Raw genomic sequence first — 144,179 nt, 5'->3', positions numbered from 1 at the left:
ACCAAGTTCAAGATAGGTGTATAGTCCCCATAGTTTGTGAAATAAATGTGCTGGGAGAAATATGTGTGTGTGTGTGTAAATACACATACATATAGATGTATGATGTATGTATATGTTATACATGTGTGTAAATACACAATACACATACACACATATAAAATATGAAAAGGAGGGGCGCCTGGGTGGCTCAGTCGGTTGAGCGTCCGACTTTGGCTCAGGTCATGATCTCACGGCTTGTGAGTTCGAGCCCCACATCGGGCTCTGTGCTGACACCTCAGAGCCAGGAGTCTGCATCAGATTCTGTGTCTCCCTCTCTCTCTGCCCTTCCCCTGCTCATGCTCTTTCTTTCTCTCTTGAGAATAAATAAACATTTTAAAAAAATTTTGTTAAAGGATTTTAAAATACGAAAAGGAAGCCACACGATATGGCACCCAGAACTTTACAGTGTGTATGGGGCAACATGAATCTAGGCCTTGATTCTGCCACCAGTTTTTGCAATGTTCCCTTCCTTCCCTGGGTCCAGTCCCCATCTTCCAAATCAGAGGTTAGAATCTGGGAGTCTAGGGAAGTCTAAGATTCCTTACAGGTGCAGTATCTTGGATCTTAAAGTCCCAGAGTAGGAAACTCACTCGCTTTCTAAATCTTAAAGCTAGAAAGAGATTTGTACACAAGGAAAGATTAGACCATAATTCTATTCCCAGACCATCATGAGTCTGCATTGACAGGTTCTGTCCTGGCAAAGGAAGGTTGGAATGAGGCGGTGGCTTCTGCCATTACTCACTCAGCCAAGCGGGTCCCTCTCCTCTCCCACACTCCTCATTCTCAGCCCGAGTTGCCATATCTGAGGGTTGTTTGTATGTTTCCAGAGCTGATCTAGTTCACACACACCAGTGTTATGACTACTCCTGCTCAATTCCCAACAGAGACCCATCCTCCTGCCTTCAAGAACTCAGCATGGAAACCTTTTACAAAACCTTGTTCTGCAGTCCTGCAGCTGAACTGCCAGAGGTTCATGAGACAGTTAAAAAGATACAGCTGGATGAAGAATCCTCCCTCTGCTGCTTACAATCTCTGAGACCTTGAACAAGCCCTGTAATTGTATTGAGCCTCCCTAAAAGAAGACTGGACCGTGCACCTCACCAAACTGGTGTCCGTCTCAAAGATGATAATGTGCAAAGTATCACTCCCAGAGCCTGGCCCATCACAAGTGCCAAAAAAGCAGTTAAAATGCCCAAGAGGCCCCTTCCATTCCTCAAATTTCAAATACATGTGTGAGAGATAAATCCGTATTTTTTACACGACTTGAAGTCTGTAAAAATACAATGTTATTGTCATTCTTTGGGAAACAAAGTTCAGAGCTGTGCAAAGAACACATAGGAAGCTGCCCACGCACATCCTGTCACTGTCACATAGGAGGCAGTTTTAATTCCACAAAATAATGCAAAGAGATGAAACTGCGCAGCTGTACCTGATTTCTACCTGAGTTCTGACTTGATATGGGGGTAAATCGCTTGCCCTCTTTGGGTGTCGGACCCCTTCTGTGCAGTGAGGGGGTGGAGCTGGGCGACCTCTAATTGTCCTTGCCGTTCAGCGACTGCGGCGGTGCAGCCCAAAGGAGGCTGTGCCCTCGCAGCCCTGCGCCTGGGCGGGCCAGGCGCCAGCAGGACTCCCTCCGCCCGGGGCAGGGCTTCCCTCGCCCGCTGTGGGAGGGAGTGGGGGCGGCTCTCCCGCAGCTCCCGAGAGACCAGGCGGCGCTGTCCTCCCACCATCAATAACGCAGTCTTTTGTCAGCAATAAATTCCCTCCAAAATTAATGAAACAGCCCTTTTAAATTCTCATGTCACTGCATCGTACAGCAGGAGCTGGACGAGGCTTCCTGTTCTCTAAATAAATATAAAAGCCATATAAATTGTCTGGAGGCGATATCTAGCTCGCTGGGCCACAATCTAATCTCCTCGACCGCCTACAGAAACAAGGAGAAAGATGGAAACCCAGGATCAATGTTTGATCTGTATTGCAGAAGGCACTCATTCTATCACTCTGGCAGGAGCCCACACACACGGGGCAGCGCTTCCCTGGCAGCCCTCTCCCAGGTCACTGCCGGTCTGCAGTAGTCTGTACTGTGACCTAGAGTGTACTGTGTAGGAATATGAGAGGCCAAGGACATCTTCTTCCTTTTACACCTGAAGAAACCAAAGCCCAGACGAAGAATAAAGGGCCACAATCTACACTTTAGTGTCCAAGGGTCCTAAATCAGTGCTTCTCCAATTTTAATGTGCAGTAGATTGAGTAGGTCTGAGGCGGGGCCTGAGAATGTGTATTTCTAAAAAGTCCCCAGGTGCTGCCCGGCTGCTGGAGGTGTAAACATTACTAGTAGCAAGGGTCTAGAAGAACTTTAGCTCCATTGATGCAGAGTCAGACTTATTTTTTACTATGTTCCCACACCTAACATATCAGTGCAGTAGGTTTTTAATAAAGGTTTATGGGAATAACTAATTGGTACATAAATAAGACAGCATTGCATAGTGGTTAGAAATTTGGACCCTGGAGCTATCCTAGCTCTGCTCACATCCTGGCAATGCCACCAACAAGTTATGTGCCTTGGACAGGTTACTTAACTTCTCTGTACCTCAATTTTCTCAACTGTAAAATTGCATTATGAACAACATATGTCTTACAAGGTTGTTGAGACAGAGGGAAATGAGCTAATATATATAAAGTGCTTAGAACAGTATCTGGCAAGTGGTAAATAACACAAAAAAGTGACTTGCTCAAGGTCACAGAGCTATGTAGAAGACCTAGACCACCACTTATGTCCCTTGACATTTTAGTTCAGTATCATCATGTAATACCTACCAGAGGAACATTCTATTTATTTAATTACAAAGGATGACATTTCCACCCAACAAACCCTCTGAGTTATGAAATGTGAATGCAAATCCCATGAAAAGATATTCCCTGATGGAAGGTAGCAGACAATTAAACATACAGATTTAAGCCAACAAGAAATTCAAACACACGTAACTTCATAAGGAGAAAGAAGCCAAACCTGGTAGTGACACAGATGTGAGTTTAAATCCCAGGTCACCCACGAAGAATCAGTAGGAAGGTGAGCTGGTTATTGTCTCAAAACAACAATCAGCACATGAATAAAATAAATATTTCCCTAACTTAGAGGGTTGATTTGCAGAATAAATAAGATAATGTGTGTAAGGCATATAATGCCACTTTATACATGGCGACAACTCCAGAAATAATAGTCTACAATGGTTGGTATTAGTAAAGCCATAAAACATTTATAAGAGGCACAGATTGGAAAAGCAGCTGACTGTTTTCCAAATGGTGGAAAAACTCCTTAAGTCTCCTGAAGCAATATGGACTGGACGACTGTTCAGGCTTCCTCCAGTTCGGATGGGATGTAACACCATATTATGACTCCTAAACAATAGAAAGTTGTCATTTGCAACATGTGGACTGGACGTTGTTCCAGGCCAGCAGAAAGCCTCATGGTGAGGGACCAGGATAGGGCCTGTCTATATCTGAAAGGTCTAGGCAGAACCAGACACTAGAGAGAAACAATGCATTGTCATGTGACTTTAAATCCTAAGAGAATTTTGAATGCGAAGATTTAATATGTAAGCCAGTAGTGCCCTTAAAGATAGTGTATTGCAACTCTCTTTTTAACTTAATTGTTTTCCCTCTGATAACAATTTAAACATGAATGTATCAGTAACCTGAATCACTGGCATAATCTGAAGCCCATGTTCACTCTCAAATAGCAACCCCATTAGCCTATGCCCAAAAGTTCAAAGACTATATATATATCATCATTGGAGAACTTCTGGGATCAGCTTTGACATGTAAAGCCTTTACAAGTTGTCAACAAGAAAAAGATGGACTAAGTGAAAATCAATGACTTTTCTTGAATTTATCAGATAACTGAGGCTGCAGGGCAAAGTGCTACCCCTAAAATCTGGAGTGACAAACAAATCCATAAGGTACGGCAACCAAGATCTGCTTACTTTGAACCCAAGCCTCTGGACCCTAAGCTGGTAGGAACGTGTAATGATCATTTTGATGAGCTTCTGAAGGCTGACTGGGGACTAGCATAAAAGCGACAATATCTGAGGAATGCAGTCTTATGAAAGGCTCCACATTTTCTTAGGCTTTTCCTCCAGAAGCCCCAGAAAGTTCTCACTGTGAGGATCCCAGAAAATATCAGGTTCTGGCAGAAGAAAGGGACAGGAACCACCGTAAACAATGGTACAGCCACTTTGTAAGACAGTTTGACAGTTTCTTACAAAGCTAAATATAGTTTTAACATATTATTCATCAATTTCACACTTAAGCACCTACCCAACAGATTTAAAAACTTATGCACACACAAAGATCTGCACACAAATGTTTACAGAAGCTTTATTCATAATTTCCAAGAACTGGAAGCAATCAAGATATCCTTCAAAAGGTGAATAATAAACAAACTGTGGTATGTCCATACAATGGAATACTATTCGGTGATAAAATAGAAATGGCCTATCAAGCCAGGCAAAAACATGGATGAATTTTAAATCCCTATTTCTAAATGGAAGAAGTCAGTCTGAAAAGACTACATTCTGTATGATTCTAATTCTATGACATTCTGGAAAAAGCAAAACTATGGAGACGTTTGTAAAAAGATTGGTGGTTGACAGGGGTTTAGAAGAAGACTTAGAAGTCTTCTTAGAAGAAGATTGAGTGGGTGGAGCAAAAATGATTTTTTAAGGTGATAAAAATATTCTGTATGGTACTGTAATGGTGGTTACATGGCATTATGCATTTGTCAAAACCCATAGAAATTTACAGTATAAAGTGTGAAGCAATGTATGACATTTAAGGAAAAGCATTTATGAGGTTGAAGAATCCCAAGACAGAGTACAGACTGACTGAAATCTAACTGTACTACAAATTTATGAAATAACTTCACTGAAGGGACTGGGGGAAAGGTGCTGACCTGAATAACTTTGAAAATGGGCGTGCTCCGTAAGAGTAAGTCAAAAGGAACTGTACATAAGCACTGTACTCTATTTCAAAAGTCATTTCTCACATGGATGAGTTAATAGTTCAGAAACCACTATACATATATACTGCAATTTAACAGTTAAATAAATATGTGATGGATGGTGGGAGCCAAGTGTCTAACTCTTATAGTGGGAAGTTACAGATAACCAGGATTAGGAGGTAGAATGATCCACGTGATGACAATAGAGTTGGAGACAATGCTATGAACTCACATTTAGCTTTATACAGACACAGATGATTACATAAAGTAATAGTTATAAATAAGTACCTGTACACAGGTTAGCATATACATACATATTTTCTGGCTCTGTCAGGTGAGAGAGCCTGGAACCAATGATATGCCAGTAGCAATAAGCACAATTAGTACACAGATCCCAGTTTTCAATATCAAGTTTTAAAGAATTTAAATGGTTTTAAATACTATTTAAATGGCAAAATTTAAGTGGTTTTAAATGCCATTTTTAAGTGCCATTTTCCAATAAAAGATACCAGGGCTCCTTTATGAAATCATTCATTCTAGGACTAGGGAGGGAAATACATTAAGATGAACTTGGAGCATCTGGTTTTGCCAGAAAATAAATGGACACAGAAACCAACTGAAAGAATTCCCCAGTGGCCAATGTTGGAACAGTTTGAACAACAAAATACGTATAGTTCAATTATCCCCCATGAGTCCATACTAATAGAAATAAATGATATAATGAATGAATGAATGAATAGCAAATCTGCTGTGCAGAAGAATTCTGAATAATTTCTGCTGAGACTCTACCTGAAGGGAAATGAAGCATACACCTACTTACTTCAACATGGACTGCACATAGTGACTTACTTGCAAACAGGACTGCATGGAAACAAAGAGGAATGACACAGCGGAGAAACCTGGTAAACACTCCTTTAGCTACATGATCAAGTTTAACATCAATGGTGATGTCAGATTAAAGATAGATAGATAGATAGATAGATAGATAGATAGATAGATAGATACATATAGATATAGATAGATATCCTTGCTGTGATGTAATGAGGATAGCACTTTACCTTTGCAATCTTTCTCCCAAAACCCATCACTTCAGTCTAATCATGAGAAAAACATCATGACAAACACCAATTGAGAAATGTTTTAAAAAGCACCTGACTACTGATCTTCAAAACTGTTAGAGTCCTCAAAAACAAAGTTTGAGAAACTATTTTAGTCAAAGGGAACCTAAGAAGACATGACAAATAAATGCAGCATATTATCCTGGATGAGAATTCTGGAACAGAAAATGAGCAATGGGTAAAAACTAAGCAAATCTGAATAAAGTATAGACTTCATTTGACAATAACCTATCAGTATTGGTTCATTAACTGTGATAACTGCACTACACCAATGGAAGATGTTAATGATAAAGGAAATTGGGTGTGGAATGTATGAGAACTCTCCATTATCTTCACAATGTTTCTGTACATCTAAAACTTTTCTAAAATAAAAAATTTATTAGACAAAATCTGAGGGTCTCTCAAATATCTGAAAATACAAATGCTTCCTACAAAGAAGCTTATAGTTATCAGTACTTATATCTAAGTCACTTAAATCTAAACAGAGAGGAGTGTGATCAAATTCTGGAATGAAAATAAAATAAAATATAGAGATCTGTGGGTCTTCAATGTAAATACATAAAAAGAAGAAGTAAGGTGTATGGGATATGCAAGGTGGATGAGAATACTTTTTAATTTTATGTCCTTGTAATAGAAAAGGCAGATACCATGAGTGCCAAGATGTTCTGGTATAGAGTGGGAAGAGCAGCATGACCCTTCCTGTACTATTTTTGTCAAGTCATCTGCTATCTTTGAGTCTCAGTTTTTCCATATAGTTAATCAAGAGATTAGATTTTAACACCTAAAGAGTCACTCATCTCTGGCCTTCTATGATGCCGTAGTATGGTTCTATCAAGGGCTAAATGGCAAAGGAAATTAACAAGAAGCAGAAAGCTTTAGTTACATTAATTTACTTTAACTTTTGTGAGTGTCAAACTCATAATCAAGGAAAATGGCCTATTGCATATTCTTACTTTATACATTATTTACTACTTTTTAAAAAATGTTTATTTATTTTTGTGGGGGGGAGAGAGTGAGTGGGAGGGGCAGAGAGAGAGAAAAGAGGATTTGAAGCGGGCTCTGAGCTGACAGCAGACAGCCAGATGCACGGCTCAAACTCATGAACCATGAGATCATGACCTGAGCTGAAGTGGGACGCTTAACTGACTGAGCCACCCAGGTGCCCTTATTTCCTACTTTTTTTTTTTAATTTTTAAAAAATGTTTATTTATTTATTTATTTATTTATTTATTTATTTATTTATTTATTTTGAGAGAGAGAGAGAGCAAGCAAGCAAGCACAAGCAGGGGAGGGGCAGAGAGAGAGGGAGACACAGAATCTGAAGCAGGCTGCAGGTTCTGAGCTGTCAACACAGAGTTGATGCGGGGCTCAAACTCACAAACTGTTGAGATCATGACCTGAGCCAAAGTCAGGAGACCTAACCAACTCAGCCACCTAGGCATCCCCCCTATTTCCTACTTTAAAAAAAAAAGGAACCAAATGAAATCCAATAGCATTTCATTCATCTTTTGATAATGGAAAATTTGCCTTTTAAACAGGAAATTTACATTTGACCAGAGAAAGGCAATCTAGAGTTGGCTCATTCCTTTAGCTTGGTGACACTTCACAAAAACAGGCTATAGGTTAATATCTGTTTGTCACAGATGCCAGTAAATTATTTATGGCATAAAAGAATAGAAGCATATGTCTATTTAGATAAAACAGCATAAAAAATGCATTCTTCACTTCCTACACTGATTGCCATTTCATGAAATCTCTCAGATGTGACATCATCAAACTCATGTTGCATTGCCAAAATTCTACAGAGAACAAATAGAGAAAAAATTAGCCATTTTTAGAGACAGATTAATGATATAAAAGTTAATGGTACGGGCATGTTTTATTTACTGGAGAAAGCACAACTGATGAAGGAATAAACAATCTAGCAAAAATGAGGAACTGTTTCAACACAATTTATAGTTGTTTTACAGAAGAATGCCTACTCAGAATTTAACCTGTAATAGACAAAACCAATAGAAAGAGAAAATTCATTTACAGCAATTTAATTTTAAATTTTTATTATATTTCCCTGATAGTACCAGTATTTGAAGCTTGCACACTGAGTCATTATGATTGATGAGGGGACTGCTTTTCTGAATAATTAACAATGGACTCTCACAAGCCCTGATGAGGCAGCTCCAGCACACAGCTGCCTGGTTCTGGGTCTTCTTTCTGTGAGTAAAGCAGCACTGAAATGGGAATTTCATGACCTGGGCTTTTGCTGTGGCTCTGGCCTAAGTTTCCTGTGTGACTTCAGGTTAGCTACTTCAGGTCTCTCAAGTTTCAAGCTTGTAAAACATGATGGCTGAATTGAGGATCTCCCAGATGCATTATGGCTATAGCAGTCAAAGGTCTATGGCAGCGTTTCCCTATCTCAGTACTAGTGACAGCTTGGATTGGATCATTCTGTGTTGGGAGCTGGGGGGTGTCCTGTGCCTTGAGAGAAGTTTAGCAGTGTCTCTGCCCTCAACTCACTAGATGCCATAGTGTCTCCCTCCCCTGCTCACCAAAAATGTCTAGACATTGCCAAAAGTCTAAGAATAAAGTACAAACTCAAAAATTGATTTGGAGATCACCTTTTAGGTAATTGTTAAATCATATAACAGTGTAAATCTCCCAGAAACATGTTTAAAGTTAAAAAAATATATAAGGAGCCAAATTCAATAGATGAGTTAGAACCTATTCTGTTATAAATGATGATTACCTAACTCAAACTAAAGAAATAAAGAAATTTATGACACCTCTGGAAATGAGATCCTGTTAACACCAACATTTAAGGGGCCAGAAAATTATATGCTTATGAAAGAGGCAAAGGAACAGGCAACACTGTAAAAAGAAACCCAGAAAAAAGTGGTATAATAAAAGCCAAGATTCATTATCTTTTCTTACTCAACCCTGCTGGGCTTCCCTGTCTTTAAGACTCAGTTCAGCTCTCTCATTTTCTTTGAAGTCATTAATCTTGATCATTACTATCATTCTTGTCTCTGATTCCTTTTCTTAGCAACTATGCTAAATAAGCTTGCAATTAAGTGAATTCTTTTCAGCAGTATTTGTTGCTATTTTGTGAATTCTGTTCTTCCAACTAGATGTCAATTTCTGGGAGGATAAGGACCTGCTATGCTGTTAATAGCCCTCCAGAGCCTTTGACGGTGCTCAGTGTACTTAGAAAGTCAGTAGATATTTCAGTTATTCGCCATTGATTGACTCCATCATTTTAGTAAACATTAGTGGCCAACTGTCATGTGCTATGTTTTGTTCTGAATACCGTAAGAAAAATAAAGACACACATGTGGTCAGAAAATATCAGCCTAATACTCCCCACCAGAGCCCCTTGTTTCCATTATCTGGCAATGTACTAATTACCACCCATCTAAAAGGGAGATAAACTTGATTACATTTTCTCCTCAAATCAAACTTAGTTTTCCCATTTAAACGCTCCAAAACATGCTTACAATTGTTTTTCTTTAATCCAATCTGTGTTTCCAACAAGAATATTGTATGTTACTTAGAAATCATACCAAATTGGGAATAGGAAGACTTATTTCTATTCTTACATTACCACTAACTTTTATTATGAAATTTCACGGAAGTATTGCCCTTCCTGGTCCTCAGTTTCCCACACAATAAAGTAAGGTAGTTTGATAAATGATTCCTGGTGCCCTTCTAATTCTGACATAGGATTTAGTGATTTAGTCAAGTAAGTCATTCTACCTAATGTTTTCAGCATCTGTGAAGTCAAATAGATTGCAGAAGATAACAATACACACATATATTTTGATGATTAGAAAAAGCTAATTTAGTAAAAGCACCAAATGAGTATGCAATTTCATAAGTCATGCCAACTGACAATATCTCCTTTTTCTCAGCAAACCAATCTAGCTCATCCTGGCAATAAGATAAGAGGTGGGTAGACCTATGAATACTATTACAATGAATTCTGCTTCCAGCTACCTTGAGAGAATGCTGAGGTTGGCAAGACAGTGAGGTGGGCAATAAATTGCTTTTCAGAGAGATGGATATATTTTACTTTCTATCACAAGACTGCCTAATAAGTGAGTCCCTTGAGCACAAGTTAGCTTTTATGAAATGTTATTTAATCTTTGCATTTCATTTCTTTAATTTAAATAATAACCCATATTTTACTTTTTCTGCAGATAGTCAAGCTTTGTCATCACAATGTCTTGCTGAAAAACCAGTCCTTCCTATCAGATGGTTACCTATTAGATGACCTTTTGCTGTGGGTAGGAACACCTTGCACATATATTTTATGCCTCCTTTCAAATGCTAATAATTATGAGAAAGGAAAAGACAGCTGACTGTCTTTGTTTGCAGATTCCTAGAAATTAAAAACTGTGCACAATGACCACCAAGTTTAATGTGCAAGTTATTTCTATTTTAAGCTATGTATATGTACCTCAAACCCTCATATTTGCAAAGTAAAACCATCCACAAATTACTTTCATGCATTGCTAACTATTGTTCACATAATAATAATCAAAACAGAGGAAGAATTAACTGGAATGCTTCTATCCTAATATCGCCTATTAATAAATTTTGTTATGGTTGGTATTTCTTTCCAGCCTTTGCTCATGTACCAACATAATTTACAAAGCTGAAGTCGCAGCTCAGATATAATTTTACATTTGGCTTTTTTACACTGCATAATAGGAAACATTTCTCATTCTGCCTCATAGTCATTATAATGTAAAATGGCCGCTTAACATTCAATTTCTCATGCTCAAACGAAGCCAAATGGTACTTATTCACCATTTCCTATACCAAGGCCGTGATCTGGGGCCTTAGAACCTTTGCATGTGCTATTCCTATGGCTTAAAATGTAGGACCATCTTCGCATATTCAAATACTACACATCCTTAAAGGTTGAGTTCTAAAAGTATGACTTCAGTGAGTTTTCCTAATCATCTCGTCTCCTGTCCTCTCCCAGATGGGGATCACATCCCCTTTCTCTGAATTTCTTTTTTTTTTTAATTAAAAAATTTTTTTAATGTTTATTTATTTTTGAGAGAGACAGAGACAGAATGTGAGTGGGTTGGGGCAGAGAGAGAGGGAGGCACAGAATCTGAAGCAGGCTCCGAGCTGTCAGCACAGAGCCCGACATGGGGCTCCAACTCAAGAGCTGTGAGATCATGACCTGAGCCTTTGGACAGATGCTCAACAGACTGAGCCACCCAGGCGCCCCTGCCCTTTCTCTGAATTTCTAATGAGCTTTCATTTGCTATCTTTTCATATGCTGATTTCTCCCCTTGAATCACAGTTTTGCATACTATGCACCGAGTCAGCCTAACTAAAGATCCTTGAGGATGTCCAATCCTTCACTGTGTTCTCTACAGCAACTAGTACATATTGGAGCTAAGTAAGTGCTCATAGAATGAGTGATATATATATGCTGCATTCTTTTTCTATAGCTGCCTTTTCAATTACAAAACAAAACAAAACAAAACAAAACAAAACAAAACAAAACAAAACAAAACTGGTGGCCTAAAACATAAATGTATTATTCTACAGATCTGTAGATTGGAAGTCTAACCTGGGTTTCACTGGGCTAAAACCTCGGGGTCAGCAGAGTTGTATTCTTTTCAGGAGGCTCTAGGAGAAGATCCATGTCCTTCCCTGTGTCTTTCTTCCACAATCCTGCTTTCTCACTCTGACTCAGCTGGGAAAGGTGCTCTGATTTTAAGGACCCATGTGATTAGATTGAGTTCATCCAGATAATCACAGACAACATCCCCATCTCAAAGTCTTTAACACATCTGTAAAGTTATTTTTACCATATAAGGTACATAGTCACAGAATCTGTGGATTAAGACACGGATATCTCTGGGGCACCATTCAACTACCTAGCACAGATGCTCACATTACAGTTATAATGCAAGAACGCTAAGCATTCTAGACATGATTGCAAATATCCACTCCTTAAGCAGTTAAAGCAAAAGGACAAACAAACCAAACCCTGATATTCAGAAAGAACAAAAATCATGGGGCACCTGGGTGGCTCAGTAGGTTCAGCGTCCAACTTCGGCTCAGGTCATGACCTCACAGTTAGGGAATTCAAGCCCCACATCTGGCTCTGTGTTGACAGCCCAGAGCCTGGAGCCTGCTTCAGATTCCGTGTCTCCCTCTCTCTCTATCCCTCCTCCACTTGCACTCTGTCTCTGTCTCTCTCAAAAATAAATAAATGTTAAAAATTTAAAAAAGAAAGAAAGAAAGAAAGAAAGAATATCTTGCCCAAAGTCCCAGAGTAAATAGCAAGCTTAGATCCTGACTCACTGTGCTGCAATCTTCCCATTTAGTTACCTCTGCCCCCATACCACAGGTCCTTATGAGGAACAGAAAATAATTTGAGACACTGTACAAGGTTCACAGAGGTACATATATTTGCTCAAAATTTTGCAGAGAGAAAAAGAGTGCCTCCTTTGATGAATTCTATCCTAGTGCTTTCCCTTACACCACTCACATTACCACCCCAATAAGTTCAATAAGCAGATATTGGAAAAATCCAAATGATAATTCATAGTGACAAACATGAATTTCCCTTAAAACTTCTCAACAATTCCCAAAGGTTTATTAATGAATCTAAGTTATCTAGGTTCACTTGTAGGTTGAGAGTGAGGGGTTTGAACTGCCACCACAGGAGTATATTCTGCCCAAGACAGTGTGGATAATAAGGTTACACATTCCTTTCAAAGGGCCATAAAGTAAATCCTTCTTTGAGTGTCCCAGGGCAGGCCAAACCCACCAATTCTACGGATGAGAGGAGTGAGGATTCTACTTGTCACCACTGCTGTACCCACAAAGGGTAAGAATCCCATGGTGTTCAGGAAGAAGAAAGCATCCAGAGAAAACAAATTCTGCAATTAGAGTATTTTATAGAATGAAAGCTAACAGTTCTTTTTTTTTTTTTTTTAAATTTTTTTTTCAACATTTATTTATTTTAGGGACAGAGAGAGACAGAGCATGAACGGGGGAGGAGCAGAGAGAGAGGGAGACACAGAATTGGAAACAGGCTCCAGGCTCTGAGCCATCAGCCCAGAGCCTGACGCGGGGCTCGAACCCACTGACCGCGAGATCGTGACCTGGCTGAAGTCGGAGGCTTAACCGACTGCGCCACCCAGGCGCCCCTGAAAGCTAACAGTTCTATAACCTAATGGAGTTTACATATGACTTGCCCATCTGTCCAGTTATTCTTACAATACCTTCTGAGGAAGGAGTTTTTCTTATCCTCAATTTATAGATTGGAAAATTGAGGCTCTGATCATCTTATACAGCTTGTGCAAGATCTTCTCAAACATAGTTCCTTTGACCAAATGTTTCCCATGATGTCAATTGCTACAGAGAAATATCTTCATACAAATATATATTCAGATGTTACAATATTTATCAAGAGATTATGAAAAAAGCAACAAATGAATATAACTGATTTTTGACTGGCCTTTTTCCGTACCTCCCCTTTCCTAATTATGTCTTCAGGGAGATCTCATGAACAAACTGCTCATCTCCCACATAACTCCCACCATTTATTTTCCATCTTGTAAACTAATTTTTCTTTTCTGGGAACTCTTGTTACCTATTGAACACACTCATTTCCAATGAGTGCTACCATTTTTCCCAGGCATGAATTGCTTTCAGTTGATGCTATAGCTCTTTCTGGGCACCACCACCTTCACTGGATCCACATCTGCTGCTTCTTGGTACCTCCATGGACACTGTATATAGTAGCTGTTTCTAGTACATTCTGTCATGTTCCAGTTATCCTTATGGACTGTGATTTCCACCAAATCCCACAATCTCCATTAGACCCTGTTGCCAATATTACTAAGTATTGTTAAAGTCCTGGAGATTTTACTTTGGGGCAGAGTTCTATAAATATTCCTTTTACTTTTTGTTAAATTTTATTCAGTTATCCACATATCAAATTATCAAAGGAATAATCCCCTGTACCATAACTGCCTTAAAGAAACTGTCATAAAAATAATTACCTTAGATCTTACTTATTTATATCCTTTCTAGGAGCTAGATGAATTCTATAGAAGACTCTTTGACAATGAAAACCTCATTGCTCAAACATTCCTGACCTATTCTCTCTTCCCTTAGACCTTCTCTCCAAAGGCTCCTCACTCTCTCAGGCAGACTTCTCAAAGGCTCATTTCCTCATGCTCCAGAGATGAATTGGTCTAAAATATGGCATGACTTTGAACAATTAATGGACTATAAGAAAACAGAGCTCATTGGCTTTGACTCGCAGAAAATTCTCTTTAAAGTGACTCAGATTTAACGTTTTAGGATTACATTTCATTTTCTGTACATATCTAATTACATAACTTGGTTCTGCAGTGATTAATACTTACATAATCCTAATAATGTAAACATCATGGGGGCTTATTTTTCACATATGTAAATAAAGCATAGAGTTCTCAAGTGTATAAACCATAAAAATTATGGTAAGATTCTAAGAAAATGGGAGATAGAAGAAAAGAAGGCAGAGATAGGAATAGTTTATGCATGAGCAAACTGCATCTTTTGGTTTTGGAATCAACTGCCACTGTTAAAAGTTGATGAATCAAGAGATAGAGTTATTATGTTTATTTCTTATGGTTATGAGTGGATACCAAATATCCACCAGAAAAATGTAAGTTAAAGAAAGGTAAAAGACATTGTCTCTTGCAGTGGATCTTTAGTGAGGAGGTGCGGGGGTGGGGGGGGGGGTGGGGGGGAGACTTTTATTTTTATTTTATGCTCTGCCAAAGTATGAGAATATTTGGGGGATCAAACCCTTGTATTTACTTCAATAAATTTCTTTTTTTTAACATTCCCATGGAATTCACTTATGGTAGATGATATGTATGAACTACTAGTTGAAGAGCACTAGCCTATCACGAGAGGGATCCCCAAAGTTTTATCACTCCAGCTGTCTTCCAGACAAAAAGGACAATCACTTGTCACCATGAGGTGTCCTAAAATCTCAAAGAAACAAATCTTTGTCTGACTCTGACTTGTCTGCCACTGCTGCCCTCTGCCTCTGTAAGCCAAACTATAGGCCAGAGCCTAATGCCAGGTCCAATGAAGAAGTCCTGCTGTTATTTCTAAACACTAAAGTTTCTCAATTATTTATGAATATGCTTTCATGAAATGAAGGCAAAATCCCATACTCTCCACAAAATAAAATTGTGTAATTCAGGTCAGTTGAAATACATTGCAAGCACCATGAGGAAACGTGCAAACATCACATATGAGGAAAGGGTGTTGCTTTCAGCCATTTTCTGCTGACTGCCCTTCAGTCCTGTACTACCTGATCCCTGCCTGGGAACTGCCTTGTCACTCAGAGGACCCACGTGCCCCACACCAGCACTTTGGAGCAGCTGTGCACATGCTAATAAACAGTGTAAGAGAAAACTTGTTGTCTTCCCAAATCATAAGGCAAATGTTTGTTAACCAAAGAGCAGATGTAAAGTTTTCATAACACAATACCTTGCAGGCCCTGAAAAACCTTTTGTTGAAAACGGAAATTATACATATATGATAAAAAATGGTAAACTGAAGCACCATAGAGATTTTTTTTTTTTTAACCAAGATCACACAAAATGAGGATTGAAAAAGAAACTATGGGTCTAATTGCTCATCAGGCTCTTACCATCCTCTCTGGAAGGCAGAAATACAGAAAATATCTTTTCTATATCCAAATTATAGTCTACTTGTGATGCCTATTAGGAAATAGGACATTTTTGTGTATCATAAATAATTAGTCATAAATCCTTTAAGTCTATAACTGAATGTTATTTTTCCCTGTTGGAAAATTTTCAAAATTATCTGGACCATCTAAAGCCTGTAAAGCACCAAAGTGTTCTTTTTCCTTGTTTCTTTCATCCTGTGAAATAATTCTCCCAGCAGTTAGATAGCACCTGGGTACACCGCTGATTTGTAGCTTGCAATGATTATATATATATATATATATATATATATATATATATATATATAACCATAAACACTAAACTTTGGATGGCCCATCTAGGGCATGATACTGATTGTAAGATAGCAAGGGATTAAGTCAATTTCAAAACTGAAACTCTCCAGAAAAGGCCCAGAGATTATATTGACTCACACATATTTAAACTGCAGAGTCACTCAAGAAAAAAATTGCTACCATAGCTCCAAGCCTGGAAGTGATTCCTGATCATCTCTGACATTTTCAAAAACAGAAAATTATTTGGCTTTATTTTAAATGTCACTCCTCTGCAGGTGAAGAACTTATTCACTTAGGAGAGTGCAGAATGGAACTAACTGTGCTGATGCATGCTGGCTACAAGTTTAATAGAATTGACTAAATTCTTGTGAAATAGAATCTGAATATTTGCTGAGTCACGTGGAGGAAATGATCAAAAAAACAAACAAAACAAAACAAAACAACAACAACAACAAAAAACACAAGCTCTTACTTAATCTTCAGAAGGAGTAGGGCCTGCAGGGAAGTTTCCTGGTCTAAGAATTAGAAGGCAGTCCCAACTGCCTAGTTGATGAGTCCCAACTTTATCAATTACTAGCTTGGAGAGTTTGGGGGAGTCAACCATCTCCATAGATCTCTGTTTCTGCATCTGCAACAGAAAAGATAGGACTAGCTGTTTGGTCTCCTCAAAAGCCTTTGATTCCTCAGAAAGCCATTTAATATCTCTTTCTGTCTCTCATATGAAAAAAAAAGGGGGACTAAAATTCCGTGCCCTGATGATCTCAGAAACTATAAGAATGCAATTGAGCATATGGATGTGAATCTACTTTGAAACCATAAAAGGCTACCAAAATAGAAAATATTTGTTTTAATTCATATAGTTACAAAATAATAATATATTAAAAAAAACTATTGCCTTCATTAGCCTAAAATCGTATTTTTTAATTCTAACCAAGTGTTAGAAGTTATGACTACAACCTAATCTGCTTGGATTAATTGGCTATTTCTTATTTCTTTACCCACATGGACATGTTATCTCTCAGAAACAGATAATGGAATTTTCTTTCTGGACAAGAACATGAATAGTTGAGAATTTAGACCAGTCATCCTCTAAGTCTGTATCTAAAGCCTGCAGTATGGCCACTGAAATAAAGGGAAAGTGGCAAGATGCAATTTTAGTCATCAGAATCTATGCCTTTCTATTTTCCTTTGGAGCAGTGTCACCTTAGCGTCTTCTAAAAAATGCAGTGGTTATTTCCACTGCAAAGTTCATGGCCATTCTGAAACAACTTCATGTTTTCTTAGGTGGGGTTCTTCATTGTTCTGCCCTTCTGCCGTTGTTCATGGTTATAGATTTGGCATTGCTAGAAAGAATTTCTATTTCTTTGTAAAAACATGTCTTTGTAAAAGACATTTCTCTTGCCAGGCAAAACTCTTCCCTACCCAATCAAACTGAATTCCTCAGTATTCACTTTTTGCCCCTTACTTTCCTACTTCTGTTCATGCTGTTCCTCCACTTCAGGATCCTTTCCCTCAATAGTTGCATGGTGAAATCTCCACCCTTCAAAGTCCATTATAAATGCCACATACTGGATGAAGACTTCTTTGCTGTTCTTGAAGGCTTGAATGTCTCCATTCTCTGGAATTACGTAGCCTTTTATTCACATCTTAGTAGGGACTTTTGACTTTTCTTGATGCTTACCCACCTTTTTTTGTCTGCCCTTTTATATTCCAGTGGCTTGAGGGAAAGATATGGTCATTATAGTATTTCTCAAAAAAATCTGGCACATACTAATTAGTCTGTTAAATGAACAGGTATAGATTATTAAATTTAAAAGCTATCAACTGTCTCAGCTTTCACCATGCTGCTAGTAAAACCAAGATCCTATTATGTTAATAACTGAATCTTATTAGTTATGAGTCTCTAATATTTACAGGCAATTCAACCTCTGGCAGAGACAGTCCTTTTCACCTCAATATTCCTGAGAATTACCCAAGAAATCTGCTCATGTTTTGCTTAGGATTGTTTGTAATGTGCTATCTTATTCAGCTGATGAAATCTCATGATGCTTCAATGAAAGTACAATTGTTCTAGCCAAGGATATCTTCTTCACTTTACTAGAATGCCATTGTAATGGAACACATCCCTGAATGTTTTATTCCTGCATCTTTATGCACACTCTTCTCTCTGCTGTTTCTTATGCCTTTCTTCCCTGCATGTCAATATCCTAGCCATCCTTAAAAAGCTACATCAGATGACCCAAAGGATGCCATCCCTTATCTTAGAAGATTTGATTCTACCTTTTTTTTGAACTTTGATTAGCATTTTATATTAACTTTCCCCAGCAATAGAGTTAACCTCATCTCTACTACTATCGCCAACTCTTCTTCTCTAACCCTCTGCCACATCTCTACCTCCTTCAACCCTCCACACACACAATACCTCCTCTCTTTTTTCAACAACAAAAGGCAAGTATGTTTCATCTCTGTAGTTTTCATGTTACATTATACATTACCAAATACACAGTTGTGGATCCAGAAACATTGATAGATCTAAAGCACATCAAATGCAGAGAACATATTCAATGGAATTTCTGCATGTCTTCCAATTGTTCTATTATGATTGGGCAAAGTGTCTGGTAGCAGTAGACAGAAGTAGAGTATAGAAGCTAAGAACTCAAGAATCCTAGCCCAGGAACTCACTAGGTATGGCTGTATTTTAGCCTCAACATTCTAAGCTGCAAACGTTAAATAATACGGCTGGCTACATAGTCTGGAAGGCTGGTAGAAGATGCAAATGCAGGACCCTCAGGATGGAGGGAAGGGCTAATTAATCTCTACTTCCTATGGCTTGCCACTTAACCCATGGTGAATGGGTGATCCCAAAAGAATTGAAACTTTCACACTGGAAATAGATTTGAGGGGGCCTGCCGAATGCTCTATGGGCAGAGAGAAATGGTGGAACACAGCTCTCTAAGCAGCCTGGTCACCACCCTGGGCCAGAGGCAGTAGTGTGTCTCAGGGAAGAACGAAGTGGCCAAGAACCTGTCCCAGGGAGGTTAGAGAGGGGGTGGAAAGCAGGGCAATGCATGTGCCCAGGCCCCAATCCCATTGCATAGGTTGCACTGTCCTATTAGGCTTAGCAAAAAAAAAAAAATTCAAATATCAAATTATTAAGAATTTCAAAGCAGGAACCAACTTCAGAACATGAAACACTAAATGCAGGGCTTTCTGCATGCAGGGCCCCAGGAAGCTGTACTAGTTGTGGGCTCATGAAGCCCCACTAAAAATAGTAATAATAGTAATAAATACCTAGAGTTGATGTAAGAGCTACATTTGCATGTGCTGAATAGTGAAAGGCCATTTAAAACTTCCAGATTTAATTTGCTGTTTATATTGAATCACTGGACATCAAACTAGGGAATATGGAGCTAGCCTTAACTTGAATATTCCTTCCTAAGAAATGGAGGAAAGGAGAGGGAGGGAGGGAGGGAGGGAAGAGAAAGGAGAGGAAGAGTAAAGGAAGGGAAGGAGGGAAAAGAAAAGAAAGATAAAGGGGGAAAGGAGAGAGGAAGGAAGAAATCAAGCAAATCCCATATTTCATTTAACTAGGACACAGAAAAAATGGACAAATTCAAAAATATAGTGTAAAGCAGCTGAAATCGGCCTTAGCTCCATGGGACATAGTGGCATAAGGAGCAGTGGTGCATTATGGAGAAAGCAAGTCTCCAGATGGGCTGAAAAGTAGCAGAGAGAGCCAGAATAAAATGCATTTCCTGGTGGTCAGAAGCCTAGGAGAACGATTGGGAGAGGTAAGTATTTTAAGCAAGGGTGAGATGACATGGATCAGATGGAACCCACATATGGGGTGAAATGCAGTGATAAAGTAGAAAAAATGGCAAGGGGTGAGACAGTTCAGCCTTCATAAATTCAGAAAGATCCACAAAAACACAGCTTCTGACAGCAGGAGGATCAGTCATATCTCTTGGACAAGAACTGTGTCCCCTGGTTGCATTAACCAGCAAGGAAGCTGGGGAGCCCAGGACAAGAAGAAGCCCTCCTTGGCCTCACAGTTTGGTTGAGAGAAGTCAAGGAGGTATATCCTCACAGCAAAACCACAGTAGGACTCTATTTGAAGAAAACAGGTGGTATCCTTTGCAGTAGAGGACAGAGATTTTGAGAGACAAATCCCAGAAGGCTACAGTATCCCTTGTCTCCTCTTCCCCCTTCCCAAACTTTTGCAAAGAGCTATGCCAGGAAATTTCAACTCATTCAGCCATATATCCTAAGAAGAGGACCCAGCACAGCCTCGATGAAAGATACTATGAGAAAAGTGAAAAAGAGAAACAAAACTTCCTGTCAGAAAAAAAAAGAAGATACACAGAAAGTATATTGTCATATAACATAAAAATTATAACTAAAAATCTATCAAATTCAAAATTAAAAAAAATGTTTAATGTTTATTTTTGAGAGAGAGAGAGAGAGACAGAGTGTGAGCAGGGGAAGGGCAGAGAGAGAGGAAGACACAGAATCTGAGGCAGGCTCCAGGCTCTGAGCTGTCAGCACAGAATCCTACGTGGGGCTCGAACCCACAAAACCGTGAAATCATGACCTGAGCCAAAGTCAGATGCTTAACTGATTGAGCCATCCAGGTGCCCCAAAATTCAAAATTTTTATAACAATCCTGGCTACAAAGGAAGATCATGAAATGGAAAAACAAGAATTAAGGGAAGAGGCATGATAGGAGGAAGAAGGGAAATATAAGCTTCCAGACTGGAAGAAGTATAAGAAAGAATGGACATTGTGGAAAATTTCCCAAAGTAGGGAAATTGAGAATAGAAATAAACAAATTAAATAAAGAAATGGAATTAAAATAATGAGGGGCACCTGGGTGGCTCAGTTGGCTAAGGATCTGACTCTTGATTTTGGTTCAGGTTGTGATCTCATGGTTCATGGGATGGAATCCCTGCTTTGGATTCTCTCCCTCCCTTTCCGCCCCTCCCCTACTCACGGGGCAGGGGGGAGGGGTGTGTGCTCTCTCTCTCTCAAAATAAATAAATAAATAAATAAATAAATAAATAAATAAATATTGAAAAACAAATAAATCAAATAATGAGTGAAAAATGATAGCTTATGAAATGGGATGAAAATGGAATAAAGGAACATAAAATAGAGTGAAAATAACAGATTTAGAAGCCTGGCAAAGCAAATAAAATATAAACATAATTTAGTCTCTGAAGAAAAAAACCGACACAATGATACAGAACAAATATTTTAAAATATAACTGAAGGAAATTTTCCTCGCATAAAAAAAGGCTTAAATTTACATATTAAATCATGTACCAGGGAAAAGTGACTCAGTCGACACTGAGCTATTTCCTAAAGAAATTATTTGAGTTAAACATCTGGGCAGTCAGGCAAAAAGCTCAAATCACTAATAAAGAGAAAAAGCCATGTTGGTCTCAGATTACCCTATAGTAACACTCAACCGCAGAAGATGAAGAAACAGCTCTTATTCACAGAAATAAAATGTGATCCAAGGAATTTCAATCCATCAGACCAAACTGAGCCTCAGGTATAAAGGAATCAGACTAACGGCTGATCTCAAAGGTCTTCTTTTGGGAAATAGGAACAAAACAAAACAAAACAAAACAAAACAAGGGAAAACTCCAGGCAACCAAGAGCCAAATAGAGAAATGTAAAAGGAATGGCAGTGAAAATGGAAGACATTTGACTGCAAAACAAATACTTTTTTTTATGTTAGGAGTAGGTAGCAGAATATAATTATAAAAACTGATCATATAGAAAAGATACAATGATATAACTTGAGAGGGGGAGGTGGGAAGGAAAATAGAATTTGAGCAAAGCTAGGAGGTGGCCTCCCCAGCAGCTGGTGGGACTCTGAAGTGAGAAGAAAAGCAAGAGACGAAAAGGCATCTTTTACAATACAAAGGTAAATATTAAGAAGTTAACAGTATTGACTACAATTGGGACAAAGAGAATACAAACTATAAGAAACTTTGTAGAGGCTTAGAGAAGTACAAGTGTATACAGTGTATAGTGATAAAGGTAATTATGAGAAAAGTAATCACAACCATCTTAAGAATTACAAATAAAACAGTTGAGAATACTTAAAAATATGTAACAGAAAATATAATATAAAATTATTACAGAACTAAAACCAAATACACCTACAATACCAATGAATGCAAATAAACTTATTCACCTATTCAAATAAAAAGATTTAGGGGCACCTGGGTGGCTCAGGTCATGATCTCACAGTTCATGAGTTCAACCTGTGCACTGGGCTCTGCACTGATAGCATGGAGCCTGCTTAGGATTCTTTCTCTCCCTCTCTCTCTGCCCCTGCCCCCCTCGCATGTTCTCTCTCTATCTGTCTCTCTCTCTCTCTCTCAAAATAAGTAAATAAACTTAAAGGAAAAAAAAGAAAGATTTCTCATTGTAGCATAAAGTAATATGTGAGCACATGCACATACAAAATCAAACCTAAAGAGAGTGATTCAGAAAAGTTTCAAGTAATGAATGGGCAAAGGTATATTAAACATAAGCAGAGCAGAAAAACATGGGTTTACATCAGGCAAAGGTGACTTTAGGCCAAAGAGTAGAAAACTTGTCAAAGAAGAACAGTTTGGGACACTTAAGAGGGAAAATTATTGGGGTGCCTGGGTGGCTCAGTCAGTTAAGCATCTGACTTCGGCTCAGGTCATGATCTCATGGTTTGTGGGTTCGAACCCCACGTCAGGCTCTGTGCTGACAGCTCAGAGCCTGAAGCCTGCTTTGGATTCTGTCTCTCTATCTCTCTCTGCTCTTCCCCCATTCATGCTCTGTCCCTGTCTCTCTCTCTCTCTCTCTCAAAAATAAACATTAAAAAAAGTAAAAATTACTATAATTCAGTTATGAATATCCATATGCCAAATAATATTTTCATAAAGTGAAAATTTCAGAGAAAACAGAACTGGACTAAAACACACTAAAAGTAGGAGGCTTTAATTTACTTCTTTTAATCTAAGATCAATACCAAATACCTAAATAACATAATCAAAAAGGTATCTGATTAATATATATGAAATTATGTTTCTAAAAAATAAAGAATAAACTTTATCTTTAATTGTTCAGATTATATTAAAATAAATAATAAAACATATAGAAAATCTCAATAATTCCCCAAAGTGGAAATAATACAAAACATATTTTCTAATTTCAACACAATGATTGTAGACAACAGCAAAAAAGAAGCTTCTTTAAATTATCTGTATATTAAAAAATGTAATGTGTCATTATCAAATAGGGTTTATTCCAGAAATGGAAAGATGCTTAATTATCAATTATCATAATATCATGTTGATAGATCTAAAATACCAGTTGATGATACTCAGTTAAACATTTGAACAAATTCATTTAAAAAACTAAATAAAGGGGTGCCTGGGTGGCGCAGTTGGTTAAGCCTCCGACTTCAGCCAGGTCACGATCTCGCGGTCCGTGAGTTCGAGCCCCGCGTCAGGCTCTGGGCTGACGGCTCGGAGCCTGGAGCCTGTTTCCGATTCTGTGTCTCCCTCTCTCTCTGCCCCTCCCCCATTCATGCTCTGTCTCTCTCTGTCCCACAAATAAAAATAAAAAACGTTAAAAAAAATTAAAAAAAAAATAAAAAACTAAATAAAATATAAACTGGTGGATAATAATATAATATAATATAATGTCAGGTGTCATAAGGTAAGATAACATAACTATAGTTATGAGGGATGCAGATTTCAGAACAAAACCCAGCATCATGCTTAAGAGTGACACATAAAAGGAATTTACATTAAACACAAGGCAAAACAAACATCCCTGCTAGAGGCATTTTCACTTAACATTATAATAACACAAAAAAGAAAAATAAAATATAAGACTGAAAACTGGAAATGAGAATACATGTTGGTTTGCAAACCAGCCCCATACTCACAGGGCACGGAGAGGCTGAACAAAGAGGCAAGCCACTCCAGATTGGTAGAGACAGGTTTAACAAGCGAGGGAGGAACTTACATACCAGGCTTGTCTTCTGAGCCATGTGACATAAATCCCACATCCACAGCCAGAATCTTACAAGTTGACATAGAGGCCTTAATGGGGTTCAATCACATGCATGGGTCAGAGGCTCTCAACAACACTCCCTCTCTCATGGCTGTGGCCTTCTAACAGTTTCCACTGTGAGAATGGGGGTTAGACCATACATTCCAAGGACAGAGGAGTGAGCGAAGCCTCTAGTTCCCCTGGGGCCAGCTTGAGGGTCAGCCAATGGTCATGCCCTCTCAATGACTTCCTCCACCAACATACATGACACTTGCAAATGATATGATTATATTCCTTGACCCAAGTAACTAAAGTCAGAGAATTCAGTAATGTAGCTGGTTACCAAGCTGTAAATCAGAAATCAAAAGAATCCATAGACACAGAAAACAAGCTACAGGATTAAATGGAGGAAAAACGCATTTATAATAGCAGCAAATAAATAAATAATATATAATTCTTGTGAAAAACTTAAGAACTTTTCACATCTTACACAAGGAAAACTTTAGAAAGCTACTGAAGGTTTCAAAAGAGCTAAACAAATGAAAAGACATTTCTTCTTAAATAGGAAGAACCAGTATCAGAAAGATGTCAATTCCCAGGGTGCCTGGGTGGTTTAGTCAGGTAAGAGTCCGACTTCAGCTCAGGTCATGATCTCATAGTTTGTGAGTTCGAGCCCTGCATCAGGTTCTGTGCTGACAGCTCAGAGCCTGGAGCCTGCTTCGAATTCTGTCTCTCTGTGTTCCTCCCTGCTCACACTGTCTTTTCTCTCTCTCTTAAAAACAAACATTAAACAAAATTAAAAAAAAAAATGTCAATTCCCCTAAGTTTATTTATACTGTAATGTGATATTTCAAAAAATAACTAACAGGCTTTTGTTGTGTTTTTGTGATGATTGTATCTTATTTTTATTGTGTGTTTTTGTTTGTGTACTGGACTACAAAGCTAATTTTAAAGTCCATAAACAAGCAAGAGACAGAAAGAACTCTTTAAAAAATGTAAGAAAGCGTGTCTCTGTTGACAGATATTAAAATACCTTATATAGGTTCTATATTCAAAATGGTATGCTTGGTTCCTCATGAAACAGACCAACAGTATAGGATTGAAAGTCAAGAAAGAAAGCCAAATATATTAGGAAGTTTACTATATAATGAAAATAACATTTGAAGACAGTGGAGAAAAGTTGAAATTTGTGGTGAAGGATTCTGGTCCCATTAGCTAGCTGTCTAAAAGAAAAAAGAAAGCTGGATCCATACTTCATATTTCTGTTAAGAAAACACTAAATAGATTAAAGATATAAAGGCAAAAATTGAAGTGTAATGGTGAATGAACCCAGAATAAACACAGGAGAATTATTTTATTGCCTAGGAGTGGAAAAGACCTTTCTATGACTCTAATCTAGAAGACATAAAAGTAGCAATAGATTAATACACCTACATAAAATTACAGGCTCTTGCCTGGAGGGGAAAACATAAGCAAAGTCAAAAGGCATGAAAACAGAAAACAAATTTTGCAGCTCATATCCATACAGGGCTAATCTCCCCGATATAAAAGGAGCTCTTAGAATGGGAAAAGGGTGGGGGGAAGAAACAACAACAAAAAGTGGTCATGGATACAAACAAATGGTTCACTGAATAGGTTTATTAATGGTCCTCAAACATTTGGAACAATGCTATATGCTCATTCATTTTTTTTTTTTTTGCATTTTAACAGTTTTATTGAGATATAATTCACATAGCACACAATTCATCCATTTAAAGCATATGATTCAATAGTTTTTTTAACATATTCATAGATATGACAACCATCACTTCAGTTAATTTTAGAATATTTTCATCATCTCAAAGAGGAACTCCATATGCTTTAGCTATCACCCTCTATTCCCCAATCTGCCAACACCCTCCCTAGCCCTAAGCAACCACTAATCTACTTTTGGACTCTAAATTTAGCCACTCTGGACTTTCAAATGAATGGAATCATATAATACATGTTATACTATATACCATAAGAAGTCTTTTGTGACTGGCTTCCTTCTCTTAGCATAGTATCTTCAAGGTTCATCCATATTGTAACATATATTTCATTTTTATGACCAAATAATATTCTTTTGTACAGATATATCACTAGTTGTTTCTTTTGTTCACTGATAGATACTGAGTGTTTCTATGTTTTGCCTATTATGAATAATTGTAGTATGAACATTTGCATTTGTATGTTTTTATTCCCTTGAGTATGTACCTAAAAGTAGAATGCTGGGTCATATGATAACATTACGATTAATCATTTGAGGAACAGCCACTCTGTTTTCCAAAGTGGCTGCACTATTTCACATTCCCACAAGCAGCATGTAAAGGTTCCAATTTTTCCATATCTCTGCCAATATTGTTATTATGTGACTTTTGATACTAACTATCCTAATAAGTATGAAGTAGTATATCACTGTGGTTTTGATTTTCATTTCCCTGATGACTAACACATATTTTCATGTACTAATAAGTACATATTTGTATAGCTTCCTTGGAGAAACATCTATTCAGAATACTCGTCCATTTTGTAATTGGGTTACTTGCTGTTTTGTTATTGAGTTTTTTAGAGTTCTTTATGTATTAAAGATACAAGTCCCTTATCAGATAGATGATTTCTACATATTTTTTTCCCATCCTATGGGTTGTCTTTTCACTTTATTAATGGCATCCTTTGAAGCATCTTTTTAAGTAAAAAATAAAAGCTTTTAATTTTGATAAAATCCAAATTATTTTTTTCTTATTGCTTTTGTTTCTGGTGTCATATCTAAGAATCCTTTGACAAATCCAAAGTCATGAAGATATACATGTATGTTTTCTTCTAAGAGTTTATACTTTTAGCTCTCATATTTATGCCTTCAATCCACTTCAAGTTAATTTTTGTATAAAGTTTAAGGCAGGTGCCCAACTTCATTCTTTTGCATATGAAATCCATTTGTCTCAGTCTTCAGTCTTTTGTTGAAAAGAAACATATTGTACAGCCTTGGCATACTTGTAGATCAACTGACCATAGATGCATTCATTTCTTGATTTTCAATTCTATTGCATCTTAACAATGTTAAGCCTTCCAATACATGAACATGGGAATTTTTCCACTTTTTAGATATTTAATTTCTCTCAACAATGTTCTATAGTTTTCAGAGTATGATTCTCTCACTTCTTTTGTTATTCCTTAGTATTTTATTCTTTTTGATGTAACTGCGAATGGAATCATTTTCTTAATTCATTTTGGACTGCTCATTGTAAATATATAGAAATAAAATTGATTTTTATGTATTGATTTTGTGTCCTGAAACTTTGCTGAAATCACTTATTAGTTCTAATAGCTCTTTAGTGGATTCTTTAGGATTTCCTATATATAAGATCATGTCATATGCAAATGGAGATAGCTTTACTTGTTCCATTTCAATCTGGATGCCATTCATTTCTTTCTTTCTTTCTTTCTTTTTTTTTTTTTTTTTTTGCCTAAGTGCCCTAGTTAAAACCTCCAATACAATGTTGTATGGAAGTGGTAGGAGCAGACATCCTTGCCATGGTTCTTATCTTAGGGGAAAAAGAATCAGTCTTTAACTATTAACTATGACTTTAGATGCAGGCTTTTCACAGAGGATTTTTATAAGATTTAGGAAATTCCCTTTCACTCCTAGTTTGTTGGGTATTTTTTTTTTTTATCATGAAAGGATTCTGTATTTTTGTCAAATGATTTTCCGTGTTTGAGATGATCATACCATTTTTGGTTTTTATTCTGCTGATATGATAAATTACATTAATTGACTTTCAGATGTTAAATCAATCTTGCATTCTTGGAATAAATCTAGTTGGTCATGTTGTTTAATTTTGTTGTTGTTACTGTGTTCCAGTTTGCTAGTATATTTTGGAGGATCTTTAATCTGTAGACCAAAAGAGATATCAATATGTAGTTCTCTTGTGAGATCTTTGTTTGGTTTTGGTATCAGGATAATACTGACCTCATAAAGGGGGCTGGAAAGTAGCCCCCTTTGATTTTTTGAGAAGAGTTTGTTAAAAACGGGTATGAATCCTTCTTTAAAGTTTCTTAAACTTTAAAGTTCAGCAATAAAGCCATTTGGGCTTCAGCCTTTCTTTGTGAGTAGTTTTTTTTGTTTTTGTTTTTTTTTTTTTAATTACTAATTCAATCTCTTTGTTTTTATGGGTCTACACAGAATGTCTATTTCTTCTTGAATCAGTTTCAATAGGCTTGTGTCATTCTAGAGATTTGTTCATTTCATCTAAGTTTATCCAACTTGTTGGCATACAATTACTCATAGTATTATTTTATTATCTGTTTTATTTTTTTTATTTTTGTAAGGCCTAAAGTAATGCCTTCTCCATTTTCTGATTCTAGTAATTTTAATCTTCTCTCTTGGTAAATCTAGCTAAAGGTTTCTAAATTTTACTGATTTTTTTCAAAGAGTCAGCATTAGCTTTCATTGATTTTCTGTATTGTTTTTCTATTCTCTATTTCATTAATTTCCACTCTAATATTTATTATTATCTTCCTTTTGCTTGCATTAGGTTTAGTTTGCTCTTCTTTTTACAGTGTCTTAGGATTAAGAGTTAGGTTATTAATTTGAGACATCTTTTTTAATGTAAGCATTAACAACTACAAATATCCCTCTAAGCAATGTTTTACCTGTATCCCCTAAGTTTTTGCATGTGTGTCTTTATTTTCATTCATTTCAAATTATTGTCTAAATTCTTTTTAGATTTCTTCTTTGCCCTTATACTAGCAAAGTTTCTCCAGGCAGGGAGGGAGAGAGAGAGAGGGATTTATTTTAAAGGACTGACTCACGTGACTGTGGGGTCTGGCATGTTTAAAATCCATACAACAGGCTATCAGGGCAGAAACTTAGGTAAGATTTGATGTTCCGATATTGAATTTGAATTATCCAGGGCAGCAGGTTGGAAACTTTTCTGTTCTTTGCATGCTACACAGTTTTTTATCAGAAATTGAACATTTTAAATATATATTATAGCAACTCTGAGTACTGGTCCCTCTTTTCTGAGGCTTATTTGATAAGCAACTGACTGGGTTATTTTGCTGAGGTCTATTCCCTATCCCCCTCCCTCTCCCTCACATCACTGAGCCCCTGATGATACTCCTCACGGAGGCACAGCTTTGTGTATGCCCACAGTCACCCTGGCAGACAGTGGTATTAGTAGGACTCTCTTCTTCTCTCCCTCACCATACCCAGCTGTTATACTCCATCAATGCCCTGTTGCTCCACCTGTTGCTCTATTGTTTTCGATAATGTCCTGGCACATAAATTGCTTTGCAAACTAATCCAATGAAAATGTGACTCCTTTGAAGGAAGAGTTTCTGAGGTTAGTGCTTGTTATTTGTTTTGACCCCAGGAGCTCTCCTCCCCTCTGTCTTATTCCTTGTTTCTCTCCTACAAAGTACCCAGCCTCCAGTCTAGGTTGTATCTTCATTAAATTCACATATCTCCTCCCAGTTGCCTTTCACCATAGCCTCTACTGTTCTTGAGAGTGCCCTTAGGCTTGCCCATAGAACTTCTCCATGCTCTATTGCAAATGAAGTCAGTTCCTTTGGGAATTGACTAGGAACTATCTGTTTTATGACCTGCTTCTCCTACTTGGCATAATCTCTGTGTCCCAGATCTGGGGCTGGAGGTAGGCAGTTTCTCTCTGAAAGAAAAATAGGAACTGAGCCCCTGGTGGGTAAGTAAGGGGGCAGCCAGCAGCCTGAAATCTCTTGGCTTGCCTCTTCTGGCACATAACCACTGCCTCACAAGCCAGGACAAGGGCAATCAAGGGCTCTAACATTAGCACAATACACCCAGGACAGTGCCTCCTTTTGACAAGTGGGGACCAAACATAAAATGAGAATCCCTACTTCTCAACTGTACTTGCCCAGGATTTAGCTTCAGCAATTGGTGTCAAGGCAGAATGAGAACTGATGAAGTCCTGCTCCTTCTAGGAAGAAAGTTCTCTTACTGGGAGCAGTGGGGAGAGGGTGCCCTGTGTTCTTGGCCGCAGCAGTCTGAAGTAAATTCTCCACCTCACTAAGCTGGGAGGGTAGAGAGAGGGAGTTCAAATACCACAGAGTCTAGCCGTTCTTATCTATTTTTGTAGATTTTCTTGAATAGATTTGTCATTTGCTGCTTGTCCTTAAGACTACTTCCAAAGCTTTAAATGACTTTTTATAATTTCTAGTTTCACTAGGAAACAGGGCAACAGGATTCCTCACACTAACATGACAGAAGTCATTCTGCTAAACATTTACTTTTTAAATTTTGTTTTATGTTTATTTATTTTTGAGAGAGTCAGAGTGTGAGCAGAGGAGGAGCAGGGAGAGAGGGAGACACACAATCCGAGGCAAGCTCCAGGCTCTGAGCTGTCAGCACAGAGACCAATGCAGGGCTCGAATTCACAGACCGAAGTGTGAGACCGTGACCCAAGCCAAAGTCGGATGCTCAACCAACTGAGCCACCCAGGCACCCCTGCTCAACACTTATTTTTAATAAGAAAATTCAAATGGAAAACTGTACCAAGATGTCATTTTTGATCTATCAGATTAGCAAAATCTAAATGTGTTTCAACATACTCTGTTAGCAATACTATGAAGAAGTAGGCCCTCCTACCAAATTCCGGTTAAGTATAAATTTGTATGATCCCTAGATAAGGCAGTCCTGAAAAATACAAACTACAAAAGTTTTACCCTTTGACCTGGCAGTTCTACTTCTGGAATTTATCTTGCATATCATTATTTCTAAGAGCAAAGTACGAGAAATAATGGAATACAAGAGGTTAAATAAAGAATGAAGAAGTGATCTATATAGTGATATGAAAAGCGCCCCACAATATATTCAGTGAAAAACAAAGGTTTACACTAACTTCTATGTGAGAAATTGGGAGGATGAATATATATTTACTTAAATTCTCGTAAACTATGGAAATAAATCAAAGTAATCAATGAAAGTGGAGATCAGTACACAACATGATAGATATGGGCAGGGGTAATAATGAGATTTCACACTATTCCTTTGACACTATTTTGCACTTTGAACCATGCAAATGTATTTTTGTATTAATAAATTACATTTAAAAGATAACCAAAATGTAGAATTTCTAGTCAGATAAAGTTACTGGGCACAAAGTGACCTTTGTTATCATATTAAAATCCTTGAATTTATAGAAGAAGAAATAAAGGTCAAGTCCCCAAGGAAAAGGGACTTAGCACAACAAGAGCCCTCCTTAATACCATCACCCATTTAGCCCATCCCCTGCACACCTCCCTTTTAGCAATCCTTGGTTTATTCTCTATAGTTGAGAGTCTTTTTTGTTTTAAGTTTATTTATTTTTGAGAGAGAGAAACAGAGTGTGAGCGAGGGAGGGGCAGAGAGAGAGGGAGACACAGAATCTGAAGCAAGCTGTGTGGGCTATGAGCTGTCAGCACAGGGCCCCCCGTCAGGCTCCAACCCATGAACCAAGAGATCATGACCTGAGCCAAAGTCAGACACCTAACCAACTGAGCCACCCAGGTACCCCAAGCGTCTTTTTTTATAGTTTGCCTCTGTGATAAGCACTGGGCAATGTATGTAAACGATGAATCACTAAATTCTATACCTGAAACTAATATTACTCTGTATGTTAACTAACTGGAATTTAAATAAAAACTTGAAGGAAAAGGGACGTGCTCTAGGATACATGCCAAGTTCTTGACAGAACTAACACTGGCAGTCCTAACACTGATGTTAGAACTCAAGTGTTCCAATTCTAAATCAGGTCTCCGACCACTTCTGCACAACCACTTTTGAAATTAGGGAATTCTGCATTTGACTTTTACTATGTATTACGGGAAGGAAGTCTCATACTGAAAACTGAGCCCTTTCTGATCTGTGGTACCCTAGAGCCACCTGGAATGTGTGGCCTACTTGGCAGCAGCCTCCACATCACCCTTAATGAAGGCATGACGGCTCTAAGTGCTGGGAGCCCTTTATTAAAAAATCACAAAAGCAGGCCTCCAGTGGCCACTTTCTGCAGCACTTTCCTCTTGAAACCACTTTATTGCTTGTATTGTTTCCCAAAAGGCCATCTTAGAAATACTCTCTATGCATCTGTCCACCTTACTGATAGGGTGGACACCCTAACCTTATTCTCATCCTCGGTAACGCTGCAAAACAACCTGTTCCAGAGATGATAGGAATGGTGTCTACGTTATTCATTAATAAATCAGAGATGAAAGCTAAAGAGAACAAGACTCCACTGAGGCAGGTTTAAGAACTTTTTACAAATATTTCTTAATACATTGGTCCTGGCTACTTCTAAAAATGTTGAAGTGGGCATAATTTTTCTCTGCATAGTCTCTCCTTAAGAATTTCTCCTTCTGGGGGCGCCTGGGTGGCTCAGTTGGTTGGGCGTCCGACTTCGGCTCAGGTCACAATCTCGCGGTATGTGAGTTCAAGCCCCGTGTCGGGCTCTGTGCTGACTGCTCAGAGCCTGGAGCCTGTTTCAGATTCTGTGTCTCCCTCTCTCTCTGACCCTCCCCTGTTCATGCTCTGTCTCTTTCTGTCTCAAAAATAAATAAACGTTAAAAAAAATTAAAAAAAAAAAAAAGAATTTCTCCTTCTGGGCACCTGAGTGGCTCAGTGGGTTGAGCACCTGACTTCGGTTCAGGTCATGGTCTCAAGGTTCGTGCGTTCAAACCGTGCGTTGTGCACTGCACTAACAGTCTGGAGCCTGGAGCCTGCTTTGAATTTTGTGTTTCCCTTTCTCTCTGCCTGTTCCCTGCCTGTGCTCTTTCTCTCTCAAAAATAAACATTTACGTAAACAAATAAATAGATAGATAGATAGATACTATCCCACCTATTCTCAGTCTCTCAAGTTCAAATATTGATGAGTACACCAGCTATAGGATTGAGCATGTGATCCACACACGACCAAGCAGAATACCCTATCCCCCACCACAGTGCTTCAATTCCTGATAGGCACCTAACAGCCTAAGCCAATGACTGCATGTGGACTTTGCTGGACTATCAAGAAAAGCCCCACCTTTCTCTTGGGGCTGCTAAACTGAAAGAATGTAAGTCTAGAGATTCCCGCAGTCAATTTTACTCTCACACCAAAGAAGTCCAAATGCAAACCAACATAGAGAAACTAGAATCTGAAAGACTCCTAAAAACAGGGTTTAAGTACCTAAATCCAGCTATGCCTGAAAATTCATTCACTGAACTTCACAGTTCTATGAAAAGGGAAAAAAATAAGATTCTGTTTTTGGCGGTTATTTAGGCTACATGTATGTATCTATTTCTTGCATCTCAAAAATGCTAACAAAGAAATTGTATTATTTAATTATGGGATATAGAAACATTTTCTTAGTTTTAATGCTCTCCAAAGTACAGATGTATTATTTATTCTAACACAATCCCCATGAAAATTAAAAGATTATGCTAGGAAGCAGATATTCAACATGGTATGTCCCCTACTTTAATCCTAAATTCTCTGGAGCACTTAGATGTTTTTTGATAAAAGAATAATATTCTGGAGAGAAAAAAATAAACATAAGGGATAATGATTCTTATAACCTTTCTTACAAACTATAAAGCAATGTCATAATGCTAACAACTTCATCCTCCTGCCCCTATAACAAGCTTTTAAAGTGTACAGTGTGTTAACAATCTCATTTTGAAAATGAGTACGACAAAGTTCCAAAAGTCATCATTTATCCAAAATCACAGAGATAAGGAAGGGAGCAGGCATTGAACACAAGGATCCCAATTTGTTCTCTTTATGTCTAATACACCATGTTGACTTAGATAAGGACCCACAAAATCTGACTGTTAAATTGAAGGATTTAATCTAAACTGCAACTTTTCATTTTCACTTGGGTTCTGGAAATCATAAGGATTTCCTTGTACGTGTGCAAAGCAGTAAGTCGTTCTGCTTCAGTTTTCCTCTACCAGCCCTGTTCAGGAAAACCTGTGTTCACATTATACAGAGATATTGATTTTTCTCATCAATTTAAAAGAAATAATTTTTAAAGTATATTTATGACGAGTGTAGGGAAAACCTCTTTCGCTCATAAGAGGAATGTAAACAATTCTTACAGAGCTGCCTGGGGCTGCTTTAACATAATTTTTAATTTGACTCAAAAACCATCTACAGAGTGGATGTACTTGTAAACACTGGGAACGGGTACTATGTTGTTATGGTGGAAAGAGACAAGAAAAACTGGTCAAGAAGAGTAAGACAAAGCTGCTACACTGGGTAACAAAGGGCGCAGCACAGGGGGTAAGGGAATAGGGTGTGTTGGTCAGGATTTAGAACTGCAAACCACAAAATTCCTTCTGTTTAGGAAGAAAAAGAAAAGCATGTGCTTTGCACATTAGGTGGCTCAAAAGATATCTGAGGTTGAGACAGAGTCAGAGTTAAATGTGTACAAGCAAGAGCAAGTCCAGGGACTGCTTGTGCAGACCCCACCATCACTACCCATGGAGAGACCTACCGCGGCTATCATGGACACCAGATGTCAGAACCTCAAACACTGCGCCTCCAAAGGCCAGACAGCCTTGGCCACTAGGCTTGCCTCAAAACAACTCCCATGGGAGTAACTGCTTTCTTGCATTGCTGTCTTGTAGGGAGTCTGTGGTTGGGAGAGTCTAGACCACATGCCTATGTCCCTGCTGTGAGGAATGCTCCAAGGACAAATTTCTGTATCCTGAATTGAGAACAGTGACATGCAATTAAGTCGAGGGAAATTCCTCAAACACAGGAAGCATATTAAGGGCCCCTGACATTTTCTAAGCATAGACATGTCTACAAAATAGATTAGAGTAAATACAAAGGAGATTTATAAGCCAGAAATACTATATAATGATTTACAGGAAATATTCTTCTGTTGGAAAAAGTAACAGAGAGACTGACAATGACTTTGAGAAACACAGGACTGGAGGCAGAGATTAGGCAGCAAAGGTGTGCCCCCAGCCCCCTAATTATTTTAATCCCTTTACAAAAGTCTTGTGCATCCCTTTGCGCTCTACTCCTTATATATTTCAGATGAAATCATTGTGCACCAAAGATTTTAGAAGCTTTCAAGATAGTTTTATAGAGACAATAATACTAAATGTAAATTGTCCCACCTTGGTCTCAAACATCAGACTCATAGATGCCAAATCCTAAGTTGAAACCAGGTATACTGAAATAGCTTGGTAAATGTACAAAACAAAAATTCCAAAATGTAAGATTAACATCTAAAAGTCTAATGATGAAGCATGTGGATCCACATTTTGAAGGGATCCTCAAAGTACTGAATCACGATAGCCCTGGCTCTAAAGAAAGCTTTCATCCCTGCTTGAAACACATGACAAGCAGAGTTTTACAAAAACAAGTCAGATTCTACCAAAAGAGAGGCTGGTTTAATGATTACAATGTCCTCTGGGGAGGTGTATGATACCAGGACACAGGACACAAATCCTGAGCAGTGCTAACACTCAGGCCTCTGCCTTCCAAAAGGAATGACTAATTTCCAGGTGCACTATTCACCTAGCCTGCTCCTAGTGCATTTAAACTTCTATATATCTGGGTTTAAAAGAGACAATAGGAAAACAGACCACACTCTTGCTTTCTGGATATCAAACACACATATTTATTTACATGATTATTTTGTTATTTCCTGAATGTATTCAGTTGAAAAGAATATCAGGTATTATTTTTTAATAATTTTTTAAAGTTTATTTATTTATTTTTGAGAGTGAGACAGAGAGAGCAAATGGGGGAGGGGCAGAGAGAGGGGGGATAGAATCCCAAGCAGGCTCCATGCTGACAGCGCAGAGCCTGACACAGGGCTCAAACACATGAACTGTGAGATCATGACCTGAGCAGAAACCAAGAGTCAGTTGCTTAACCAACTGAGCCACACAGGTGCCCCAAGAATATTAGGTATTATTATTTAAAATGGAATACTATGTAATGATTATTTTTAAATTATTTAAATATGAATGAATACTTAACATAAATAATATAAACTAAATATCAATATTTAAATATGATTATTTAAAATGAATACTATATGGGACACCTGGCTGGCTCAGTCAGGAAAGCATGCAACTCTTGGTGTCCAGGTTGTGAGTTCGAGCCCCATGCTGGGTGTAGCAATTACTGAAAAATAAAATCTTTTAAAAATAAGTAAATAAATAAATAAAATGAATACTATGTAATATCTACAGAGAAATGTAGGATATTAAATATCTTTAATGTATCAGTTATATTTTTTAATGCATAGGAAAAAAAAAATTAAGGATATGCCAAATTTTAACAATGATTGTATTTAAGTGTTTGGATTTTTTTTAAATTTTTTAAATGTTCATTTATTTTTTAGAGAGAGAGAGAGACAGAAACAGAGCATGAGCAGGGGAGACGCAGAGAAAGGGAGACACAGAATCCAGAGCAGGTACCAGGCTCTGAGCTGTCAGCACAGTGCCCAATGTGGGGCTCAAGCTCACAAACCACGAGATCATGCCCTGAGTGAAGTTGGACCTTAACCGACTGAGCCACCCTGGCGTCCCAAGTATTTGGAATTAATTTTTATTTGATTTTTACTGTTTCTTTATACCGCCCTGGATGTTCTAAATCATCTATGATGCATATATATTACATTACTAATCAGAAAGTAATAGTGAAGGCTTAGCTTAGAGTGTCAAAGTCACAACTGTTTGATACATGATAAAATAACGTGATAATTTATTAATGTCTTGAGTATCTGTAGTTTCTAGAAACTTATTTTCTAAATAATATTTTAATTAACTTTTAAGGAAGCTGGACTTTCTAAACTGGACTGCTTCCTTCTTGAAAAAGACGTAGCGGGGCCCCTGGGTGGCTCAGTTGGTTGTGTCCGACTTCAGCACAGGTCATGATCTCATGGTTCGTGGGTTCAAGCCCCGTGTACAGCTTTGTGCAGACAGCTCAGAGCCTGGAGCCTGTTTCAGATTCTGTGTCTCCCTCTCTCTTTGCCCCTCCTCCACTTGTGCATACGTTTTCTCTCTCAAAAATAAACATTAAAAATAAAATTTAAAAAGAAACGAAAAAGACCTAGCAAGATTAAGAAACACTAGGTAACTCAAAGCGTTAACTCAACACCATAAACACCCACTACTACTACGAAGGGGCCTCACATGGTTTCCCGCCACACGTAATGTCTCTTTTAGCTGCATATTACCTGCTGCTCTGTGTGGCTGTGTCCCTTGCTCTGCAATGCTAGCAGGGCTTTCTCTTGCCCCTCTTCTCTCCTTGTTGGTAGTGCACTTGAGTTCATATGCGGGCATTTACCAGTGTTCATCATACTTCATCTGTAAAGTTTTCTTCTTCTTCATCTGTACAGTTTCTTCATCTGTAAAGTGGGCATGGGGTACCCAACAATCCAAATAGTATATCATATCCAACAATACCCAACAAGAAAAGTATCCAACAAGTATCTGGATATGTTGGAAAATTAAATTATCTGGGACATGGGAACACAGTTTTAAAATTATGAAGCAATATACAAAGATTTTATTCTTTTCAATTCTAAAGTTGTTCCTTTTAATAAGCTATGGCTTTGAAAATCAAATAAATACACTAAGCATAATAAAGGATGAAAATAAAACCTAAAAAATGAGGTTTAGTGTTACCAGGAGTCTGAATTGAACTAGAGATATTAAGTTTCATCTAGTCAAAGACATACATGTCTTTCCACAGTCAACATTTCTAAATCTGAGGTGTGTCCTAAACTGGCAGGACCTTATAATGCTGCTACCAGTAGCACTAGGGATGTCTCACTGTCTTCCCAAGTGCAAGCATCGAAAGCACTGTATTCAATCCTTGCAAAACAGGTGTGTGCAGCTCTGAAGAAAGACCTAGAGTAAAGGGTGAAGTGCCTTGAAATGCAGCATCATCAACTCTAATAGTACAGAGGTTGATACTGTGAGAAATGTCACGGATGTGGATGACTGTGAGTCCAAACAGGATCCAGACAAGTCAGACTCCAAATATGGAGAAGCTTCAGGAAAACTTAACCAATCACCCTATCTACATTTTCATTTTTAGATACATATACAAAAGGATATACAAGTTTATAAACTGCCACAAAAGACTTTAAAAACTCCCTAAGTAAGTATACGATAAAATGCAAAGTGGTATGAAGGCATTTATTACTTTTATTGGCAGTATTTTTCTCTGTTGGTTATTAAATGATAATGGGTCTTACAGTCAATGGTGTCTGGATACAACTAAATCGGGTGAATACCCCATTGTTATGATTTTGTTTTTGTTTTCATTCTTCTGTTACCTGAATACTTAAGCTTGCTCTCTTAGGAATAAGGATGTCCTCTTATAAAGTTGTGGCACTATTACTGCATCTCAGAAAATGAACAATACTTCCATAATGCCATCTAAAATCTAGTGCATATTTAAACTTCTCCAATTGTCCAACAATGTCCTATTGATTTTTTTTTAAATTTTTAATGTTTTTTATTTATTTTTTAGATAGAGACAAAACGAATTGTAGAGGAGCAGAGAGAGAGAGAGAGGAAGACACAGAATTTGAAGCAGGTTCCAGGCCCTGAGCTGTCAGCACAGAGCCCAACATGGGGCTCGAACTCACGAACCGTGAGATCATGACCTAAGCCAAAGTCGGATGCTCAACCAACTGAGCCAACCACACACCCCAGTCTTATTGTTCTTTTTAGACCATCATTCAATCAAATGTCATGCCTTGCATTTGACTAAAATTATTGTTATTATTAGCACCATATACCAACTACTCAGTAAGGACAAATTTATTCTGTTTTAACCCCCATCCTCACCCCGCATCTTTTAAGGCATTGCTGTTCATTTGGTTTCATCCTGTTTTTATCTTATGGAACTCTTTGAAGATATGAAATACTTAGAAGTCTTATCAAAAGACTTGCCTACCTGGAATCTGTATTAATTTCTCTCACTGAGTTTCTTAATCTTTCAGAGGTAAGAATAAATAGAAGGTCAATTCTGAACTTAACTTCTGAATTGCAGCAGAACAAGGCTGCTCTCAGGAACTAAGTGAATTGCTCTCTGGAGCAATGCATGCACACACCAGAACTTCCAGGTACCTTCAGAACCATTGCCTTTTGAAAGTTCAGTGTAATGTTCCGGGAGTGATTTAACTTTGGCTAATTGTGTAACCTCCTTATTTTGACAAAATATTCCAACCTTCTTGTTGCCACATTGAAAACAGCTCCCTTCAAATTTTCTTTAGAGGGGAATTAGTACATTGAACATGATGTTCACATTTTGGAAAAACAATTTCTTAATGAACTAAATTTTTTCTCAACAAAGAACGTGCTTTTTCTATTACTGAATAAAATGATTTAGTGTTCATAATGAAAAAATAAATAAATAAAGAGTTGAGGGAAGTGTAAAGACTAAAGAACAAAACAAATTGAATGTTTAGGATAGTAGGAAATGAGTACATACATTTGTTACTATGCTTTTCATTTATATTGAAGCACAAAAAAAAAGAGACAGGGGGTGGATAAGACAACCAAGAGCCACATAATCTAATACTCAAGTACAGTGGGAATGATCAAATTTACCATGCTACTTACTATTGGCTGAATAATTTTCTACCAAGTGTGGCAGAATATTTCATTAAAATTATCTGGCAACAGTAGTACTAAAAGTTATGTTGAATAGACTTCCACAGAAGACACTGGATGGCCAACAGGCACATGCAAAGATGTTCAACATCACTCATTGTAAGAGAAATGCAAATCAAAACCACAGTGAAATATCACCTCACACAAGTTGTATATTTCTTTTTATTTTTATTAAGTCTATTAATTCATTTTGAGAGAGAAAGAGACAGCACAAGTTGTGGAGTGGCAGACAGAGAGAGGGAGAGAGAGAGAATCCCAAGCAGGCTCCACGCTGCCAGTGCAGAGCCCAATGTGGGGCTCACACCCACAAAGCCTCAAGATCATGACCTGAGCCAAAACAGAGTCAAATGCTTAACTGACTAGCCACCCAAGTGCCCCTAGTTGTATATTTCCATTTTAAGTTGTTTGGAATGAATATTTTTGTCTGCTTCTAGCTCTCAGTAGGGTTTCCATAAGACATCTAGACAGTAGAATTATGAGTAGAGTTTTTCTGCATATAAAAATTATTCCTTACTCAGCTGATAATAAACAATAAGCTAACCCAGAAAGGTGGAAGAGGCAGTGACGTCTAAACATTGAGTTAGCATAATGCCTCTATTAGATTGTACAGATTTACTATGTTAAATAATTTCACAACTCAACTGATATGTTATTAAATAAATGGATAAATTCCATCAAGAAATGTTCCCTTTTCTTCTGCTTCTACTTTGCTCCCAAAATGATAATTAAAAAATTCAAATATGTGACCCTGGACAGGAAGCTTCTACAATTATACCTCTAAGAGCCATTCTTACTACATAAGCACTAGGACACCTCAGTGGGCAAATAAAGTCAAGGCCATTTCTATTTTTTTGAGGTTCTCAGTTGCAGAATAAAGAAATGTCAAAATATGGCTACAAAGTGTATTTATATTAAAGGCTTACATTTAACAAATTAATCATATTTTTTCTCTGGAAAACTCAATCATTATACATGTGATGTCTTGGAGACAGCATTAAAAATATGTTTTTGAGGCCCATCATTATAAGAGACCATGGACTCTCCAGTCACTCTTCAACTGCCAGTGTCTCAAAAATCCTGTCAGACACACATTCACTCCACTAACACAGACTTTTGATTCCCCTATCATCTTCACCTCCTGTATAAACTGTTCTCAACTACTTACTGTATATGATCTTTTTTCAATTTCTATGAAACCACGCACCACAGTAAAATACCAAACGTGATAATATCCACAGGAATTAAACAAATCATTGGAATGTTTGCATCAGTATCTTGTTCCACACAATGTTTGATAGGACAAATAATTTTATATCTTTAGTATACCATTTCTATTTTGTGGAGACCATCACAATTCATGGGAAAATAAACTAGAGTTTGAAAATCCATAGAAATATTGACGTTTCATCATTTTTTTTAATTCACAAAAAGAAATGTCTCTTACTTCTCAAGGTATAGGTCAAGATTCAATTTCCTGCTTTTAGCCCATCCTTGTCCATCTATAAACTGTTGATCCCCACTTGCTCTTATCATCTGTATTCAGCCTTGCCAGAAAGTTTATCTTATATCAAGTGTAAATATAATCCTTCAAACTCTGCCTTAAATCTTACTCTCCTTCCTTAGAAACCTCACATCTTCTTTCTGTTCTGCGCCCTCAACAGCTCTCTCTGCTATTTTATATACAGAAATAAGTATAAATCTCTCTCTCCTATTATTCAGAAATAAATGTTCTGTCTAATTTTTGGGTTTTATAGCCATGCTCTGATCACCCTGATTTCCTCCATAACCAACTTCTTAATAAGTGGCTGACATTTTCTCCTTCCCATGCTGCCCTTACCCCATGGCTAGATGAGCCTGTCATTGTCTCTCCAGGGAAACTTTTCTCACAGAGGTGATCAGTGACCCCACTATTCCTAATAAAAGGAACACATTTCAGCCTTGGTCTTACTTTATTTCTCTGAGGTATATAGAAGTCTGGACAAAAGTTTTCTTGAAATTTTCTTGTCTATTATTCCATCCACATCTCTGGCCACTTCTCAACCTCCTGCCAGGATTGATTTATCTCAGCTACCCCTTAAAAGACAGTGTTTCTCAGAGTTCCATCTTTTTTCTTTTCCTCTTACAGTATTTGACCCTCCTGGGTGACCCCATCTACTCTTTTGATTTTAGTTGACATTGTGTTGATGAAGCTCAGATCTCTGAGTTTTATGTCTCTGCAAGGTACCTGGCCACACCAGATGTCCTTGGTACTTCTCTATATACTTATCCAAGGATCATGTTAGGCCCCACAGGGTCACTCCATAGTTTTGATCATCTGTCCAAACCCCTTCTCTTTTTTAATCAATAGAACCAACCCCTTGCCTAATCCAAAACACAAGAATTATGCTTGATACTTCCCTCTTCCCTACTCACCTTCCAAGGTCACCAAGTCCTGTTAAGTCTCTCCACAAATGGTCTCCCAGTCCTGTCACATGCTATTCCCCTGCACAGTTCCGGTTGCTTCAGGACTTTGCCAATTACATTACCTTTCTACCTCTTCTCCCTGCCCCCATTTTATTTACCTTTACTATTTCTACCACAACTTCCAGGATGATCTTTCTAAAATGCAGAGCTGGTCAAGCTATATCCCATCTCTAATGTTGCTTAAAACAGCTCATTGGCTTCCTACAGTCTTTAAAATAAAATAACATATCCCGGGCATGGCCCTCCACAGTCTGTCACTGCCAATCTCTATAGCCTTGTCTTTTACCACATTTGCCTTGCAGCCTACGTTTTAGTCCTGCTGAAATGTATATACCAAATACCGGTATTTCAATCATATTGAAATAAATGCTCTGAATGAATCCCTGGAAAAAACCATGTTCTTTCAAACATTTGCTCCTTGCACATCCTTCTCTCCTGACTCAGCTTGAGCATCACCCAGGAAGCTTTATTCTCTCCTAAAGGACTGGAGAATTTCTCCTATTGTGTATTCTCATAGCTCACTGAACCAATCTCGGCTGCAAGTTTGTCTTTACCAGATGTGTTTAACAGTGTACTCTCTAGGTGGGTGGATTCAGTGTACCTCAAGGGCATGGATCCTGTCTTCCTCATATCTCCACTGTTTTCCTCAATGACTGGCACATGCTATATATCCATCATTGTTGAATGAATTAATATAAGCACTACTTGCTAATACTCCTTTTTGGGTAGTCATATGATAAATACATATGATCTAACTAACCGTATAAATACTTTACTTTACATAGATGTATAGATAGATGTATAAATAAAAAATAAATCAGGAATTTGTAGACTTCTCTTTCCTACTGTAGGCATTAACATCTTTGTCCATAACTTTATGTGTACCCATACACAGACACACATGCAGAAAAGTTTCTTATTCTGCAGAAATACAAAATATTATTTTAGGAAGCACTGACTAACAAAATTACTAAAATGCTTCATGAATGGTAAAGACAATTATTGTCTTTAGGCACATGTAATTGGAACATGCAGTTAAAAAAGTCTTATGTAAGTAAAAGGTATTCCACTGACATCTTTGAGATTACAATTCCTTTTTAAACAATATTCTTATAAATATATTACATATATGTCTCTTTAAAACATTATTTAAAAAACCAAATACATCTTTGAGACTGCAAAGGACATTAGAATTAATATTGAGGCTCAGCGAAAAAAATATCTTGAATAAAATCATACAGCTTGTAAATGGAAAAGTCATAGGAATTTTAAAATTTAATATATTTAAAATTATATCTCATTCCTTTATTGGGAACAATAGGTTTAACTTAATATATTGTAGTCTCTAGGGTCTTTTCTGTAATTTTAAAGCCTCACTTAGACCTGTAAGACAAAAATAAAAAGAATAAGGATTCTATGTGGTACCCACTCATGATGAGACTTTTTTATGTGAGTGTAAGGGGTACCACAGGGGCAGTTTATACTTCATCTGCTTCTAGCATTAAACTCCTGTCAAGCAGAATCCAAGGGAATACAACTTATGTGTCATTAAACCATCAGGGACCCTTAATAAAGTAGAAACCTATAGTGAGATAATGCCAGCCACAGCTTAGCCATTATAAGGAGAACTAACCCACCAGGTCACAAGAAAAAGCACCCAGAAAAGCAAAGGCTCCCCTTCCACATCCAACTCCATCACTATCAGGGAGTTTTACTCCCATTAACCTGGTGACACCACATCTGACACACAGAAGCTAGGCCAAGAGATGGTAAGAAGATGACACTGATGTGTCTATAGTAAGACTACTGACCCCTACCACACCATACTGCATTATAGTTTCATTTGCTCATTTCAATTCAATGCATACATTAACTTCAGATCTCGCTTTCCATAAAAAATGAGACAGCCTATAAATAGCCATCCAAAAAATATTTTAGATTAAGTTCCCTGACTCAGGTCACTAAGTGTTGTTCTTCTTTATTTCTCAGAAATGTTTCATACTCCAAGAGAAATCTGGTGCTCATGATTAGACACAATTTTACATGCTAAGGATTCATATTATTTATGATAATAAAAACAACTTCTATGACTTAACTAATGCAATATACAATTCATAAAGTTCTCTCCTATATGTTTCAATGATCTCCACAGTCACATAGGGTTTTTTTGGTTTTTGTTTTGTTTTGTTTTTAGAGTTGTATTCAGGTAAGCAATATCACATTAATTTGAAAGCTCCCATACAAACTAATTGGTAGATCCTAAAATTGATCCCATGACTTTGGACACCAAGTCCAGTGTTCTAGCCACCACTTAATTGTGCAATGTTGTTGAAGACACAGTATTAGAAAGACACTAATGTATTTTTTTTTTCCTTCAACAAAGTCATTCAGAGTAACTATTCCAATTTAGGGTTTTAATTGTATTTACCTTGTCAAGATATGCTTCCATTCCAAGAAGAGAACCCAAACTTTTGGTTCTTTATATAAGTAGAAACCACTATTAAAGGATAAATAAGTTGAAGAGATGAAGGAAGAAAGAAGGAAAGAAAAAGAGAAAGAGGAAGCCAGGAAGGAAGGAAGGAAGGAAGGAAGGAAGGAAGGAAGGAAGGAAGGAAGGATAAAAGGGAGGGAGGGAAGGAGGGAGGAAGGGAAGACCAGGTATTTCATTTTCAAGAAAAGAAATGGTGCACTAGATACCTAAAACAATCTACTTTTAAAAAGCTTTTTACTCTGCTTGGCAAATTCCAGATAAGATTCTTTGTATGTAAATATGTATGATTTTCTGGGGAAAAGAATGTAAGGCTTTCATCCATTCAGTCCACCATAGAATCATCAGATGAGTACATCCCTTTAAATAAGAAACTATTTGTGTAAAAGACAGAAAATAAAAGGGAAAAATATTCTAGGAGTAGGAAGACACAAGTGAATAAAGCAAAAGGAATCTTGGAAGAGTTTACGGAACTCATGGAATCTGCACTGGGTCTTGAAAGATAGGTTGAATTTTGTTTGACAGGAAGGGAAAAGAGAGGGCATTTCCAGTTAAGAGAAAGGTAGGAGTGAAGACACACATACACGCACACACAAATGCACACGTTTGGGAGAACGCAGATGCTGCTACTTGAGTAGAAGAATTATTGTACGTACGGGTTCAGGAGAGTCCAAGTGCTAAATGAGAGGGCACCAAGCAGAAAGCAAATCCATTTTCTCCTTCCGAAAGCGGTTTTTGTTATCTTCAGTAAGAAGAGCAACACTAGAATGTGTAAGCTACAGAAGATCATTTGTTTTCCCATCTTTATTTTACAGAGGAGAAACTTAAGTCCTTGTGATACTATATGCTTCCTGCCTCACTGTCATACATGATTTGGCCATTTCTACCACTGAAGAAATTCAATACAATCTCCTAAATGTATAGCTAGAGCATACCTCAAAGCATATCTGCTTTTCGTTTAGTGTGGGTTCTAATTATAACTCTTTGAACAGGTTAATGTTTCTCTCAGAGTGTCTTTTATTCATTCATTACTGAAACATTTTCAATGCATGCAGTTCAAGAAAACTGAGTCAATGCAGTCACTTGTGTCAACAGTAAATTCTTTTTATCTTTTTTCATTAGTGTCTTAGTCTAGCACTAGAATCTTTAAGGAAAGAATTGACTATTGTGTAGAAATAACTTTAGAAACTTAAGGTTCATTGATTAGATGAGGTCTGAAGTCCTTCTCTAAAAATTCTATTTTATGTTCTCAAATTTTTCTTTAGAGGAAAATAATTTTTTATGTATTCTGGTTCTTCTTAAATTGCCTTAATATGTTTGTAACTGTATCCTAGATTATTAGATGCTACACAGTTTCACCTTCTCTAGGGATTGACTAAATTCTGAAATGTACACAGAAGGTAAAAATCCCAAGGTGCCTGGATGGCTCAGTCAATTAAATCTCTGACTCTGCATTTTGACCTAGGCTATGATCTCAAGTTTCTTGAGATTGAGCCCCAACTCGAGCTCTGTGCTGATAGCAGACAGCCTGTTTGGGATTCTCTCTTTCCTTCTCTCTCTGCCCCTCCCCTGTTTGCGTTCTCTCTTTCTAAATAAATAAATAAACATTAAAAAAGTTTTTAAGGGGCACCTGGGTGGCTCAGTCGGTTGAGCATCTGACTTCAACTCAGGTCATGATCTCGCGGTCCGTGAGTTCAAGCCCCGCGTCGGGCTCTGTGCTGACAGTTCGGAGCCTGGAGCCTGCTTTGGATTCTCTGTCTCCCTCTCTCTCTGCCCTTCCCCTGTTCATGCTCTGTCTCTCTCACTTTCAAAAATGAATAAATGTTTTAAAAAAAAAAGTTTTTTAAAAGGTAAAAATTCCAAATCCCTAATCACCCTATATGTGCATATGTGTTATTTGTCATATTATGGTAATTTAAGAGTGCCTACCAAAGACACAGAGTGACAGAAATTCATGAATTAAGGAATGAAAAATATATAGAGTTTAAAATGAGTAATTTAGGGGCACCTGGGTGGCTCAGTTGGTTAAGCATCTGACTCTTGATTTTGGCTCAGGTCATGATCTCACAGTTTGTGAGTTCGAGCCCTGAATCAGGTTTAGCACTGACAGTAAGGAGCCTGCTTGGGATTCTCTCCCTTGCTCTCTGCCCTTCCCCCGCTCTCTCTCTCCATCTCTTAGTAAACTTAAAAATATAAAATAAAATAAAATTAGTAATTGAAAATGCCATTTGATGAAGCTTTTGATATATTTAATTACAGAGCCCTGAAGTGATGGTAGTACATCAATAGGGAGATAGTACACTGAGAAATTACTTTCTTTGTATTAAAATTTATTGCAATCACACTGATTAGTTATCCATCTGCTCATACTCCAAATTGATTCTATACCCTGAGATGCTAGGGTTTAAAATATGCAAACAATACTTCCCAGAACCCCAGTGCCAGCTGGCTGACTGAGAAGTCTGCCAATAGGCAGCACTGAGTGGAACTGGAAGTGGGGGCAGGCGGAGAGAGAACTTCCTGTCTCAACTCCAAACCTGGCCCCATTAGCTGTTGTAGCAGTAACACTTGGTCAAGTCTGCAGTTTCTTTCTGCATTCCGCAAGCCAGCCACACTGGGGCCCTTATCTTTACTGTTTCCTCTTTATCCTAGGCTCTTGCTGTAGCTGGGTTTCTAGGTCACCAGGGCTCCCTTTTTGCTCTCTCAACTCTTCAATGACTGTAATGATATCCCGAATCAAATCTATTCCATTTTTAAATGACTAATGCGGTTTCCATTTCCCATCAGGATTCTGACTGATGCTATAAAGTGATGCCAATGGAATGCCAGTCTGTAAATGCCATCTCCTACAATGACCACAGAATGGATATGATGAGAAGAGTCAAAGCCAATGACAGTGCCTTGCCCTTTGGAGCAAGAAAACAGTACAGACACAAACACGTGCCGAATCCAGTGAGCAAAAAGCTATATTCTCTGAAGCTATCCCAGGGAAAAACAAAATTCCCTACACGTCAGTCACTCAGAATAGAGGAAGTGAAAGGGCAGCAATTTTATAAGAGCTTTCCACTAGAAACTGGGCCAAAAAAAAAAAAAAAAAAAAAAAGGAAGGGGGCATTAAGGAATAATTTTATCTTCACTTGGAGAGTTTCAACATTAGTTTATGCTTTTCAGCTTCAACAATTGCCTTGTTCATTAAAGTTTTATGAGTAATTTAGATATTTTCTGCAAAAAGATACAGAATATACAATGAGTTTCTGAGTTCGGGGTTTTCTCCATTAGCTGCCAATTTCTGATTCCTCTCAAAAGGCCTCCCAGAAATGTTGGTCTCTTTCAGCTACTCACACTCTCATTTAGCAAAGAATTAAATGAAAACTGAACACAATTATTTTAATGTTACCTTAAGGATAAAGGCAATGCTATTTTAAATGTTAAATATTTTAGTTCTGGAAAACAGCATGGTGCTTAAATGTCTTTTAGAAAGAAGGAAATAAATAGTACTAATGGGCCACCCAGTAAGGTATACTTGAGACATAATTTTATGGCTACACTCATTTTAAGCCTTTGATATGTGAATCCTAAAAGAATTGTTCTAAGGATACCAATCAGCACAGTCACATTGAAACCCCACTGAGTGTTGCCAGCGGAAGTAACATATCCTCAAGACCTCTGAAAAGGGGGGGCATGTGTAGCCCCTCAGGTATTAAGAACCTTCACAGGGTGTCCCTAGTCATCTGTGAGTGTTCCACTATAACTAGTAGTTCATTATATCGATGTTTCTAGAGGAGGATTATCCTAGCAAAATAGTGTTGCCCCTGCTCATTCCAGTCTTCTGAAAATACAATAATGCCATTTCAGTTACAGAAGAATGTATGAATCCTTTTCACATCTCGTATCTAATCTGATACACACAGAAGCATCACTCTGACTTGACAAATGAAAAACATGAATGCTCATGGAGGTGGGACCTTAGGCCTGATCACACAGATATTGAGCAAAGAATCAGGACTAAGTGGTCAGAAATATCACAAAGCTGGGAAATGTGGTCCTCAATATTCCCAAACACAGAGAGCACACTCAGGGTTTAAATTCCATTCTTTTCAAAGGAAAAAGAAAGTAAGTTGTTTTGTTCCAGATCTGTTCCAGAGATGTCAGAGGATAAATTATTTTAGCCAAGCAAGATTTTGTCCTGTATCTACAGGAAAGTAAAATCAAATTATTGAGTTACATGCATTCCTTTGGGGCTACAGTCTTTGTTTTGAAAGGGAAAGTCTAAAAAATGAAAACTTCTAACATGAACTAGAACCATCCTGAGATTACTCGTGTGTGTATAACAATACAAAAGATAAGTGTGATGGCACTCTACAAGCTAGAAAGCTATATAAACTTCTAGCACATAACTACAGTAAATGAGTTTCCAAAAGTTTCCAAAACCTCAGCATAGTCTACAGCAGTAGTTCTCAAAATATGATCCCTGGACCAACAGTGTCAACATCACCTGAGAATTTGCTAGAAAAGCAAATTCTTGGGCCCCACTGGATCATAAAATCTAGGGGTGGCATCCAGAAAACTGCCTTTTACAAATGCCTCCGGGTAATTCTAATGCATGCTGAAATTCCAGAACCTCAGAGCTAATGGCAGAATTAAATTTAAGGCCAAATTTGACCTTGTAAACAGATTCAGCTGTCCACTGTGTAGACACAGTATTTTCCAACAAATTCCTAAGTGTATTTTCCAACAAAATGAAACTATTGCCTCCTTGCTGTGAAATAATCATAAGTCAGTGCTCTCATGCTGAAAAATCAGCCTTGACAAACCCTAATAAGAGAATAGAACCAAACAACCATTCCACAAGGAAGTTACTACTAAAATAAAATTCCATGGACACCTGCTTCACCTTGAGCAATGCTTGGATCATTAAAATTTTAAAAACCACAGAGGTTGCCACAGACTCCACATGGACAAGACCATTCTGTAAGAATGCTGAGCATGGTTTATGCATTGAGGCAGAACTCAGTCCTCATCCATATTGCATTACCCCTTGGAAAGGTGAATGTACCATATTTCAGGCCATAAATAATTTACCTAAATACCCACAGATCTTCCAAGTATTAGGGTTGTCCTCTTAAACGGGCCAAACCCTGTGATAATTTGCCAAAGAAAAACAGCCATGCCCAGCAGCAAAAGCTGTTCTCTAGTGAGAGCCAGTAATGGAATGGCATACATTCCAGGACTAATCTCATCCTTGGAAATGGGGGATTTTCTTATTCTCTTCCCACTGCATCTGGAGGACCTTGGAACTTCACCATGGGTCTTCTGAATTGCTTCCAGAACAGATCTAATCTAGACAGTGTCTAGCTTTACAAATCTAACTTTTCAGAACCTCATGATACAAGTTCAACTGGTCACCCTGATCCCACAGGGTTGGGATTAAGTTTTTTTTTTTTTTCTTATCACAGTGGGGATAGGGAGCACAGATACTTTTTCTAGACTGGGGACCTCCTGGCTTGATGCCTCCCAAGAGAAGGGATCTTCTCCTCTTCTAAGAAGATTCCAGTGAGTTTCTCAACTCTGAAAAGCTCCAAAATTATGGAATTCCAGATAATGTGTAACCCTGAGAGAAACAAGAACTGTTTCTGTAGCTCACAGGAGGTGTACGAACACCCAATGATTACCCTAGAGCCTTCTGTGGAAGCCAGGTTAGCCAAGAACCCTAGGAATTCCCTCCATGATTCCACAATATTGTATGTTCCTCTGTACGCAGATCTTAGCACATAAAGTACTTCCAGGTTCAGTGGAGATGCCCAGGCTGCCCCTTGAGCTATGTCCTGGTAACCCCCAGAAATGTTTTCCTGACCTTCTCATGAAGCAAACTCCCAGTAAGTACATGGCCCTAAAGGCCACTGGGAGTTTTGGAATCCAAGATAAAGAGCTCAAAGACTCTCCTAGATTTTCTAGAGCATGCTGGGGATGTCACTTATCCTCTCAGAGCAAAAGCCAGCACTCATTAGTGAGTATTCCCATAGAATTTCTAGATGCAGCCTGTCGAAAACCCACCAGAGCTGACTGTGAAGGTCTCAAAGTGAGCATCAGGAACCACCAGTCAACTCTGATGAGACTGATGTCATCAAGAACTGGGATTAAATCTACCATTAGAGATCACGCTGTGGCTACAGCCGAAGGACCTCAATTCTGAGATCCCTGAAACTTATCCTAAGTTTGGACAGGTGAACTTGACCAGATCCTTGGGGAATGTCAACTTGGTGTTGAAGAGACACGCTATGACTGTATTTATTTAGAAGTTTTTACTACTAAAAAAAAAAGTCTCAGGCTAATCCAAGTGTTTAGGGGTTTTAGTTGCTGGGGAAGTATGACAGTTACTGGGAAATCTCATTCTCCTGGAAGTGGGACACCCATTGAAGAAATAATTCTGCAAGGCACAGAAAACCCATAATAGTACCAATGGCTTCATTAAGTGAGACCCAAATGTCCTCTAATAACTTGGGACTCTGCTGAGCCATCCTGTGGTCAGTTTCACAGATCATTACCTTTGGGTCAGATTTATCATTAACTGATACTGTTATTTCTTTAACAAAGTTCCTGAAACCAACTACTTTTTAAAATAAAACTCAAAAGTAATACATGTTTGCTATAACAATATAAAGGAAATTACAAGAGCTTATAAAGCAAAATTAAGTTTTTTCCCCTTCCAGTTTTTCCAGAACCATCTGGTATATATATACTCAACTCTCTCCTACCATATATATATATATATATATATATATATATAAAGTAGCTATATAAATATATATATAGTAGCTATATATATATAGTAGCTATATAAATATATATAGCTATATGAATATATATACAGTAGCCATATATATATATATATATAGTTAAATCCTTCTTGTGAAACTAACAACTTGAATTATAGCTATAACAGATCCAAGATAAATAATAAGCAGCCAGAGGACTTTGTACTGGGCCACGCACCTGACATTATCATCAAGTTGATTTTCCAAGTATTAAGTAAATGATATTGATGAGATGCTGCTGTACCAGAGGTACAAATAGCAAGGTATGTGGAATTGTGGAGAATCCAAGGCTGATGCTTCCAATAGCTCAGCTGTGTTCATTGTTACCATGTGTCTTGAGTATGTAATGACTTGGGGACTTCACAAGGTGTGCCTAATTGTCAAAAGACTCTACTATATTGGTGTTGTGCAAGATTTGTGCTTGTCTTTAATTTAAACTGTCATTAAGTGAAATGAACCTGGTGCTGAGTAAAGCCTATTCTTTCCCTCATGAGTTTACCAAGCCAAACCTAAGATTCATGCCACTGGTCAAGCAAAGTGGACACTGCAGTATTAACCTGCATTTTCCTGATCACCATTAGGTTCCCCATCTGCATATTTAAACATTGCTCAATGTTTAAATTTTTTTACACTTTTTCTATGGGTTGTGTTTTCCTTATTACTTTTTTGGAAGACTTTATATATTAACTTTATATCTAATTTATACAAAAACAAGTTTAATTTCTTCTCACAATTATATTTTACATTTATTACAAATGCAATGTACCATTGTATCCTGTATACCTATCTTGATTTCTTTCAAAGCAAAGTCAGTTACCCCATTACCATTTAGTATATAATCCATGCTTTGCCTTTTCTCCCTGAACTAAAATGTCTATTCAGATACTAAGAAATTATACATTTACATTCACATTTAATTCTATTCCCACTCTTTATGTTGATCTACTGATATATTTGTTCCCGTTGTTTCTTTTTAAAATAATAATAGCATTATAGTAACTTTTACTATCTGGTATGCAGGTTTTCCTCCATTTTTGTCAAACCCGTCTTCAGTCTGTTTTGGATAACACAGGGTTTACAAGAATATAATTTTGAGCACATCATTTTCCCTCTCTGGAACTCACTCAGAAAATCAGATGCGTAGTTCTCCACGTTCTATGGCAGTTCATGTTCCTACATTCTCGTTTCCAGTTCTCTCCTTAGTGTTCCTGGAGATTTCCTGCTCCATAATTGGTGTCATCTAGAAACCTCAGCAGTGCTTTCAATACAGTATCTATTATATGGCATCCAGTACTCCAGGTAGCTGTGCACATGCATGTGTGAGCGTGCATGCGTGAATGCGTGCCAGCGCATGCGGGTGAGTGCATGCTTGCGTGCGTGCTGTGGGCGGAGGTTTCTGGTCATGCTGGTAAGTGGAACCGAAGGTCCCATACCACTAAGTTTCTAATAAGTACAGAAGTTGAGCCAGATTTTGCTTTTTAGTGTGCTCCCTCGAGCAGCATCAGGGGCATCCCTTGGGAGAGTATTGTAAGCGCAGAACCTAGGTCCTCACTGGGGACCTGCATTTTTTACCAGACCTTTATGTGATTCATTTGCAATAGGAGTTTGAAAAGCACTGAACTAGGTGTTGTCTTATATCCCCGCAACTCGAGCATTACAGAAGTCAATGATTAAGTGGTAATCCTGGTTTTCCTGATTCTTCCTATGTATCTGACTGAATTAAATCTGGGAGCATTCTCCAAGGTTTAAGACTTTTCTAAAGAAATTAGTAAGAGGGAAGGAGAAAAACAGTGAACAGTTTGTCTTATAATTTTCCTAGTCCATGATAAATATAGATAACCTGCCTCAGTTGCATGATTATGTATCTTCTTCCTGGTCTTCCTGCTTCCAGTCCTTTTTCCTTTCTACTCTTTCTGCAAATTTCTACTCCCCCATTCAGAAATCTTTAGCTGCTTCTTGTCATACTGCTCCCACAGCCTTGCTGGAACCTGTATACCCACACTGTATCTATTTTATTATAGCCTTTGCTTCTAAGACTTTATTTGAAGATGGGTTCCCTGTTTAAAAAAGAAAAAGAATGGGGCACCTGGGTGGCTCAGTAGGTTAAGCATCTGACTCTGGATTTTGGCTCAGATCATGATCTTATAGTGGAGAGACGTAGAACCGTAAGGAACCCAACTTGGGGCTCCATGCTGGGTATGGAACCTGCTTAAGATTCTCTCTCTCCCTCCGCCCCTCCCCCGATTTCAGGAAAGCGCGCGCGCGTGCTCTCTCTCTCTCTCTCTCTAAAACAACAACAATAACAAAGAAAACAAGAGCTCATTCATCTGTGGCATTTTCCTATTTTAGTATTAGTTAGAAAATGTAAGTTGGTTTACAGCATAAACATAAATAAGCATAGGAAAAAGGGTTACTGTCTCTAGTAAGGAATTGTGACTTAGAACTGATAGTATTTTTCAGCTATCAAGTTAACAAGATTCAAAATAATGTCCAGAGTTATGCAGGATAAAGGTGTCTCTAAAGTGGGAGTGTACAGCATTGTCCCATTCAGAAGGAAGAAATATTTATCAAAATTCTTTTTAAAATGCACAGTAATTATATTTCCAGGAGTTTGTCCTAAGAAAATGTTTAATAATGTACACAGAGATTTAGCTACAGGGATAGTCATCAAAGTGTTGTCTCTGATTAGGGGAGAGGGGAAAAAAAAAACTTGAAATGACATAAATATGAACTAGCTTAAATTGCTTATGGCAAAATCATATAAATGGAACATTTACATAGAGAGATATTCACAAAATTTAATTTTAAAGGATGTGTTAGAAAATAATACCACATTTTAGTGAAATAAACATGTGCATTTAGGTGTGTATTTGGTTTGAGAAGAATGTAGATAACTTTTCATGTTTTACTCTGGAATTACAAGACATTTTCCCCCTCTTTTGTTTTCTTTCCTGTATTTCTAATTTATATTTTTGTGGCTTTTAACCAGAAGAATTAAAAAGTGTTATCTTTCAAAAAGACAGGGTCTTTCTCCTAAGGTGGATGATGGAAGAGATAGAGGTAAAGCCTAAAGAAAAAGTCACCTTGCCTCTTTCAGTTCTATATTTTCTGTTGTTTTTAGATGAAAACTCCAAGTTAGCAAATTGCCATTTCATGCATAATGACTGCCCTGTTGTGGGCAAGCTCAGTTATTTGGGAATTGATTATTCATTAAACAAATATGTAACTACTCATGTCCCTTATATAAAGACAGAATATAGGGCCTTTATTTCCTGAGAGTTTCCCTGTGCCTCACTTGTTCTTTCTGGCACTTTATAGACCCTTCATCAATGGGTTTAAGGCAACTGTATATATAATTTATCCATACCACTCAGTTTGTCCATTTTTAATAACTACAGTTAAAATTCAAGTGTTAAAGTAGTTGAGAACTATTGGCCACAGTTTGAAAAAAGAACAGGTTTTCTTTTCCCCCTTTTTTCCCCCATGTCAACAACTAAGGAAAACCAAGTATAAGGAAAACCACTTGAATTTGCAAGTATAATAATCTTTGTTTTCTCATTTTAATAAATAATACATTTGAACAAATTAAGAAAAATAGACCAGCAAAAGGAAAATATATTAAAATTACCTATAATCCCATTGCTAGGGAATAACTATCCTTAACATTTATAAGCTTATTGTTCCAGGCTATTTTTATTCTAAAATATGCATGTATACATAGCTTATATAACTTGAATCACAGTGTGCCTGTTTTTTGATGAGCCTTCATCTCGTTCAAAAGTGAGTCACGAAGACCTTTCATGGATTACTATCGTATAGCATAAATATAATGGCAGCAGGATGATCAATGTGCCAAGCTGACAAAATTTGTTGTTTTTATTTTTTATTTTGAAAATTTAGACTCACAGAATGGTTGCAGTAATAGTACAAAGAAAGCCTAAAATCCTTTCACCTAAATTCTGTAAATGTTAACTTTTTACTGCTCATGTCTCTCTGTTTGTGTATGTTTCTCTTTTAGCCATTCTCTGTTTATGTGTGTGTATTATACTTTTATTTTTTAAACCATTTAAAAGTAGGCTGCAGAAAATACAGTGCCCCCTTTACCTCTAAATTGACTGCAACTTTCTAAAACAAAGGACGTTTTTACATAAAGACAGTACAATTACTAAAATCAGGAAATTAACATTGATGGGCTATCTCTCCTGATACAGACTGTATACTTTCTCAAATTTTTCTAATTATACCATTAATTTCCTTTATAGGAATATTCTTTTTTTATCCAGGACCCAATCAAGGATCACACATTGCATTGGTGAATTGGGGAAGAGTCAGATCACAGTGCACATTCAAATGTAGGTTTATTCTCCCTCCAGAAATTTTAAAGTCCTTTTCTATTCATTTTTAAGGGCAGTGAGGAGGTCTGGTAAACTGCATTTCAGAAATGCTGTCATAATGGGTTTTAACACCTTTTACTGTTCTTACCGGTGCTATTTTGTAGAATAAGGAACAATATTGACAGGGCTTATGGGAGGTATTTTCATACACTTTTTTAAAAAAGATCTCAGACTTCCATTTTTATATTCTAACGTTTTCATATTTTTTTTTTTTGTAACTGGAGCCATGTAATATGTATAAGGGAAATGTTTGCTTTGTTTCAAGAGTTTTGCTAATTTTTAGGCAGAAAGATAACAGTTGCCTAGAGTTTACCTTATGTTGAACTAAAATCAGTATTCCTTGGGGCACCTGGGTGGCTTAGTTGGCTGGACATCCAACTCTTGATTTCAGCTCGTCATGATCCCAGGGTTGTGGGATCAAGCCCCGTATAAGGTTCTGTGCTGAGCATGGAGCCTGCTTAAGATTCTTTCTCTTTCTTTCTCTGCCCCACTCATGCTTTCTCTCTGTCTCTCTAAAATAAGTAAATAAATATCAGTATTTCTCTTTAAAAAAAAAAAAGGGTGTCAGTCAATTAAGAATTTCTTACCTAATCCTTAAAAAAAAAGACATTGGGGGTTTTAAGCAGGAGGTAAGATTCTCAGATTTTGTTTTGTTTGTTTTAAAAGTCATTTCCCTGGCATTACAGAAAATGGTTTTGAAGAAGCTGTTTTAATAAATTCTTAGAATAGTGGAAGATGAGAGGACAAGGCAGAGACTGGTGATGGGGAGGAGAGAAAATAACATAGATCAAAGCCCAGTATGCAAAGTCACCCCTGCTCCAATACTCCACTGTGGGAATAGAATGGTTTAAGTTTGTGATGCCAGACCTCTTACCACTAATATGAAAATTCACGTACAAGAAAGAGGACACGAAACGTTCCCCACCTTCAACTTACGTTTGCGAAGACTGTTTTAATTGAGTCTTATTTCTTAGTGAAAGATGATAGCTCAGTCTCACGTCTTCCGCTTTCATTTCTAAAAGTCTTTTTATACCGCCACAGTCCCCTAGTGCTATACATCAAATTAAGGCAGGCCTTGAGTGTCAGCCCAAAAGGCTTTACTTTAATATTTAGTGTAATGTTGGAGATCATTCCTAGTCTTGTACATGATTCAAATAACTATTTCTTTAGTCACCTACAGTGCTAAACTTTTGTCATCTAACAAGATAAATTAAAGAATAAGCAACAGCCTATTGAGTTGAAAAAAAAATACGCACAATGTATTATTTTACAATCCCATGAAGGCTAAAGAGCTTACCCTAACAAAATATATCCATCAATTAAATTTTAAAGTCTTGCCTGAAAACTTACTATGCTACACATTTCAATTTGCACCTGAATCTTCTGGAACTAATTTAAAATGCAGATTCTGATTCCATGGGTTTGGGATAATGTCTAAGATTCTTATCTTTAACATTCTGCCCAGGGTATCCATTCTGCTCATTCTCAGACCACATTCTAAAGAAGAATATAGAAATCATCTATTACTTCTCACTGTATTGTAGGTTTTTACTTGAAAACAGAGGTTGGAACTGCAAGTTAGAAAGAACACACACAGGGCTGGAGTCAAGACAAGGAGTCTAAGACCTGTTTGCCATCAACAAACCAGGTGACTCGGGGTAGATCCTGTGATCGTTGTGGGCCTCAGTTTCCACAATGTGGACATCTGCAACAGAAAAGAGAGCTGTTTTTCTACGACATAAGGTATGTTTTTAATAAAAATTTAACAAAAATCCAACCTTCAGAATGAACAAGCTTGAGTTGGTTTAATTGCAGTAAACATATTTATTTAAAAATGTTAAATGTTTTCCTTCTGAGAGTGCAATGCCAAATAGCTACCATATGATTATAAAGAAAATGAAAAACAAAATTACCTTCCTGAGAAAGTGACCCTTTCTCTTTATGAAGTCACAGGCCGAATGAGACAGTAAACAGAGAATGTGGCCAAAGAGTCATGATTCAGGAGATTAAAATATCCCTTCTCAGAAATGGATACACTACTTTTCTGCCTCAGGCACAACTTTCAGAAAAATATATTCTTTGAATTTGGAATGAAGCAATTTTTCATTTCATTTCAACATCTGGCTCTGAAATGAGGGGAGGCAAAGAAACATTGCACCATGTCTTGCTTGAAGAATCATTCAGATTCATAGTGGCAGAGTTCCCCAAGAAATAAATGGGATCCAACTGGAACGTCCCAAATCCAATATATATAGACACTGTACAGAAGATTATATCTTAAAAATCTGTAAGTGGTAAGCTGAAAAAGATGAATGTTTAAAAATGAGAGAGAGAGAGAGAGAGGTGACAGGGCATTTAACTCTCCAGAGTCTCATCCGTTCACTCTCAGTCTTTGGGGTCAGCTGTGCTTTTGGAGAAGCCGCGTTTCCAGGGGTCCTTTTGCCAGCTGCCTGAGTCCTGTTGCTTTTGATCACTCTCTCTGACGGATGTGATGTGATTCTTTTTGCCAGCTCGTCCCTCTGAGTCTGCTAACTCGGCACACGCTGCTCTCACCTCAGTAGCAGGACTGCCTCTCTCTCAGCAAGAGCTCTTAGTCCTGCCAAAGGCCAACACCCCCTGGTGGCCCCCGCACCTCCTGACAGCCCAGCTCCCTGGCAGATGAAGCTCTCCCTCTGGTCCCTGTGTCAGATTCAAAGTCCTGACCAGCTTCCATCAGCAGAAGCTGCCTCTTAATTGCTGTAGATCAAAAAGCATTGAACATGTCAATTAAAATAGAGTGGAAGAGGGCAGACAAAGATAGGGAAGATCTGGCATTTACCAAAATAACCCATTTCCTGCTGGGCTGATGGCTTTCTTTATGCCTCATGGTTCTACTTGATTAATGGGCAGGTCGTTTCTCCAGCAACACCACGAACACAGCAATCGATTTCAGGGTCTGTCTGATTTACCTGACTCTCTGGCTTTTTTCTTTCCTATAATCCATTCCATTCTATAGCAAAAGGGTTTGTCCCTAGAACTACACATATTTCCATTAGAAGAGAACCCGCTCAAGCCACATGCAGATGTGAAGGAAGTAGCCTCATTGCTTTTGACTCACCTCTTATCAGTCCCTTGTACTTTCCTATTATATTCCATCAACATGGCTAAAATATAATTTTCAGAGCTAGAACAGGGCTTCACTACATAGTCTAACAGATGAGTAAAGTGAGGCTCAGAGAGGTGAACTGACTTGCCCAAGGCTACACAGAAACTGTACTTACTAACTCACTTTCTAGTCGGTGCCTGCTTCCATTTTACAGCTATGTTGCTACCCTAGCCATATTTCAAGAACCCGATCTAAGACCTAGAGAAGCAATCGCCAGGAAACGTGCTGGTTAGAAGCCAAGCCTACTACGCCACATTGCCCCTGCCAATTACTGGCTTCCTCCTCTGCAGAGTGGGTAGTTCATGGTCATCATGGAATTGCTGCGAACATTAAGATTGTTAGTGTTGGCAAATCTCTCTTGTCCTCACAATAGCAAGTCTAGTTTATGCACTGCTTCTTAAGTGTTCAAAGAAAGTTGATGGGTTCAGGAAACACTACCCCCAAATATGGCACCTTGGCACATTGAATGTCTTAAGCTGCAGGAGTTTGAGAAAATGGCAGGATTGGGAAGTTCTCTCTGACCTCCCTCTTGCCTTTCTTCCCTGAGACAGGGACCTCTGAAAGGTACTGTCCCTACATCAGGAGGAACGGGGAGTCTCTTATGCATGATGGGAGTTTGGGATCAAGAAATCTTTACCAACAAACCTTGTTAAACTAACCCTTATGTTCCTAGTTACCTCTTCCCCATTTATTATTCCTAACCCAGCCTCCTCTGCTTCATCAGTTCTTCACAGATCTATTCTTTCTTTGTCTAAAAGGTATAAAAGCCCCTGCTCTGGTCATTTCTTAAGGTCTTTATACTTCTGTGGGGGCTCCCAGGTACATGTAAAAAATCAGTAAAATTTGTATGCTTTTCTCCTGCTAAATCTATCATTTCAGACCCAGCAAGGGATCCTAAGAAGGTCAAAGATAACTTTTCCTTCCTTAAAAAGTAAATGTATGTATTGTTCATTAGATTTATGTAATGTAGGGACAATGGTCCCTAATTTGGTAGATCAGCAGATTGCCAAGTTTTATTTTCCAAGTAAGCAAATACAAAAAAAAATCCACTTACTAGCACATCTATCTTGTAAACTAAAGAACACTAAAATTCACAGTAGGAAAGGTATAATTTGAAAAGTAAAAATCCTCCTCAAAAAGTAATAATACTTTTGCTTCTGATGAAAAAAGTGTTGTCATGGGCCAGTGTCAGTACAAACACTGCAGTTTAGTTTGCAAGCCCACTGTCTCCCACTCATCTTCAAGGAGGAAGCACGCTGCCAGAGGCTGTGTGGCCTCTTCCCTCCAGCCTTCCCACGTGAGCCGGGAGATGTAAGGCCTCCGGGGCCTTAACTGTGAACATAATTTCCAAGTTCCTAAATGAAGCAGCTGCCAGTCACCCAAGCCTTAGCCAGTGTTCTTCAAATCTGCACATAAATCCAATTTTCCAGAGTCAGGATCTCCCCAAATCATCAAAGGTAGACCATGGGCAAATATACAAAATGAATGTAACCTGGAAAAAGAGCAAGCCCTGCCCTTTGTTGCAAAATTCATCCACATTGCTGGGGAAGTTCATAAGAGTGGTACACGAGAAAGCAGATGGAAGGCTTAACAGAAGGTCTGTGGGTTCTAATTGCATGAACCTTGTATGGCGATGGCCCTACTCAGTTTTGTGGAATTCAGACCATGCCTGGAGGTGAGGTACCAGTAGGGACAGAGACAGATGAAAATAGGCAAAGAGGCAATAAGAAGTGCAAAGGCCCTGGGGCATGTTGTAAAAGGACACTGTCAGACTAGGGGTGTCTTAGAGGAGTGGAACATCAGGGGAGACAGTCACTGTCTTTAAATGTCTGAAGAGCTGTCAGATAGAAGAGAAAATAGAATTGCCAGAGGGCATAAGAAAGTCAAATGATTGGAAACAAAGAAAAACAGACTTATGCTACATAAAGGAAAACCTTTTAACTCTTAAAGGTGCCAAAAGAAAAAAAAAAAAAACAGGAAAAAAAAAGAGGAAAGGGAAGAAAAGAGCAGTTCTTTTTTGTTTTGATTTTTTGTTTTTCGTGGTTTTTTTTACTTTTTTTTTTAACGTTTATTTATTTTTGAGACAGAGAGAGAGCATGAACAGGGGAGGGTAAGAGAAAGAGGGAGACACAGAATCTGAAACAGGCTCCAGGCTCCGAGCTGTCAGCACAGAGCCCGATGCAGGGCTCGAACCCACGGACCTCGAGATCATGACCTGAGCTGAAGTCGGATGGTTAACCCACTGAGCCACCCAGGCGCCCCTGTTTTTTTTTTTTTTTTGTTGTTGTTGTTGTTGTTTTGTTTGTTTTGTTTTGTTTTGTTTTGTTTTTCATGAACAGTGGTGATTTCCGCATACTGAGAAATATTCAAGAGAAACCAGGTAAAGGGTCTTCAGTAAGTGAGAAGGACTTAGGCCAGATATCTGACAAAAGGAAAGGAGATGATACTATAGATTCTGGCTAGGAATTGAAGATCCTGATAACCCTACCAAGTGATCTTGACCATCCCCTGGTTTCTTTCTCTGTTTCTTTGCCCACAATTGAAGCTTGATACATGGTATGTATTATAAATTCGGAGCATCCTTCTAGTTTGAGTACATTCTGGGTTCTATCAAACACACCTGGTTTTTCTTAGGTTTGATTATGGTAACTGTCATTTATTGAATATTTTCTATGAAAAAGGCACTATAAAATTTTGAAGTAGATTATATCATTATCCCCATTTTATAGATAGGGAAATTAAGTTTCAGAGCTGGTATGTGCTTTGACCAAGCCACACAGCGAGGAAGAGTCAAAAACCTATTTCTAACCACCATCATCTGCTGCTGTTAAGCCCCACAGTGCATGGCCTGAAAACGTCCAAATTTACTCTCTCAAAAGTATTTGCATTTTGCTCCAGCAGCCTCTGCTTCATCGCCAAGTCCCATGCCTAGAAACTGACACAAATTCCTGATTACCCAAGGATTACCTTGGAGATCAGCATCATGAGATTGTTGTCCTTCTCAACTCTATTTTTTTGTTTTGTTTTTTGTTTTGTTTCTTTTGCTATTAAAGTAAGCCTCCATGACAGCTCCTACTTTCACATTCTGGGACTCAGTACCTATGTAAATAACACTTTAGACAACCTAGGCTCCCATGTCCTTGACCCCAAACTACAGTCCTCTTTCTCTGTAGCCCACTTCAATCAATTACCCCTTGGGCTTACGTCCTTTACTATATCTAAGGTATCCTCCTTTTTTAAAATTTATTTTTAAGAGACAGAGAAGGGGAAGGGGCAGAGAGAGAGGGAAAGAGAGAGAATCTCAAGCAGGCTACCCACTGTCAGTGTGGAGCCCGTCAGGGGCTCAAACCCAGACTGCAAGATCATGACCTGAGCAGAAATCAAGAGTCACTTGCTTAACCATCTGAGCCACCCAGGTGCCCCTAAGCTATCCTCCTCCTCACCAAAACAGTTCATCCTTTACACTCCTTCATTTTCTGACCCCGACTCTATGATCCTCATAGTCTCTTGGAGCACTCTTCCCTCTTCTCACAGACTCACTTCCCTGCTCCAGCCTCATCCCAAGATCTCAGGCTGCTCTCACCTCAAGCCCTTTCTTTCCTTCCAGTCCTTTGACACTGCTGCACATGAGCACCTACACCTCCAACCAGCCCCGTCTTCTGCTTCCACATGTGGGCCACTGATGCAGCCGCCACAAACCAAGAGGCCATGAAGACTGACACCATCATGAGCGTGTAGAACTCAGTCACAGCTGCTGCTCAGTCTACACTGCTCAGTGATTCCTAGTCAGTCCCTCCATACTGTCTCAGGCATTTTTCCAGACCCTCACATTTTCCATAAGCTTCTAAATCCCACTCTCTGGTGTAGACTAGATCTTACATCTTATTTCACATGCTCAAGCTTCCAACCTTGCTTCCTCATTCTCAGCACAGAGAATCAGTTCCCTTCTACTACACGGAAGGAAGAGATTACAGAAACCCTATCCACTTCACACCTCTAGATCTAGGTTATCTGTCCACACTTTCCTCCTGCCATCGTGTCATACGTGGCCACGTATGAATAGGTCATGTAGAATAGGCTATTCTATGATGTGATCTATAAGGCCAACTCCTTCTCTAGGTACGCCTGTTACACAAATAGCACATGTGTGACCATGTCTCTGGTTCCTGTCTTCCTCAGGAACTTTATCAGTAGTCAATTTCTCTCCATGTTCTTCAAGCTCTTCTCTATAATTTATCATTCCCATCAGCTTTTAAACATGCTCAAAGATCCCTGAACCCTTTCATATGACTGCAATTACATGGAATTAAATCCTATGTACAGTGAAGGGCTTGGAACAGAATGTGGTGGAAAGGGTTTGTAATTGGGTTTCAGTGGGTCTACGGGTGATGCATTAACTGATTTAGATTTTACATATCAATTTTTAAAAGTTTCTATAATTATAATCTAATACCTTTATAGGTAAAGTGTTATTTTGTAAAAGTACGATTTTTCCTAACTGAAACAATGTGTTGGTTTTTATATCCAGCCAGTCTAGTTGAAAGAGTGCCAAGTCTGTGAGTACAGCAAAGTCTAGGCTGTCTTGCCAGCTCTGAGCGCCCTCTGCTGGTGAAAGTGGGTACAACAGTCAAAGAAACCATTCAGTTTGGTGACCGTTAAAAAACACTTCGTATTTATCACAATGCAGTTTATGTTTTCTTTCATTTCCAATATTGTGTAAGGGCTAGTTAACATGTTACAAGTAGGACTCTTGCTGACTCCATTTGAGCTCTGTATAATAATTCTGTGATGCCTAAAACAGCAGCCATTAGCCACAGGTGACTCCTGGGCACTTTAAATATATGTCGTTTGAAATGACAGGCCTTGTAAGTGTAAAATACATACCATAGTTCAAGGAAAAATTATTTAAAACATCTAATTAAAAATTATATTGATTGCATGTTGAAATGATAATATTTTGGATATAATGGGTTAGAATATCTTACAAAAATTGATTTCACCTCTTCATTTTTCACCTTTTTATATAGAAATTTCATATAGAAATTTTATATAGAAATTTCAAAATTATGTATTTGGTTCGCATTGCATTTCTACTTTACAACATGCCATAGATGCTTCATTCCAAAGTTAAAGTACCATGCATAAACATCAAAGTAGGTCCCTAAAACATGGTTCGTGACTCATGAAATCCTCACACATATATATTGGAATACAATATATTTATTGGAAAATAAAGATGGGAAAACGGGTTGCTGAGTTTTCTATCAATTTTGGAGAGAGCTATTGGTGTGTTAAGTACTGAGGACCGCCAGCCAGCTCTCCTCCCTCAGACAGGGGAGACAGTGGGACATACTGATGCCCCATTTCAAGCCTATCGAGAGGCATCAATGGCACCACTGAGAGCTTACCTAGATGCTGGCCACGGGCTGGCAAGGGAAGCAGAGTAAGAAGTCTGTGATTAGGAAAGCAGCCACACTTCCAGACTTGGTCAGAGTTAAAAATGCCTCTTTCCCCAGGTCAGGTGGGGATGAGTGTGTCACAGCCAGAGTGTGTGATTTAAACCTCTCCAAGAGGGCCTCAGGGCAGTGAGAGAGTTGGAGGTGGGCTTCTGAATGGGAATTCAATTTGAGTGGAGGGCAGTGATGGGGTGAAGGAAGAGGGGAGCACACATGCTGTGTGACCCTCACTCCCCTTCAGAGAGGGCCCGACTCGCTGCCTTAGCAAAAACTGCAAAAAGATCTGAGACTTCTTTCACACATGTCTGAACCTGAGCTGTGTGGCACTCATTTGAAGTATTAATTTCTGCAAACATAATCTATAAACAACTGGTAAGTCAAAAACACACCACCTGTTTCCAGGTGGCCTCTCTGATCCTTAATGCTAGAACCTTCCTAACATTAGCTCATTCATTAGATCTTGAGTAAAACACTTGCTGAAATAACTTTCTAGACCCCAAATGGAGCTGCTCCTGCCTGGGGTGCCACATCAGCAAACCAAGATGTGGAGGACTTTCACATCCCTGTACATGCTCCACTTGACCGGAAACACAGTATATCCGCTCAGCCAATCCCCAAACGCCGAGCCAACTGTGCACACACGCTATACTCATTTACTTGTTCTTTCTCACCACAAATAATGTTGATTATGTGGCCCCAGCCAGGTATTTCCTATTTTTCGTTTCCTCGTTCTTTATTCTTAATCCTATAAAGCTCCCTGCCTTCCTCCCCATTTTGTACTTTTCCAAAAGAAGGCTCTCTGCTTCATGAAGTGTTCAGGTTTGTTTGTACTACCTGAACTGTCTTCATTAATCATTTTTTAAACACTTTGCATAGTAGATGGGGATCGAAGATGTCAAGGTTACAGAAGGCTTTAGGAGCCCTCTTTTCTTGCCATCCATTAATTTATTCAATGTAAAAATGTCTACATTCGGGGCGCCTGGGTGGCTCAGTCAGTTGAGGATCCGACTATGGCTCAGGTCATGATCTCACACTCCGTGGGTTCGAGCCTTGTGTCAGGCTCTGTGCTGACAGCTCAGAGCCTGGAGCCTGCTTCCGATTCTGTGTCTCCCTCTCTCTCTGCCCCTCTCCCACTCGTGCGCTGCCTCTCTCTGTCTCAAAAATAAAAAAAAAAATTTTTTTTTAATGAAAAAAAAGTCTATATTCAACTCCTATTATGTGTCAGGCACTATGCTAGTCAGTAACAATATGATACAGTCTTAGCCAAGGCTGAATTCGGTGGGAAATCACCATTTCCCAGTGCAGTCAACTCCACTTTGAGAAAATTCTCGTATTAGAAAGATTTTGTGTCTATGCATAGAATTATAGAAGACCCTAATGTTTGGAGAAGGTGGGTTTTGAGTTGTTGGCGCCCCGTGTGGTGGATAACTTGCTAACACTCCCTGAGGTAGTCCAGCCTAGATAGCTTCGGCTGGTAGAAAAGTTCATTTGTCTACTTTGTGTAAATCATCCTGGTGACATCAAGTGTTGACATTTACAAAGCGCTCCTCTTTTTTCTCTTGGCAATGTTTTTTATTACAGTTTGCCTTTCCTCATTTTTATCACTTTTTTTCTTTATTTTTATTCTTTTGGTCACTATTTCCATGGAACATTTTTCTCATCCTTCTACTTTCAATCTTTCTGTATCATAGGTTTTAAGTATTTCTCTTTAAAAGCGTACCGTTGAGGGGGCACCTGGGTTTGTTGATCATCCGACTTCAGCTCAGGTCATCTCACGGTTCGTGAGTTCAAGCCCCACATCTGGCTCTGTGTTGACAGCTCAGAGCCTGGAGCCTGCTTCAAATTCTGTCTCCCTCTCTCTCTACCCCTCCCCCGCTCACTTTCACTGTGTCCCTCTCAAAAATAAACATTAAAAAAAATTTTTTTTAAAAAAGGGTGTCATTGGGATTCATCAATCTGACAGTCTATTGGTGACAAAAGGTGTCATTTAATTGGAAACATTTAACCTACAAACATTTAATATAACGACTGAAATATTTAGGTTGAATTTACCATCTATGTACTGGCGTGTACATGCTCTACCTTGTCTGTGCTCCTTTCACATTGATTATATTTTATTATTCTGTTTCCCTCATATTATCTTGGCAGTTTCACATTTTACTACTCTTTTTTGTTCTTATAATGAAGATTACATCAAGCATATTCGACATATCAAGGCCCAATAAAAGTCTTTTACCTCTTCCAAGATACTGGAGAAACTTAACTTTGCTACTTAATGGGTTCTAGACCAGCAGCATAAAAATCACCTAGGTGATTGTTAAACATGACAAATCTCCAGCACCACGCCAGACCTTTTGATCAAAATCTACAATTTAACAAGATGATTCATATGTTAAAAGTTTAAGGAATACTGCTGTACAACATTGTTAGTTCCACTTAAATTTTTATAATTTATATACCATTTTGTGCATTTACATCTTAAACCCCTATCATGTTTTGCACAATGCTCATTTATTCATTTATATTTACCAACAAATATATATTTTTTTAATTTTCTAAAAATGTTTATTTTTGAGAGAAAGATAGAGACAGAGTGCAAGTGGGGGAGGGGTAGAGAGAGGGAGACACAGAATCCGAAGCAGGCTCCAGGCTCTGAGATGTCAGTACAGAGCCCAACGTGGGGCTTGAACCCATGAACAGTGAGATCATGACCTGAGCCAAAGTTGGACACTTAACTGACCAAGCCACCCAAGTACCCCCATACTTTTCGTTTATATTCATTCTTTTTTGTATTTCTGACCTTTCATCCAAGATCATTTTTCTTTGGCCTAAAGCACACATACACACTTACTTTAGACTGTGACTATCCATACTTTTAGTTTGAAGGTTTATTTCCCAATCATTTAAAAAATCTTTATTATGGACATTTTCAAACATATGTGAGTAGAGAGAACAGTGTAATAAACCTGATTTACCCATTGCCAATTATTGATATATGGCTAATCTTTCCTTTCTTATACCTTATTCACTTTCTACTCCCTGACATCAGATCATTTCATCAGTGTTTATCTCTGAAGCATAGGGACTCTTTTTGTTTACAACCTGATCCCAGCATCATCAGGTGATGATCAACACCAAATACTCAATATCATCACATGTCTAGCCAGTCTTCATATCTCCCCATCACCTTATGAATTGTGTTTTCAGTCTATTTGCAACTAGTTAAAATGTCACTTGCGTCTTATATCCCTCCCTCTGTCCAGTTTCCTCACAAATATATTTCATTTTGAAGAATTTTTTTTGTTTTATAAAGTTTCTCACAGTCTGCTTTTGTAGATTTCAACCTTATTTGATATTTAAAATGTTCCTTAATGCCCTATGCTTCCTACAGATTAGTAGATAAATCCAGAAACTTGGTAATTTTGTTGTATTGTTTCTTCCATTTAAAGGCATATATCAAATTCTTCCTCCTTTTATGGTACCAAATGTTGGTGATCAGTACCTAGATCTGTTAATTCTTTGAGGGTTGCAAAATGATCAAAATCTCATTCTATCATTTTTTTTTATTTGACTACCAGTTAAAATGTTCTGTAAAGGGAAATGTATTCTCATCCACTATTCATTTATTCACCAATAAGGTATAGATCTTATTAAAATAACAGGCAGGATAAATGCTCAATTATTCCCCTATTCACCAGTTTTCAAAGACCATGGGTTGGCCCATAGCATCTGCCATAGGTAAGCAGTAAGGGTTACTTTAAGAGGATAAAGATGCTTATAAAGATGTGGATTTAAACATATTTGATGTGTTTCTATTCATTTCCATTACTATTTTTATTGATGCACAGCCTCCTATCTCTGGTTGGTTGGAAGCAGTTTACATAACTCCGGTAGTCTTTGATAGCTTCTTTGCTATCTAGTAATATAAAGACGTTCCAGGTTTATAAATTTAAACCATACCTAAAAATAACCATATCTCTATGCAAGTCTGTTTTCTTTCTTTTTTTTAAAAAAAATTTTTTTTTTCAACGTTTATTTATTTTTGGGACAGGGAGAGACAGAGCATGAACGGGGGAGGGTCAGAGAGAGAGGGAGACAGAGAATCGGAAACAGGCTCCAGGCTCTGAGCCATCAGCCCAGAGCCTGACGCGGGGCTCGAACTCACGGACCGCAAGATCGTGACCTGGCTGAAGTCGGACGCTTAACTAACTGCGCCACCCAGGCGCCCCGCAAGTCTGTTTTCTTTGGGTAGGAAATATTATTTCAAAGACCACAATTTGAGTATGAAAAATGTTGCTTCTTGCCCATAGTTTCTAGGTCTTTTCAGTCAACAAAAATGGTGGAAAATACTTCTAAAAATATGTAGGTGTGTATGGAAAAGCGGGGGGGGGGGGGGGAAGATAAATTCATATATAGATAAAATCATTGAAAATAGTTCCCTTCTGTGTGATTATGTACCAACTGGGTATGGTTAGTTAAGTCCATTGCTTCATTTTATTCTGACTTTTAAAGTTTCCATTTACAAAATTTTGTTTCAAAATTATTTAAAATAAGTTATCTAATTCTAACATCAGATCTACGAAATTAAGTATATACCATTATGTCTAGCTTCTACATCTCCCCAACACATGTATTTCTCCTCCCTCTCTAGAGCTAACTTCAAGAAATGTTGCCCCTCCATTTTTATGGTTGTTATAAAAATGCATACATATTAGCATTTCCCCCACCCCACCCCCTTTTCCAGATAAGTGGTAGAAAACCTTAATACTTTCTCTGCTCTGCTTTTCTCATTTAAAAATATGAGGCACCTGGGTGGCTCAGTTAGTTAAGCATCTGACTTCTGCTCAGCCAATGATCTCACAGTTCATGGGTTCAAGCCCCACCTCAGGCTCTGTGCTGACTGCTCAGAACCTGGAGCCTGCTTTGGATTCTGTGTCTTTCTCTTTCTGTCCCTCCCCTGTTTGTGCTCTGTTTCTGTCTCTCAAAAATAAATAAATGTTGAAAAAAATTATAAAATGAATGATCTTGGAGAAGTATATTCATGATGTAGAAAAATATTCATAGTGTATTCATGATGTAGAAATATGTTCATGAGATTTTGCTGAGTTCTTAAAAGGCAAATAAAAAAATGCACTGTATTTAAAAAATTTTTTTAAATAAATAAAAATATATCCTGGAGGTTGCCTGGGTGGTTCAGTCGGTTAAGTGTCCAACTTCAGTTCAGGTCATGATCTTGCAGTTCGTGGGTTTGAGCCCTGGAGCCTGCTTCAGATTCTGTATCTCCCTTTCTCTCTGTCCCTCTGTTGCTTGTGCTTTGTCTCTCTCTCAAAGATAAATAAACATTGTATCTGTATTATATATAGATAGATAGATCTATCTATATTATAGATATATATATGGCTGAGATTTCCCTTATTCCTTTTGACAGCTAACTAGTACTGCATAGTTCACTAGTCCCTAGTACTTAGGAAAAGTAAAATGAGATAAACTTTCGAACATTAATCAATAAAATGACTCAGTTTGTTTTTTAAGAAATTTGCCAAGAGTGACATCAGCAAGGTAACCAAGTAGACAGCTCCAACCTCCCATATCCCCACAGAAATCTCACAAACAAGCAGAAACTTTCAGAAGCAACATTGCCAGAACTCTGGAAATTAGTCAAAGGTTTATAGTAACCAAGTGAACATAGATTCAAGAAAATTTAACTTACAAACAGGAGAAAAGTGTTCTACTCTGGCATCCTTGAAGGCAACAGTCTTGAAGACAGCAGCCTGCATTCCCAGATGGGAGACTCTATTCCAAATTATTGGGTATGTCTGTTCTAATCTGACTGGGCTAGCTGAAGGAGTTGTGCAAAGTGCTCATCTCTGTTTTCCCTAACAATTCACTGAGGCCAGAAAGGCAGGGAGTATTATTTGAAAATATTACAAAAGTAGATGGACTGTTTGCAGACACCCGAGGTAAGAGTTTACAGTTGAGACATACAACAGACAGCTTAAGCCTTAGGAGGAAACGCTGGAGAAAGTTTCTTTGTGAAATGGGAGCAGTCACCCTTATTTATGGGGGAATTTAGAAAGCCATACTCATGTCCACAGCAAAATGAATGCTCAGAAAAGACCTCAGAAGACCTGAAGTTTTGAACTCAGAGGGAACTTAGGCTCAGTGAAAATCCAGCTAAGTGTGAAAGGAAAGCTTCAGGACAGAGCCAGTCTGTAAACACTTTTAAAAGAGATTTTTCTTTTTTTCTTACCTCTAGAGTTCAAGAAAATCTACATCAAATATAAGATAAACAAAAGCTAAGAAAAAGACACTGTAGAGATCACAAATGAAAGGAATACAATCTCTGCAAAAAAAAAAAAAACAATTTGGAAAAGTCACTAGACAAATTAACTACTGCAACCTTCACCAATCAAAATGAAGAATAAAAACAAAAACCCTGGGGAAAAGGAAGAACTTGATACCCAGGGCTATCATGTTATAAAATTCAAATGTCCAGTTTTCATAAGACAAACAAAGAAACTATATGCTATCTACAGGAAACTCGATGCAAATATAATGGCATAAATAGGTAAAAGTGAAAGTGTGGGGAAAAGTGAGCTGAGTGGCTACACTAATACCAGAAAAAAAATACTTTAAGTCAAAACTGTTACAAGAGACAAAAAGGACATTATATAAGAGGGTCAATTTCATCAAGAAAACATTACAGTTATAAACACGTGCACCAAACAGCGCCTCAGAATAAATACAGAAACATTAAGAGAATTGAAAGAGAAACAGTTGTACAATTGTAGTTGGGAAACTTAAATTCACCACTTTTAATGATGAATACAACACCTAGATGGGAGATCAAAAAGGAAATAGTACACTTGCACAATGCTGTAAACCAATCAGACCTAACAAACATATAGAGTACTCAATCCAACAACAACCAAATACATGTTCTTCTCAAATATATATGGAATGTTGTCCAAGAGACTATATGTTAGACCATCACAGTCAAAATAAATTTTAAAAGATTGAAATCAGGGGCGCCTGGGTGGCGCAGTCGGTTAAGCGTCCGACTTCAGCCAGGTCACGATCTCACCGTCTGTGAGTTCGAGCCCCGCGTCGGGCTCTGGGCTGATGGCTCAGAGCCTGGAGCCTGTTTCTGATTCTGTGTCTCCCTCTCTCTCTGCCCCTCCCCTGTTCATGCTCTGTCTCTCTCTGTCCCAAAAATAAATAAACGTTGAAAAAAAAAAAAAATTTAAAAAAAAGATTGAAATCATACAAAGTATTTTCTCTGATCACAATGTAATAAAGCTGAAAATCAAGAGAAGTGAAAATGTTTACAAATATGTGAAAACAAACACATTTTTAGATAACCAATAATCAATAGGTCAAAAAACAAAAATCAAAAAAGAAATTAGAATATACTTAGAAAAGAAAAAAACAGCAAAAACACAACATATCAAAACTTATGATATGCAACAAAGGTGATACTCAGAGGGAAATTCCTAACTGTACTTGCACTATTAAAAAGATCTCAAATCAATAACCTAACTTTACATCTTATGGAGCTAGAAAAAAAAGAAGACACTACACTGAAAATTATTAGAAAGAAGAAAATAAAATAATAAAGATTAGAATGATGATAAATGAACCAGAGAATAGAAAGACAATAGAATCAACAAAACCAAAATTGGTTTTTGGAAAAGATCAACAAAATTGACAAAAGACTGGCAAAGAAATAAAGAAAAGAAGCAAATAACTAAAATCAGAAATAAAAGTGTGGAGGGGTGCCTAGGTGGCTCAGTCGGTTGAGCGTCCGACTTCAGCCCAGGTCATGATCTTGAGGTTCACCAGTTCAAGCCCCACATCAGGCTCTGTGCTGACAGCTCAGAACCTGAAGCCTGTTTTGAATTCTGTGTCTCCCTCTCTCTCTGTCCCTCCCTTGCTCACACTCTGTCTCTCTCTCAAAAATAAATAAAAACATTAAAATGAGTGTGAACATTACTACCAACCTTATAGAAATAAAAAGGAGCATTATAGAATATCATGAACTACATGAAAAAATTAGGTAGCCTAAATGAAAAGAACAAATTCTTGGAAACACACAAATTACCTAATCAAGAAGAAATTGATCATCTCAACAGACCTATAAGTAAAGACTGAATCAGTAAATAGACTCCCCAAAAAGAAAAGCCCAGGACCAGATGGCATCACTATTAAATTCTACCAAATATTTAAAGAATGAACACTAATTGTTCTCAACTTTTCCAAAAAACAAAACAGGAGGTAACAATTTCTAACTCCTTATATGAAGCCAGTTTACTCTGATACCAAAGCTAGATAAAGATATCACAAGAAAATAAAATTACAGACCAATATTCCTTATGAATATAGATGTAAAAGTCATCAATCAACAAAATGCTAGAAAAAAGACCCCCCCCCAAAAAAAAGAAAAAAAGAAAAAAGAACCTAGCAGCATGTTATAAGGATTGTACCATAACCAAATGGAACTTATCCCAGGAATGTAAGGATAGTTCAACTTAAGAAAATCAATCAGTGTTATATGCCACATTAATAAAGGAAACACATATAAGCAGATACCCACCTACACCCGCACACAATCATCTCAACTGACAAAGAAAAGGTATCTGACAAAGTCCAATACCCTTTTATGATAAACACTAAAAACTGTAGGAATATAAAAGAATTTCCATGACAGGATAAAAGGTATTTATAAAAATCCAATAGCAAACATATACTCAATGGTATAAGACTGAAAGCTTTTCACCTAAGATAAAAATAAAACAAGAATTCCCACTTTCACTGCTGTCATTCAACATTGTGCTATTAGTTCTAGCCAGAGCAATTAGACATGAAAAGAAATAAAAAGAACCTAAGTTGGAACAAAGTAAAACTATCTTTGTTTTCTTATGACATGATCCTATGTATCAAAAATCCCAGAGAATCCACAAGACAACTACTAGAGTTGAAAAATGAAGTCAGAAAAATTGCAGATCAACACATGAAAATCAACTGTTTCTATACACCAGCAAAAAAAAAAAAAAAAAAAAAATCTGCCCCCCCACCACCAAGCCTCTGTCTTAATTGACCTAAATACACCAATTAGAAGATAGATATGGCAGAATGAATTTAAAAATATCCAACTATATACTTTCTACAGGAGATTCACTTCAAATGTAATGGAATAGGTAGGCTGAAACTTAAAAAACCTAAAAAAGACATATTGTGTAAACATTTATCAAAGAGGCACAAGTGGCTATATCAACATCAGAGAAAGTATATTTCAAAGCAAAAAAAATTACCAGAGACAGAGAGGGGCATTATATAATGATAAAATGGTCACTCCATGAAGAAGACACAGCAATCCTAAATGTGTATGCATCAAACAAGACCACAAAACACATGAAGCAACAATATTAATAGAACTGAAATGAAAAACAAATTACAATAATAGTTGGGAGACATTACACCCCTCTTTTGACAAATGGTAAAACAACTAGACAGAAAATCAGTCTAGATGTAGAACTTAACACCATTAACCAACAGGATCTAATCAACATTTATAGAAGTCTCCACTCAAAATCAAAATACACATTCTTTTCATGGAACATATACTCAGAAAATATCCAGGGACCTAAGACAAACCTCAACAAATTTAACAGAAATGAAATCACGCACTGTGTGTCCTCTAACCACAAGAGAACCAAACTAGAAATGAAACAAATATACAAGGAAAATCTCCAAAAACATGGACAAAAATCAGACATAACATTTCTAAATAATGCATGCATCAAGGAACAAGTCTCCAGGGAGATTTTTTTAAAATACATTGAACAAAACAAAGTGAAAACACAACATATAATAATTTGTGGCAGAGCTAAAACAACGCAATTTAACAAAATAGAATTTATATCACTAAATGTTTTACTTAGGAATACTTTTTTTTAGGAATGAAATAGAGCTACAAACCCAGCAGTCATCAATGAGACAAGGGAATACATCAAAAATTCTACACACATGAATTTCAGTATCTTGGATAAAATGGCCAATTCCTTAAAAAACACTAACTCAATAGGAAATGCATAATTTGAATAGGCCTGTAACTATTAATGGAACTGAATTTTTAATTTAAAATTGCCTCTCAAAAAGGATACATCCAGGCACACATGGTTTTTTCTACTGGAGAATTTTTTATAAAACTTTTATTAAAAAGAGTAGCAATTCTATACAATCTTATTGAGAAAACAGAAAAGAAAAAAACCTGTATGTTTAGCAATGCACTAATATAAAATCCGATCAAAGACAGTATAGTTACAGATCAATATTCCTCACAATAAATGCAAAACTCCTTTAAAAATATTAGCAATTCATCAATATACGAAAAGGATTATACAAATCAATGTATTTCCATATACTAGCAAGGAATATGTAGAAACAAAAATATCAATAATTGCACAAAAATAAATACTTTGGAGTAAATCTAACAAAACATACACACAGCACATATGGTGAAATTCTAGTTAAAGAAATCAAAGATTTAAATAACTGGAGAGACATACTTGTAGTCTTTTTTTGAAAGACTCAACACAGTAAAGATGTCATTTCTCCCCAGAAGTTTCATGCAATTCCTTTCAAAATCCCAGCAATATTTCTCATAGATATAAACAAGACTATTCTAAAATTTATATGCTAAGGCAAAAGAACTAGAATAGCTAAAAGAATTTGGAAAAATAGGGTGCAAAAAATCAGTCTACCCAATTTCAAGGCTTACTGTGTAGCTACAGTTATCAACACTTGGAATACTAGCAAAGGGAGGGGCACAGATCAACGAACAGAATAGAGAACTCCAAAATAGACATACACAAAATATACTCAACTGATTATTGAAAAAATTGTAAAAGCCAACTCAATGGAGGATAGATGGCCTCCAGCAAACGGTGCTGGAGCAGTTGGATATCTACACAAAAATAAGTAATAAACCTTAACCTAAACTTCACACTTTATGTAAAAAGTAACTAAAGGGTCACCTGGGTGACTCAAGTTGGTTGAGCATCCGAATCTAGCACTGGTTATGATCTGGCTCGTGAGTTCGAGCCCCACATCACGCTCGCTGTTGTCAGCCTGTCAACACAGAACCCTCTTTGGATCCTCTGCCCCCCTCTTTCTCTGCCCTTTCCCCACTTGTGCACTGTATCTCAAAATATAAATAAAACATTTAAAAAAAACTAACTCAAAAATGAGTAAAGGACTCTAATGTAAAACTTAAAACTATGAAACAGAAATATACATACATATGCATACATACACACACAATCAGAAAATCTTGAGGATGAGACAAAGAGTTGTAAAGACATGACCCCAAAGCATGATCCATAAAAGGAAAAATTTATATACACCACTTGGTACTCACCTCTCCAGACCAGAGAAGTTCATTGTCATTTATACATACACTGTTTAGAGCTACTGCCAGCTATACCTGCAGACACACATACTCACATACAAACACATGCCTCTAGTTCTGTGTGAGAGCCCAAGGCCGGGTGAAGGGTATGAGGGCAGAGGTTGGCAGGTGAGTTGAAGAGACTTCCCGAGGTCAGGCAGGCAGTGACTGCACTGCTCATGAGGGCCCAGATTAGGTCAGTAATGACACCAGATAATTAAGTGTGGCAGGTGTAATTAAGGGTATGTCATGATTAACATGACCAAAACCAAATCTGTGTAGTTAAGTTCAGGAATTGGTAACAAAAGTGTGTTTTGAGAGTATGAAAAGCAAGTTATGACAATGGGATGTACAAAAGCTTACAAGAACATCCAAAGACTATTTGGTAAAGGAGGCTCATGAAGCTTGGGAGTAATAAAAATAGAGATAGACAGATTTTGGTTAGCAGTAGGAGAGTACAACCAAGAACACATGATCAGCAAAAGGGCATAAACTTTCAATTGCAAGTTTTGGGGATCTAATATACAGCATGATGACTATGATTAATAATAATATACTGTATATTTGCAATTTACTGAACATTCTCAAGCATTCTCTCTCTCTCTCTCTCTCTCTCACACACACACACACACACACACACACACACACACACACACACACACACATACAAAAGCTAACTGTGGGAGATGACAGCTGTGTTAGTTTCATTGTGGTAATCATTTCACAAGGTATACATATCAAAACATCACATTGTTCACAGTACAAATTTTGTCAAAAATAAACAAAAAAATTTAAAAAGAACACATGATCAGGAATAAGACCTTTCAGCTGAGTGTCTAGAAGTCTTTGTGACTTTCCAGGCCCCCAGTACTATGAGGCTACTCGTTTTCTGGGGCATCTTAAAGGAACCTAGCAGCCACTGACAGCAGGAATTCCAGAATGCTAGACCCAAAGGAGCAATTAGAGATCACCAACTCTCATTGTAATGTGATTAGTGTATGTAACAGAACAGAGTTACAGAGACTACGTGGTGACCCAAGGCCCTGAAGCAAGTTCAAAGCCAGGACTAGCACCCAGGTCTCTTTTTCCTGTTGATTTATTGTACACTATGTTGGAGGTTTTGTTTAAGCACGTAACCCAAATATAATGGGGAGCTAATAAAGTTTTCAAACCCCTGCCCCTGCCCTGTGACTTGTAGTAATCCAAAGCTTTCTTAAAGGTTTCACCCAATTTCCAAGGTGTAGGAGGTGAACGTTCTCCTGGCTGCCTTTAAAGGACTTTGTAGTGTGCTGCACCCTACCACACTACATGGCCACAGCTTAACACTCACTCAGCCACAGTACACAAAATCCACCCAATCATACCAGGTACCTCCTACCACAAATTAAAGGGGGCTACTTTAATCACATATTTAATTTTTTTTAATTGGCCTCTAGATATATCAACTTTTTTCACTGTCAACTTTGATTAATTCTTCAGAAAAGGAAGGCTGAAATCAACCAACTTTCTTTAACAACACCTGCACATCACTGGTGTTCCTTATGCATATGGTAGTGATATGCAGCACAGATATATTACAGAGGGCATGTAGATTTCCTGTATTTGCCAAAGAAGAAACTAAGGCCTAGGGAATGCATTTCAGGGAAGCTAGATACCTCTTTACAAATCCTTTAGTAGTCATGAAAAATAGTATCTTATTTTTAAGTTACCTCCTAATTTCTGCAGCATCGGTTTCCATGGCATGTATATTCCATGGCATGGTTTACTCTATCAAACCAAAGAAGAAACAAACCTTATAAAGATAAAATGTTAAATGGTAGTTGTTACTAAATCTGTTTTCTCAAAATCCATGGAATACCAGGTATAGTGCAGACAAGAACTGTTGCATTCATGGAGTCTTGCAGCATTCAGATTATTATGTGAACACCCACTTAACCTGTTTTTCTCCCAGAGACATCAAACTAAGCCACCAACCACCACACACAGAACAAAGCCACTTCTCTAACCAAATTTAGATGTGGGAGTATTTGTTGAGGCCTTCAATGTACTACGTATCAGTATGAGACTTGGGGGCATTTGTTGACAGTTTTGATGTACTGGATATCATCATCAGTGCTATTCAGGGCTACAGTGGATGGAACTGGAATAACGGAAGACCCTGTTCTTAAACAAAGATATATTAGGGTTACTTCGTAAAGAAAAAAAAAATAATACTCCTTACCCCAAAACTTCCCAAGTCCTTGATTGCAGTAAAGAAAACATGAGACTATTGACTTAACAAATGGATGATTTTATTGAGAGGAGGACAAGATTGGTGTTTGCCTCAAACATCCAGGAAAACAAGCACACAGACATATACATACTTTGGTTTAAAAATTATTCATAATATTAATGTTAAACCTGATATTTAAAGAATCAAATGGGACAGAAGTATAGAAAATAAACCATAAAAACACAAGCTTGCATAGATGAATTAATGTAGATGTACAACTGGCATTTAAGGGAGGCCTGAGCACTGGAGAGTGCTGAATGACATTACCACCTCAACCTCCCAAGACACTTCAAAGTCACCAGCACCATGTTTCTCATTGTCCTCAATGAGGTCATGAGCAGGAGCAACTTGTGCTGTATGAAGGTGAACTGAAATAGACTGTTTCCATCAGCCTAGTCCAGATGGGTATGTACATACCCACCCAGTACTCAACACCAGTCACCTTTAAGGCATCCACAGAGTGTCCCTCACAGTTTCATTTAATCTCTAAATAGGCATGTGGTTTGAGGTGGCCTCTTTGCTTTCTGTCCTCAGACAACTATTTTCCATTAAGGTTCTGCTCATTTCCATGAAGTAGCTATTTCAAAACTGCCTTTCCTTCTGGGCATGGCTACAAATTGGTAAGCACTTGGGTTAAGATCTCACTCAGTTTTTAAACATATCTACATTCCAGATGCCAAAGGGCTTACCAAAAACTCTGAGACTGTCTGGGCATTGTGCAGTATCTCCCTCAGGAAAGCACTTTTCCAAATTATATGACAAATGACAGCACCACCTCTAATTTCCTGAGCAACTTGATTTATATGAGCATACTCTTGTACTTTATAATTCAGCACCTTTTCAAAATATAATATTGTGCTGGGATGGATTCTTTTTAAGGGAAGCCCCATTACAGAGAATTCTCATTGTGGAACACCATTTTTATATGCTATCTTCCCACTCTATCTCCTCATTATTTATAACACTTCATGAAATAAATAGTGGGCTGCCTTTAAGAGGCAGGTGAAAAATATAGTTATTTCTGAAAAAAGGGCATTTGGCTTTCGGTTTATAGCAAGAGCTCAAGTTATAGCCTACGGTGATTTCAAGGGCTAATTCAATCAGAAATTTAAAAAAAAATTCTGACATCAAAAACCCTCTCACTAAATTTAATAGCTAGAAACTATTTTACCAATTATGATCTGAAATTTAGTGCAACAAAAACATACCCTAAGTATGCAATGTGTAATAGTATATTTAACTGTCTTTTTACTGCTCTTATTCCTTGCTTTTTGGTAAAGGACATGTCACTCAAAAACCCTGTCTTTCAATTCTGTTCTTTGTATGTGAACCTCAACAATGAACAATGGAGCACTAACTAAGATGCACAATTAATTCCGTCCTTATCTGAAATGTGGAAACAAGCACAGTGCTGGCTCACTAGGCTATGAAGTTATTCAAAAAGAAAAAAATATTTTCTAGCTTGCTGAGAACACACCACAGCATATTAAATGTATTAGGAATATGTTCCTAGGCAGTATTCACAAATATATAAGGGAAGAAGATGGTTTTCAGGACTAGATATTTCCACAAATCAACATGATTGCTTAGATGATTCTGTTAGTCTATGGCATCAAATACAACTTTATAAAAACACTCTGGTGTCTTCCTTACCATAGTAAAAGTTTTCCTGGTTAATTTTCTCCTAAAAGTAATAAAATAGAAACACTCTTCACATCAACAGTTCTCTCATTTCAACTAAATGTCTCTGTTTTGTTTGGTTTTCTCCCTTTTTTTGTCAATGGTATTAAAAACACAAGAGTGTTGGGTTTAATTTTCACAAAACAATAATAAGTGACCTGACTACATAATACAACCTTTGGAAATATCTTCTACGTAGTCACTATAGAAAAGACAGTCAACTCTCAGTTACTCAGGAAGTGATAACCTGAAGAATCTGGCCAAGAAATCCTCACTCTCCTTCCACCAGCCTTTTTGGTCATGCCACTGCTCATTCACAGATTGAGAGGCAACTCAATGAAGTGATAGATCTATCAGTGAATACATCAGCCATAGCTCAGTGGGAGGAAGTCCAAAGTTTCTGACAGCAAGGATGTTTTAGGATCACCTGTGAATTTTATATCTCAGTGGAGAGTTGATAGTCATTCACATACAGGAAATACAGTACACTGACCTCAGTCAGAATCAAACTAATTTAAGGCAATACAGCTCCCCAAGACATTGCTGGCAAAAAGTGCAAGTCTCATCAGAAAAGTGACTCTGTAAGACCTGAAATCTGCCAGTTTGTCCCTTCCTTTTTGACTTCTCTGGAATTAAATTTCAGCATTTCTAACCACAATTAAAGGGCAGGAGCAACAACAGCCTGGACTCTTCCCTTTCATAATCCTAAGTGTCATCAGGGACAAAGGAGATTCTCTGAAGAGGAATTTGGATGACACCTTGCCCCATACAGCACTATCAGGACAGTCTCCAGTTTGTTCCTTGCTGGTCATATTACCTGTTATAAGCTAAGGAGAAAAACAGGATTCTATCAAAGGTAAGATAAGCAGCTATGGCTTTAAGAGGCACCGGCACCACCAGATAGGAGGAGAAAATGGGAGGGACCACTTTATCTAGTCGCTTCTCGGACTATGAGCAGTAAGTAAAGGACAAAGTACTTTGAAAATCTGTTTTTTCCTTTTGGCTGAAAAAACAGGTTTTGGTTATTTTATGATGGTTTCTAAAAAGCCGGTGTTCTAAGAATATGGCACAATATATCCAGTGAAATCTAACTGAACCATGTTCCCTTTCACATTAACATTCCCTACACAAATACTGTTTTCCCAAGAGGGAAAAAAAGTCTTTCAGTGCAAGTTCTATTCTGTTCTCAGTCCCTCAGAAAGCTGATCACACAAGGGTCTCATTCCTTTATTTACAGGGAAGATCTTACAGCCAGTCACCATAATTATCTTTCAAGAAAATCATCACTGAATAAATGAATAATCTTGATATTCCCCAAAGTGATTTTTATACAAGGCAACACTCGTTAAAAATCAAGGCCCTAAAACGTTAACCACTGATGTGGTAAACTGAATGCACCATATTATATAGCAGGTGTTCCCAAAGAACAATTTGGCACAAGACAAAAACTAGAGAATATTTTGACAGTATTGAAGAAAAATAATTCTCCATTAAAAGTTAATTATTTTTATACTGAAAAGTCCTGACATGGATGGAAAAGTGTGGACAAGGTTAGCAATGAATTTATTCATCATCCAGTTCAGCTGCAGACCACAGAAGAGAAGAAAAGGGGAAAATGAGTCCGGTTCACAATTTTCTAGAGTTCAGTGGACCACAAGGCCCAAGGTCACACACCTTGGCATATGCTGATCTACATCCAAGTGGCCATTGAAAATCTGAAAAGGTTTTCCTCCTGGGAAACATCTATCCATATCATTCTTTTCTAATTTAGATGTTTCTCTATGATCAAAACCTGTAAGTCTTTTTGGTAGTCCATTAGTCTGTTGCTGCTTGTTGTAAAGTCACTTGAGAAAAAGTAGCTCAAAGTTATGCAAAGTCTCTTTCTAAAAATCTCAATGTTCTTTTAAAGCATATGTAGCAACTGTCCAGTCCCCCATAAAGTAATCATGTCTAACAATGGTTTCACACTACAAACTTTTTCAGCTCTGAACATTTAATCTGACCCTTACCTGACCTTGCTTCCAGGCAATGAGTTACAAAAAGCTAGTTGGGGGGCAGAAGGTATACACATTCAGTAGCCTTATGATAAGGCTCCATACTGTGCTCATTCAGCAGTACTAGTGTTAATGGCGCCTCCAGAGAAAGGTATAGAAACAAAGATTTTCCAAGGCCAGAGAATTAGTTTACATCATAACATTAGAGCATAATACATTGTGGGCCTAAAAATTCAATTGTCTGTCTTCCAGCAGTAGAAAGAGGAACAAAAGAAATGTTTCCACATTTTTATAAAAATAACAACGTGAAAAGCAGAGAACACAGTGAGGAATGTTTGGCAGTTCCTTTAAATAGAGTTGTTAGTTAACTTCTATAGTCTTAAAAATAATAATTATCATCTTTGAATGACAGTAAGAGAATTAAACCAATAAAAGGAACGGAATTACTCTGATACTCTTTAAAAAGTGTTTGCTTTACAAAAAAAAATAAAATTAAAATATTTTAAAATTCTTAATTTTTAAAAACCTAGAAAAAAAAGGAACACATTTTCAATACAGATGTTGAATTGGGTGTCACAGGGATCTATGACCTCTGGCCACTCACTAAGACAGCTAAAACACTAATATCCAGGGGTTAAATGGCCTGACATTTTTTGAATGAAAATGTCTCCAGACAGCATTTTACAATAATAAATATGATTGGATAAAGTACATGAGAGGTAAGATAAATGCAGAATTTTTAAAGTAAAACTGGTCATTGTATGAGATAGAAAAATAAACATTTATGAAATAAAAATAATTTGTTTAACTATCAAATAAAAATACATTGTGTTTTTTTTTCTTTAAAGTTACCAGAGAAAACTTTTTAAAACATGAAGCAAAATCACAGGGCAGACAAAGAAAAATACAGCATTACTTTAAGCCAACAAGGCCTCAGCTTTGGATACTGAAACCGCCCTCTAGAATTTGGCTAAGGCTCAGTCCTCCATTTTGTCTGCCCTTGCCTATGTCAATGAAGATTCTGCCTCATTAATTTCATCATGGTCATTCAAAGTCCTGTTTTTTTCTCTTTCCCCATTTCTCGAAAATGACTACATCTCTTAGGGTTTGTTTCTTCCTAGATCATCATTTTCCTAAAAGTTGGCTCTTTTACCCAAGTTTCTACAATCAAAAACTTTATGAACTAATAAAGATCTTTCTCAAAACAGAAGGACCCAAATCCACTCTGAGAAACTATCCTAAACAGCTTCCTAAATTCTGCCTGACTTGAAAGACTATCTGGAAAGATAAGGCAAAAAAGGCAGTTCCAAGTGGGAAAAGAATGGATTAACAGCCTTTCCTCTAGTGACCTAGGTATCTCTTTCCTAAGCAAACACCATACTTGAATGTCAAAACGTCAGATTCATACAATGAAAAATAACACAAAGTCAAGCTGAAAGGAAATTATTTATATATGTCACATGATTGCCATTTATGTGAACTAACTAGAATGGGAAAATAAGTATTTCCACAAGGTTAGAAGCTAGACAGAGACTAGATTTCTCAAAGAGGGCTTTAAAGGTCCTGTACAATGGAATCTGATGCCATGTATCACTGACAAATGCGTCGAACCAAATACCTGAATAAAGAACCATTTTATCTACTTCAACTTCATGTCGAATTAATCTGATTATTGACAGATACACAAAATATTTTTTGAGTGGCTGCCAACAAAACCTGCTGTTTTTTAAGCAGGAGGAAAACTTCAATCTGTGTCCAGAGAGAAAGATGGCATCATCGCTCATATGAATGAACATCTTACCAACTCCAGCCACTGCCCTTGGCTCTCTATGTACAATGTAAAACAAGAGAAGGGATACAAAAGTTTTTTACTTTTTCATGTTCAATGGACTTTGCATAGCCCTGAGTTAAAATTTCATAGAATTAAACTTTTGCCAATAAATACTAATAAATAGCCCAATACCCCAAGGCCTCAGAAAGCCTTGCTATAGAAAGCAACAGCAGAGAGAGTGTCTGGGAATGCCATCTGAGCCAATTCTCCCAAGAGGGCTCAGAAGGATATGGAAAACCGCTAGAGTCCTGGTGGCCAAAATAACATGTTTCAACTGTTCCAGATTTGTTTGTTTTTTTTAACACTTTATGGTTCTGATTTTTAATATTTCCCTGGAGAATACAAAAACCAAAAGATTCTTTCTTCAATATACCATACACTAATGCACGAAAAAAGCTATTTGTTATATTCTTTTATTCTGCATTGTACCCAAACATTGTGTTTTACTCTGATCATTATCTCCACAAAATTCTAATTGCTAGCTAAATAAAGCCTAGTCTCTAGATACCAGTACTCCATACCTAACAAAAATGGCATTTTACAGAGCTTTTAGATACTATATCCCACGAAGCATTTGCAGCATAGAGGTGGCCAACATTCAGAAGCTAGATTTTCTTATACTGCCCAAGTGATCAGGAATAACCAAAACATTCTGAATGAATTAAGATTGTTTATGGTCTGAAAAACACTTGAAGGTAAATCCCAGGAATACAAACAGAGGAAGGAAGAAAAAAATGAGCGTGGAATGCATTCTGTATCATCCAGTAATATTTGCTACAGTGAGTCCGTTTTCAAGGCAGATTCCTAGGTTTTTACTGCTTATAATGGAAACCTTGGAAAGAAGAAAAAGAGAAGAAACACCATTAAGAAAAAACCTTTAAAACTGTTTTCTCCCTGCTCGGGCAAAATAATTTATCTTTATCTCTATGCATTTCAAATGGTTCATGTTTTCTTTGTTCCTGATTATAAAATATATACAGAATCAATGTGTTATTTTCAATTATGTATCAAATGTATGTCAAAGACAGGAAGGCATCCCCTAAGAAGTAATGCATGTATATAAACTGAGAAAAAAAATCATGAGCTACTTTCAGTTAATCCAGTGATGATAAAAAAGCCAACAACTGATAGAAATTGTAGTGTACAGGGTTGTTTTGATAACGTCCAAACAATTCCATCTTTTTAAAAAAAAGTGTTTATTTATTTATCTTGAGAGAGAAAGTATAAGCAAGGAGGAGCAGAGAGAGAGGAAGAGGGAGAGAATCCCAAGCAGGCTCCCCGCTGTCAGTGCAAAGACTGACACTGAGCTTGATCTCACAAACCGTGAAATCGTGACCTGACCTGAAACCAAGAGTCAGATGCTTAAATGACTGAGCCACCCAGGCGCCCCCAATTCCATCTTTTAAATACTGTCTTTTGTGTTACTATCAACTCTGGATGCCAGAGTGGAAAGGGATGGGGTAAGGAGAGCTGTTTAAAAAATAACAAAACTTTTTAAAAAATTAAAGATTTGGTCCAAAAAAAAATAAATAAAATAAAGATTTGGTCTAACTTAGACCTTATATTCTTTCTTCATTTCCTTTGTCTCCATTTTCTTTTGTGTGACAGAAGTTTTCTGTGATGTATATGTGTGTACTTTATTTTTTAAATTTTATTTCTCTTTTTTAAGTTTTTATTTTAATTCCAGTTAGTTAACATACAGTATAATATTAGCTTCAGGTATACAATACAGTGATTCAACATTTCCCTACATCTCCAGGGCTCATCACAAGTGCATTCCTTAATCGCCATCATCTATTTAACCCACCCCCGTCATCTCCCTTCTGGTAACCATCAGTGCGTTCTCTATAGTTACCAGTCTGTTTTCTTGGCTTGTCTGTCTCTCACTCTCTTTTCTTTTGCCCTTGCTCATTTGTTTTGTTTACAGGCACCCTTTAACAACATGATGAAAGCTATAAATTCTCTCTGGAGGAAAATGCACATACATTGACAATCTTGTACTCACTTTAAGGTGTTATGTTTTCTGTTTTACCTTTTTGGTTTTTTAACAAATGAAGAATACTATAATGAGCTTCGAAAAAGGAAGGATAATTTATTTTACCACTCCAGTGACATATAAGACACAATTTGATTTTTCCACCATAGCATAAGCATTATAAAAAAAAAAAAAAAATCCTAACCTTGACCACATCTATTTTTCGTACCTTTATGAGAGGATTCTGATTTTGAGAAATGACGTGTGGAATTATGCTGGTTTGTAACATGAGTGTAATCCAAATCCTCAGCTTCTGTCATGGTAGGCGGTGGTGGCCTGAAGGGAAGTCAGAATTTAAAGAGACAGTCTAAGTCGTGATGACTACACAGCCACCTCCCAATGGACTGCAGGATAAGATAAAAACTTTTTTTTTTTTTTTTTTTTTTTTTTTTTGGTAGAAATGCAAAGCCACAGGGTAGCAGAATTCTCATCTTAGTTCCTGGCCTGTTGCATAACCTTGGGAGTAAATTATTTTAGCTTACTGTAACCTTTGCTTTGATGCACATAACTCAATAAAAACAAATATTTACTGAACACCTAATATGTGTGGGGCACTGTGCTAAGGGCTAGGGAAGCAAAGATTATTGAGATGTGTGACTGCTGCTGTTAATGAGAAATTTACTTTGTTTTGGCAAGCTTTATGAAGAAAAAGAGGACGAAAGGAAAGAACAGAAGGGAAGTAATAAAGAAAGTTAAGGAAAGAAAAAAAAAGGGAGGACAGGTGTCACGTAAGGAGGGAGGAGAGGGAAGTAGGAGAGGGCAAGGAGAGGACAAGGGTCAGCATATAAAATTTAGAGCAAAGTTCCTAATTCCACTAGGTGGCAAAGCAGAGCTTACAAAAGGAAAGGACAGTCACACATTGGCAATTTTTCATGTCAAAAGAAGACAAAATATAAAAAAACAAACATTGGGAAATTTTTCCTACTCTAAAATTTTTATTATTCTAAAACTATGTTACATAGATTTTTTGCAAAAATTTGACATTGATGAGATGAAGAACAAAATCTCTCCTTTTTGTGGTCGTTGCTTCTCAAAGGTACACTTAAATGTTATGTTAAAGCATGGAACCAGATCGGTAACATAATGTGTCAAATATCTAACCATGTTGTACGATGCTTTTTGTAGCTGGAAGGCATAAGTATACTGCAATTCAGAAAGTTATGGTAACCTTGGTACAAAAGTCTCTTTCATAGAAGAATATAGACACGTGATTTCAAATTTCTCACTCTGTCTCCTTCGGTATTCAGTGTCTGCAACAGGTCACCACAGGATACAAACTTGTGTATATACTGAGGACTGTGGTATGGGTTCTACTCAGATGATGTCAATTAACTTTCAGGACAACTGCATGGTAACTGTCATACACATATTTTAGAGTTAAATTAGGTGAGATGAAGTAAGTTATCTGTCCAAGCACACACCGTTGTTAAGTGGCAGGGCTGGGACTCAAACTCACCTAGACTTCAAAATTTATGCTGTTTAATATGCTATGGTCTGCTACATAGATGTGTATTTTTATCAGCAGTAGTATCTGCATCCAATACTATACACACATATGTATATGTGTGTGTGGATATATATATATATCCATATATATACACACGTATATGTATATATACATATACGTGTGTATATATACATTTATGTACATATATACACATATACATATACACAGATGCACATATATGTACACATATACACACATACATATGTATATATATACATATATATATAGTCTGTATATTATACTTTTAAATGGTATTTGGCTTATATTTTAATACTTTCATGCATTTGTTATACACATATAATTAATGTAAGCATAACAAATGATATGGTATTTTTCATTTTTCTTATTTTTCACTTTGAACTATGTGTTTAACAAATATTAAATATTAAATAGTGTTTTTCTTTTGTTATCGACTGACATAACATTTACCTTAAAAAGCAGTCTTACGAGTTGGCAGGAAGAGTTGAGACAAACCATCTGAACTAGAATTAAGAAACTCAACTTCAAAAAACAGGTGGTTAAAGAAGTAACTTAGACCCAAGAAAAAGGGATTGGGAATCAGGGAGCAGAGCCTCATCTCTACATTTTTGCAAACTCTTATATCAAACGATCAAAACCCAGAAAAACAAAAGCCAAATGGGACTCCTAAAAATAAACAAACAATATTACTACCTCACGATCAATTCCTCATCAAGGAAAAGGATGTCAACATGTGCAACACTGCACAGAACTCCCACACATCCACTAGGGTAAAACAAGTCAATCTAGAATGCCCTCAGTTCTCTTTGCATGCTGTTCTCCTTAGTTTCTGATTATACAGAGGACAAATCTTGGCTTATGGCATTCAGTGATCCCTATCAAACAGATTCACTGCACTGGAGATAGTTATTTTAAAGTGAAGGGTATTCACATCCAAAATTAGAAAAATCCTGTTAACCAACAGTTTGTTTTATAGTTTTGATGTATTGGGAATACCTGTTTCCTGTTGTTCTCATGAAATGACTTACATGTTTAAGTTAGCAATACAGGCAAAATACCTTTCAGAATTTACTCAGAAGTCATTGAAGAGGCCCTCCTAGATACCCAGACTAGGCTGTCTCCTTCTTTTCTTATAATACCATGCACTTTTCATCCAAAGCATTCAACATAATGGTTATTTGTATAATTGCTTAGATGATAAATTTCATGAGAACAGGAAGCAGTTCTTTCTTGGTAACTGCTGCTTACTCTAAGATAAAGTTGTCTCTTTTCTAAGAGAAAAATGTAAATAAAACACCAGGTAGTAGTATCAGTATAAAATACTATACTTAAAAGATTTTGGAACTTGGTTGAAACTTTTTCCAGTTACAAAGAGTTGAAGTTAATTCAGATTGTCAGCTGATACTCCATTTCCTTATATAGAGTAATGGACAAAGAAACTGACCATGAATTTTATAAGCTCCTCCCAATAACTTGTCTTCCCTCTACTACTATTATCACTACACTGAAGTAAACTTCTAGACCTAGGAAGCTCCATGTTTTTCAATCCCTGAAACCATCTCTTTCTGTACAAATAGCTAACTAAATCTACTATAATTAAATGTGAAGGAGAAAAAAAAGGGGAAAAAATGTGAAAGAGGAAACCATAGACTCTAATCAGAAAGCATATATTCCAGTATTAGTTGTATAAGGCAACTATAATACTAGGCTTAATGTCTAACTATGAAAATAGAGATTTCGTAAAATTCTAATTTTTTTTTGTTACCTGTATCTATATCTGTATCTACACAAAAAATCTTTCTGTAACCGATACTTAAAGACAAATGTTTCTCTCCAGTCAGTTCTACCAGTCATAGGTGACTTTCATTCATTTATAATAGCCATTTTTAATACAGGATCATTTGATTATTCATTCTTTCAATATGCTAAATATTTTTAAAAGTACGTATTATATTTCAAAAACTTGTTTTCAACTTTAATACATCTTTTTAAATAGCCATTACAGATTGTTCTATCATATCTGATATGAAAATTATTAGTGTTCTAAAGAGCCCACAAGTTTTGAAGACTGCAGAGTAAGCCTAAAGATTTTAATTCAGCTGACTAAAGAAAGCATAATAAACCACACCTATTAACCTACTGAGAACAGATGAGTTACTCCTTTTTTAACTTGGATATTGCAGGGATGAAAATAAAAGTACATAATTATAAAGTATGCCATAAAGAAACCTCTGGCATGTGCTTAACTAAAAGATACAAGAAGAACCAAGTTTATACAATTGACAGAATATACTAGTGTTGCCCTAAGAGCTTTACAAACCTGATGTAGTTTTCCAAAGGATATTTACTTTCTGAAAGCCCGTGAGTTTAAAAATAGACTATGGCTTTTTAAAGACACTAAATATATTCACTTTAAGAAAACAAGTCTAGCAGCTTAAGTGTGGGCAATGAGTGGCAACAACATTATATGTTTTTCAGTGTGATAAAATTTATGTTTTAGAATTAAAACAGATATTAATAATTAGGATGAAAATTCAAGGTTTTAACAGTTTTCAAAGTGTTAGACTCAGTGTTACTTTTGTCTTTTTGTATATAATATTCTCTCTTTCTAGTCCAATTATGTTGTTTTGTTTTGAAAAGCAACAAAAATCAATAAAGGACCAAAAAAAAAAAAAAAAAAAAAGGTTGCTTTCTGCTTCCCCAGAGACTTAAATGTTGTCTACACTTAGGTAGAAAGATAGCAACTGGTCCATTAACTGAAACCCAAGGCTGTTTGAGAGAAGTCAGCAAGTACATACACCACAGCCACAGCTACTTGATCTAGTGGGATTTAGAATAGACTGCCATGACTCAAACTAAGTGTTTGCCAAGGCTTTGAGACTCATGCAGAAATGAATTTAAGCATGTGTAAATATCATGCACATACCAATGTGACCATAAAACTTGGTAAAACTTTAAAACCTGGGATTTTACTGGGAAAAACATCAATCTCATCCCTTCTTAGCCAAGGGCATCAGTTCAGTGAATCCAAAGACAGGAACTGGTCCTACCAAAAAACATATCATTCTTTATAAACCCTAGTTTCCAGTAAAATGATCATTTTCCTGATTTGACTTGTTCAACCCAATTTAAGAACAAACTGAGGGTTACTGGAGGGGTTGTGGGGGGGATGGGCTAAATGGGTAAGGGGCACTAAGGAATCTACTCCTGAAATCATTGTTGCACTATATACTAATTTGGATGTAAATTTTAACAAATAAAAAATAAAATTGAAAAGAAAAAAAAAGAATGCAAACAAAATTTGAGAATACTCCCACAAGACTTGATACCACCTCACAGCTGCCGATTTCTGGATCTCCTCTCCAGAGAATACTCTTCTCAGACAATCCACAACTCCTTACTCACCTCAAAGTCAAGTTCCTCACTCCCCTCTTCAAATGTCATCTTACCTTGCTGGCCTGTCATTCTTAGAACGGTGAGGGTCATCACTTTCTTTTGACTTTGAGTGTGCCGATTTAGTTGTTTTTGGCTATGGACAGAAAAAGAAGGAAAAAAAATGAAAGAAAAGAAAAGCACACATATAGAAAACAAAAGTAAGATTATTAGGTTTAGAAAATATCTAAATCATGCCAAACTCTAGTAATTTCAAGTTACTTACATTCAGTCGAACAACATGAAATATTTTTACATATGGCCATCAGAGATTTAAAAAAAATTACAGTCACAAAAGTATGCTGGAAGCTGTCAATGCAGCCAGATGAACGGCGACATACACATGAACATGCTCCCCCATAGGAATACACCTGGACACCCATTATTAACATAATAGCTGCACAGCAGCTGACCAGAACTTCCAGTCTGTGGAATGTTGGTCTGTGCCCTTAAACCTATTTCTGAAAATCTGACTTGGGGATGGTGATTTTCAAGCTAGGAAACTAAGGAACATTCAGTCCAACCTTTCTAAGAGAAGAACTCTACCAGCACCAATTATAGAATCTAGAAATCAGACTCTAATTTGCTAGAACACTTGCTAGACATGCGACCTCTCCCCTTTTACCTGCCTGATGTGCAATCCCCAAAAATACCTACTCCTTCATAGCTGGGTTAACAAAGAATCTGAGTAACTTCTGGGCAATTATTTGTAGCTTAAATTTGTATAAGTAGAAGCATTTGGGAGCCCTTCTTTTAAAATAAAATACATCAGGAAAAATCCTGAATTACTAGGAGGGTGAAAGAAGGAGATACCTATAAATAATTAACATGGAAAAAATACTTTCATTTGTTTTTCCCCGACAACTGAATAACTGAGCAATAGGAAATAGCGAGCAATACGATTATCATGGTTTCTATGTCTTCTTTTTCCTCCTAATCAATGCTGAGACTCAGACCGAACCAGAGATCCAAGGCAGGAATTTGTTTGAGAGAGAAGAGAAAGAGAGAACAGCGCTAAACATCAACTATGCGTGGGTACACACCCTAGCTGCGACCTCCCAGGCCTAGTACAAACTCCCTCTGAAAAGCCTCTACTATAGGAATTCTTGACCCCAGCAACTCCTCTGTTCTTCTACTATGCTTTCTTCAGCCAATTCAACCCTGTATTTGTTACCTGTCTAGTTTGTCTTCCTCCTACGTTATATATTATTATGAGGAAAATATATCTTTTTCTTTCCCTGCAAGTCCACAGTGGTGCAGTGCACACAGTAACTAATGAGTGCAGTCTGTTAAACTGAACTTGCACCCACCTCGTACAAAAATTAGACTATAGAAGAATAAACTGTGGTCAGTAACCATTTTGTCTAGTGTTCCTGATTAATGAGTGGAAGACAACAGTCCCAGCTCATGCTAGGCAGTTCCTATACTCTGACAGGAGATGGCTGCTGGTGGTATGTGTCAGCCTGCCACGGATCTAGTTATGTCAGAGGAAAGAGAAACAGTGGGTACATGATCACGGATGGACAGAGAGAAAGTAGAGAGAGAGAGAAAAGGCCACTGGGGAAACATGAAAGCATGTGCAAATACTACATTCTCCTGTAACGTAATAATATTTACCTATTTTACTAATATGTAAAACTTAGATTACTCATGACCAGTGGCATGTGCAACTTAATTGGTATTAAAATGAATGGAATGAGTTTTTCAATCTTAGCGGTTACTTTCTCATGGTTACTTTGAAGAATTATGATTTTTTGTAATGAAATAACATTTACGAGTCAGATTTGCATATGCAATACAAGTAATTTGTGTATGCCAAATACACTGGTAGAACTTACCCTAAAAGCAGAGTCCCCTTTATAATTAATTAATAAATAAAATAAGATAAAAACAATAAACAGAACTTACCTTCCAATCAGGGTCATGCTTTCTTTTGTCCAAAGATGATTTCTCCCTCTCCTTGGCTTTCTTGTAAGCTTTCTTTTCTTCAGCCATGAGGAGTCTAGCAATTTCCTAAAAAAAATCCAGTCAGTACCACTGATTGCAGAGTTATGGGCAGAAAATTACTGGGCTACTTCTGACGAGTATTAGTTCAAAAACTTATTAACTAATAAGAACTCACCTCATCCTGGGCTACTTGAGCTGCTCTCATGTCTACCTGGGTAGCCTATGGTACAAAAAAAAAAAAAAAAAAAAAAAAAAAAGGGTAATTTAATTAGAATCTGTGTTGTCCATTTTTAAAAATCTTACATAGAAATACACGAGTATTTCAAACCAGCTGTAAGTAACATCCTTGAAGTTTAACTGGTATACTTTCACCAGCCACCAGCCAGAGCAGGACTGTTTTATCATGTTCCACAGCAGATAGGGATATGGAATTATGATGGTAATGCTTACTCAGTAAGTAAAACTGGACACTCTATTCCCGTTATCTTGCTTTTCCACCCATACTCAACTCATAGAGGATCACAATGCCTATCACATAATCTCAAATTTTATTCAAGAAAACTTAGTGATTATCACCTAAACTTTTGCATGAAAATTTGCTCACCAAAATTTCTTCCTCTTGCAGTTTTCTGGCAATTTCAGCATCATACCACTCCTGATCCCTGTGAGCCACTCGTGATGGGGTAGAGACAGCCTCTTTCATTCCTCTTGGCTTCATTCCTAGAAAACTCAATATAATAAGGCGACTGCATTTGCTTTCTGAAAAGTTGCAAAGTTTAAGAAGTTATTTTTTGTATCTAATATTGACAATACTGGCACCACTACAGAATTCAGAGTGCACCAGAAATAATTTTTTCCCAGAGGCACAGAAGTCGTAGTGCAGATTATCCACACATTTAAACAGTTACCCACCCAAAAGTGCCCAGGAAAAACTCCCCTTTCACATACTTTCTTCAACAGCAGGAAATCATACAGTGAACTGTAAGTGAGGCTTTTGCAAAATAGCAAGTGAAAAAAAAAAAAAGGTTAAGATACTAAAATAAAAAAAAAAAATCAAGAAAGTTACAGAGTCAGAGTTATAAAGAGGCTGTCAAGACTGGAGGAAGTAAGAGTCTTCCTTCTATTTAACTCAGCCTTGTGTACTTTACTTCAGAAACAGCATCACCTCAGAGTTACATGACAGTCCCTGTTAGCCAACCAGTGGCCCTACTGTGGCTTCTGCTCTGACGGCGAACAAACCCACCTGCTCTGGATCTTTCCTGTAGTTTCCATCAGCTCAATGCTGTTGCTAAATTTTAGGGAAGATGTAACATAAGGGAAATACCAGAGAACATAATGACCTTAGATGTCTACTCCTCTGAGAAAAAAGGAACATGGGGTATGGGTAGGGAATTTTTCCCCTACTTTGAAGTTTTATAAGCAGCATATATTCTTTTTATAACTTTTAGTCAAGTGGTAATTGCTGATGTTTATTTCAACACTACAGATATTCCCCTCTGTGTATCCTTTATAAATTATAATTATTGGGCACCTGGGTGGCTCAGTCAGTTAAGCATCCCACTTCAGCTCAGGTCATGATCTCATGGCTCATGAGTTCAAGCCCCGTGTTGGCTCTGTGCTGACAGCTCAGAGACTGGAGCCTGCTTAGGATTCTGTGTCTCCGTCTCTCTCTGCCCCTCCTCTGCTCATGCTCTGTCTGTCTCTCTCTCAAAAATAAATAAACATTAAAAATAAATAAATAAATTATAATTATTCAACAATGTGAATGTATTATAGTGAGAAGTAATATTTTTAATGCCACAAACAAGAGTGATCATCTAGAATAGTGACTTTCAGTAAATGGATTATTGAAGGTAAAAAGAAAATTTACTCCTAATTACCTATTTCTTTGCATCAGTGATTCTCAGCCCTACTTATATATTAAAACCACGTGAGGTGCTTTACATAAACATACAAATCTTTGACTCAAACCTGAAGGACTAATTTAAATAACCTGAATGAGATCTGGCCTTTGGTAGTTCGGGTTGATTGTTTTAAATCTTAACAGTTGATTCTTACTTGAACATGGCATTGAAGCTATTAGTTTACTGTATTATGTCCATCAAAATAACCATACATTAAAATAATTTTTATCAAAATACTTCAATACACTTGATTCACTTGCTTTAAACAAAAAAGAAAAAGAATACAATTAAATTATGGGCACATGAAGAAATTTAAATTATCTGGTGAAGCCTTTGTAGAGCTTTGAACTTAGCTCTGTGGTAAATCCAAAAGCCATGGACTCATCTCTCTTTCCCACAAACATAGACTATTAAACCTGGCTCTCTTAGCTTCAGGCCTTTAGCGTCTGTGTACCTAGAATACCAAATCCACTTCAACTTCCCATCATCTCCAGAACTACTGAATCTTATATTGCTGGGCTGGGCAGGGCTAGCTTTAGTCAGATTTCTGAGTGGTTTGTGACAGTCAGGAAACAGAGGGATACTCATAAGAGTGGATCATATTTAAATGAAATATAAACCTCCCTAAGTTATGATTAGTTTGTTCATAACTAGAAAACAGTATTTCAGGGAAAAGACATGAAATTAGGGAAGCTGACATTGGACAAAGTTGGTGGAAAAGAGGTTGTGATACTATACTCCTACCTACAGAAAAAGGACACTTCAACAAATGCTCAACGCCTTGTTGAGTCTGACAGGGAAGATCACACTTATGCCTTACTCCTTCCATGTTGCCACCAGTGAAAGAAACAACAGAGTGGGATGTGTTCAGATTTGAACACACTAAACCTTCTCCCTTCTTATGCCTCCGCCTGTGCACCAAATTCACTGAGAAAATATTTTAATATATATCAAAGACATTTGGAGGACATTCAAATGAAATAGTCAAATAAACAGACTTATTTGATTTGACAGAGTGATAAGATTGTCACCTCCAGTCAGTTTAAAAGAGAATGACACAGGGGCACCTGGGTGGCTCGGTCAGTTAAGCGTCCGACTTCAGCTCAGGTCATGAGCTCACAGTCCATGAGTTCGAGCCCCACATCGGGCTCTGTGCTGACAGCTCAGAGCCTGGAGCCTGCTTCAAATTCTGTGTCTCCCTCTCTCTCTGCCCCTCCCCTGCTCATGCTCTGTCTCTGTCTCAAAAATAAACAAAAACATTAAAAAAAATTTTTAAGAGAATAACACATAGATCAATGGAATAAAATAGAGCCCAGGAATAAATCTGTGCATATATGTTCAATTAATCTATGACAAAGAAGCCAAGAATATATAGTGGGGAAAAGATAGTCTCTTCAGAAATGGTATTGGAAAACTAGACAGCTACATGCAAAAGAAAGAAACTAAACCATTTTCATATACCATATACGAAAATTAACTCAAATGGATTATAGACTTGAACATAAGACCTGAAACCATAAAACTCCCAGAAGAAAACATAAGCTCTTAGAAATGTTGGTTTTTTTTTTTTGATTTGACATAAAAGTAAAGGTGACAAAAGCAAAAATAAACAAGTGGGACTACATCAAACTAAAATGCTTCTGCACAGCAAAGGAAACCATTAACAAAATGAAAAAGTAACCTATGGAATGGGAGAAAATATTTGCAAATCTGATATGAGGTGACTACCCAAAATACATAAAAAACTCATACAACAGCAAAATACAATCTGATTTAAAAATGGGCAGAGTGGGGCACCTGGGTGGCTCAGTCGGTTAAGTGTCTGACTTCGGCTCAGGTCATGATCTCACTGTTCGTGAGTTTGAGCCCTGGGTCAGGCTCTGTGCTGACAGTTCAGAGCCTGGAGCCTGCTTCGGATTCTGTGTCTCCCTCTCCCTCTGTCCTTTTCCCGCTCATACTGTCTCTCTCTGCCTCTCAAAAAACAAATAAATGCTAGAAAAAAAATTTTTTTTTAAATAAAAAAAAAATAAAAATGGGCAGAGTGCCTGGGTGGCTCAGTTAGTTAAACGTCTGACTTTGGTTCAGGTCATATCTCATGGTTTGTGAGTTCGAGACCCGCATCGGGCTCACTGCTCTCAGCACAGAGCCCACTTTGGATCCTCCTTCCCCCGTTTCTCTGCCCCTCCACCACTCATTCTCTCATTCTCTCCCTCTCTCTCAAAAATAAATAAACTTTAAAAAAATGGGCAGAGGAACTGAATACACATTTTTCTAAAGAAGACATACAAATGGCTAACAGGTACCTGAAAAGGTGTTCAACATCACTAATCATGAGAAAAATGCAAATCAAAACCACAACAAAATATCACTTCACACCTGTTAGAAGGACTATTATCAAAAAGACAAGAAATAATAACTGTTGGTGAGGATGTGGAGAAAAGGGAATGAACCCTCATGCACTGTTACTGAGAACATAAACTGGAAACAGCCACTATGGAAAACAGTATGGAGGTTCCTCAAAAAATAAAAAAAATAAGACTACCATGTGACCCAGCAATTCCACTTTTGGGTATTTATCTGAAAGAAGCAAAAAGCACTAACTCAAGAAGATATCTGCATCCCCATGTTCACTGCAGCATTATTTACAGAAGCTAAGACATAGAAACGACCTAAGTGTCATTCAACATACGAATGGATAGAGAAAACTGTGGTGTATATACAATTAATATTATCCAGCCATAAAAAATAAGGACATCTTGCCATCTGCAACAACATGGACAGACCTTGATGGCATTATGCTAAGTGAAATGAGTCAGAGAAAGACAAATACCATATGATCTCAATTATATAGAGAATCACAAAAAAAAAAAAAAAAAAAAAAGCGCTCACAGATACAGAGAACTGACTGGGAGTTGCCAGCGGCAGACGGTAAGGAGTGAGTAAAATGGGTGAAAGGTATCAAAAGGTACACACTTCCAGTTATAAAATAAATAAGCCTGATGACTACAGTTAGTAATATTGTATTACATATCTGAAAGTTGCTAAGAGAGTACATCTTAAAAGTTCTCATCATAAGAAAAAAAAAAAAAAAAAAACCTTGTGCCTATATATGTGATGAACGTTAACTAGACTTATTGTGAACATTTTGTAATATACACAAATATGGAATCATTACATTGTACACCTTCAACTAATATAATGTTATACATTAACTATATCTCAATATAAATGAATGAATGAATAAATGGTTAACTAATAAGTATCTGAAATAATATCTCCCTAAGTCCCAAATATCTAGTGGGTAAAGAGTTTATTTGAACTACTGATATATCACTGTAATTCACATGTCTCATAAGCAGAAAATCTCCATCATAAAATACTAGATTTCTGGACTGACAGGACTGCCCACTAAATAGTAGTATGCTGTGTACCAAAGGTAAAAAGAGCTTATGTGAGTATTTAAGAAGGAACTTCAGATATTACAATGTAAGGCTGTACATTTCATTATAGAAAACAGAGATGCCTTAAAAAATTTTTTTAAATGCAGTTAGTTGAAAGAAATTGAAGGAATGGCTGCTCTCATCTTGGTAGCCTCAACAATCCAAACACCAGTTTTCAAAAGATCAGGTGAGCCATACTTAACAGTTTCACATTCAATTCTTAATCTAATCCTTGTCTCCTGTTCATCGTTCTCCAGTTTAAGGACACAAGGACCTCCGCCAACAAACACAAATACAGCTTACCTTTAAATTCTCACAGAATAAAACTGTTAAAAGTTTGCTTTTAAACTGTAGAAAAATTAATATGCTGTTATGATTTAATAGCTCATTAGAGAAGTTACCCTCAAAGATGTTACAGTTTTACTGTCCTTTAGAAAGTTAACCAATCTTATATTTAATTTTAACAATTGTATTTTGCATTCCTTTTTCAACTAACTATAAAAAAGCCTGCCCTCAAATTCTCTCATTAGCTCTTTGTCACTCTGCTAGTTTCTTAATTAATAAGTTAAATAAAATTTTGGCCTATGCCAACAACATTAAGAACTATGCTTTTACAAAAACAAGAATAGACACCAGTATTTAGTAATTGCATTTTAATGTAACCTTCTATTCGTGGGGTCACAAAATCAAATGCCTGCAGTAGCTAGGAAGATAGAATTTCTAACGTTGAATATCAAGACCAGCAGCTCTGTTGTAGCCATTTGAGTACCTGCCTAGCCACCTTTTTTTTTAAACCATTGCTGAACTGAATTTTCATACGGTTGCTGAACTGAATTTTCATTTTCTTTATGACCAAGTCTTTTAATAACTTAAATGACTAACATGATAGGAAGAGATAACACAATAGGAGAAACAAACTAAATCAACCTGAATCTGCAACCTAACCAGTTTCCAGACCCAAAAGTAGAGGTTGGCTGGGCAACAGTTAGGAAGAAAATAAGTAGAGATGCCTCGTTGGTACTCTCCAATAACCCTTGCATTGCTGCAAAACTTCAATAAGAGTACAATAGAACCAGGGAGAGGACTATGGTCTAATTATGACTTACAGTGGTAGAACCACAAGGAAAACATCACCATACAGCAGTTTCCAGATAAGAAGAGAGAGAACCATTACTGGGTCAATGAAGGACTTCAGAGGTAAACTTCAGACATGCCAGAACATTCACCTTATTCCTAAACAAATGCCAAGAACTTACCGGATACCGGCATTTCAGAACACCAACTGTAGCATTAGAGTCGTTGATGGTTAGAGCCTAGAAAGTAACTTAAGGAAATGTCTTCAAACTTTAAGTGCAGAAAAATTACCTCAGGTCTAAAATGAGTCCAAACTGCCAGGAGAAACTATAGAAATTATAATACGTGTGAGATCCAGAAAGCTGCTTCTTTAGGAAGCAGCCCAGCTGATTCTGACAAAAATAGACCAAGGCCCACAATTTGAAATATGCTGTTATAAGAGAATGCCTATCTGATCTCTCACTTTACACATGGCAAAGATGAGACCAAAAGAAGCTAGTAATTCCAGCCTTGATTTTCTAGTTAGGCAAATAATACGAAGACAGTGTCACAAGATCTGACTTACACCCAGAAATTCAGGAGCTATGATTTGGTATCTGATTCTCTGGTTTATGGTCTTGACAAATGAAGAACTGTGTCTGGGATGGGCACGTCCACTGCAATCTGGGGCTGGAAGAACTTTGTAAGGAATTGGTGAATTTTCTTAGAAGGTAGTAGTAGAAATGTACAAATATGTTTCTTCTTCCTATATACTTGGTATTAAGTAGATACCTTTTATAATATTTGGCTCCAGGATTTATTTCAAAGCCATGAGTACAAACTACAGAGAAAGAATACGTTGCTGAAGATGCTTATTAAATACATTTGCTTGTATGTGTATATACATGATACCAGGATTTTCAACATGACTGTCCTTTATTACCTGTGTCATGGAGTTGGAGCCATTTCTCACTCTCTGAGAAGGGAGGAGTCCTGGGCCTGTGTTTCCTTTCTCTGTGCTCACCTTGCCCACGGTCCCTCCCATACACAGCTTCCTTGTAATGAAGCCCCGATTTCTGTGAAGACTTGGGTGAAAGTCGGTCTTGGTGTCTGGACTTTTTTTCCCAATTCTGAGTTCGATGGCTACTGTTAGCCTCCCAGTCATCAAATCCAGTACTCAAAAACACCTCACCACTGATCTTGGGAAGTGGAGGTCTCCGAAGTCTCTCATGATCAGACCGCTTCCTTTCATGCTGCTCAGAGTCATTGTGGGGACTGCCCCTCACTTTGCTTGAGCTACAGGATGACAGAAGTTTCCCTGATGAACAGTAATCTTCTAGCTCTTCCAAGTTCTCCATTGGATGTTTGGGTTTCTCTTTCCTTTGCTTCACAGTGTTTCCATCACTTTGGAGTCTACAAGACCTTGAGACTCCAGAACCCAATTCCCTTGCCCTCCTTGACTGTGGCTGGTCTGAGTGGAAGTGGAGGGATGTGAAAAATAGAAATGTAGGTTAACTTAATGAGCATATGAACTCACCACACAGGAAAGACAGGGCCCATATTTTAAAATGGAGAAGACTAGTTTTTCAACAAACTGCAAAGAGGGGATGGGCATTTATTGGATTGGCCCAGGCATAGATGAAGGATTCTGGGTACACGGTCAAAAATTTAAAAGACTAAAATTATGTGAAATAACTTAAATCTGAAAGAAGAGCTTGATTATGATTATGGAGACTTAATACAGTACTTTAATATTTGCCAATAACAAAAGCCATGGCCATTAAATGTTAAATTCTATTTATAAAACCAATTTGGAAGTATTATGGGGGGAAAGTAGGGGTTGAGGGAGTCTCATAAAACAGAAAACAACCAAGCTTTGTGATAATTAAGGTTTCCAGGACGAGGCTTTCAAACATTCTTATTGGAAATGATAATAAATCTCTATAAGAATGTTGCTAGTTTCCATTAGAGTCTGAGAAATGACCCAGTTTTTAGTATTCCCCTACTCTCTCTCCTTAGGTGGCCAAAACAAGTATTCCCAGCCATGCAGTTCAATGTGGAAGAAGATGGGGTAGAGAATTTTAAGTGAGTAAATGACCCTGTTATCTTTGGGTAACTCTGCTCCCAAACTTAACTTAAATTTTACAGAGGAAAAAATTAAAAATGGATGCCATAATAGAATACAGGAAAAGGAGTCCCTTCCATCCCTACATTCACTTCAAAAAACATGATATTGTATTCTTTCTATAAAAAGACAATATGTGCTAAATATACAAATCCTTGATGTAACACAGGGATTTCAGTAACAAATTTCAGTAACAGCACATAGAGGTGTGCTTTTGTCCAGTCTCATTCGGGCACAAGCCTATTGTGAAAATGAAGGAAGGGAATTACTATGCACTTTGCAGGGCATATTTAACATTGTGTAAGGGGCGCCTGGATGGCGCAGTCGGTTAAGCGTCCGACTTCAGCCAGGTCACAATCTCGCGGTCCGTGAGTTCGAGCCCCGCGTCAGGCTCTGGGCTGATGGCTCAGAGCCTGGAGCCTGTTTCCGATTCTGTGTCTTCCTCTTTCTCTGCCCCTCCCCCGTTCATGCTCTGTCTCTCTCTGTCCCAAAAATAAATAAACGTTGAAAAAAAAAAAAATTAAAAAAAAAAAACAAAAAAAAACATTGTGTAAGACCCTTAGTACATGTTGTAATAAAAATAAATCACGGGGCACCTGGGTGGCTTAGTTGATTAAAGCATCCAAACTCTTGATTTCTGCTCAGGTCACAATCTCACAGTTTGTGAGTTCGAGCCCTGCACTGAGCTCTGCACTGACAGTGCGGAGACTGCTTGGGATATTCTCTCTCTCTCTCTCTCTCTCTCCCCCCCCCCCTTGGGCTTGCTCTCTCTCTCTCTCTCCCCCACTCTGTGCACTTTCTCTCTCTCTCAAAATAACTTAAAAAAAAAAAAAAACAGAAGAAAAGAAACCCTAGTTCCAAGAAAACTACTAAATTATCTAAGATTTGTTCCCTGCTGAAATTACTCACTTGCTGAATTGCATCTGAAACAGCTACCCCAATTTGATGGGATGTAGAGGAAATAAAGGACTATACATTTTCTTAGTTTTTAGGGTTTTTCTTTCATTTTGTTTTTGTTGTCTTAGCTTTGTTATTGTTAACCTAATAAAGGAACTGAGAAAGGGGAAATTTGTGCTAAATGTATCACTGACGCCATAACGCTTCTCAAAACCTTCAAATTGTTTCCTCTTGAGCTTTCCAGAAGAAAAGGAAATTTGCTTCAAAGATGATATCCAAATTAAAATCAGTCTTCTAAAATCATCTGAAGAATTTTTGATTAAATTTATTTTTTGCATAAAAGCAAAACTGAAACAGAACAATTACTCTCTATGGTAAAAAAGTATCTATAATTTTAGCAAACTATCATTTTAAGTGTGTCTTGACAACTGAGAATCAATTGACTACTGCTATGAATTATTAATATAAATTGACTAGCTACTTAAATGATAACCATATCCAGGGAACAATGGTTCAGTGTTAATACCAATGTTCCCACAAAGGGCTGCATGAATGAAGTCTGCCTTCTAGCTCCCAAAAAACAAGGGTTCTGTTTTTGACATGGATATGTGAGGCTATGATTGTTCTTTTGGTGGTGGTTTTAATCCTTTCTGAAAAGTTAACTGATAATCAGTTTTACTTTAGTTGAATGTGTTTCAAGAGTTAGAACAGAGCTGTCACTACATTTTCACAGAGTTGATAGGAAAAAATATCTATTGTCTACTTCACTTGTGTTATCTTCAAACCTGGGAAAGAAAAAAGACTGGGGTGGGGACTGGGACTTGTATTTTTCTTGTGACCAAGTTATTTGGCAAATATAATTAAGTTCCTTAGAGCCAACACGTATGCATTTATATATACACATACATATGTATATGTATATACACACACACTTTGTGTGCTTCCATGTTTGTCTTTCAAAATAAGATGATTTTTGTTTAGAAATGGAAGATACTGTCATACACACATAACACTGATACATGTATGAACAACAGTACTTTGGAGTTTAAGTCCTCACCATAATTACATTATTTGATCTTCTCAACACCCATGTGAAGGATGTATTTTTAAACTCTCCATCTTACAGATGAGAGAAAGGCTTAATGTGATTATAGTAGATAACTTCTCAACATTACAAATGCTCTAAGGAAGGAATGAAACTTGAACCAAGGTCTTATGACTCCAAAGACCATGACTTAAAAGAGACTAATATGCCTGTAATACAGGTCAGTGGCTTTGAAAGAAAAACATGGATTCACAAATGAATAAGACATGCCATTTTAGTTGATATAAATCTGACAGATGTTTTAGATAATTTCAGATTTGTAGAAAATCTATAAGTGATCATTTTTAAGATTTACACTGAAGCAAAATAAAAGCTGAAAAGAGGACCACTTCCATAATGATCTATTATAATTATTATATAAGTATGGCAAAAATCAAAGTACACATAAAGATAGAGAAGTACAATTAAAGAATATCCCTATGTGTTGGGAAAAGACAACTGCAAAGAACCTAAGAATTACTTTGAGCATATGAGCCGAATTATGATGGGGTTTCTGTGGAACTCAACTCGGTCTAACTCAAAGGCAAATGAATGAGGATCACACATGTTCAGCAACATATAAACTCTCAACAACACAACTGAAAAGGAATTCCAATATTCACATACATATGCTCAGGAGGTCAAGACTTCATGATTTTAGTAAATGTTCCTGAAAAACCACTGAATTCTTAACATAGGTAGTCCCCTGCCCTCAAGAATGATAGCACTCTGATCCAAACAACCAGATTTGAGTCCCAATTCCAAGTAGTGTAAAGTTTTAACAGAGGGAGGCTAAAATTAATACTTTAGTATACTTAATTACTTGCCATCCTAATGCTTTTCTAGACTTAATAGTTTTATTTTAGTGACTTTTATTTGCAGTGAACATGATTCCAGAGCAGAATTAAAAATAAAAACAAATAAAAAACACAAGAGCACATTTCTAAGGTTATAACTGAATATGAAGAATAAACTCTTCACATTCTGGTTTCCAGCACAAAACTATAAGGCAATACTATTTGTTTGTTTTTTAATTATGTGATACATGATTTCATTAGAAAAACAAGCATAATGAAAATGGTTATCAAGAAAGAACTGAGCACTTTACTTATGGAAGGAGAGCACATCAAGCAATAGAGAGAGAATCAACCTGCCTACGAACTATGCCACAGAGCCGAGCTCTACTGGTAACAAATGTAGAACAATGTGGCTGGGCAAGATTGTACTCAAGGGTAATAATCCTAACATCTGCATATGCATTCCTTTCATTCCACTCATCAAACACCTACTTACCTTTTACAATGAAATCACAGAGAAGTAATTGATAATTAGTTCACAAGAGACTTTAGTAACATGGACCTTAATGTCTTTACTTTCTAGAATCTGCTTTAGGTTTTCCTTACTTGTTATCCTAAGTGTGGTCTCCCAGCTGAACTGCAATCAATACGGACGCTAGAATTAGAGGAGATGTCTTTCCTTTGACAGATCTTTAAAAAGGATGGGACAATACTTGAAAATACTCATTTCCCAACACACTAGTAAGAGAAAGAATCACCAGCACCACAACCGCCACCACAAAGCACCAGCACCACACTGCAAAAGCAGGCACTAGAGAAGAGAAATTCTGAAGGGGCTTTTCACCCTCAGGATTTTTTTCTTTATGGTAATCAAACAGCAAGAAAGCAAAATAGCAAGGACAAATAATGAACATGGAATCTTAAATTTTAATTTTGTCATCAACATACATACTCAGTGGTCTATGTTTAAAACACAAGAGCTTTGTTACCCAACTGATGTGTTGCGTACCATCTTCATTATTCATGGCACTCTGCTGCCTCGGACACTGTGCCCAGACTTCCTTGAGAAAGATCAAGCCCAGAGCCTCACCCCCATTTTCCACACCCCAATTTATGTGCTTAGAATGTAGTACAGCGTTCCAAGTGGCTGCAGCACGAAAGAATGCATGCCAAATCTTACAAAATGCCAGTTGTTTTAACAGCCATGAAAATGGCTCTGGTCATCCAACTAAAGAACAGACGAATTCAGATTCACATAGAATTTGGCCATAAATCCATATGAACCCTGAGGTCACTTTACAGACAGATTTAAAGGAGTGTCCTATGGTTGAGTCTAAGGATAGAGTAAGTCATAATGTAGTCATTGTTACCTCCATTTTCATAGTAGTAATTATCTCCATAAGCACTGGATCCAGAGGACTCTGGAAAGTGTTTCTTTCGCTTTTTCTCTTCCTGTAACTCCTTTTCTTGCAAAAGGCGAGCTATGTCCTGCAAATAAAGAGAGAATGCTAATAAATATTACCAGAGAACAAACAAACCTTTTACAATGAAACAAACTCCATCCAGTGGCCCTAAAGTCAATGGTTTGACCCTCCACTGCCAATCTCTTATGGACTCCATCCATAGCTTTCCAGACTTCATGGCATTAAGCTCATGCTATTCAAATACTCAGTGGAGTAGCACATGATCCAGATGAACAAGAAAGACTTTTTGGTTAATTGAAATTTAAACCTAACTCAATCTGGGACATACAAACCTAGTATTCCTAAAGCTGATTAAACAACAGAATTTTTAAAATTCTTATTTGTGGGCCCTTTTTCCAAGACGATGATTCACTAAGCCTGGATGGAAAAGAGTGCAGTAATCTATAAAACATTAAAATTGTATATACAATTTAATTTTGAAACTTTGAAAAAAATTATTGGCTGATTTAGCTTTGCATTAGAGCACCACTGAAAAAGACAAAATGGTCTTCCTCCTATCTCCCCCTTGCTTCTTTGCCAGGCAAGTTTTTACAGTTACTGAGTGATGAATAACATTCTGACCCTGCCCCCCCCAGCCTATGATGGCAAAAGTATATGCAAATAACTAAAATACAATTAAATCATGAATGCCTCAATAAAAGAGTAAAAATGTCAATGTGAGTATTAAAGAGGCAAATCTTATTTCTGCTTACATGAATTAGTACAAGTCTTTGCATTTGGAATTACTGTTTCATAAAACATAATTTGAGAAAACAAACCTAAAAGAACTCATAAGCCCTTCTGAAGTCATTTTCAATTATTTTTTAATTAATCATATTAATCAAGTAGGCTTACTTTGGGTTAATGTATAAAAAAAAACAGAAAACAAAGACAAAAACAAAAAAAAACCCTCCATAATGAGAAGACCTTCTAGTAAATACATTCATTTGAATGAAAATTCACCATTATATTTCATCTTTCCCTTTTCTGTCATTCAAGCTCACCCACCTCTTGAAAATTTGAAACAATGAGCATAAGACAGAACACAGTTAAAGATCTCTATGCTAGAAAAAAGTAATTTTAATAAAAACATATATTTACTGATTGCCTTCAAGGAACCAAACATTCTCCTAGAGTCCTCTGTAGAAAAACAGGATATATGATCAATATCTTCAAAGCCTTACCTATTAAGTTTTAGAAGCAAAACCATTAGCACGATTTAAGACCCTTTGAAAGGAGAGTGCTCTAAGAGAGGCATTATCACAAGCCAGGTGCAATGGGGCCCAAAGGAGCCTAGCACATCTTCCCCAAGCACATGACAAATTACTAAACTATTGTGTTGAATTCCTTATGCTATTTTTTTGGTTTATATGATTTTATATCAGGGTTACTTCTCCCTGAAAGTTTCCACTTCTATTCCTCAATGGTGGGAAATGAGGAAATTTCAAAATGAGGAAATCTTCAGCACAAAATCAAGGAAATCTAAAAATGTGACTGTCAAATGACTATCAGAAAGGAAAAAAAAAAGAAGGAAAGACATTCCATTAGATTGCTACACTTCTTTATCAACCAGTAATTAAATCTAATTCAGTAGGGAACTCTCAAGAGGTATCATCTCCAGAGGGGTATAAGACCAGAAAACAACATACCAGTTCTATGGATGCAAAAAACATCAATATAACTAAGATAAGAAGAAAGAAGAATTTTCTCAACCAGACACCTTCCACTCCCTCCCCCTTTCTGGCCATACATGTATAATCTTATTTTTAAAGTGCCAAAACATAGGAAATTTTTTTAGTAGCTAAAATGTACTGCTATTTGAGCTATGCTCTAAATATTACCAACTTATATAAATACTTTTTTAGAACATGAAATTCTAATCACTTTCACACTAAATTAATTTTTAATGTAAACTGGTTACTAAGTTTATCCCTGAACAGTTCATATTATAAATGGCTTCAAACTGCTGGATTAGTACCACAGACTTTTCATAAAATGGTCATGCTAATGTTTACTTAAGCAAAAAAAAAAAAAAAAAGGTTTGCCCTAAAATAGTTGCACATTCACATATATTTGGACCTAGGTTCAGAGACACACATATACCTATAGATATTCACATACATACACATACACACACGCTTAAGAATTTCATTTAAAAATAAGTTAAACCAACTAAACACACATTCCTTAGGCTTATTAAATAACACTGACAAATGTTTATGCTATGACTAAAGAAAATGATCCCAATGGAATTAGTCCACTTTAATTACTTACAAACTCACACAGTCCAGTATTCCCAAAGGCTACAACCCTTTCTTCAACAGAGGCTTAGAGAGAAATGCAACTACTATAGTCACACTATGTAAAACAAGTTTTTTTTAAAAAAGGAAGAAAGGAATGAAGGGAGGGAAGGAGGAGGGAGGACAGAAGAATAAAAGAAAAAAGAGAAAGAGAAAGAGGAAGGGAGGGAAGAGGACTGGGGAGAGGAGGAAGGGGAAAGCTACAATGCTGGTAAGACTATCTCTCTCCTTCTGTAAACTTTTTGTTGTTGTTGGTTTAACTTTTCTACATCTGTCTCCCTGAATGGAAATGCTACTTTCCTTACATCTGTGCTCTGTTAAAAAGCACAATAAAATTATACCATAACAAAGTCAGAAATGCTAATTAACCCACACAGAGTTGTGTAACTCTACTCTTCATGTACAATGTTGTTCAGGAAAAATACTCTGTCCCAATAGGAAAGAGGCCTTGGATTCTATATCTGGTTGTTTGGGGAGTTAGAAACAACCAAAGAACTGACCCCAAAAATCTCTTAAAAGAGATTTGGGTGAAAATCCAGAGAGGAATTTTCCACAGCCCTGCTGTCCAATAAGAACATACTAGCTAAGCAGACTCCATAAGAAAATAGAAGAGCACAGAGAGAAGAGAAGGAAAAAAAAAAAAAAAAAAAAAAGAATTAGGTCAGTTCACGAGTAACAGGCAATGATGTTTTTTTTCAAAAGTTGGCCAGAAAAATTCCCACTATTATCTCATCTCAGTGCCCTCTGTGAGGCACCGTGGACTAAAATAAACAAATATGTATTATCATACATTCTTCAATGACAAACTTTACTAATGCAAATTTTGTGCATTTAATATTAATACCATACCAGTCAGCTGAGAGCCCTATCTTCAGATAAGAAAACATCTCCACACGGTAGGCATATTCTGATCTAAAGCATCAGCTGAAAAGTCAGAGAGTCTGAATGGAGCTTTTAAGGCTAGTCTCACTAAATCTCCACAGCTGCACTTCTCATTCAGTCTCTGACAGCACTGGGGAATGGGACCATTTCTGTAGGTCAAACAACAGAGGAGGGCAAGGTAGCTGGGAGATGTGTAAAAGCAAGAAAACTCTTGGCTCAAATCACACCAGACTGGAATATACTTGAGCCTGTTTATTTTTCCCCGTTTCTAATTTAGCACACATCTCTTTCTGTATAGAAATCAGAGCTGTTATAAGGGGCAGAATGGTGGGGAAACACTAGGCAAGAAAGCAAAAAGAAAAGAAATTGACTTAGTATGTAAGAAGCTAAGTTAATATGCACCAAAGGCATTAAACCTCACAACAGCCCTCTAGTGTATGTGCAATTATCATGACTTCTCCATTTCGGAACCTAAGGTTCTACCTGGGTAAGTAAAATGCTGAAAGCCACAGCTAGACATTAAAGAGCTAAGATTCAAACTCAGAGCAGCCTAACTCGAAAGTCTCCATGTTTTCTGTTGTGTCACAGGACATCCGTGTCAGAAGCAGTCAGTCAGGGAACCTGAACTGTACAGATATTTCTCGGTCATCTTATTATAGCTGGAGACCAGTCACTGACTTCCTCAAGTCTTAATTTCTTCATCTGAAGAACAGAGTCAATCACTACACTGCTTACTTTATACAGTATTACCACGAGACTATTTATTGTGATTGCTGTTTAGATTCTACACGCCTAAATAAAGTGCTTTGGTTTCTCTTTCTATCCTGTTTTTCTTGAATGGGGGGGTGGGGGAATCACAGGACACCAGTAGCATTTATAAGAAGCCAACTTCATCACTCTGTTATTTTTTAAAATAGAAGCTTTCCTGTTCAGAAAATATAATCACTTCTTTCAGTTCCCAATTTCATCCCCAAAGCTGTCTTGACTACACAGAGTAACACATCCTGCAGGAAGAAAGAGTTCCTGTGTTGATAACAGGAAGGATAAAAAGCAAATCCTAATGCTTACTTGCAGTTCTGATTATCACATGATCATGGTTTGTTTCTTAAAGAAACAGCTAAATACACACATAGCAGATGTCTCCCGCTCACCTGGCACTGAACAAGGAGTCTTAGAGGGACAAGGATGGCTCAGTGGGAGCAGCAGTATATGCAGGCTGCTTGACTGATGGTCCTCATCCCATCTATTTAACAGGGTGATTCCGTGTGCTGGTTTACCCAAGGCAGGCCCAGCTTATGTAATTATTAATAGCCCCCCTTGAACCTAGAAGAATATGTGAGTATACATACAATAAATCATATGGCCATCCTCCTATTAAAACTCTAAATCATTTTCTTCAGTCTGTGGCCAAGAACAGCACAGCTGGTTTGAAAGAAGAAAAGAATCAATACATGCTGAAAAGGAATTGTTTGTAAGAAAGGCTAAAAGTGTAAAACAAAGGAAATAGTTAAATGCAAATTCAAGTCTCCTTACCAAAAAACACTGCTGCTACTTGTAGTCATTTTCAACTTTAAAAACAATACAATTTAAAAATATATACAGAATTAAACTGATTAGTTCCTTGAGGCAGCGCATCACAGGAGAGTGAAGCCATGAACAGCAAAGAGTGAGAGCACTGGTGGCCCCTGGCCTCTCACGATTGACACGCCCTGACTTGTGTTCAGACCACACACAGGTCTGCTCTCCCTCTCTCAAGACTGCACGAATAACCCACAAACAAACACCCTGTATGGTTTGAATAGTGCCCCCCAAAAAGTAATTTCTACTAAGAACCTCAGAATATGACCTTATTCAAAAATAGGGTCTTTACAGATGTAATTAGTTAAGAGAAAATCATACTAGATGAGGGTGGGTCCCCAATCCAATGACTGGTTTCCTTTTAAGAAAACAAGAGGACACAAAGACACGGGAAGAAGGCCATCTGACCACAGAGGCAGAGACTGAAGTGATCCAGTGACACTCTAAGAAATGCCAATGATTGTCAGGAGCCAGCAGTAGCTAGGGAGAGGCAAAGAAGCATCTTTCCCAATAGGCAGCAGGGACCCACCAAAACCTTGATTTTGGATTCCTGGCCTCCAGAACTGTGAGAGACTCTATTTCTGCTGTTTTAACCACATCAAGTCTGTGGTGATTGTTAAAGCAGCCCAAGGAAACTAATTCACCTCTTACGTTGAATTAGCATCATCTTTAAGAAGAGTTCACTTAGGTTATCGAGGGGCAATAAACAGTGGTCCATGGAGGGCAACACTTGGACTGTGCACCACCAAAGAGGAGAGTTCTGCTGCCCATCCGGCAACCCTGCATTGAGTCCATGAATACAGAAGGCAGCCCTTCCTCAGGGCTGGGGTGGAGGGGCATTATCTTAGTTGTACCTCATCTTTCTTCTCCTGAATGCGTCGTCTCTCGGCCTCAATAGCCAGCTTCTCCTGGATTTCCTGAGCAATTTCACAGTCTTGTTGTTCACTAAAAAACAAAGGTGAAAGTAGTATGAATAAATAATAAATAAATTTTCTTAAAAATACAATTTACTGAATACTATGAACCCGTGCAAATCTTTATCTCACTTAATCCTCACAATAATGATGCAAAGAGGTGGATATTGTCACACGTTACAGATAAAAAAGCTGGGGTCCAGAGTAGTGACAGCATTTCCCTAAGAGCACAGAGAACACAAGTGGCAGAACCAGAATCTGATCCCCAGACACTACAATGGAAAGTCCCAGGCCTTTTCTAAATTCTCTTATCACCTCACCATACTGGGGCCACTCCACAGACAGGCATGCTTTCTCAAGATCTTGCAAAGGAAACGTAAACTATCAGATTAATGTCCACAAATATACAAATCACTAGATGTCACTCTGGTCTCCTAGAAGTGATGGTATGACTTTAAAATGATTTTTATAAGAGTTTAAATTAGATGTGTTTTTCAGTTTCACTAATACTTAAAATACCGTGCAGCTTCAGTTCCCAGTAGACACCTCTCTGGCTGGTGCCAGTTTTCTTAAAACTCAGATCCCTGAGAAACACAAATGCTGCAATACTGCTGCTACCATAGTTTGCCTTGTTTTGGCATTCATGTACTGAACAGGGACTTAAATTTAACACCTGCTATAGTACAGACACCATGCTCAGACACTGAGGATACAAACATGAGTAAATCTTCACTTTGCAGTCAAGGCTCACAATCCTTTTTGGAAGAAGAACCAAGAGGATGATTTTGGTGGGCAAAATAGATCACCTCTAAAACAGCAATGCAAACAAAAAAGAAGAACTGGATATCTCAGAGATGGGTACAAGTGCATGTCTTCTAGATTCAGGTCAAGAAAAGTCAATAGGCAGCTTCAAACTCCAGAACCTGATACCTCTGGAAAGCCAAACTTTACACACAACTGTTAGCTAGGAAGGATGACCATAAACATGCTTAGGGTTTACGACTTAAGAAGAGGTTGGAATGAATTTACAGTTGTGACTTACAGAGGGAGTTTTCTTGCTAAACAAACATTCTCATTCTCCCTCTCATTCTCTCTCTACCGAGTGAACTTAAAACTCTCAATGAATCTCATTCTTGGCTGGCTATTCCACGTTTAACAAACAGCATTTTGTAAAATGGAAAGTGTTGGGGAGGGCAATAATCTGAACTGTGATTAAGGAATTAAAGCCCATACTCTCTCTTCCAACAAAACTGAGAGGCAGAAATTATCCTCATTTGTATACAGAAACGGTCACTTCCAACATGCTTGGAGACAGGCAGGTACAGGTGGACAGAGACGCAGCCATGTACGCACGTGTTATGCCGATACAAAACAGAAAGGAAGGAAGAGGAAGTAAGAGAGCACAGGTAAGGGATGGCAAGACTCTCCTAGAATCAGTAGGAAAAACACTGGACAAGGTAGCTGCAGACCTGATTTCTGGTCCTGCCACTGAGAGTCAGTGAGCCATGCCCTCTCTTGTCAATTTATCAGCTATAAAAGTATTTGGACTTAATGACTTAATCTTATAGGTCTAATATTTTAGAACTCTTAACCACTCAAACCAAAGAATTGAAAAGAAACAAAATCTACTCAAAACAATTTTTATTTATATATCCTCTTTTCATTCACTTACTTCTAATAATTAAGAATCATACACAAAATCATGTTCCTAGTTTTCAAAGACTTCTCTAGTTGGATCTCTCAAACTCAGGTAAAATCTGTACAGGAGTTAGCAAATATTAATTACATGCAAGATAATAATAGATGGGAAAAAGAAGAAGCCCAGCAGAGAAGGCAAATCCAAATGAAATGTTAAAGGTTACAAGTGACACAGATGTCCTCCCTAGTACAGAAAATAAAGAAGTGAGGTTTAAGCTGAGGATAATCACTTCCAATCATATTTCCATGAAGGACAAGATCGAGTTCATGCAGACAATTACACAAAATCCCGAGGAAGCAAAATCACGTGAGAAAGGGGTAGTCAACAATGGGCAAGCCTGATAGTGGACGGGGGCCCCAGGATGCAGAGTGAGTAAGAGCTTCCAGTTCATTAATATTCACAGCATTTCATCCAGCCAGTGAGGTGCAACTGTCAAAACTGCTAGCGTGTGACAATCAGAAAAACTTCCTTTCTAACCACTTATTTCAGCTAGGAGTACCTCCAAAAGCCTGAAGTCCCAGGCAGAAATAGAATATCTGGCTCTCCTCTAATTTAAGACCTATAATCCATTACTCTCTGAATCCTCATTTATATTTAGAGTTTTATCTCAATAATCTCTGAATAATCTCATTATACTATCATTACCCTAATTCAGGGTCTTAAACTTCTGCACCAGCCTCAGAACTGCCCTTGATAGCAAAGCACTGTGAATAATGTAAAAGGCAATGATTTAGAACTCTAGAATACTCTAGCTCTGGCTCTTATCTTTTTGTTTTGTTTTCTGGGGGTGTTTTGTTTTGTTTATTTATTTTGAGAGAGACAGAGAGAACAGAGGAGGGACAGAGAGAGGGGGGGAAAGAAAGAATCCCAAGCAGGCTCCACACTGTCAGTGCAAAGGCTGATGTGGGGCTCGAATTTACAAACCTGTGAGATCATGACCTACCTGAAATGAAATCAAGAGCTGGAGGGTTGAGCCACCCAGGCGCCCCTCTGGCTCTCATCTTAACTCTGGTTATGACCCCAAACCTCCACACCTCTCAAATCTCTCTCTTCTTATTCCATGAGCATTACCCTCCAATCAAGCTTTGTCATCTCTTAATTTGACCACTTTAAAGCTGTCTTCAATCTTGTCCCCCACAATCCTTTATCTACCCATCCCCCAGAGTAGATCCCAAAATGAAAATCTAAAACTCTTTCAATGGTTCTCTGTTGTTTATAACATCCACAAAATCTAAATTCCTAAAAGCATAACTTTTGGTCCAGTTTTTGACTACTTTTCTGGCCTCATGCCCTAACCCATGCCCTTAATCACACACTACACTCCAGCAATACTGAACATCCTGTAGCTACCATGAGATTCCAGGTTCTTTAACCTCTTCCCTTCCCTATTACTCCCTCTGGCTAGAATGGTTTCCTTCAGCTAGCACTATGAACTTCTAATTTAACCATCAAGGCTCAGATTAAATACATCACCTGTGTTAGAATGGTTTTCCCAGTCTCTCCTTTCTTCATTGGCATTAAATGTATTATTTAATTCTCTGTGGCTTACACCAGTCTCTGTAGATTTCAAAAGCCTCAGAGTTTTATTCGGAGGCTCTTAAAGGCAACAGCTATATTTTGTTCCTATCTGTGGTCTCCAATGCCTTTCATGGTGACAGGTATAGCAAGAGTCAGTAAGAGTGTTTATTTACAAAATAAGGAAGCTGAACAAAAGGATGACTAAAATTCTCTCTACAAATAATAAACCAGAAAGGCAAACCCTTCCTCAAAGACAGCAAAAATGATAGGCTTTCCTGTTTATTTGAACACGAACTACAGTAAACTGTGGGGGCCCTTTACTTCTCCCTCTACCCTTTCCCCTCAAAACAATACCTTGTGGTTAAATCCACCATTTAGATATAGGGGATTACACAGAGATTTAGATACAGGGGTCACTCTCAAATAAGAAATGCACCCTCTGAGCTTTTAAAACAGTGCTGGAAGAGACCTTGGATATGATCTTTCCATTTACCGAACTATTACAGGAGGAGACTGAGCAAAGAATGTCTGTCAGATGCTGAAGTTATAAAGAGAACTGAGTGTGTATTTCAGAGCTTTCCAGAAGATCCTGCCTCTCCCTGAAAAGCAAAAGAGGTTCAAGGAAAATAAGAGCAGCAAACATCAACCACGCAAGAGTAAAGGAATCCAATACAACTCATAAAGTTCTTTGATATCCAGTATTTCACTGGATCCCCCAACCAACCTATGAGGCAAAGGGAACAGAGATTATTTTCCACGTGCTATAGGGAAGGAATACAGACTCAGAGAGGTGGATCGAAATGCTCAAAGTCCAACAGTTAAACGTGCTGAGAGTCATACCAGAATCCACTTGTCCCCAAACCTATGAAGTATTCCAACAACAACAAAAATTTCAGACCAAAGAAAACTGTGGGCTAGCCACTATAGGATTTGTAATCTAACAGTGACAGGCATGAGAGGGACAGACACACAGCCTTCTTCCCTGCCCTGGTTGCTGGCTCCACAGAGAAAACCAGTCCCAGCATGCCTCCCTCCCGCCTCCAAATCCTCACAGGTCTTTGTAGCGCTTCTGGAGCTGAGCCTGAGCTTTCAGATCTTCCTCCTGAAGCTGCTTAGCCACCTGGAGATCATGCTGGACCAAACGGTTCCGCTGAATATTCGAGGCCAAATGATGTTCAACTGGACGGAGAGATTGAAGAGAGGAATCACAATGTTTCGTCTGGTTAATAATACGCCTCAGGATAACTTAAGAAGGGTTTTTCCATTAAAAAGAGCTTCATATCCAAGACTTCATTTTATGCTTTCAATAATGCTATATAACAGGCAGCAAAGGAATTATTCCTCTTCTCTTTCCATTAAGTAAAATGAGAATCAGAAAGGTTAAGTAACTTGCCCCTGGTCACATGGCAAAACAGCGGCAGTGACAGGATTTCCACACCAGTTTCCACACTAAAACCAAGGCCAGGGCTCCTTCTGCTCCACAAGCTGTCACTCTATTTATAAACATTTTCAATACTTACTTTTTATATTGACACATGAATTAATGATTCCCAAATTACATATTTGCAAATACGTACTTCTGTGTAACACACATAACTTAGGTTTAGTTTCCATAATTACCTACATAAATATTGAGAAAAGGCCACAACCTAGATACTTCCAATGTCTGCAAAGATGCTCAGGCCCCTCTTCCAGGGGAAGAACAGATGCCAGATAGTATCTCCCTCCTAACAATACTAAGGCAAGGGAAAGGTTCACGCGCCGCTTTTCCTCCCATATACCCAAAGTCTCCTAATCCCTCGCAGCTGTCACATCTTAAAATACCCAGAACTTCATTTTCCACCCAGGTGGCACTTGCCTAGATAAATCCCTCAGGACTGATGGAAAGTAGGCCTGGTGACTCTGTTCTCTCTCCCTGCCTCACCCAAAGAAACCTGCCTCAAGTACTACTAAAAAAGAAAACAGAAGGAACATAATGAGGGCCATTACTCACTCTCTTGTTCTTGCAGGCTGTGGGCCAGGGTGTGGTCCTCTAAGACAGCAAAATCTCGGCACACTGCAGAGGATGAAGCAGGAAAAGCAGACAAGAAGGTTCAATGGTAGTATTTTAATATGTTAAAAAAAAGAATTTGTTTACTTCAAAAATCAATTCTACTATTTTAGGATTATCAGCTTTATAACATGCAGTGCAAAATAGTGACTAGTAAATACAAAGTCTTCATTCACAAACATCCACAGTACCTGCTCAGTGCCAAGCACAGGGTATCACAAAGTAATGGTTAGCTCTGGTCTCTGGCCTAAGGATATTAACCACAGAATCAGAACCCATAAGTCCAGAAGTTCTTTTTTTTTTTTTTTTTTTTTTTTTATTTATTTATGGGAGAGTGCAAGCGGGGGAGGGGAGGCAGAGGGTTCAAAACAGGCTCTGTGCTGACAGGCTGACGCATCAAGCCCAATGTGGGGCTCGAACTCACGAACCACAAGATCATGACCTGAGCCAAAGTCAGACATTCAAACAACTGAGCCACCCAGGTGCCCCATAGGTCCAGAAATTCTAATCCACATCTAAAAAGAGAGGGCAAGTATTGTGGCCATAATACAAGAGACAAGAACTTTCTGCATACTGTTAGCTAAGAGAAAGCTGAGTTCTTGCATAGTCAGAGGAGTTAAAAGAAATCTAGCCTTTGCCTGAACCATCTAGGGTTGAGGGAATCCTCTCCCAGAGACTTACATCTATCCTGCTGCCCCTAAGGAAAAACACACCTTTATTAGTCCCTCGGGTAGGAACAGATTTCTATTTCAGGATAATCACTTCTTTAATGGGACCACACCCTCAGACAGGAGTTAGAACTAGCTCCCCTAGGTCTCGGTAAATGTAGAGCTTCCTAAAAAGAATCTGCATACCAAAAGGATATGGGAAGCTTAGAGGATACAGGAACCTGCCCCTACTGTCACCTCGATTTGGAGATTCAGGCAAGAACGTTCTCTGGCCTATCTTTTTAGGAGCAAATGGGAAGAGATGGTCTCCAAGGTCCACCCCAAACTGCAATTTAAACTCCTGTTTCTTAAAACAAACATACACAAAACAATACTTATAAAGAACTCTTATCATGAAACGTGCCTTTTGTTTGTATGAAGGACATGTAATTTAGGTGATATGTTCTTACTCTATTTCAAACATGTAACTCACATGAAAAAGGAAAATTCCCTAAAGCCACAAACTACTACAACATGTAGGACTCGTGAAACTGTCCCGTAAAGTTACCAGAGTTTATAGATTTCTTTCTGCAGCTTTGAATTTGCCTATGAAGACATTTAACTGAAGTGGAATAAAGAAACAATCCTTTGCCATTCTTAGCACTTATATATGCTCACATACATATACATTGACATAGCCAGCCCTGTCCCTGAGAAATAACAATAAAAAAGTAGGTAGATCTTAGAGACATTAAGCTTACTCTGAAATGGTTTTACAATTGGGGAATCATTTCTGCCCAAGAACCATTTAAACAACATATGGCCTGCTTACTTCCTGCAACTGCAAAACTTGTAATTCCAGGAGAAAGTCCTGTTCTTTTACATCTGATATATTCTCAGCAAATTCTAACAACTTTGTGGCCCAGGTCCTAGCTACCCTATGTTTCACAGAATGAAAGTGCTTTCAAGATGAGCTAATTAACTCATTTGATTAATAGGTGAGGAAAATGAGGGCCAGACGGAAGAAAAGAGTTATCAAGGCTATATACAGTTTGTTGGTGACAAGTTATAAGTCAGTATCTGAGCCAGCAAGAGCTCTTTCCTTTCCTGACACCATGACAGCCCTCCGGGATTCCAGGCAAACCAAGAGGTCACAACAGACTGAAAGGAGATATTCTATACTGACTAACATGCACTCCCTAACATGCCTAGTGAATTAATATTAATTGATCAAATGGCTAAGATATGTATGGATTTAATTAACAGAAAACATTCAGAATGAATTAGACAAAATGAATGTAATCAAATCTTGTGCAGAAGAATGCTATTTTATTAGGTTGCTTTATTATTTGAAGCACTTTTATTATACTGCAAAGGCTTATGTCTGTATACTAATGTCCCGTATTAACTTTAGATAAGATTAGATTAATTGTTGAGATTAATATTTGTTATATCATGGATGGCAACCTATTATTAGGTCATAAAATCAATTTACTAAGTCTAGAAATGAATAGGCTAGAAAACAGAGTAAAACACACAGTCGAGGAAACCATGGAATGGAGAAACTTTTTCAGTTTTACTCACATAAAACTCAAACATACGTGTACACACACACACACACACACACACACACACAGCTGTATATATGTATTAGGTCACACTGTAAAACATACAACATCCTGCAGATTATGGTCAAAAAAACTTAAAAGCCACTTCAATTTATGTTACCAAGGCAGAAAGTTATGCCAAACAATATATTTTATACATGTTTAAGGTCATACTGAATAAAAGATTATAAAATTATTGCAGGTTTCCATGTGGATAATCATGTGAAGAACTGCAATAATTTTATATTTTTGTTTTAGTCAGTGCAACATTAAAACATAATGTTTATGGATGCATACACCTGTAATAAAAATATGTTTTTAATATACAGCACTGACACAAACTGAATTTAGAATTGAATCGTGCTCATCTACAAAGAGAGTCAAAGAGCAGGAGTGCCTTTGCTATATCAGATGTTCTATTGATTTACAAACAAAACAGAGAAGACTAAAGCAAATAAGGCAAATATTAACATCTACTAAATTTGGGTGGCAGGATCATGGGTTTATGTATTTCTTTTTTTTTTTTTTTTTAATTTTTTTAATGTTTATTTATTTTTGAGACAGAAAGAGACAGAGCATGAGCAGGAGAGGAGCAGAGAGAGGGAGACACAGAATCCGAAGCAGGCTCCAGGCTCTGAGCTGTCAGCACAGAGCCCAATGCAGGGCTCCAAATCAGGAGCTGTGAGATCATGACCTGAGCCAAAGTCAGACACTCAACTGACTGAGCCACCCAGGCACCCTGGGTTTTCTGTATTTCTTTTGTTTTTTGTAATTTTTTACACACTGCATTTTAAAATTCTACAACACAAACTTTTTCTTTTTAAATCCACATCTTTAATTCCATCAATAGCATATGCTGCTAAACCATAAACATAAAGACATAGTTGCCATATCACAGCAGGTGCAAGGAGTTTATGAATTACTGGTTACCATAACAATGACTCTTCTCAGTGACTTCTTAGTATTTAACCAGCAAGAATGAAGTATCATTGTTATTTGATCCTAAATCTTCTTACAGCGCATATGGGTTAGGGTGTGAGTGAGAAGAGAATCTAGAAGATCTTCAATGACTAAAGGAAGTGCACACACTCATACACAGAATTGTATTGTCAATACACCGAGTTAGCATTTCAGAGTTTACTGAGAACTTCCAAATGCATGATCTCATTTATGCCAAGTATTATGTATTCACTCCAGTTTCTTCTGCATCCACTCTAGTTCCTTTCTAGATGTGCCTCTGTACACTCTGCATCATGACTCTTAACACAAGCTGGAAAACAACCACACATCCAGCCACCTTTGTAAATCAGTAACCAGACTGGGAATTACAAAAAACATTTCATAGCCAGGCCAAATTCAGAGCCTGGATCTTTTCTCCTTCCCTAATCTACTCTACTTTGAAGTAAACAGTATAAGCAGTATAGGAGGATAAACAGCATCAATTCATCTCACCACCTTTCCCTGCAGGCACACTTAAGCTGTATCATTGGACCCTGAATGCCTACCCTCCCACTTCTCAGACTTCTTCCCTCCCATGTTCACTTTCACTCACTCAAATTTCAAGCCGATCTTGCCATTAGAGCCATTCCATCATTCCTCTCCATTCCCATCCAAACTTCAATGGTCCTGTAAGCCTCCTCCCTCTGACCCCAAACATTTTCCCCAAAATTAAGGCATGGTAGCTAAGTCTGTTTTGAAAACTAATCATGCAACTCCACCTCCTTGCTTTTGAAGAGCATCAACAGAAAGAAACACATTTTATCCTTCAACGCAAATAGACAGCTGTCTCCGTGACCAGTTGCAAACTCTTCAGGGCAGGGACCTTGTGGGACTAATCTCTGTACCTTCCACACAATTCTATATGCACTGGATGTAGCATGTAATGAGACTTCAATAGATATTCATTAATTGAAAAAGAAATGAAGAAACACTGGTCAATAAAGTCAAAAAACAGTGAAAGTTCCATAGCCAAAAGAAGAAAACAATTTTATAAATAGAATTAAGCTCTGTTGTTACAACAGAATTACAGAGACTTGTAAAACTTTCAGATATCATTTAAATAAAAACTAGAAACCTTCTCCATTCCCACTAAATGAAATTGTTTTAGTGTTTTTTAATCCATATATATACATATAAGTATACAATGATTTAGTTTACATTAAACCAAGCAAATTTCAGAAATAGGAAACAGGATATATATTTGAAAAATATATATGTGTGTGTGTGTGTACACACACACACACACACACACACACATATATTCTCCCCCCATCCATTTTCCTTGAAGAAAAAGATGATTTTCATTCATTTGTGGATCCCCCTAAATACACAAATGACATAGTTTGTACCTAGTAAACGCATTCATTCAACAAACATTTGCTGAGCTCTCTTGCGATAAATAAGTCATTTCCAAGCCATCACGAAAGTAGAGATGCCAGAAAGGTACATAAACATAATATAATTTGATAAATGCTATAAAGAGCTACAGAAAACTCTTTGAAGGCATAAATAATGGAGGAAATGTGCTTGCTATGAACTGGAGGTAGTTGTAAGTAATAGCAGTGACTCAGAGATATCAAGAAACCTTAAAGTAGCTAACATACAGAATGAATTTCAAAAGAAGGTTAAAATTCCTATGGGCAGAGGGAGTAGGCATTCTAGATGGGGAGGCAAGTGACTCTCACAAACCAGAAGAGTGAAGAAGTCATTCCCCTTCTGTCCTTCTTGTACTCACACCCCAAACTTTCTGAAAATACAATTCCTATGACTCAGTCTTTACAAGCTTCCACCCACATACAAATGCCTGGATTAATAATACATTCACTAGCAACTATTTCTTTCAACTGTGTCTGTACTGCCTTTTATGTCCTGGTATAATTTGTGAATTATCCTATTTTTGTGTGAATGCTATTAGCAACAGATGGAATACATACTCATTGATTTGAGAACAGGGATGATACTTGTTTTCCTTTGTTCTGTACACATGAAAACAGCCTCTATGAATGAGGATGATGTTCCAGACACATATTCTATGTTGAAAAGTTTGGTAATGACAGGCAGCCACAGTTGACATTGATATAGCACTTTATTGATTACAATGCACTTTCATATACATTCCTCCTAATTACCTGAAGGTAAAGGTTTTACCAATATTCTCATTTTATTTATGAAAAAACTAAGGCTCAGAGAAATAAAGTGACTTGACCAAGATTGCCCAACAAATGAACAAATGAATTGGAAACCAAGCCTGGAAGAAGTAATGAGTCTATATTTCACTATGTAAGAAAAGAGTTGATATTATTAAATAGTAAATAAAATAAAATAAATATGCATTAGGTTGTTTGAAACTGTGGATACAACAGAATTTAGGTAAGGATGGCACATGTGCTCAGAAGGTGGGTTCCAGGGCCCAAAATAGAGCAATAAAATGGGGGATATTGTTTATTTTGTCTCACTGTCTCCCAAGAATAAGTCTCTGGCAATCACAGTCAGCCTGTATTCAATTCTAAAAAACAAGGGCAATAAAAAGTTCTTTTCATTTCACAGTGTTTCCTGGGTGATGTGCAAGAAAAACCCTAAGCTGTGTGTGACAACGGTGGAAAATTCCAAGGAAAATTTCCCTTTGGGATCTAACCAGCTTGCCCCATCTCCCCTACTCTCCATCCAGTATCAATGAGATTTTCTCCATTTGCAAAGAGAGTATTAATAAATTTCAGAATAATGTGTCCAAGAGATGTTAAAGACAATTTGTACAAAGAAATAACATGTGTAAACCCCTATGCCTTTGTTTGTTGCCCCTCAAAAGGAATGTCTCCCTAATTTATTAAAGAAGGGTCTCTTTTCTTTATTTAAAGCTCTAATAAAACTGCCTGAGTAAAAGAGAACAGAATGCAGGAAAAACTATGAACAGCTATCATCCTAATGCCAAGTCCTTGACATTTTCATCCCCAACAAATTTTACCTATATAGGGACCAAGAGGATATCAATATCACCATCACTAAGAACAACACCAAAACCAACCCTCACCCCCCCCCATTACTACCACCGTCAGCTCGGGAGCTTCTTAGGTATGCTCAGTTATAGACTATGGACACTCTCGTAACCATCTGCCACAATTATGAGTCCTAAAATAGCATACATAGCTTTGAATCACTGACCACTCTGACAACTGAAACTTCCCATTCAGGCAGGAAATTGAAACGATGGGAATAAGATCTCAGTAATGTCTGAACAATTAATTTACTAGGGAATAAAGGGTAACTGAAACTTTTGCTCCTTCTCTGACTTTTAATGTCCTAGATGTCCATCCTGTTGAAATTAACAAAATCCAAGTACAGTATGACAGAAGGAGGAGAGTGGCACCTAATTTGGGCTGACAAAACACTAGTAAATGACACAGGCCTTCCATCCTCATTTACTTTGTTCCTAGTCGAAGTAGTCAATGACAGGGCTATTATTCTGATCAAGTCTCCAAATCCCCTGTTCTATCCCATATACTATGGTTATTCCATCTGTCTGGAAGATAAAGGATCCTTCTGATAAGAGACGCATAATATCATTAAATCAGATCCACGTTTCTGGAATATTTATCTTTAGTAGAATTATTACCACCCCCCCCCCCTTACTAAACTACCTGAAAAATGCACACAGGCTTCTACAATTCCTTTTTGAAAGACAAACACTTTCATCCACACTTTGTACAAGTGATTGAGTCAAGTATCATTAACCAATGTTTCAACTATTTGGGGATTTTTATGGTTACTGGGTTTTGTTTATGTTTTAGTTGGTTGGTGTGGGTATGGGACACAGAGAATGGGAGCATCCTGCAAGTTGAAGGAAGCTCAGTCACAATTACACACACCGGGGGCAGGGCACAAACCTGTTCTATCTATCTGAGGCACCTCTCCACTATCTAAAAAAATCATAATCAGTCTTCAAACCCTCATTCTAATGTCATTTCTCTACTAATCCAATCTTATAGAATAAAACCAAAACCGTCACAATGGACTCTCACACACCCAGCAGATTTACCTATGCTATATTTCCCCCAGTGATTTCACAGAATATAGTAAATATACTACGGTAGCACTAATCATATTATAATTAATTTACCCATCTGTTTCCCCAGCATACATTCAAGATCCTTGAAAGGCAGGAAAAATATTATGGATCATTTTCTCTCCAACATTTATCCCAGGGCCTGAGATAATGATTTTCAAATAAATGTGGAAATGAGGGCTCCTAAGAAAAATGGTGATTAATACAAATGACATACCATGAAAAATTGCATTTTTTGCAGGTGTGAGCCATCCTCACCTTCCAGCACACCTGAAAAAGGCTAAGGAGCTGCATGTCTACCGACATTACCTAAAATGACAGTAAAGGGTTTCTGCTTCCACCCCCCAAATTTTGGATATATTATAATATATGTATAGTAATGGATAGAAGCTGAAAGAATCCTAGAATATCTATAAAGGCGGTCCATTCAGGCAGGTGGTCAACTGTTGGTCGCTTTACACCACAATTAAACATTATCACTCAATTTCTGAAGAAATGATGGCTTGGAGAGTTGGAATAACAATGCCAAGGATCACATAGTCAATGAAGTGGTACTTCCAAGATGAGACCCCAAGGCTATGAAAAATGACAATATAGATGAGGTTATACGTGTTAAGCTAAATAACCCAGCAGGATGCATAAGATGAATGTGGCATTTTGAAGCAGAGAATGCAATGTATGCTAAGGTGCCGATAGGAATTTTCAGAATCTTGGAGTTAGTGTCCTGAGTCATTTGAGAATGAAAGTTTTTTGTTATTGTTATTAAGGGAAAAAGTATGCTAGCAAAAATAAAGTCTATATAAGTCCCCAAATTTGTATCTGATCTTCCTGAGAACCAAAGCAAGCAGGGAAATATGAAAAGTTGCTCAGTTTTCATGACCTAAAAAAAGAAATAACACCAGTTCGTCACTGGATAGAAATGTTTTACTAGCAGCAAATATGCAACTAAACTGTTGTCATGCTGGAACTTACATAGGAAGCACTAAGTTACATAATGGACATCATCAATAGTTCAAGTATGAGTTTTAAACGTGTGCCTACACGCACACACATCTTCAACAAAAGCACAAGACTGAGCACAGTAAGGAGACATTTTAAAAAACAAAACAATTAATATAATTCCAACATTTCACTCTGATGCAATTTATTAAAATAGGTTCCTGAGTTATTTTTTTTTTTTCTAATCCCCCAAATTCGAAGTTAAATGAAAAGCCCAGTAACCCAAACCACTAGTTTGGCAAGTAGGTATATTATAGCTAACCACAGACACACTAGATTGCAGGCAAGTGGGTTCTGAAAATGCTGAGATAATGTAAGTCACCAAATCAGAAGTACTACTTTAATATCACAAACCATCTACATCATTATCAGAGACCACAGAGTAACTGGGTAACTTATTGGAAAAGTGAAAATGGCTGAGTCAGGAATTTCCATTTGACAGAGCAAAAGATTGAGGGTGAGAGGAATAGTGAAAACATGGGTGGGGGGAGAGGGAGGGGTGGCAGGGCGGAAACAGGGCAGTATTGACTCATCCTGGTAGAACTGTCACATAAAGCTTTCCATAAGGAAGTATCTGACTCAAGTTACCATAAAGGATAAAAACCCCACAAACACAATCTCACAAGCTTTCTGGGTTTGCAGGCATCAGCTTTGTGGATTGGTACTCTGAAGCCAAAGTTTTCTGTGTTGGCAATAACAAAAAAAGTTGCTCTAGAAAAGTGACAACTCAGACTTTATCTATTTTCAGAAAAGGCAGATCTAGATACCAACGCAAATCCCTGAAACTGAGCTTCCTTTCTTCTCAAGAAGCATCCCTTAATCTCAAAATGAGCTCAACCTAGAGGTCACTTCATCTGAGTTCCCAACAAACTGGCGCTTGGGTTCTTTCTGTCCTTGCAGTCCTACCAAGTGACCACGAGTAAGACCCTTCAAAACCCCATATGATGTACATCCACAACATCCAATATTGGAACAGATGTTAGAAAAGATTGCCTTAAACTAGACCAAATTTGTATGTTCTATTGATTCATCATTATTATTCCATCCACCAGGGTCACAATTTGTTTTTCCCCACAATATAAATGGTAGCCATTACTCACATGTAGCAATTTCTTCAAATTAACTAAAATTAAAACTTGAATATTCAGTTCCTCAGTCTCACAAGCCACATTTTCAGGGCTAAATAGCCATATGGGGTTGATGCCTACCATTTTGGACAGTGTGGAATATAGAACATTTCCACCATCAGACAAGTTCTATTGGACAGCACTGCTCTAAACAATAATCACAGTGTGATAGATAGGTTACTGATAATTTAGACAACTAGACTACTCAGTAGCATTTAAAGCCATTTCAATCATTTGTGTATGTGTGTATGAGCACACACAGGCACACACACATAGTATTTTAGGCCAACAGATGTAACTTATTTTACCAGTATGGACAAGAAAGGGTTTTGAATATATTATTGGTTTTGTGTTAACCACTGATTTATCTTCACAATTCCTGTATGGTATTTCACCTGTTTCTTTTTCTTTAGTCCTAAAGCGATGGTAGTTTTGCTAACTTCACCAGAGTGAAAGAATCAAAAGTTGCTCTACAGCAACTGTGCACATATAGTCACAGAAACAAAGGAGCAAAGCTCCACTTAGAAAGGCAAGTGAACTGATTTTAAATACAGTTAAAGCAATTAAATTCTGGGAAATACACCTGCTACTGAATAAACCCACCAGATCGCTAATACTTACTTACCAAACACTTACTGAAGGACTCTGCATTCTGATTAGCCAATGTGTACCTGTGAATCTCAAATGACCTTGAAAATAAAACTGATCAAAAATGGAGATGATTCTCCTAAGTTTACTATCTTTGGTGAATTCCTTAAAGAACAATTGTATTTTACATGGGTGCTCCACTTCAGAACAATTCAGGAATATATGAATTTACAGCAGCTAAATAAATAATTACTTTTGATATCATAAAAGATTTAAAAGAAATAACTCCTGCTTTAAAATGATTCAGTTTACTTTTTAAATGGATTTATAAAATTTCATATTTGACCATAAAAAGACTAGCAAAATTACACTTAGAAAACGATGAAACTCTTTACACAGTGTTTTCTCCAATACACTACACAGAACACTGGTACTCAGTGAATACTCACTGCATAAGGATACTGTATGGTGTAACCAAGAGTACTCTCACTTTGATTACAGTCCTGGCTCTAACACTCACGAGATGAATAATCCTGAACAAAGTAATATAACTTACGTTTGCTCACCTGAAATGACAGAGTGATAACGACCACTGTTAAGGACTTGAGTACTGCAGGAAATGTATATATTTAAAAATACATATTCACAAATTATTTTGATGGAGATAGTCAGACTTTCTATGTAGAAAACAAAAGACCCTTGATAACCACAAACAGTCCTCAAAATACCCAAAATACTTAAATACCCTTAGATAAACAGTAGCAGACAGGATTTGTTTTTTTTTTTTCAAAGCCAATTTCCAGTAAGAATATCCAGACTGTAAGACTTTATTGCTTTTATTTTGATTGCACGTATCCCTAAAGAAACTCCGACCTTCTCTTGTTCCAATATTTGAATGGCACTTTTCCTGGCACTTAAACAAGCCCTCAGATGGTTTGGCAGCCCTCAAATGGTGTTGGTTTCTCTGTTTGCCTTAGCCTAGAAAGAAAAGCCACCCATCTCCTTAAACCCCTGTAGGATAAACCCAGTCATGCCCATTAAAACCCAAAAGATCACATCCAACCCAGCTTAAGTACAAGTTTACACCAAGGAAAGAAAACCATTTTGGTTTATTGGCTTCATATGACAAGAAGAGTTTCCTTAAGTACTAGCTACTGCACATTCTGTTTACCCTTGAGTCAGATATTTCCACTTTCAACTTCTCTTCTGCAAGTAGATACTTTAGCATTTTTTTCCTATTAGGATTAGTAAACACATTTCAATTTCAAGAAATCAAGAGTAATACTCAAAATTGCCCCCCAAAACTTTATTTCAAGTAGTGGTCATGGGATTAAGTAGACATGGTAAAAAGATTCTCTTAGAATCTTGCTCCCTTAAAGCAAATTGTACTACTCACACTTTCACTCTGGTAACCATCTGCCAGAAGTCTACAACATTTCAGTAATATTGGATTATATAAATCTAAAAGTATGAATAAAAAACAAATGGGTAAATCTTGAGATTTTTGGAATTCTACTCTGATATGCTGCCATATGCTCAATAATTGGTCATGTTTACCCACTAGAAATGTGTTTTTCTATAATATATCTTGAGATCATGGGTACTTTCTTAGAATCTAGGAGAATGCCTCCCCAGAAGTTGAGGAGATTTATCTTCCTAATTATAAGATAAGTAAGCTTACATTAAAATCAGATTTCCTAGAAATACAGTCTACACAGAAGAAGGAAGCAATCCACCAGTAAACTAGAAGAAGTCAGCCTATATTTCAAAGCACACATGGAGAACTCCTATGTTGACAGCAGGGAGTTGTGCAAGGAGTTTAAGAAGTGACTCTGTCAACCACTTTGGCTCTCTATGAAGTTCATCATACAGGTTATTTTGTTGTTGTTGTTTTATTTTTGTTATTATTTTAATCTTTTTTTAATGTTTATTTGTTTTTGAGAGAGACAGACAGAGACAGAGACAGAGCACGAGTGAGTGAGGGGCAGAGAGAGGGGGGGAGACACAGAATCCGAAGCAGGCTCCAGGCTCTGACCTGTCAGCACAGAGCCCAATATGGGGCTGGAACCCACGAACCATGAGATCATGACCTGAGCTGAGCCTGGCGCTTAACTGACTGAGCCACCCAGACGCCCCTATTTTTTTCTTTTTTTTTTGAGAAAAATTTCTATTCACTTCAGTGGTATTTAAGTTAGATGTGAACTTTGGATAGTCCTCTATTCCAAAGAAAGCTGGAAACTCAGCTGGTGGTGCAGGACGAAAGAAGCACAAACCAAAGCTTGGAGGCAAATTCCAATAAGGAGGAAGCTGAGATGTCTTCAATAATTACAAAAATAAACAGGGTATATGAAGTGATAACATTATCCGACTTTGAATTTGTCCTATTTAAAAAGTGTTTCAGAAAGAGAAAAAAACAAACGGGAGCTATATACATCAGGATTCAAATATTGTTTGCTTAACAGCTACAAGACTTTGGGCAAGTTATTTAATCTCTGAGCTTCAGGTTCCTCCCTGTAAAATGAGAATGGACTTCTTGAGAAATAAATTAGATAAGTGAAGGGTCAAGGAATACATCCGTCACTCAATAAAAGGAAATTCAAGAAGTGGAACCTATTATTATTGGCATCATCAGAATTAATGAATTATTACAATTAGTTATGTTCTACTAAGTATTTCATCTAGTCAGGTCCCCTAACTAAGCCACTGATTAACACAGATCTAGTCACTTGTCTAGTACAGAATCCATAACAGAATATGCAAACACTACTTCCTCTTCTTCTACCAAAGAATTAAAATGTAATCAACAGTTACTACATTTCTTTTTTGTTAACAGTTACTACATTTCTATAGCTCTTTCTAACCTCTTATGTCCAACTGAGGGAGAATATGTTTCCTATACATATTGTGGACCTAAGTTAAAGGAAAATCAGTATGTCTAAAATGTTTAATAAGCTCCATCACTTCAAACTTTTCTTTTCAACTGAATGTCCAGAGTTAGAAAGCAAAGTAGAATTATATGAGAAAGTCATGTAATTACAGTTTAATCAACATCAAGAATGATAGGAGGGTAGACCACTGAATAGAAGTATAGCCAGTCAAAATATAAACACCTTCACACGTAGATTAAAAACAGTGAATGCCTAAAACTAGACGGATTTTCCTAATTTCTATTCTTTGAGTTGCTCTAGTGAAAGCTTTCTGCCAAATCCACATGCCATTTTGGTATCTTTCCTATAAGAAATGTGGATATTTCTTGCCCAATTTATAGAAATATGGCTTTACTGTAGCATATAAGGAACACACAAATTAAAGTACAAAGAGCTCTGTTCTTAATTCCAGATACCTGTCAGAATTTTAGTTCTGGTTCTGTCACCCACTCACCAAGTGACCTCTGACAAGTCACTTCCCAAATCAGAACCTCAATGTCCTGACCTGTAAGGAAACAGTACAAATTATCTCTAAGAATTCATCCAACTTAAGACATAGGGTTGCATAAAATATAGTTGATTCAGGGTAACTCATATACATTTGTATCTTGGACACCAACACATCATCTAAAATGTGAAAATCACAGCCTGTAAAAAAGACTACCCTATAGGATGACTGTTGTGTTCGCTCCTGCACCAAATACTGCTTTCTTCAACGTTGTTGATTGTTTAACTATTTCTACCATACAAAATGGCAAACATCTGCTTTTATTCATCTGTGTAGTAGCTTCAACCACCAATAAATCTTAAAATAACCTTCCACTCAATCTGGTGCCTTATAAAAAAAAAAAAGTAGTCTTTTCCTGTTTTAACTAGCAGTTCTCTCAGAGCCTTTAGTATCAGGGTAAAATGAGACCATGTTATCAGTCACTTACTGTCCAATGAATACAAATGTGAACTGTGTCATTTACTAAAAGGCTTAAGTGAGGCCAGATAACAACAGTACAGCCTGGAAAAGTGAGCACACTCCATATTCAGAAGGCTTCTTAAAGATCACCAAATGTTTCAGGGGCACCTGGGTGGCTCAGTCGGTTAAGCATCCAACTTCGGCTCAGGTCATGAACTCACAGATTGTGAGTTTGAGCCCCACATTGGGCTCTGTATAACAGCTCAATGCCTGGGGCCTGCTTTGGATCCTGTGTCTCCTTCCCTCTCTGTTGCTCTCCCACTTGCTCTCTCTCTCTCTCTCTTTCAAAAATAAATCAAGATTAAATTTTTTTTTTTAAAAATCACCAAATGTTAAGTTCAACTAGAATGTGTTCCTAAATGCCTTGGATTTCTCTCAGCAATGCTACTGAAACTAGCTTCAGGACCTTCTACATGCAATTACCCTGCAGAGAACTGAAAGAAAATCAGGGACAGCCTGCACCTGTGAACAGGAAAACAAGTTATCCAAATCCTTTCTATTCTAGAGGATTCACTTGCCTCACTGGGTTTTTAAGAAGTCAAAATTATTTGGGCGATTTTTTAAACATTTGAAAAAATGGCTGCCTACAAGTATAAATTTATTTTTTGCAGCACTGCCTATTTTTAAAGCAGTGTTAACTCCTATGTGATATGAAACTGAAAGAGACTAAACAGTGTGCCCTAAGTTAGAAAACAATTCCAAAATAAGTACAATAGAGTATATCCATGCCCAAAGCAGAACACTCTTGAGTTGACTCTTGCTCATGCTTTTCCACCCTCTTTTGATCATAAACCATTTCAAGTTTGCAATCTGTACATCCATCTTAGTCTCCAACTCAAAACTTTCAGATTCTTCACAATTATCTCCCCTTATAATCAAGAACTTTAAAAATACATTCTATGTTTGCTCTGTTTAGGTAAAGCTTCATAAGACCCTTGCTCCCTTTATATCAAAATAAATCTAGAGAGAAAATAGTAAACATAAAAATTCTGAACAGAACCCAACACTTCTAGTAACAGTGACAAAATGACACTATATAACATTCCTGGAAAATGTGCACACATTAGCATAGTCTTACATAACTAAAATTAATTCATAAATAGGTAAGATCACTGCCTCCAAAGGAGACTATTGTATGTTCAGGCCTTGACTTAACCTTAACACCAATCAACCTACAAAAATTTGAGAAATGGGGGAAAAAAATCATACAGCAAAAAGTAAAACTGACTTATTCCTAGTCCTCTATTCCTACCTCAGTGAATGAATGCAAATAATCATAGCTCTTACTCTAGTGTCATTAGTCAGGTTAGTTAACTCAGGTCAGTTTGCCCCCTGGGCACAAGCTGTCAGATAGTCTGACAAGTTTTCTGGAGTATCTCCTATGTGTAACGATCTCCCCAAAATACTGAGATCAGCCAGCCACCAGTCTTTTTCTGAGAGAAAATGAGTAAATTAACACAAAGAATGAATCATTTTGCTTAAGGAAATAAGTAGTTCAAAGTGGGTTGGAGAAATCACAGAAATGAAGTAGGGTAGACTCAAGAGAGAATGAGTACTTGACCTAGGCCTGGTGGGGGTGGGGGGTGTAAAAACCACACTATATTTGGATAGCGTAGAAGGAAACTCTAGGCAGAGGGATAAGGACTCACAGGAACAACGGTCTGGAAGAAGGTTAAAAGTAAAAGTATTACAGGACAACTTGAACAATAATATTATCAAGAGCTTGAATGTATACCACCGCATTTCACAGAATGTTTTCATATCCATTTCTTCAGTTAACCGTAATCACAAACCCAGTAAATATTTTCTCCAAAAAACAGATAAGGCAACTAAAACTTAGAGACACAATGTTATCTCTGAGTCCTTACACCTAATGGGTGGTAAACAGGAGATGTGAAACCAGGTCTTACAAGTCTAGGTTCAAGGTATTTTCCTTTAGAAAGAAGACAGTCCGATTAAGATTAAATTAAATTGTATACTACAAGTCTGATTTCAATTGGGATGAATTACTTAATGTATCAGTAAACTAGATCAAATACTACAAAATAATTCTAGGAGGAGCTCAACTACTAAAAAGATGCATAGCAGAAGTATATAGAGTAAAAATGTCACCTTGCCCACTCCATTTAAAAGAAAGAAGAAAATGATAAGTATATTACATATTGCCAAGTAAAAAGGAATCAAATGTCTGTATTTCTTACCTCCTCTGAATTGGCACAAATCTTTCCAATATCTGTTCCACATTTTGGGAGGAATATACAGACAGAACCCATAAACAGGGAACAGAAAGAAAACTAAATAAAAATAAAATTTCAATAAACCCAAATATGAACAGCTAAATGACACCCTCATGATTTCTATTCTATAATCTATAGAGCTGATTTCATGTTTTACTTAGTAATCAATTAGAAAACAGAAAACAAATTAAGAGTAACACAGTCTATGACAGACAGGTACCCTTCAGGTTTTAAGTGCCAATGAAAACTTCACACACTCAGAAGAGGTCTTGTGACAAGGACCTCACTCAGTAATCACATCCAACTGCTCAGGGCATTTCAGCAATGTCTCCTTTAGTTATGTGATCACCAGTATATATCTATTCCGTAAAATTAACAGAATTGCACTTTTTAATCACAAAGTATCTGGGTTAGGCCTACAAATTATTTGGCTATCCTGTCTTTAAGTTTAGTAATTATCCTAGTTTGGGGAGCTCGAGAAACCACTGAAACCATGTTCCGGAACTTCAGGGGTGTCCACAGTAAAAGCATGGTAAACTGGCATCTATCCGTAGCTCCCTAACCATTTTCTAAACCTCTAGTTTCTCCCCTCCAACATACACATAGCTAAAATGACCTTGGAAGATAAGCTCTATGAGGCTTTAATCGGGTAACTATAAAAATTTTAGAAAAGAAGAAATGCTCTGCGGGTACACTAAAGCCCAATCTGAAATAATAACGTGGGACCATGGAAACCTGAGAAAACAATAGAAGCAATCATGTCAAGTTAGAATCCAGCAATCAAAGATAGGAAAATGGAACTTTTGTAGGCAAAACCAGAAAGTGATCTGTAAATACAAACACCGAGAATGAACAATTCTTTTCAAATGGCTGTTGGCCCAAATGTTAGAGCAAACTCAGTAAGTGCAGATGCGGGGGACAAAGACCTTAATCAAGTCTCTTTCTTCTCTTTATCTACTTCAGGTCTCCCATCTAGACAATAAGGACTTTTTGACAGTATTTGCCAATCCTAGCATTCTATATTGTAAAGACGTAAAGAAAAACAACTAACATTTTAAAGCATTTGATGTAAAGGTGCTACTCAAATGCTGGCAAATGTTATAAAGTAAATCATGGACTTCTCTATATAGCCCAGTTTAAAAAAAAAAAAAAAGTCATTGATGGGGAGGCAGTGAGGAGGGAAAGACAGACACCCTTATAAACCACTCACACTTTTACTATATACAGTTAAAAGTCCTGGAGTAAAGTTAATGGAAAGTGACTCAGCCTTTATGACTCATTAGAAAAATGAAAGCCAAAAAAGTCCAGTGGAGACTCCCCTAGTATTTGGTAACTGAGAAGCAGTATCGAGACTAGAAATGTTCATCACACATTAAGCCTTCAAAGCTTAGTGGTAAATCAACCTAGGTACTTCTGATACAAGTTTCTAAGAAGACAAAGTAACACTTCCTTCATGCAAATGTCAGTTAACACATTTTGAAGAAAGCCAGTATAAGTAAAAAGCTAAAAATCATAAGCCAACTTTTTTAAAAAGTTCAATCTGTTTACTCATGCCCTCTACTCATGAAAGCTCACAGATCCTTCTTCAGAGCTGGAATATGACATACTCTTATTTTACATAAGGCATCTATCTATACAATCAATTTTGAAATACCCAGAAGTATATATGGAGTGTAAATTTTTTCTTCCTAAAAGAATAAAGAAAAAATCAGGATATAAGTCTAAGTTTTTAAAAGTCACTACAAATATAAAATACACTATCCTAAGAGTTCCATCAGCCACAGTCCCCAACAGCACCAACATAGTAAAGTTATAATTGATGCTCATGGTGATAACTGAAGTATCAAGAAAAGGTTAAATAAGGAAGTTTTTTAAATTTTCATCAAAAACCGTTCAAAAGAAACCACTATTTTTTCCTATACAGTACCTGATAGTAAAAATTTTAAGCTTTGCTGTTAATATGGTCTCTGCCACGATTACTCATCTCACCTTTAAAGTGTGAAAGCAGCCACAGACAATATGTAAACAATGAATACGGCTTTGTTCCAACAAAACTTTACCTATAGGAACTGAAATATGAACTTCATATCATTTTCATATTTCACCAATCTTTGTTCCTCTTTTTTTTTCAATTGTTAAAAAATATAAAACCTATCCTCAGCTTACCTATTGTATGAAATCAAGTGGTGGGTAGGCTGGATTGGCCCATGGGCCACAGTGTGCAGATCCCTACCTTAGAGGAACAAATTTCAATTACTAGAGGGGGGAAAAGATGATGCTCATTCTTGAACACTGACAGAGAAATGTGCTGCCAATACAAAAATGTGAGAGGTTGGAGCAGGGAGGATTCCTTCACTAGGGTGGCCAGAGAATTCTCAGTATATTACAAATGTCCATTATGTAAGTCCAAGAGTATAATATAATCTGGGTATAAGAACTACAGATTCCTGGAACTGTCTCCAAGAAACTCAGTTGATATCTAGGAGGACCAGGAATGTGTTTATGGTAAAACTCCCAACATGAACATCTTATGTTGCACCAATGTTTAAAAACCATCGACATTTGCAAAATATCTGACATTAAGACATGAAGCTACAATATATAAAGAATTCTCAAAATTCAATACAAGAAAACAGTCTGATTTTTTCTAAAGGGGCAAAAGCTTAGAACATATACTTCAACAAACATGTAAGAATAGCAAATAAGACTAAAGAGACTTAACATTATTAGTCATTAAAGAAATGCAAACTAAAAACCACATGTGGTATTATACAGTTATTAAAATAGCTAAAAGTTAAAAAAAAAAAAAAAAAAAAAAAAAAAAAGACCCTGACAATACAAACTGTGGGGAAAGGTGCAGAGTTACTGGAGCTCACATTCACTGCTGGTGGGAATGCAAAATGGTACAGCCACTTCGAAGAACAGTTTGGCAGTTTCTTATAAAACTAAACATACACTCACCATATGACCCAGCAATCCCATCATAGGTGCTTTCCCAAAGAAATCCTTTATGCAAATATTTATGGTGTCTTTATTTATAACCACCAAAAGTGGTTAACAACTCAAATGTTCAACAAGTCAATGGATAAGCATGCGGTGGTACAGCCAAACACTGGAACTCAGCAATAAAAAGAAACAGAATTACTAATACATACAATACGGTATCAGATATATTATGCCAAGTGAAAGAAGCCAAACTCAAAAGACTACTTATTGTATGATCTAAATTATACAATATTTTTGAAAAGGCAAAACAATAGTGGCAGAAAATAAATCAATGGCTAGTGGGAGACAGGTAAAAGGGTAGAGAAGTTTCGGGGTTATGTAACTGTTCTGATCTTAATTGTTCCAATAATTGTAAGACCATATTTGTCAAAACTCAGAACTGTAAATTAAGGATGAATTTTTACTGTATATAAATTAGACCTCAATGAATTTGACTAAAAAGAAAAAAATACTGATATATAAATAACAGATTACACCTAGTTCTGGTTTATAAGAAACTTTTCACTGTTTTTATATCAGTGTATGGTTACCAACTACCATACGTATACATACATACATGAATGTATGTGGGGGTTTTTTGTAAATGAAATAATAGGAAAATAAATGGTTGTTTTTGTGTGTGTGCATTTGTCCTTTTTTCTTTTTATTCTTAAGTTTACTTATTTATTTTGAGAGAGAGAGAGAGTGCAAGCAGGGGAGGGACAGAGAGGGAGAGAGAATTCCAAGCAGGCGCCACACCGTTAGTGCAGAGCCTGATGAGGGACTCAAACTCACAAACCGTGAGCTCATGACCTGAGCAGAAATCAAGAGTCAGACACTTAACCGACTGAGCCACCCAGGCACCCATCTGTCATGTCTTCTAAACATAATATCTGGGAACCCTTATGCACTGGTTTCTAAATTCAAACATCTGGGAATAAATGGTGTAACTAATCCCCCAAGGTCCTCCTGAATATAAAAACCAATTATCCTTTGTAGGTCTTATGCAAGATCTAGGGTATCCTAATTTTACATTTTGAAGCACAGGACACCTTTAACTCGGTCATCAGTTAAAAATATTAATTCAATTGACCGTCCACTAGCTACTTCTGAAACTGCAAATACAGCTGTGACAGGTTTGTTTTTCCCCCCAAAGGTCACAGTGGTTCATTTTAGAAATATGCTCCCGTACTTAGAAAACTGGGATTTCAAACAGAGGTTAATAAGGTTTTGTGGTATCTATAAATGCTTTCTTTATGAACACAATATCACATAGCTTTTTGTCACAGAGGAAAATTCATTTATCTCAATAAAAACTCCTGAACCCCTGACCAGGACTGTGGAAACAACGTGGGCTATGGCTTTCTTTGAGTTTATTTCCCTAATAAGTTTAAAGTGTCCAAGCCTCTCAATGTTATAGCCCTGTTGGGCTGATGATAGCAGAGAAGACATGCAATTTTTTGATAGAATATTGAGGCAGGACTGTGACCTCCTACAGTTCCCTCAGTAATTCATTTAACAAATAAAAAATAAAACCAAAAAAAAAAAGTTTTAATTAAAAAAATAAAGCCTATGTTAACTCATTAACATTCATATCAAACATTATCCCTAAAATAATTTCAAAACATCTCTGAAATTTTTGTCATTGTTTTCATTCTGTTTTAAATATAATATAGTGTTAAGGAACACATTAGAAAATAATCTTATGTATCTACAGAATAAAAGAAAAAGATGACAATGGGGAGGGGAAAACAAAGAGAAAGTCAGGGAGAAAATGGGAGAGGAAGGAGAGGGTGGGAAAGGAGAAAATATTCAGTTTTAAATGTTTCAAATTCTAGTCCCCAGTGTGCCAATTCCTACCTAACCTCAGCACTTTGGTACAATTCACTTCCCTGTCCTGGCCCTCAGATTTTCATGTGGAAAATGAGAAGGCTGGCTTAGATCAGTGGTTTTTAATGCTTTCTACTCTGAGATCCTTTGATTAAATATCAATTAACTTTACAGTGTCACACATGGAAGAAGTTGTCCTTTAAGAATCGATACTTTAAAAAAAAAAAAGTTAGTGTTTAAAAACTGCTTATGAAAAACTCTTTATTTTACAAATGACAGCTATATCCATTTAAAAAAAAATCATTCATTTAAGAAAGGATTGCATTTTTGCATACACCAACTAACTGGAAGATTCTTTTTTTCCCTTTATGTGAGAGGCATTTTGGGTGCAATATGCATTTAGAGGGTTCTTTACAACAACACCTAAACTCTACACAACTGCTTGTTCACCACAGTGAAGACCACGTGCATCACTACAGGGCATGTTTTATTGTGAAACTACCCTTGCACAATAGGTAGTACATAGTAGATAAACATTTTTTTTTAAATATGTGTCAAAGATTCTTTCCAGCTTACAAATTGTGAAATGTTGCTTTGCACTTAAGGAAAAAATTAAAACTATTACTCAAATAAAAATCAAACCCACAAAAGAGCATTTGTTAAAGGTGTTTTCACTGAAATTTTATTCTTAATAATGATTATCTCCAAGGATAGAAGAGCACAGAATTCCTTTTTTCTTTTTCTTTTTTTTCTTTTTAGGTTATACATATCTTTGGGGGATGAATTCTACTTTTAAGATGCACCTATGAAAAAATAAACATTACAAAAATAAAGATTAGGGGTACCTGGGTGGCTCAGTAGATTAAGTGTTCAACTCCTGATTTCACCTTAGGTCATGGTCTCGTAATTGGTGAGTTCAAGCCCCTCATTGGGCTCTGTGCTGACAGCAAAGAGCCTTTGGATTGTGTATGTCCCTCTCTCTCTGCCCCTCCCCCACTCACGCTCTGTCTCTCAAAAATGAATAAATGTTAAAAAAAATTAAAGGGGCGCCTGGGTGGCGCAGTCGGTTGGGCGTCCGACTTCAGCCAGGTCACGATCTCGCGGTCCGTGAGTTCGAGCCCCGCGTCAGGCTCTGGGCTGATGGCTCGGAGCCTGGAGCCTGTTTCCGATTCTGCGTCTCCCTCTCTCTCTGCCCCTCCCCCGTTCATGCTCTGTCTCTCTCTGTCCCAAAAATAAAAAAAAAAAAAAAAAAAAAAAACGTTGAAAAAAAAAAAAAATTAAAAAAAGAAAAAAGATTAAAAAGTTTTATAAATTTAATTCTGGCATTGTAATCTGTGATCCTCGTTGTTAAAAGGCATGATCCCTGCCTGCCCTTTCAGTGCTTATACTATGGGAAGGAATATGAAAGAATTACTATGCCAGAGATATGACTCCTGAACCAACAGGGAGCATTTAATAATACATGCACTCATTCACTCACATATGCAAATATGTGCTGCATATTTGCTGGCTATGCCAAAGACCGGAAGCCAAAAAAGGGAAAAAAAAGATAAATACCACACAAACCTCCCAACTCAAGGAGATCCAGCCATTGTCTCATTTAAAAAACAGTAACAAAAAAATGTGCTGTAGCATTTTGAAGAAAAGAGAAAATCAGTTTGCCCTGAAGCCATATGCTGTACATCTCACAGACACTGCCTTCACGTTATTGCCTAGTGTGCATGTGATATGCTTTAGATCCCGGAGAAAATTTGGCTAACTTATTGCACCAGACCTAATTTTGTATTTTTCCCCTTAAAACTCTGGATTTGTGCCATTTATCTAATTCACCTCATTATGCCACCGGGATGTCCTGGACCTAAAATGAATCAGTGCTTTCCAGACATATTTCTGAAAATGTATTAAATTTTATCTTTCACAAAAGAAGATTTTTCTCTCAGAATAGGCAGCTACCTTACTCCAAGGAGTAATTCGCTAGGTGCACTATTTCAGATGTGCACGCACACACAGTTAACCAACTTTGGAGATGGTACAACTTTCCGTTTCCATCTGAAGACTAGTACAAACACATAACACATAATACATTTCTTACTGCTGTAAGAGAAGAAAAAAGAAGGTTGGCACTGGGAATTGATGGGAAGTTGGTGTATAGTGCTAAATGGCTAAAAATGGGAAAACTCTAAAGGCTATAAAATTACAAAGGAGTTGGTAAAAGTTTAAAAGGGACTAGAAATGGTTTTGAATATTAGCTCTTAAACCAACACTTTATGTGTCAAAAGTTTGTTAGATAGGAGAAAGGACAAGATTATGATGGTAAATGAGCAACTCCAATTAAGTAGTGGTATGGAAAACTAACTGGAGAGAGCAAAAAGAAAGTGAGGGGTCTGGACTGTTGTTTCAGAAAGAAAATTCAGCAAAGAAGCTAAAATTGACCAAAAATCAAAGTTTGTCAACTGATGAACAACTTTCCTTTTCAGAAAAACAAACTCCCAGCTGTGATCTAAACTAAGAGACTTACAGAATACTGTTGGAACCTGACTAAACCTATGTCTAATATCCACAAATTGCATGATGTATTTGAGTTACACATCTGATTTAAAAAATAATGGCTGGGAATTATTTCCAAATATAGTTGGGTAGAAGTTCAAATATTTCAGAAGAAATAAAGGACTATTCCTAAACACTGGCAACAGTATTTCCATTACAAAAAAGTGTACATATGTTACAAATATGCTTTTAAACCAGAAATAATGTGTGTTGACATTTAGCTAGACTTTCCCCTACATATGAACTCAAATGTGTCCCTTTGTCCCTATTTTAAGAGATTCCCAAGGTAAAAACACTGCTGTAGTCTTGTTTTTTTATTTTTTTTAAAGGTCTGTCCAATGATGGATATCTTTAGCAAGCATTGGATTTTAACCTAGAAAAGAAAAAATTTTAATATTAAAATATTCCCTGATGTCAGCTGTTACCCATGACCTCTGTTGAGATGTTCAGGACAAAGGTCACAGGGTTCCCCAACCCCTCCAAAAGAAAAGGCAGTGGGAAGCAACAGGCACCCACGACATTGGAAATCAACTCCATGACCCAAATTGTAATTGCATATAAACCTACCAGAATTTAGAATGAGAAGTGGAAGAGACAGGTTTTTAAAAACAAAGGTTAAAAACCTATGCCACAGTATTAAACAATTTACCACTAAATTTACTTTTCAAACTGAGTTGGAAGTTTCAGTACTAAGAACAATCTCAATGTGTATGTTTTACCAAAACATGGGCACCAGCTTTATTCTCTTTAAATTAGGGTTCAAAGACATTGTTAAGGAGTTATTAGGCTATAATGAAGAGTTACATTAGAGAAAGATATACTTTATTATATTTGAATACTTCCCAGAGCAAAAAGTACAGCACTATTTAGGACGTTCCTAGCCTAATACATCATTTCCTTTGAGAATCTTGGAACCAGAAAAGTCAGATGCTTACAAAGACAATGATCTTCTCAACAATTTCTAACCACCTTCAAAATCAATCAATATTTAATTCTAACTTAATCAAAGAGCCACACCAAATTTCTTTACCACTTTCCCATGAAATGTAAACTGGATTGCCAAACACCACACTATGCAAAATGAAAGTCAATTCAAATGTGTTAAAATTCCAGGGGGTAGGAATGGAAACATCTTGCCTTTTTAGATGGAAAGTGTTTGTTGAACCCCCTGAGAAAGAATGTATTAAAATAAATCATTCATGTCTTGGTTAGAAACCAGAAGACCTAAGAGTCATACAAATGCATATACAGAAAGTGAGTTTCAAGTTTGTCCCAGGTCATCAACATACACAAGGGGCTGGGTAAAATCACAGCACAGTAGGATTAACACTTTACATGGAGTTGTGTTTGAACTCCAATGCTCACTCTACTCATCACCCACCCCAAGGAAGCACTATACACTACACAGGGTCACTTTTTCTTTAGAAACATCCAACACACGGACATATATACACATACACACCCACAAAACTCATACTCAAAAGAATAAAGACAACCAGACAATCTCAGAGACTAGGACTTTCAAAGTATAGCTCTGCCTTTCCTATCACTCAGGCACCAGTCAGGACAGTGCAGTGAAAATTACATTTACATGTGAATGCCTAAATCTTTACCAAAGCTTTGCAGGAAACTGAAAGGTTGAAAAATCTCCAGCCTAAACTCTAATACCCTTCAGGAACAATAGGACAGGCTAGGCCTCATTAAAAATTCTTTATAAAACCAGCGACTCTCTTTGTGTTTGGAACTCTCCGGGAAAGAAAGCAGTCAAGCTTACTTGGTGGGCCTGGGCAATCACAAGACCATCAGAGTCAAATCAAGTTGTCAATGAAACATGCAGTTCCAAGAAAACAAAAATTCTTATTTTCAATTCCACATTCCCAAGACACCACAAGTCACAATGCTCAGATGAGATGACATTCACAACAAAGATAACCTTTGCAAGCTCAGATATCACTCTGGGATTTCCACGCTTCCTAGGGCCAAAGAATAGCCAAAGATAACTAAAGGTTAAGGTGATCCAGCACCCAAAATTTCAACAAAAAATGCTAGATCTTGGAGCAGCCGATCAAGAGCAGGGAAGGGAAGTCAAAGGGCTACCTACTGCTAACCAAACCAGTCCAGTACTAATCAGCCATAATTTTTCAGGGCATCAGTATAAAGAGCCTTTAAAAATCAAGGTCACCAGTTGGTCCCCTATTCCTCCTCGTCCCCTGCTTTTTGTAAGAAAATGCTTATAGGACCTTCCGATCCGTCCGCCCGCGCAGGGCAGTGCCAAGACTAAACTTTCAAACCTTGAGGGAGGTGGGAAAGTCAGCCAGCCAGACGCTGGACTAGAAAAAGTGGAGAGAGAGAAGGAGGGAAAGACTCAAGTTTCAAAACAAAGGCTCCACAAGGAACTGAATGTCAACCCCTCCCCACTTCCTAGCCTTCACGCCAGCTAGGCTGGGCCTTGATTTTTAAGGACACAAATAAGTCAGATTTACCCAGCTCTTGAGCGTTCACCAATTTGCACAACCACTTGCTGAGGGTGGTGCTATCCTCTTTCCCCCCGTCTCGCAGAGGAGAAAGAGGGCTCAGAACGTAAGGACTTGCCCAAGGTACCACAGTAGAGCCTGAACTCAATTCTGTCCCCGTCCAGGACACCAGGGCCAGGGCACCGCGGTGGGAGGAGGGACGAGGGCCGCGGGGACCGAAAGGACGACGTCCCCGCCGGGAGAGAGCGGGGCTGGGAGAGGGGAGGGGCCCCACGCGACTCGCACCCCGGCCCCTACCTTCCTTGACTCCCGGCAGCTTGGACTGGTCGATGCCAACTTCAGCCATGTTGGGCCGGGGTCCCGGCCGCCCCTCGCCGCCCGCTTCCCCGCCGCCGCCGCCGCCGGCCCCGAGCGCGGCCCCGCGCGCAGCAGCAGCGCCCGACGCGGCGCAAAGTCCGGCCGGCAGCGCGCGCCGACCTGGGGGAGGAGGGGCCGCCTCGGAAGGGCTGGCGACAAAGGCGGCGGGAGACCGGTCCCGGCGGCCCAGCTGCCCCGCCGCAGCCACCTGCTCCCGCGCCCCCGGCCCCGATCAATACCAAATATCCGGAGCCCGGAAATGGACCCGGGCCGTCCAGTACGGAGGGAGAGAGGAGACAGAAAGGCGGGCGGGCCTGGGTGGGGAGGGGGTGGGGGAGGGGGAGCTGCAGGTCTGTAACCGCAACTGCTAGTGGCTGGCGAGCGAAGATAGGCGCCCGCGGCCGCCTCCCTGCTGTCTCCTTTGTGCCTTGTGACGCCCCCGAGGCTGGGGCCCCCGCTGTGCCCCCGCCCCCGGGGCCCTGCCTCCCTCCCCACGGAGGGTCGCGTCTGTCGGTGGGGCCTTTGTGTCCTTCTGAAGGCCTCAACAAAAAGGCCACATGGGTCACCCAGAACGTAATCGGTATTGTCACCGGCTTATACAGCATTCTGTGCTCTGGTTCCTGGGCTGAGATTTCCTGTTGCCTGGCTCTGTCTCAGGCATGCTTTGCCTCCGAATTAGAGGAAAAATAACATACGGAGACGGAAAACCTCTAATACAACCTACAGAACTAGACGACAGCTGATATCTAGGCCAGTTTAGAAACGAGGGCGTTCACAACCAGCTGGGGGAACTGAGTCATCCATTCATCAAAAACGCATGAATGTCTACCAAATGTGATGTTAGGTACTGGGGGTGATGAAGTGTGTTTCAAACATTATCTCTCTTATGGCATGTCACATATTGTACTATAATTGTGACATTTTTATCTCCCAAAAATAGAAATCTGTATCTCCTGGCAACAGAATTCTCCCTCCCTTTGGGAAACCCTCCTCCGCAGTGGGCTCCTCTCCTGAGCTTGTGCAATCATAGAACCTCTCTACCACCACCACCCTTCCCACCCCACCCACCCACACACGTTCTTCTAAGGATGGGTGTGTGACGAATACAGGTCAAGAATACTTGCCTGGGATTATTGCCTGAAGAGGGACAGGTACTTTCCGTTTCCTATGGGGAAGCCTTGCCCTCACTAATAAACAATGAAACCAAACTGTAGACTGAGCAAAGATAAAAGAGAGATAAAAAGAGCTTGTTCTGATAACTACAATAGCAAACCAGGTCCCTGGAGTAGCTGGGGTTCAGGCAGTTCCTGGATTCTGGGATCTACTTCCAGCATCCTCTCAAATTTA

At 37.7% G+C, this 144,179-nt stretch overlaps 1 protein-coding gene across 1 annotated transcript; it reads right to left on the bottom strand.

The window, feature by feature from the left end:
- Window positions 1–78,369: 78,369 nt before the first annotated feature.
- Window positions 78,370–143,129, bottom strand: CCDC50 (coiled-coil domain containing 50). Its single transcript, XM_086675004.1, has 12 exons — window positions 142,773–143,129; window positions 116,425–116,487; window positions 115,484–115,610; window positions 111,155–111,245; window positions 105,448–105,565; window positions 100,118–100,645; window positions 93,382–93,497; window positions 92,953–92,997; window positions 92,739–92,843; window positions 90,848–90,927; window positions 86,082–86,188; window positions 78,370–84,709 (listed from the first exon to the last, which is right to left on the bottom strand). The coding sequence occupies exons 1-12, from the start codon at window positions 142,819–142,821 to the stop codon at window positions 84,690–84,692; spliced, it is 1,449 nt and encodes a 482-aa protein (XP_086531130.1). The 5' UTR covers window positions 142,822–143,129; the 3' UTR covers window positions 78,370–84,689.
- Window positions 143,130–144,179: the final 1,050 nt, after the last annotated feature.

The sequence above is a fragment of the Puma concolor genome, chromosome C2 (genome assembly GCF_028749965.1).
Source record: "Puma concolor isolate L17-30 chromosome C2, mPumCon1.1.hap2, whole genome shotgun sequence".
NCBI classification, from domain to species: Eukaryota; Metazoa; Chordata; class Mammalia; order Carnivora; family Felidae; genus Puma; species Puma concolor.
Note: the sequence above shows the minus strand (reverse complement) of the source record. Positions and strands in the feature narration are given on the sequence as shown.

Coding starts and splice junctions, on each gene's coding strand:
- CCDC50 (XM_086675004.1), bottom strand. CDS start 142,821: ATGGCTGAAGTTGGCATCGACCAGTCCAAGCTGCCGGGAGTCAAGGAA. Junction 115,611..116,424: donor CAGCCTGCAAGAACAAGAGA/GTGAGTAATGGC, acceptor CTCTCCGTCCAG/TTGAACATCATTTGGCCTCG. Junction 100,646..105,447: donor TTACTACTATGAAAATGGAG/GTAACAATGACT, acceptor ACTTCCACTCAG/ACCAGCCACAGTCAAGGAGG.